Source organism: Cydia splendana, chromosome Z, assembly GCF_910591565.1.
Source record: "Cydia splendana chromosome Z, ilCydSple1.2, whole genome shotgun sequence".
Lineage (NCBI taxonomy): Eukaryota > Metazoa > Arthropoda > Insecta > Lepidoptera > Tortricidae > Cydia > Cydia splendana.
This window is the reverse complement of record NC_085987.1, coordinates 23,096,898-23,232,447: the sequence shown is the minus strand read 5'-3', so window position 1 is coordinate 23,232,447 and position 135,550 is coordinate 23,096,898. Positions and strand designations below refer to the sequence as shown.

General features: G+C 38.3%; 2 long non-coding RNA genes across 2 annotated transcripts; one reads left to right on the top strand and one right to left on the bottom strand.

Moving 5' to 3' along the window:
* Positions 1-10,900: 10,900 nt before the first annotated feature.
* LOC134805160 (uncharacterized) lies at positions 10,901-11,322 on the top strand. The gene is made up of 2 exons (XR_010146249.1): positions 10,901-11,180; positions 11,213-11,322. It is a non-coding gene; the product is annotated as an uncharacterized LOC134805160 (long non-coding RNA).
* A 23,149-nt stretch (positions 11,323-34,471) lies between these two features.
* On the bottom strand, positions 34,472-126,695 carry LOC134804925 (uncharacterized). Its single transcript, XR_010146184.1, has 2 exons — positions 126,288-126,695; positions 34,472-34,580 (listed from the first exon to the last, which is right to left on the bottom strand). It is a non-coding gene; the product is annotated as an uncharacterized LOC134804925 (long non-coding RNA).
* Positions 126,696-135,550: the final 8,855 nt, after the last annotated feature.

Here is a 135,550-nt window from a genome sequence, read left to right as displayed (position 1 = left end):
CATACTTACAGACTAACATACATATAATAACACTAACTTTAAAAGCTAAAAAATATTTTGGCGACACCTGTCCCGGTGTAGGATGCAGATTTCCACGGAACCGCCGAAATAATATTTTTCAACAAGTGACTGTAGTGGAGAATGTTCTTAATAAAACACTCACGGTCAAATAATACGATGAGAATTACGATAAAATTGTCGGTACCTTGCAAATTAATCATGGTACATCCTAGGGTGGTTCACGTTATGAAATCTAAGTCTACATCTTTGATTTAGTTGAAAATACCAAGTAGACTTAGAAACTAAACTTAAACAATTCATAACCTTCACATAACCTCAGACGTCGCCGACGCTGCCCCGTCCTACCTGCATCAAAAAAGAGGTACATCTTAGGAACACAAATTTGTTCAGATAACGCCGCGCCGTATTTGACCTTTTTAGGGTTCCGTACCCAAAGGGTAAAACGGGACCCTATTACTAAGACTCCGCTGTCCGTCCGTCCGTCCGTCCGTCTGTCTGTCACCAGGCTGTATCTCACGAACCGTGATAGCTAACCAGTTGAAATTTTCACAGATGATATATTTCTGTTGCCGCTATAACAATAAATACTAAAAACAGAATAAAATAAAGATTTAAGTGGGGCTCCCATACAACAAACGTGATTTTCGACCGAAGTTAAGCAACGTCGGGCGGGGTCAGTACTTGGATGGGTGACCGTTTTTATAGATAATGGTACGGAACCCTTCGTTTGCGAGTCCGACTCGCACTTGGCCGGTTTTTTTATGTTGTGTGCAAGCATAACTAAAAGTTCTAATACAAATATACGAGATTCAATAGGTAAATAATCTAACCTCTACGTTAGCCACCCACAAAATTCACACAGGACATAAAATATTAACGCAATCCACGTGAGCTGATTCTGAATAACCTACTATAGAAGCGTACTAAACGAATACTATTACAGTAAAACATTGTGATTTGGGTGATGTTTATAAGTAGTTATTTGTGTAGGAATAAAAATCTTGATCGCTGATTTTACACGAAATTGGTATCATAGTTAGTTGACCGAGCGTTAACTAAGGCCTAGTTCCTCAAAATAAATGCTTTTATATATCCGGATTCTAGGAAAATTTTCGATAGTCAATACAATGTTTCTGTCGTAAATTTTTTGGAAAATGTTCTAAATGGCGGAAATTGGCATAAAAGTATTAGTGCCAGTAGGTTCTATGGCGCTTAAGACCATTGTCACTTCCCTGTGAAATAATGACTCAACCAAGTTAATCTTCTTCCTCGCGTTATCCCGGCATTTTGCCACGGTTCATGGGAGCCTGGGGTCCGCTTGACAACTAAACCCAAGAATTGACGTAGGCACCAGTTTTTACGAAAGCGACTGCCATCTGGCCTTCCAACCCAGAGGGGAAACTAGGCCTTATTGGGATTAATCCGGTTTCCTCACGATGTTTTCCTTCACCGAAAAGCGACTGGTAAATATCAAATGAAATTTCGTACATAAGTTCCGAAAAACTCATTAGTACGAGCCGGGGTTTGAACCTTCAACCTCCGGATTGAAAGTCACACGCTCCTACCGCTAGGCCACCAGCGCTTAAAACTAGCAAAAAGCAGAGCTTTGTAAGGGCTCGCGGAGTTTTTCTACCTAAACGTACCGGACCGCGACTTTGATCCAATCCGAAGCTTGTTTCATGTTCGATCGAGTGGGTGGGTACGTAATAAGTCCGTTAAGGCCGTAACACACTATCGCACCGCACCGCGACCTTGGTGCGTTGCACCCATAAGTGAGAACGGGAAAGAGATATCTGTTTCTCGCTCTCACTTATGGGTGCGACGCACCAAGATCGCGGTGCAGTGCGATAGTGTGTTACGGCCTTTACGACCGCAACTATAAGTGAGAGCAAGAAAGAAATATACTAACCGGACCCCGGTTGCTGTCCGGTACGCCTGTTTGTTACAGCTTTTACTTTGTCCATTAAAAACGTGTCCAGACGACAAAATCAAATTGCCAACATCATCCACACATAATATACAATTTCATAAGCGCTTATTACATCCTACACGGTCGCACAGTACTTTTTGTAAGGATGTCATGAACTGGCTTTCCTACATAATGTTGGGTCAGCGAGCCATTGTCCTTGAATTTATTTTTGCGTCCTCACCACACAATTCAGCGAAAAACTATCCCGTCTGGACACCTACTACTGTACTGGCGGTAATCACGCTGCTCCGCACATAAACACACACACACACAGTTCCACTAGGTACAGCCAGGGTTCAGCATTAGCTCTATCTTGGGTCCGGCTCTTCTAAGTGCTCGTTAAGACGTGTCAGATGACCAAAACAGCATGTGCCTATGTTGCACCAAACCTGAGTTCCACTAGGTACAGCCAGGGTTCAGCATCAGCTCTATCTTGGGTACTGCTCTCCCTAGTGCTCATCAAGACGAGTCGGATGACCAAAACAGCGTGTGTCTATGTTGCACCAAACCCGAGCTCCACTAGGTACTGCCAGGGTTCAGCATCACCTCTATCTTGGTTAATACTCTCCTAAGTGCTCATCAAGATGACTCGGATGACCAAAACATAATGTGCCTTTGTTGCACCAAACCTGAGTTCCACTAGGAACTGCCAGGGTTCTGGGTCATTTTGTTGAACTGCACGCCAACGTTGCAATTGGCGTGCAGGCGGCGTGTAGTTCCCATACAAGTTGCAGTCGTGTGTTGGCCCTAAGTAAGATAAAGAGATAAGATAAAGATATTTTATTGAGTTAATAAAGGTGCTTAAACTACTTACATAACTTACATTGTATTATGGTACAAAACCAAGTGGCAAGTAAGTGTCATCTGACCCCCGTACTAGTGTGAACTGTATCACGGTGGGTCAGGATTCACCGTCCTTACATTTTATTTTCAACACAGGTACCAATCCATTTATTTTATGCTTAGCAATTATAATATTACATATTTGTATTACAAGATAATAGAAACGTAATATTTAACATGACGACAAGGTAAACAAAAGATGAATAGCAAAACAATTTCTTAACATCTGGACTGCGGCCGTTGCCGGGCCGTATTAGACGTAAACAAGTAGTATATGCAAAAACTTAAGATAATTTGTTTTTTAGAACTTTATATTTAAGTTACATTGATAATGTTTAAAGCACGCGTACCTATAATGTGTGTGTGTGTATGTATGTGTATGTGTGTGTGTGTAAGTGTGTATGTGTGTGTGTGTGTGTGTGTGTGTATGTGTGTGTGCGTGTTACACTAAGTTTTTTAGTAATTTTTCGGTATTATCGTAATTAAGATTTTGTAAATAGCCTTGTAATGACTTTTTGAGTGTATGTAAATTTAGTGTTCGCAGTTTGATAACTTTGCTTATTTTATTGTATGACATGGGACCTATAATGTTAAAGAATTTTTTACAAAATTTAGTTTTGTGTGGTGGAATAGAGTAGACGAAGTCATCTCTCCTTCTAGAGGCAGAGAAGTCTGGAATATATTTATGCTGTTTTATAATTAGTTGTTTAATAAATAGTTGTCTTACCGTTAGTACTAAGGTGTCCTTATACAGGGTGGTGGTTGGATAACAAAATTTATTAAATGTTATAACCTTAAGCACTGCACGTTGAGCCCTTTCGAGTGTAAGTATAGAAGTTTTTGATGCTCCACCCCAAGCAGTAATGCAATAAGTTGTCACAGATTGACAAAGAGCATAATAGATAGATATTAAAAGTTTCTTATCGCACACATGTCTGAGATTTTTGAATATAAATATTAATTTTCTAATTTTATTCGCAAGACTAGAGATGTGTTCACGCCAACAGAGATTTTTATCAACTAAAACTCCTAGGTACCTAATAGATGACGTTTCGGAGATAGATTGGCATGAGCAATTAGCTTCCCCTCGACAACAATGTATTTTAATTGATACGTTCGTGCATAGCGACTGCTTATTGTTCTTAATACTAAATGTTAGATATTTCGTTTTAGTGTAGTTAAGTGTAAGTAGATTATGCGAGAGCCACTCATGTACCAGATTAAAACCATTTTGGGCTAACTTATTAACCTCCTCCCAAGAGTCACCACAGAATAAGATAGCAGTATCATCTGCAAATGATATTATTTCGGCATTACCAATATTAAGGCGACATAGTTCATCAATATAGATAAGAAACAAGGTTGGGCCTAGGACACTGCCTTGCGGCACCCCATATTCGATATTGTCCTCTTTGCTATATAAGTCTCCAACTCTTACTGACTGCTTCCTATTTTGTAGATAGTTACTGAAGAGATGCAGTGGCGTACCCCGTATGCCTATATTTTCCATTTTCTTAATAAGCAATGAGGCAGAAACTGTATCGAAAGCTTTTTTTATATCTAAAAATATTCCAATAGTTTTTTTATTATGATCAAGTTTATCAACAATATAATTAGTTAGTTGTAGTAAGTCACTGAAGTTTGTATTAATATGCTTATCTTTATAATTTTAGCAGTTCCAAGCAATAGTAACACAAAAGGCGCCATTCGTTAATTACGTAAGACAATTTTTGCCAGTTTTTGACCCCCTCCCTCCCTATGTAAGAAATAATAAGAATAGGCTGACCCCCTCCTTCTCCCACCCCATATATTACCATATATTACGTAAGAATCTAAAGAAAAAAATTGAGTACCTACACGTTTGGTTTGTATTAATGCTTATTTTTTTTTACGAATGTGATATTTGTACCTGTACAAAGGTAGCTCGTTTAAGCTAACTCTGCACCGTGTTTGATAGCATAGGCATAGAGTGTGGAAGTATTATTATTATGTATTTTAAACGTCATAATTTCATAGAAATAAAAAAAAAACTATGCAAACCCCCTCCATCCCCCTTGTAAGAAAAAATAAGATATGTTTGACCCCCCTCCACCCCAAAATCGTCTTACGTAATAAATTAATGGCGCCAAAACTGTTTCTCGAACTGAAAATACCCGATTTAAGTTTGCTAACACAACATGACTGATCAGTTTATCAGCGTCACAGAAGACAGAACACGAGCAAATTGACCTCCACAGCAAGATCGTTCTAGTAGGTATTCACAGAAACTTACTTGCTAAATTGGGAATCAAACCAAGCGAAGCGAGGTGCGTCTGAATCAAAAATTTTAACCCACTTTTGTATTCATCGCTGTTAATGGCGTAAGCGCCATAGACATTATTGTCTTCTTGAGCTTACTGTGGGGCTTAGTCAATTTGTATAATGTCCAATATTTATTTATTTATTTACTACTAACGCCATCTGTTAGAGAAATTAATAATTAACATTAGCATGAATGTTGAACGCCAACAGATGACGCTAGTAGTAATACAAAGTGTTATTACTTTATTTTATTTTTTTAGGTTAATAAAATGATATTCTTATGTTTAATAACACATCTAGACATGAATTTAAATTACTATGTTAAATTTCAAACCTAACAGTGCCGTAGTTTTTCCGTAAAGTGTACCACAAGAATGCATAGTTCGTCGAATAGTGATAGGGCTCGCTTCGCTCGCCCTAATAATAGTTATTTGTTTTACAAGGGGGCAAAGTTGTTGTTTAACCGCTCGTGCTTATATTGATACCCGAGCAAGTGATGGATTCCAAAATTGAACCACGAGCGTAGCGAGTGGTTCGAAAAATGGAATCTTGAGCGTTGTGAGGGTTTCAAAGCACGAGGGTTAAACAAAATTTGCCCCTGAGTGAAACACAAAAATTTTCACCACACCAACCCGTAGCAAATATTAAATGTAAAATATCAAACAAAATCAAACCCAACCAAATCCAAATGAATGTTATTAAATATTTATCATCCAAAATCATCATTTAAAAGTAAATTCTACCAGCAAACGTAACAAAACAACTCAGAATTTGCATTTGATTACTTTGCCTCACTTGTGAATAAAATGCAACTTTGCTATCAGTTTTTGAAGTGCAAAGTAAGCCTTTCCAAGCTGGTGTGGTGAAAATAAATATTAAATGCTTATAGAATTTAAGTGCCAGTGCGCTTAGACTATTGTGAATTCGCTGTGATAATGACTCAGAAGAAGAGAAGTGAAGTACGATTCCCACCGATTGGGCCGAGTCCGAGTGCACCCAAGCGCATTTTACTAGTTGCCAAATGAATTTAAACCCTATCCTGTGCGTAGTAGTCAGATCCCTTATTTGATTGTTATGGGCATCACTTCCTGCGCTCGGCTCCTCGCGTATGCGGACGGCGGCGCTCGGCGGTCGTCGCGTATGCAGCCGAATAAGCCCGGCCTGGTCAAGTACCTAAAGTTAGTTTTTATTTAATGTACAGTGAGCTGCGAACGAAATTGCATGGAGAAATTATGAATGAATTCATTGATAAATTCGCCATGCACTTTTACGGCTGAGGGTACCATATTTGATATTTGTAGATTAGGTTTAACCATCGAACTGTAGATAAACATGCTGCATCACATGTGAACAGAGATCCTGAAAATACTACCTAAGAAGTATTGTTTAACTTGTTAGTTTCGTAAACCCCTAGTACAAGGTGTGATTTGGTTTATTGACACTGGGGAATCGAAGGTGCTACGTTATTAACGACATCGTTTCATCACAGCCAAATGAGGATCTGGTTAGATCGCTCTGTGATGCTCCTTTATTTATACACATGGGAGTGGTGAAAACTTATTACTCGCTGAGGAATAGAGCTTGTTTATTTTCTATCTTTAAATGATTTCGGAAATTGAATACCTACTTAAATACTTAAGTTGGCAATTTATGTAATATTTAGCATAAAGAGAGAAATAAGGGCGCCGAATCGACCAATTCTCCACACACGTAGTTCTCATTACTCGTATCTTGTCTGAATATTATCGGATAAAAGTTCCAAGTCGTTTTAAGATTATAGAATATGAATCGCTCTCCGGAGCGGCCGAGGCTGGAAGCCCAGGCTGCGGCGTGGAGCATGCAAGGGCGGAGGCCAGAGGGGCTGCGAAATAGCGCCGGACCCGTTGATCCTATTTTGCTGATCAAAACAAGATACGCTTTATTTTACTGCTGACACATCTATCATTTGTACATATCTTGTACTGTGCCTAACACGAATTACGCTTTCGTTCGCAACATTGACATTGACATTGGAAACAACATTGACGCGTACTTGTCCTTTGTCAAGCCGAGTGTTTCCAGTGGTTATAGGTGTGGTTATAGGTTATCGAAAAAAACAAAAATCTTTGGGCTCTCCTCTCTGTTACATCAATACAAACAAACCCCTTAAATACGTTTCTATAACTACGTCGTCTCAAACAAATCTAGCCCTTAAAGCTTCAACTGCCGTAGTTTTCTGCACAAGATGGGTAACTTCCAACAAGCTGTCGTGCTCTGCTGTTTGGGGTCATGGATTGCAGAAGATACTGGAACTTATCTGTTGCGTCCATCTTCATGAATCTTCTTAAACTGACCCTAAAGACTACATACAGTATTTGTTCAATTATCATTATTGTTTTAGATAGAGAGCTAGCAACTAAAACTGTCTAGTTAGTTAGTTTTTACTATGATACTTAAGAACTAGACAATTGCCTATGTATTTGATTCGAATATAACATTGCTAGGAGTTTCTGTTGAGGAATTCAAGTGCCAGGTGATGTAAAACGTTATTCATAGTATCCGCCCGCAGTTTTTGTTTTCGCAATAAATAATAATTCGCTATGTTATTTATTCTAATGACTATACAGTATACCTTTCCTCTTTTAATGGGACAACTTCGGCACTCTTCACTTACTATGGCATTCTTTTTTCCTTTGCTGGCCTGTCTTTCTGACCTCCACATAACGACGACTCAACTTTCATTAGCTAGACTGTAGTCACAATATCTAGAGTAGTACTGCTAGTAGAAATAGTAAATCATAGTAGCTCGTAAAGAGGTCGTAAGTCGTAAAGTGGATTTATATCTTGAAACCATTTCCCATTAAAAACTTACCCATTATTTCTTTAGGGGTGAGACTGGTTGAACTATGTTTCGTCCTTTATCGCCTGTCTACAGCTTTCGACGCTGCAAAGTTTAATTAAGATTATGATTTCGGGGATTAATCTCGGATTCAAGAAGAAATTGAGAAAGGATTTCCACGAGAAATTGGGTACACACTAAGACTTATAAACTTTCCGGTTTATAGTTGATGGCAGGATACTTATATAGAGTTAGACCAAGATAAGTCGGCAACGATTTTGATAGCACACGCATTGCAAGTGTTATTTTAAACGTCAAACCTCTATGAAATTATGACGTATAGATAATACTTGCACTGTGTGTGCTATCAAACTTACTAGACTTTTTTTGGTCTAACTATAATAATGATGTAGAGTCTGTTCGGAAAGAGATGAGTCGTGGAATGTATTGGGCTCCATACATTCCACGACTCTTCTCTTTCCGCACAGACTCTATAGGGAGTATAGGGGTTATTCCCACTAGTTACCACCAAGCTCTTACCAGTGGTAACTACTGGGATATTTTCCCACCTTTTACCACGGAAGAAAATTCCCAGTAGTTACCACTGGTAAAAGGTGGGATTTTTTTTTCCAGTAGTTACCACCAAAATATTGTTACAGTTCAATACTAATAAAAACAGTATAAATATGTACAGGGTGTTTTTTTATAGTCACCTGCAATAATTTACGAGGTGAATATGTAGGTCAAACTAAACAAGTTTTATTATGGAACCAATACCGACATCGCGAAAAAAATTGACTCTCCCATACAAATATCAACATCAGACCAGTCAAATTGTATGACACAGCCATTTTTTAAATACATTTTGCATTCATAAATTATTATAAATTGAGTTGTTTCTTTTCAGTAAACTGCCTTGTTAATTATCAAGAATACTAAAACATAAACTTTTTAATTAATAAAATTACTTGAAAAATTATCTAAAAAATAGATTCCAAACAGACGATTTAATTTATCCTTACACATATTTTAATTTTTGCACTTGTACCGGTTAAACTGTTTTAATATTTTTGTTCACTCTTAAGGCAGTTTCCTGAAACACTAAACTTATAATTATTTATGAAAGCGCTCTATATTTAAACAGTCTTTATTAGTATTGAACTGTAACAATATTTTGGTGGTAACTACTGGGAAAAAAAATTCCCACCTTTTACCAGTGGTAACTACTGGGAATAAAAAATCCCAGTAGTTACCACCAACTCGGTTTGGTGGTAACTACTGGGTTCTTTTTTCCCAGTAGTTACCAGTGGTAAAAGGTGGGAAAAAAATTCCCAGTAGTTACCACTGGTAAGAACTTGGTGGTAACTAGTGGGAATAAACCCTCTATAGAGGAATGATGTAAAGTTAAATTATTAGGGCATTAACCCTTTACCAGGCGAAGGGATACATTCCTCCCACATCTTATATCGGTTACCGTAGTCAGGTTTTAACTCCAAACCTCCTACAAAATATTTTGTCAATCCCTGAAAATAGTATTTTATGATCTTCATTCACAACACGCTTCTAAATCGCGTAATATATCGACGCTGGAAAGGAGAAATTGGATAAGCGACACGCAGCTAACTTTACGGGGGAGCCAAAAAACTGCAAGGCTTTCTAAAAAAAAATCATTAAAATTCCTAATTATGACGTATTTCCTAAATTAGATATTTTATAAGATTATAGTGATGTATTCTACATTATCCTATTATTATTTTACCTTCAAATGAGCTATTTAAGAATTTAGTGTCGCTTAAGCAAAGTGGTCGTAAAAATAAATTTAGGTAAATTTATCTTACCGACATATTTCACAAGAAATTATTCAGGTAAAAAACTCCAAGGTAAATTTGTTGTCAGAATTGATCGAGTAAAAACTATCTTATTGCAAAGTATGCTTATTTTATAGTCAAGCAAAAAAGTATATACGTAAAATTTTCCAAAAAACAAATCAAGATAAATTATCTAACACTTTTTAAGGAGCAATTTCAAACTCGATAAGCTGCTTATGCGACACATTCAACCTATGATACATCTACATTCTATGAGTTTTATAGTTATCAACCACAAGGAAGATTGTCATACCTACGCATATAAAAAACACCCTTTAAGGAATTTGTATAGCTTTATTTCAAATAAGAAGTTATTTAACGAGTCTTAAGATAACAAGTGTACCATTTCTATTTGAGATCAAAATTGCTTAAAAGGGTCAACTTAATTATGAGGTACCAGTAAGAATGGGAAATTTATATTTGAAACCAAAATAGGAAAAAATATTATCTCGTGTTTTCATACCTGAGATTAATATATTTTTTCCGTTACTTGGCATTTTTTGATATTATGAAAAATAACAACAAAAAGAAAGTACTTAAGTTAAAATATTACTAGGTAGCTTCCAACAAATTTCAGGTAAAATGGAATAAACGACAAAAATTTTATATCTGAAATTAGGTAAATAATGATAAACGCCAATAATTCACATTTGACAGTTAAGTAAATTTATCCATATGATATAGAAAGCTATTATTCGGTCAGGTAAAAATAGTTAACCGACAGTGAAAGGTTAGTTGGCATAAGGCAAAATTATCCAAGCTAAGGTTAAGCTGAACTGGCAAATATGTAAAAAACTCTAAGGTTCATTACATCGAATAACTTTTCATCTAATCTCCACTTTTCAAAAAAATGTTGAAAACTAAGTCGTTTAGTAACATAAATGTACCAGTGATTCTCCAAATCACCGACTGGATAAGCGACACTAAAGTCGTCAGATGGGTACGAAACCTAGTCCATTCGATGCAGAAAAATCTGGCGATTCCAACGATGTATATAACTCAATATCTCTGAAAATGTCGCTTATCCAATTTCTCCTTTCCAGCGTCGATATCTTTGGCAGCCGTTTAAATTCACTTGAACTCTAATTTCAGTAAACTACGGAGAAATTCGAACACTCCTTAATTTCTATGAAACAGAAGTACCTGCACAGGTCCAATAAATTTTTGATATTTTGTAGATTTTGAGTGTTGAAAGGTAATGTAATCGTAAACATTGCTAATATTCATGCATTATTGTGTATGACCAGAATTAGGATGTGAGTTGACATTATCCCATGGTCTTATTAGAGTTTAACTGGGCGAGAGCTATTCTTCCCATGGCCCGGTAAATTGTCTTGTCATGTCATAAAAACTCACGTAAGTAATAAAACTGTTTTTGTGTTCAACCTAGAGCGATTCAGTGATTGATATAATGTTTCGTAGTAGATTTGGAGTTAAACCTTGACTATGATAACCGATATAAGATGTGGGAGGAATATATCCCTTCGCCTGATCAAGAATAAGTTTATTACTTAGACAGGCGATGGGATAACCGTAACCCACATTTTTATTTCTGGTTTAAAGGAACATCTCCGACTTCCGTAAATACATTTTTTACAAGGCATTCAATACGGTTGTAACAGTATATACAGTACGTATGGAGACACGCTAGTCCTTAGGGGCCTGGTAAAGGGTTAAATATTTGAGTATATAATCGAGGTATACCTACCTACACTTGGTTTTGTGTTTTTCAACCTATGAGCCCTAATTGCATCAATAATAGTACTAGCGGTTGACCAAAATCAGCTGCAAATGGTGTTAAAGGTATGAAAATCGGTACGATTAATCCTTAGGCCATTTGAATCAATTTGACCCGTTGCACCAAAAAAAAACAAACGGAAAGGAGTTATGACAACATCTTTTTTTTGTATAAAAAAAAAACATTTTTTGTTCATAAACCTATCGTGTGTGGTATTAAATGAAAGGGCATTTTGAGCCGGTTCTAAAAATATATCACATTATTATATATCCGTCACTTGTATTCAATTAAAATAAAAATAATTTTCAAAACATACCAAGTTTGGGCTCCTCCAGATACGATACCGTTGAATTATTTTTTGTAAAATATACCTCAAATAATACCGAATATACCCATATCTAACCCAAAGAAATCAATTTCGAAAATATTTAGATTTAGTATTTTATTTTTATTTTTCATTATTACAAAGTGTGATGTCGAATTTAATATTTAAACTGATACTAATTAATAATAAATAATAAAAATAATATTAAAGGACACGTTTTCACAGATCGGCCTAGTTCGATAAGGCTTGTGTTGTGGGTACTAGACGACGATATATATAATATACACATATATACAAGCCCTGGCAAGGGCATTTATTTGTGTGATGATGATGATGAACACACAAATAAATGCCCTTACCAGGATTCGAACCTGGGACCTCCTGCTTCATAGGCAGGGTCACTATCGACTAGGCTAGGAGGCCGTTTCATTGATAGATTGATGATAGATCACAATTTGTAATAATAAAAAAATTAAAAAATATACTAAAACTAAATATTTTCGAAATTAATTTCTTGGGGTTAGATATGAGGATATTGGGTATTACTTGAGGTATATTTTACAAAAAATAATTCAACGGTTTCGTATCTGGAGGAGCCCAAACTTGGTATGTTTTGAAAATTATTTTAATTGAATGCAAGTGACGGAAATATATTAATGTGATATTTTTTTAGAACCGGCTCAAAATGCCCTTTCATTTAATACCACACACGATAGGTGTCTGAACAAGTTCTTTTTTCCCTACAAAAAAAAGATGACGTCGTAACTCCTTTCCGTTTGTTTTTTTTTTTGGTGCTACACGTCAAATTGATTCAAATGGCCTAAAGATTAATCGTGCCGATTTTCATACCTTTAACACCATTTGCAGCTGATTCCCGAATTTCAGGCTGTACCGCTATCACTAATAGTGGGCTGTCATATCAGCAAATGGCATGACTAGTGATTAATTCATTAATAATAATTAAGGAAATTACGTACTTACCTATGAATCGATTGAGTGCCAACGACGAGACGGAAATCATCTGTATAATAAAAAAAATACAATTTTTATTGCTTTTATTAGGTTGAATAAATATAGGTACCTATAATATAGAATTACCTACATGTATAGTTTTATTTCTGTCAATGTTTCAGGCTGTACCGCTATCACTATAAAATTTCCTACTGGATCCTGATTAGATTTCCGCAGCAGAACTGAATTTAAAGGTACCATTCGGATTAAGACTGCATGTAAAACATTGAGTGTAAAAGGCGTGTACTAATTTTAATTAGGATATTAATTCGATCTGGATTAGATTTGGATCGGATTTGTCAGTGTCAAAACTGACGTTTTAGGTAGAAGAGATCTTTGACACTGACAGATCCGATCCATATCTAATCCAGCGGGCTCAGCACGGTTCCATTTTTATCGACTATCACTATGCGCGTCCCTTTCGCACTTACATACTTGTTAGAACGTGACAGGCATGGTGACAAGGGATAAAAACGCGACCGTGCTAAGCCGCCTGATCGAATTCATATCCTATAGTTAAAAATAGAATACGCCGTTAAGTGTAACTAGAATATTACTAATCCTCAGCATGTCGTTTAGTATATTAGTCTCTCGTTTACAATATTACTTTTACTCCTGCGGTGCACAATGTCTACCTGAATTATGTTCACGTACCTTCAAATATGCAGTAAACAAAGATTTGCGGCATTTTTGACGCTATCTTGGTCCTAAGGGCAGCAATTACGCAGCTCCCGAGCTGTGGTTTTACTGCGTCTCAGCCGCGATGAACGAAGCCGATCAAGTCAGGGACGGGGCTACCTTCAAATGCTATTCCTAAAAAATATTGTTACTAATTTTTAGTTGATAATGATACATTTTATATGAGTCAAATGATAAAATTAAATTGTCAGAAGCAATTAGATGCACAAAAAACACAGAAGTCATATATGTAGAAGGTATGTAGTAGGTTGGCGAATAAGGTTTCAGGTTACTTTCCGTCCAATATGTTGAAACGTTGTACGATACACGTGCGAATAGGTAATTCGCAACTCGTGTCGATTTAAAACACTCCTTTCGGTCGTGTCTTATGTCTAAAAGTGTCATTTTTTGAAAAATACTTGCCCTCAATTGTATAATATGTTTTAATAAATTAAATCCCCCAGGGTCCACATTCGCCCACTGAATGGCAATGTAGGTACTATATTCTACAAGCGCCTTTCACTTGCACCAAGACGACAGCGATTGTTATCTTTTCACTAAATTAGACACAGCCGTGGAGAAGGGTTGAGTTTATCTCTCTCTTTATGTGAGTGAATGCGGGCTATATAATATATATAGGTATATTGTTTACCCTAAAACATTTATTCAACTACTGATCTTAAACCATAAACAGTGTTATACTTACTTTTAAAAATGATGAAATTTAAAATCTTGTTTAGCTATATTAAGGCGAGGTATGCCCGAGGAAAATTTTCAGATTCTGTCAAATTACCCCATTTCACACACAAGCACACTTCACGCACACTACCTCACTTTACTGGGACAGGTCAGTGACCCATCCTGTTTTTTTTAAGATGCAAATGAGAGTATTTTGAGTTTCGTGTTAACCACTAACCTCCTTTGAGGAAGAGAAACTCTAAAAAAGTTCCATTGAAAGAAGGAAGAGAAACAATATATTTTATCTTACTCTCCTTGTCTGTTCATGTCACATGTGACGTATTTAAATGTAAATTAACTAAAATCGAATTCATTAGATACGCGTACTAAATAAACCGAATAAATACAGAAGTCGTCAGATGAAAAACGTTATTTAGGTACTACTCTATTCAATAGGGCTTTCGATAAGGCGCAAAATCAATTCAATGACAATTTCATTGAAATCATATGTGTATTCCGATGATGTTATTATTGTATAACTTACTTACCTTAGCTTAGCTTCAATCTGTATATATTTAATTGTAGTACCTAGCTAATAAGAAAATTTTGCATGCTTTTTCAAGTGAAATGTAGGGGAGAGCGGGGACAAACGTAACGGCGGGTGGAAAGGAAAGTAACTATTGCTCTGTAGGTGTATCTAATAGTCAAAACACCACTCCGCTGCTATTAGGTGATAGACAGTGGCGCCCCCTTCACTTGCATTCAGTCGAAACGGGCGCCACGTGCTATTAGGTTGTGTGAGAGGACCCAACGTGATTTTTCGAATCAAAAGTACGTTTTTCGACTTTTAGTTATTTGATGTTTACGTTGTATTAAAATACATACATTTTCTGAATATTTGCATATCCCCTAGAGTGGCATTGTCCGGCTCCCGGTCTCTACGGTAAGTGGCGGGGAGCCGGGAGACGGACAGACATAACAAGCCGTTGAATGGCGGCGCCTCAGATTTAACGGTGGGTTGAGGTTGAGTGGCGCGGCCATTTTGGAAAAATATACGTCAAGTGGCGGGGCCTCCAGGATGTTCATCGCGAATTTGGCGCGTGTTAGAAATATGACCGTTTCTCAAAAAATATGTATGAAGGATATATATTAACTATGTATTATTGAATTCAGCATAAAGTGGTTTATTTGATTGTATACCAATGAATTACATTCTATTTTATGTGAATTATGCTGGACTTGATCAAATCTCATATTATTACCATTTTTTTTCTACTTTCATGTATAAAAATACGTATAATTAGGAAATAAAACAATTGACTGTAGAAAAAGCAGTTTTTGTGACAAAACAATACATTTAATATAATTCACACAGTTCTAACAAACTTTATTTTACGCGGGAATTCGACCGTTAAGGAATACCATTCTTGTTTATTGACGAATGCATCTTGCAAGAGTGAACAAGCAAGGCATAGTTTTAACGGTTTTATTTTAGGCGCGAAATACGATGTCGCACAGAGGCCGGGAGACGGTCTCTGCCACTCACGGGCTTGTTATGACGGAACCGTCTCCCGGTTCGCCGCCAATTAGGGAAGTGTCCGGCTCCCGCCCTCTGCCACGCAGGGGCATATTTTAAAAAATGGCCGCGCCATTTCTCCTACCCTTCAACCGGAGGCCCTGCCACCCGAAGGGATATTGATTAGATTGATTGCAATTTATTTTCTCGACCACGTTCCGTTTCAAAGATATCTTTCATGTTTTCAGAAAAATGCGGTCGGGTACAAAAGTAACAAAGCCGTATAGGTACAAAAGTAACATTTACATCCCATACAATATATACCTATTGAATCTAATATGGTGTCACATGCTTAATGCGTCAATGATGATTTAAACCAGGGCTCGCCAAACCCCGGCCCGCGGGCCAAATCCGGCCCGCGAAGCGTTCCAATCCGGCCCGCCGACAGCGGTCCAATCCGGCCCGCGGAAGGCAGGCTCCAGGTGTTCAGCCCTATCAGTATCAGTTCAGCAGCAACCAGATACACCCTCCCCCCCCCCCTCGGCGCCGACGGAAAAGTTTGGAGACCCCTGATTTAAACGATGTATGCCATATTTGTGAGTGAAAAAACTCTGACCCTGAATTATCTGAGTAGAAAACATGTTTATAACAGAATAATTGACCTCATCACTTGAAATAAAAACAATTTCTAACGAGGACTTAATATTGATTTGTTTTCTTAAAATGCTAATGTTTATGTAGTTAAAATGCAAATATTAAAGTGTGTGATCAATAATAATTTACATATTTAATTAGTACTTTTTTGATTTGATATACCTATCATATTATGTTAATTACAGCCCACTGTGTCTTGTTACTTTTGACCCACACGTGTTACTTTCTGCACGCCAACGGGTCATGAGTAACAAAAGATGATTTTTTAGTCACTCTGGTACTTACATACAAAATACACAATTATAAGGTTAATCAAGATGTTAATGTACAGAACATGCAATGAAGTTATATATGACTACATTAATTTCATCAAAATAATAACGGTTAGCCAGAAACTAAGTTCAAAGTACAAAGTGTTGCGTTTCTCCCCGCTCTCCCCTACGCATCCAAAATTACTGTCCACCTATGTTCATCACTACATTTTTGCAAACATATCGTTATCTTTATCAATAAATAAAGTCCTGGCAGGGTGGAAATTTAATTTTGGCGGATTGTTTTTCTCTGCATCTGACTGTACAGCTACGCCAAATTTTTGGTAAACTTACGGTTATATGCTCAGAATCTGAATCTGTGTAGTTATTTAGTACGGAAATACTTAAGATATATGGACATTCCTCTGGTCCTTGAACTACGTCCAAAAGAGAGGTATGGGCACTGTGAATTACATCTCGCTTTGTGTGGTAGGACACAGCACAGCGGATGTCATTCCAGATCTAGAGCAGAGCTCAACCTTACAGAAATCTGCAGCCAAATAACACTAGATCCTACTCATAGTATTGTTCCTGCCGGTGAGTATGGTTGCCAGTTATCAACGAGGGTGCGGAGGGTTAGGCACGGCAACGCGCATGTACCTAACACCTCTGGAGTTGCAGGCGTCCATAGGCTACGGAGACTGCTTACCATCAGACGGGCCGTATGCTTGTTTGTCATCGACGAGGTATAAAAAATAAAATTAAATATGCACAGAATATAATTGAACTAGAAACTTTGTTTTATTTTATAGTAAATTTGGATAACAATCGATACATAGACAATCACAGTAAACCAGTCCGCAACGGTATTGGCCTGTCAGCCTCGTAGGCAAGTATATCCCGGCCTCACGAGCCGCAAAAACTCACTAGGACTGAGGCTAGACCATAGTCGTTTATTTATTCTTGATTTCATGAAGGTTTGCAGAACAGCACGTAACCGCATTATATATCTGGGCGGACCTCACAGCAACAAGATAGGTGTACCGCTTCAAGATTTTCAAGTAGTACACGAAATATTTACATATCGTTCCGTATTAATAGGTAATATTTGAAGATCAAAAGTTCTCTAACATAAATACAAGATCACAAAATTGTCATCACAATCAGTTCATTGACGTTGACGTACAGAAGTCACATGGGTACGTTTTTAAAATTACGCAATATTAGGTAATACCAGCATAATGAAAATTAACTCCAATCAGTAAGTATGAGTCTTCAAACTTTTTTCTTTTTAAGCGGGGTTTGAAGGAGCAAATTACTTAAATGATTTTAGAACCGTATTGTTTTGAGATAGTTTACTGCGTTTTTCAATAATTATCCCCCGTAAACAACAACAAATCAAATTTAAGATGAGACCCGAGCTCTATGTGATGATAATTAATTTACCCTATTTTTTTAAATACAATTTGTCTACTGGTATACTTTTTCGTATACGTATATGATTTAAATGTCAAAATAATTGCAAAACCCAACTGTCAGTTTAGTGCGCCCCGCGATAGGACCGCCTTCGTTCAAGCCCAGCGGGCATCTGATCAAAGAAGTTGCGTGCACGGGACCGCTGATATCATGTTTTTGAACTTATTTATTTAATGTTAAATTAAAAAAAAAAAGTAATCGCGGAATTCGCTCAAGCATAAAATTGCGCGTTATTAGAAGCAATTTTCATATTTTTATCTTTTGTGCACAAATTGTTACGAATGTTTAAAGTCCGTTTTAGACCTATGTTCGTGATCGTTTTCTATCGAGCAAAAGTCAAAAACTTAGGATTCGAATCGCGGAAGTCACTAGAAAAAGCCCTCAAGATTGTTAATTGAATGTATGGCAGCCGTATTGTGATCCAAAAAAGAGCTACGGCTTTTTAAAAACTTCGTTTTCTGAACCCACTGCACCTTAAGCTGACAAGCGTCTAGGTACTAGGTACTAACGAGGGATGGATGTTACTATTGTCACGCTTGCTGGACGAGGCTGAAGCACCGCCAACTTTGTTTTTTACTGAAACATCGTTACGTTTTTAACAGACTTCAAAAAAAAGGCGGTTATCGTGTAATTTTTATTACCTATGCTGGCACTTCACATGGCATTGCGTATTCGCGTATTTGCTTTATTTGGCCATAAAACCATGTGAGGAGGATTTATTCGTCTATATTTGCAATATCTGCTCAAATAAGCCAAATAAAACACACAAATAGGCAAACACGCGTATCCGCCCACTTGTCGGTTTTTGGTCACATTCAAAGGACGCAAATGAGCCAAATATTTGCGTCCACCGTCTACAAATGGCTCGCTCATAGTACCTAAGTAAGTAGTAAGTTCAAACATATTCGCGTTTTTCTGTTGGCACCCCAAGTATGAATGTCGTGTTTGTTGATGTTCAGACTTTATACGAATATTTAGACAAACACGGCGAATAAGCTACGCGAACACGCAAAGCCATGTGAAGTTCCAGCATTATATTTACAGACAAATGACAAAAATAAACAATTAGTTAAACAACACTTTCAAAGATAGAAACAATCTGATTCAATCCCTTATTATCACCTATTGTTACGCCGCGGCATTATCTACTTTAATACGTTAAAGTCTGAAGTGTGTTATGTAAAATGTATAATTATTGCTGGTTTCCATGTTTTCTAAATCCCTGAATAATTTTATTAGGTATAACCTCATAAATAGGATGACTACTTAATATTGGAAACTGACTTCTCTTAGGAACTCCTATTTTTTCTCTCCATAGGTAAGTAAATGTTTCAACAGCATCATAAATTCAAATAAAGAATGAAACGGTTCTTACTAAATATACGGATCTCGCCCTTCCTGGGCGTAACAAACAAAAATGACGTTAAATAATTCAAAAACATTTATCCAACTTCTCTGTTGTTCTTTTAACTGAATTAAAGCCCGAGGGCTATAAATAAAACTTTCATTTTCTTCGTTGTTCTAAGAATATTTTCTTAGTAAGTATTTGTTCATTTTACAGAGTCTAGTTAGTTTCTTGAAACACTTTTAATAGTAAGTAAATATAACTATTTTGAATTTCGCAACGCAAGGATTTTGAAAGGGGTAAATCTACAGTAACCAGTAGGTACTTATTTATAAGTATAAAATTGTAAATAATTATCTCGTACAAAACCCAATTTTTAATAATGTATTTTTTATATGTGAAACGCGAGTGAATTGCCTTTAAATAATCCGTAGGGGCGGATCAAAAACTAAGTAATTAGTCCGACTCACGCTTGACTGCATATTTCTAATAGGTTTTCCTGTCATCTATAGGTAAAGAACTATTTTGTATATATATTTTTTTTAATTTTAGACCCAGTACTTTCGGAGATAAAGGGGGGGAATGGTCAGTTATTGACTATTTTCTTAAATAACTTCTAAACTATTTATTTAAAATTACAATAAAAATATATTTGAGATTCTCAAAATAAGCTCTTTCATTTGATATGTAACACGATATAGTTTAAAAAACATTATTTATTAATTTCTCATTTATCGCCCAAAAGTGGCCTCCATGTTTAAAATTCATTTGTTGACGTAAGATGTCCGTCTTTGGGTCACGAATTTACATATTTGTACCAAATTTCAACTTAATTTGTCCAGTACTTTTGGAGAAAATGGGCTATGACAGACGGACAGACAGACAGACAGACGGACAGACAGACAGACAGACGGACAGACAGACAGACGCACGAGTGATCCTATAAGGGTTCCGTTTTTTTCCTTTTGAGGTACGGAACCCTAAAAATTTGAATATTAATCCTAAATAAAGAAAAAAAAACTAATTGACCGAAGCGTAGCGGAGGTCTACGTTTTGACTCGGGCGTTTTGCTTTTGTATGTCCGGATGTTCTCCTCTACAGGTCACAATTCTCAACCGATTCTCGTGAAATTTTGTGACCAGATTCTATGATTATATAATTTTTTTTTGTTAATCCAGTTTTTGGAAATTTTTAAAAATGGCGGAGTCGTGATACCTCGCGGATAAACAAATACTCGTATCGATATCATAAGAGTTTTTTCTTTTTGAGACATGTTTACAAAGTAAATAGCAAAAAATGCAGAAAAAAATTATCGCTGGTTTAGGCGGTATTTAGAAATTTAGTTTTTTTCGAGAATAAGTACTTAGCCGAATTTCGTCAGCTGAGCTAAGAGCTATCATGGCGCATTTTGCGAACGTTCGCTTTTTTTGTTTGCACACGGAAGGTCAGGGTTCGATCCCCAGTAATTATATGCTAGGATATAACTTTTTGTAATTTGTTACACTTAAATTTCATGTTTTTTTTATTTTATTATTTAATAAATAAAAAATATTTATATTATGTCGGAGAATGGCTGAAATGTGCCATCTGTCGCCTTCAAGAGGCGTTTTATCATGCAAACCTTGACAAATAGAGCAAACTAGGGTGTAACGTACACCTGAGTGGAGTTCGACGCAGTTCTGCCAAGACGTCATAGAGTGCGCTGTTAAAACAATTGAAGTCCAGAACAATTGAATTTATGCTGTCAATGAATCTTCAGAAGAAGCACGATGAGATCGAACGGGAGAAGATGACGTCTGTGGCGGTTTCTGGGTCTAATCCGCTGGTTTGCTTAAGATAAGAAACGTAACGTGTGCTATGCGTGTGCTGTGATTTGTAATGAGTCTTGTCCAGTAAAGACTGAGTTGGATATCGTATTTCATTGAAGGCCCTCGTCATCCACTATTGAAGGTTCTGATGTGCTGCCGATAGTATGATACGCCCAGAATTTCCGACATTGTGTGGTACACTCAACACAGTTACTGGCATATTAACTGGTTGCCAGACTGTCACTGGAAGTTGGAAATCGCGTGAGTTGCGTGCATTGTTTTATGATTTGTAACTGATATATATTTTATTGAATAAATTAAAAATTTCGTATTGTTGATTGATCACGCGCGGGCTAAGCGTTTCATTTGTACAAGTTACAAACTTGCCCTAAAAAAAATTGTTTTTTTTTGTCATTTTAATTTTCTAAATTTTTCTTAACGGCCGAGTCGGAACTACCCGACTACGGCAACGCAAAAGGAGGGTTATGATTTTGACCGGTACGTATGTATGTATGTATGTAATTATGTTCATTTGTTCCCTCATAACTTCTAAAGTACCTACCCTTTATAATATGACAAACGATGTTTCATTCGAATCGTCTTAGGGCCAGTTGCACCAACCACAATTAACAGACTGATCAACGTCAAGCAGCAGAGAACTAAGAAACTTTCCATACAATAAAATTTAGCGAACGCTAAATCGATGCCAGACTGTTTGGTCCAACCGATCCTTAGTCGTCCGCTAGTTATAGGCTATATGACGTCACAAAAAAAATGAACCGGGCGCCCTCTAGAGGTCATAAAAATACGAAACTAAAAATAAAAATAAGTAATGATGATGTGTTGCATATCATTTGAAAGGGCTTAATTAGTACATTTCAAATATATACCTATTGTTAGCCTTTGCACTCGGCTTTGCTTGCATGCACCCGATAACACATTAATTTATCGGGTAGATAATTCGAACTACGAATCTACAAGCGCTCTGGATTGTATTCGTGTGTTACCCGACTACGGTGACACAAGAAGGTTTTTGCAAAAGAAATTTGTGTGGCCGCTATACGGGTGTTTTTTAATGGCCTGCAATATTTTACAACGTGAATAGTTATAGAAGCCGGGCGCTATTAGCGCACTCATACCAAAACCATCGGGCATAGCCCGACGTACTTGGCGCGCTGCACGCGGTCCAAAGCTAGGCGCCTCAAGCGCCCTTATACTAAAACCGTCGGGCGTAGCCCGACGTACGCGTTCCAAAGCCGGGCGCCCCACGGTGGGCTGAAAATCGGCCTCCATAGAAATAGAAACCGAAGTCTTAAATTTGAACTTTTTTTTATTGGAATAGCTTTTGTTAGGTTTTATTATGTCCCAAAATTAATCTTAGCTAATTTGGTTGGAAAAATAATTAATTATAATTTTTTTTCAAAATCTTTGTATGGCGCGTATCAGAAAAAACGAGTTTTCTCCGAAAATAAAAAGTTAACCGTAATATCCTGACAGAGGATTTTAAAACCAATTATTCTTGATTTTTTCACATAATTAGAATTTTCCTACGGGGTGCACTTTTTAAAAAAAAAATCGATATATATTATTTTTTTTTTTTTTTTTTTTTAATACGGTTATACTCGTTATTTTGACTACAAAAAATGAATTTGAGTTTGATCGAACCAATAACTTACGCGTAGTGAATTTTTGTTCTAAGCAAATGTATGGAGCGTACGAGTAAAACGGATTTTTTTCCAAAAATTAAAGGTATACCGTAATATCCTTGCAGATGATTTAAGTACCAATTATTAATGATATTTTGACATAACGCGAACTTTTCTACCGTATGCACTTATTTAACAAAAAATAAAAAACTTATTTTTTCACGCTGAAATAGCTTTTTCACCTCAGCAGCTCGAACAAGGGTACTTTGCTTCTTAAAAACTGACTCAGTGAGCAAAATCGCATTTTGCTCACTGAGTCATTTTGTCTCACTCAGTGAGCAAAATCGCATTTTGCTCACTGATTGTCTCACTCAGTGAGCAAAATGCGATTTTGCTCACTGAGTGAGACAAAATGACATTCAAGTGACCTTTATAGTCATTTCAACATGCGGGGTCTAATACAAGTTCGATATACTTGGGTTCTATTATCTCTGTCCCTCTAGGTATGTTCTCACTGCTTAGGGTGAAAATTTTTGTGTACTACACGAGATCAAAGTTATTTACATCTCGTGCGCTTTTGTATCCCTTACTACGCTCAAGATTCTCAATTAGATTCACTCGCTACGCTCGTGAATCTATTATAGAATCTTTCGCTTGCACGGGACTCAAAATAAGCACTCGAAGAAATATCAAACTTTGATCTCTTGTTGTACAAATAACTATTTCTCATTGTTTTAATCAAATAAATAATAAACATACAAGAGTTACAAGTAGAAAATTTAAAATAAAACCATTACATCCTTTACATTATTACCCTTGTATCCTCTTTATTACATTATCTTTGTACTTAATGAAACAATATTTAACAAATTTGACATATTGACAACTGATGAGTCTAAAATTATTGATCGTTAATAATGTCCGGTTACAATCATTAGTAGATACTACGAATTTACTTAATTAAATAAATATCAGTAACATTATCAATAATTGGTTTACATAAAAACAGAAATAAGTATATGTAATGCTATCCTAATTAAAAGTATTCTAATGCATATCTAATATATATTGGAATCCTGAAAGGTTAGTTTTCCTGGTCGCTTACTTCCGAATCCGTGTCCATTTCAGAATCAGGGTACACATTTGAGGTATCTGTCACTTCTTCTTCTTGAGGTTCCAGACAAATGAATAATTCTAAAGTTTCAGGGAAGAAAGCCTGTTTCTTTTTTCCACTTATTGTTGGCCTCATTGAAGAAAGGACAGGATCGGAAGACAAAAGTAACATAGTAAAAACATCCCTGTTCGAATCTTGTCTCGTTTTTTTTTGTGAGTGATGCTCTCTGAACATTCTGAAGTCTTTGTTGCGTGCCTCGGATGTTTCTTCAGAGAGATGACCAATCGGTACAATATCATTTTGTGCAATGATATCTGTGCCATGGATCAGCAATTTATGCACTGTTGGGGGCATCTTATACCAACTGTAAAATTTAATATAGTCGTCCGCTGTATCTTTACAATAGGCTTTAAACTTTTCAGTGTCAATTACTTCACCTGATGTGACAGCTTGCAGAATTACAGCAAATCTCCGAATCAGTTGTTTGTCCAGTCCAGTGATATTAGCTGTTTTTTCGGGATCTTCGAAAAATTTTCGTGCTGTGTTTCCATCATTCGTTGTTCCAGAACCTTGTTTTACTACATCGACTAAAAGATTTAGTTCGTCTTTGAAGCGATCTTGAATAATCTTCTTCCGTAGTTCCATCTTCTGTTTAAGGCCCCTCTTTTCAGTTGCATAAAATTCTTTAAAGTCCAATCGATATGCTATATGAAGAAGGCATTCCATGGTATTGATCCGGGCATGTAAAGATGATAGTCCAAATTCATATAAGGTAGTATCAGGCACTGTTTTTTTCGAAACTTTGTCTATATTGTTCATTTCATTAGGCTTAGCTAAACATAAAACGCATGTTGCACTTGACTTAGCCTGTGAAAGATATGTGCAGATTTTGCCATCTACCATCGTCATCTTCAGCTTATGTGTCACTTTGTTGTTCCTATGTTCTGTGGGCACTAGGTCTTTGATTTCATCGTCCATTTTTTTCTTTTGAGCTAGAACAAAGTTTTTGTTCTCTTTAGTAAATGTAAATTGCTTTGGACGACAATATGAAGCAGAACATGGTTTTGGATTTGTCCAAATTGTTTTGTCGCCAGAGATAAGCTTTAGTGGCACTAAAGTCGTCATAAAAATGCTTGAGTCATCTTGTTCACTGCCACCAATTTTCTGCTTGTACCGGCTTTGACTGGAAGCACCGTCAAATCCCCATTTAGAAATTAAACTTAACTGCATGTCTTCTACTTGTTCCTGTAAACTATTCAAAATTCGTGTAACTGTTAAATCCAGCAAAGCTTGCAATGTTATCTCACACGAAAAATCCGTTACAGTAACAGATTGCGTTGGTGGATAACAATCTAATTTAGCCTTCTGCACTTTATAATACGATGGGTATAAGTTTGAAGCACCCTCTCTGATGGCTGTCTCTCGTTGTTGGCGACTGGCTGGCATGCGACCTATTTTATACTTTTAATTTGTATACTTTTTGAATGATTGCTTGTCAATCAGTCTGCCTGTCACCGCCTAACTATTAAGATCTTGTGCTCTGTTTTAAATAAATTATTTATAATATTTGTTTAATATCTGCGTGTTTGCATTATATCTTCGATTCATCATACAGTCCACCCCATTAGCTATCATTTTGGTCCATTCTCGCCGTAATTTTACCATTCCATCGAAATTCAGTTGTCAATTTTTTTTCACGTAAGTCATTGTAAATTTTCATTTCATTGTAAAACATTGTTTACATTATTTACGTACATTTTTCATCATGGTGGAAACACGTAGTAAGACAAAGGCAGACCCGACGGCTACGGAATCCGAACGGGTGCAGCGCGAACGGCGTGATCGTTCACCGCGCGGCGCCCAGCCGGGTTTAGCCACGAATAACGAAGGTGCTTCGGCATTGCCTGGTAGTTCGCACATACTAACGACGGGCGACATTCCAACCAGCGCGGCACAACCTAAGCCCGCTGCCGAACGCCCAAATGCTCGAACTAGCTCGCTTACGCTCGCACAAGGCGATGTCAAGGCACCAACTGAAAGCGCTTCTAGTGTTCACAGTAAGCAATCGCATACCGTGCGCACACACTCAACGCGTTCTTCGGCGTCCGTTCGCGCACAAAAGCTAGCTCTTGAAGCGGACCTAATGCGGCGTCAGGTGGAGCGCGAGCGCGAACTCGCTCAACAACAAGCGGACCGCGATCGGGAGCAGGCGGAGCGCGAGTTTGAACTCGCGCGTCAGCAAGCCGTGCTCGCCCGTCAACAGGCCGAGGCGGAGCGCGAACTCGCTCGTCAACAAGAGGATCGCGAGCGCAAGCTCGCAAATCTCGAGTTCGAGGCGGAACAGACGGAGCTGCAAGCAAGAATCGCCGCTCTGGAAGCTTCAGATAAGTCTGCCAAATCTCGTAGTTCGTATTTTTCTGATCGCAACGCCGAAAGGCGCACTGCGACTTGGGTATCCGAACAGAATGCTAACATGACTACAGCAACTCATGGAAATATGCCTGGTGGGGCACCGATTGTCACCTCGAGTAACGCTCGACGACCTAGTTTACAACCGGGAGCCACCGCCAACTCGGTATCTTTCAACGTGCCTATTGTCAACCAAGCAACCCTCTCGAAACCCACTCAAGCGCCCTTAACATATAACTACGACACAGTGGCACCACGACTACCAGTATCATCTGAACGTTCCTCCTCAGACCCTATTACAAAACTTACCCAAGCTATAAATTCACTTTCGAACAGGCCAAAGAAGCCCGAGCTAATTACGTTCTCGGGTGAGACTTCACAATGGATGGCTTTTAAAAGTAGTTATGAACGAACAAAATGCAATTTTTCAGCTGCAGAAAACTTAGACCGTTTGAACCACGCAGTCCGCGGACAAGCGTACCAGTCCGTCGCGTCGCTCATGTGGACCTGCGGGTCGCCCGACGACATCGTGAAGGCCCTGGAGCAGACGTACGCCCGTCCGGAACTTCTGGTCGCCCGCGAGGTTGCCGAGCTCCGCAACAGTCCAAAGCTAAGTTCTCCTCAAGACTTAAATGGTTTAGCAAATAAATTGCGAAATTTTATTACAACGCTCACTTTCCTCAAACAAAATGAGTACTTATCATACCCAGAGCTCCTTCGGTGCATTTTGGTAAAATTGAGTGAGCACACTAGATCTCGCTTTACAGACTACGCATCGGCTCATGCGCCAGAGCAACTAAATGTAACAAAACTTGAATTGTTGTCACAATTTCTCTTAACCGAGGCTGACAAACAGTTAAAATATAATTTTATTGCTGACAGTACGATTAAGGCGCCAACGACACCAATGCATTCAAATGTACCACGCACTAATGCTCCGAAATTCCCGTTAAAAAAGGAAACAATACACGCTACGGTATCTAGCGGGAATACATCTGAGCATTGCGCATATTGTGAACAAGGATCTCATAAGATAAAAACATGTAAGAGTTTTTTAAAGCTAACATTTGACGACAGATGGCGCTGGGTCCGAGAAACTAAAGTATGTTACCGTTGTCTCAAGTCTAACCCGCACAAGTGGAACAATTGCCGCGCGAAACGTTGCGGTGTCGATGGATGCCCCAGACGTCATAACGCGCTACTCCATGGCACAGGGACAGCCGACGGCAATCCCGACGCAGCAACAAGCGTCTTCAGACTTCCACTGTCAACCCTACATGTCCTGTCAATATAAATACTACTCAACAACATAACGAAATCGAACCTTCCGACAAAATCGCGAATACTACTGATTGTTCAATTAATGCAACAGGATCCTGCCCATCGACTTCACGCCCACATCCCCGAGGCCTGCTGAAAGTGGTTCCGGTCATAGTCGAGGGTCCTGACGGCGCGTTCGAGACAACAGCGATGCTAGACGACGGCAGCGTGTCATCTCTCATTGACGCCGAAGTGGCAAAACTAATCGGCGCGAAGCCAACCCGCTCGGAGCGTCTTCGCATTGAAGGTGTTTGTAATATGACAGCGGAACTTGACGTAAGTTATGTTGATTTTTACGTACGTGGTCGCGACCGACCCGATCGTTACCTGATAGAGCACGCGCGAGCCGTGGAACCCTTAGGGCTTCGCGCACGATATCCAGACACGATTAATATCACGGATTACGATCATCTGTCAGGTCTAGCAAACGAACTTTCACATGACATTGCTTACCCCACCGTCCTAATCGGCGCGCCTGACTGGTATATATCCATAAGTCGCGAAGTGCGGTGCGGAAAAAAGAACGACCCTGTTGCCTCCAAAACCTTGTTAGGCTGGGTACTCCATGGCGCACACTCTTTGTCGTCGAAGCCATTTGAATTTGTCAATCACGTCACGGAAGATCTGGATACACTTATAAAATGCCAATACGACATCGACGCCTTGGGTATCACAAAAAAGGTCCCACGTCAAAACAGCGAGGATCAACGGGCTGTAGACATCATAGAATCATCCGCTAACCAACTTGACAACGGCCATTTTGAAGTCGGCCTGCCTTGGAAGGAGGAGCTACCGAAAATTATACCAGACAGCTACCCACAGGCACTCTCACGCTTCAAGGCCTTCGAGCGACAGATGTCAAAGGACCCAGCGTTTGCCGCATCCTTTCAAGATTTCATAGACGACATAATCAGCAAGAACTATGCCGAAGAGTGTGATTCGAAGACTTACCACCATCGACCCGCACCAAATGCCTCTTGCGTCAACCCAGATGGCTCCATTCGCTGGTACCTGCCCATCTTTGGCGTCTATCATCCTCAGAAGAAGAAGCTGAGAGCAGTCCACGACGCGGCTGCCACAACAAAAGGCGTAAGCCTCAACAGTCTGCTTCTGCAAGGTCCTGACCTATTGTCGCCCCTACTTGACATCCTGTTCCGTTTCAGAGAAGGTGTGGTAGCCTTGAATGGCGATATCAAGGAGATGTTTCCCCAGATTAAGATTGCCGCAAGGGACAGGGATGCTCAACGTTTTCTCTGGCGTGACAAGAACGGCGACCTCAAGGAATACCGCATGTCGTCAATGATCTTCGGCGCAGTTTCGAGTCCTTTCATCGCCCTCTATATAAAAAACAAAAACGCGAAGATGCATGAAGTTGACTATGCCGCTGCCTGCAAAGCAATAATTGACGACCACTATATGGACGACTACCTTGGGAGCCACACAAATGTTGCCGACGCAGCTCAACTTGCCGCCGACGTTGTCACAGTGCACAAGAATTGTGGTTTCGAGATGCGAGCGTGGACGTCTAACCATCCAGAGGCACTCTCTCTTGTCCCGAAGGAACTTCGTAGCGACGCAACTTCTGACGTTTACCTGCCTCCCAGTAGTGACGTCGGCGTCTTGGGTGTTAAATGGAACCCACGTCAAGACTTCTTAGGGTTTCGTGCCGTACCCCAGATACCGACCGGCACTATGACAAAACGCATTCTTTTATCGAACGTCATGAAAGTTTATGACCCTCTTGGTTTTTTGATGCCGGTCGTCATCTGGGGTCGTATTTTGATTCAAAGATTATGGCGGGCAGGCGTTGGCTGGGACACAGACTTACCTGAAATGTACGTAAGCGAATCTAAAGACTGGTTTGCACAGCTGCAGATTGCAGCCAATATAAAAATCCCTCGCTGGTACATGGTCAGGTCAGACGTGTCCGACGTCCAGCTGCACGTAATCGCCGACGGTGGCGAACAAGCCTACGCCTGCGTCGCCTATTGGCGTTTCACTTACAGTGATGACTCTGTATCGACAGCCCTCATCGGTAGTAAGGCCCGAGTCTGTCCCCTGAAACCGGTTTCCATCCCAAGATTAGAATTACAAGCCGCGCTTATCGCGTCGCGTTTTGCGCAAACAATTCTGCAAGCTCACCGTTTTGAGCCCTCCGCAACTATTTTCTGGACTGACTCAACCACAGTCCTAAAGTGGATCCGGAGTGACGCTCGTGCGTGCGTGCCTTTCGTGGCACACAGGTTGGGAGAGATATTGGAAACCACCAATCCATCCGATTGGAGGTGGATCCCTACCTCTCTCAACGTCGCTGACGATGCGACAAAACCAAAACGAACCGACTTTACCGCAACTCATCGGTGGTTCACCGGTCCACAGTTCCTTGTTGAACAGTCTTGCACTTGGCCGACCGAGCGCGTCACCGACGAGGGAGAGACCTCATCAGACCCCGAGTTAAAATCGAATCTGATGGTTCTGCTCCTCGACACCCCACTCTCGAATTCGTTACCCGATCCAACGCGTTTCAGCTCCTGGCTACGTTTACTACGTGCCACCGCCCGTTTTCTCCAGGGCGCACGTCTATTCCGGCTTAAGCTGTCTCGGCCAATAGATCCAAATTCCAAACTCTACATTCATAACACCACGTCTCCCCACCAGCTTCACGCGTCAGACATGATAGAAGCGGAGAAGATGTTGGTCTATCAAGCACAAACAGAGAGTTTCCCTGAGGAATTATCGAACTTACGATCTTCGAAGCCAGTGCCCAAGAATAGTCGGATTAAGAAATTGGCGCCTACACTTGATGGAGAAGGCCTAATGCGACAAAACACGCGCATAAGTTCCGCACCGGGAGTGAACGACGAGATGAAATCACCCATGATTCTCGACGGCCGCCACTACATCTCACGACTCTTGATCCTACACCAACATATCAAAGCTGCGCATCAGTTTAACGAGCTCGTCCTAAATGAACTTCGGCAAAGATATTCGATCTTGAGAGCCAGAGGAACCATCCGTAGCGTAGCAAGCGCCTGCTTGAAGTGTAAGAGATGGAATACGAAACCTATCCAACCTCAGACCGGCAACTTACCACCAGAACGTCTTGATCACCACAAAAGACCATTCACCCACGTAGGCCTTGATTACTTTGGCCCGATCCTAGTAACGCTATATCGACGGAGCGAGAAACGATACATCGCCTTATATATGTGCCTCACAACCAGAGCGCTTCACCTCGAAATCGTGAACTCACTCACTGCAGATAGTGCTATAATGAGCCTCAGACGCTTCATTGCTCGCCGAGGACCGCCCACCACCATATTTTCCGATAACGGGACTAACTTTGTTGGCTCTTCCCGCGAACTGCGCTCCCTACATGACAACTCGGTCGTAGAGTACGCCACTAATCACAAAATCAACTGGCGCTTCATCCCACCAGCATCCCCGTTCATGGGCGGCGCCTGGGAGCGGCTTGTGCGGACAGTGAAAGCAGCCCTCAGATCTTGCCTAGCAAATCAACCACTGAAGGAAGAAGTCTTGTCAACACTCCTACTCGAGGCTGAATCGATAGTGAATTTCAGGCCACTCACATACGTCCCGTCTTCCCCAGATGCACCAGAGGCGCTAACACCATTCCATTTTATCCTCGGCTCCTCATCAGTCGTTCCATGGACCACGTCGCTGACAGACGCAGACCTATCCCGACGATGTGACTGGCGGAGAACCCTCCGCCTAGCAGATCAGTTCTGGGCACGACGGCTACGCGAGTACTTACCGACGCTTCGAACGAGGGGACCCAACAACAACGCGTTAAATCTTAGCGAGGGTGATGTGGTGTTGATCGCCGATCCTACCCTTCCTCGTGGTTTGTGGCCACTAGGAAGGATAGCAAAGGTTTACCTAGGACCCGACGGAGCGGTCCGCGTGGCAGACGTCCACACCAGAGGAGGCGTGCTGCGCAGACCGGCCCGGAAACTTATTCTGATGGAGGCCGCACCTCAGCCAGTAGCCACCAGTGGTTAGTGTTCCACTGGGGGTCCGGTATGTTGGCGACTGGCTGGCATGCGACCTATTTTATACTTTTAATTTGTATACTTTTTGAATGATTGCTTGTCAATCAGTCTGCCTGTCACCGCCTAACTATTAAGATCTTGTGCTCTGTTTTAAATAAATTATTTATAATATTTGTTTAATATCTGCGTGTTTGCATTATATCTTCGATTCATCATACAGTCCACCCCATTAGCTATCACTCGTAAAGTTATGTATTGCCATTTACTTAACTTCAAAGAAATCAGTAGACCTAATGCCTTCTCTGCTGTAAGTGACGCGGTAGAACCAGGCTTCTTGATGATTGCAGTGAATTTCTGGACTGCTTCTGGGTTCTTTAACATATATTCTATCAATGATGCAATTTCACCCCGACCATCTTCTTTTAAAAGCTTTACAGCTGAAAACACCACTTCGTCTGTGTTTTCAACGCTTAGATCGCTGCATCTGTTTTTTTTCTGCTTCGTTCCGAGGTCTTCGAATGGTTTACGTTTCAATCGCGTCATGGTTCCAGTTGATGATGTGCTTAGTGCATGAGGAATGAGATCACTGCTGGTTGATGCGTGGGCTAACTGAAGATCCAACTGAAGATAAAAGCAACTTGGCCAGTCAATATTTGCTTCTAACCAAGATCCATACATTGTTCTAAATTTTTCTGTGTTCCGTTGGCTTTTCTTCCATCTGTCAGTAGCAGCTCTTGTAAATCTTCGGCAAAATTCTTTCAAGGTGTCACGATCTTCTTCTGATAGGTTAAGGTTTGATTTAGTTAGCACTATTTCAAACAAAGCTTTGTGATTTAAACTAGATCCTTGAGATTTTAGGATAACAAACAAGTTCAAGTTCGTAATAAGACTGTCCATGGTTTATGGTCGTGTAAGTTAGCGGTTAAGAAGCTCAAGATGAACTAAAATATAAAATGTACCCCTTACCTATTTATTGCTAGTACTAATGAACACCACCATTCTACGAGTATATCATTGCTATTGTAATTAGTTTTACGTCTAATTATAAGCACAATGATTAAAACCTTAATGATTAAACTGCATTCATAATATCTACTAACGATTGTAACCGGACCTCATTAATGATCATTAATTTTAGACTCATCAGTTTTCAATGTGTCATTTGTTAAATACTGTTTCATTAAGTACAAAGATAAGGTAATAAAGAGGATACAAGGGTAATAATGTAAAGGATGTAATGGTTTTATTTTCAATTTTCTACTTGTAACTCTTGTATGTTTATTATTTATTTGATTAAAAACAATGAAAAAAAGCTATTTCAGCATAAAAAATAAGTTTTTTATTTTTTATTAAATAAGTGCATACGGTAGAAAAGTTCGCGTTATGTCAAAATATCATTAATAATTGGTACTTAAAACATCTGCAAGGATATTACGGTATACCTTTAATTTTTGAAAAAAAAAAACTGTTTTACTCGTACGCTCCATACATTTGCTTAGAACAAAACTTCACAACGCGTAAGTTATGGGTTCGATCAAACTCAAATTCATTTTTTGTAGTCAAAATAACGAGTATAACCGTATTATAATAAAAAAATGAAATAAAAAAAATAAAAAATATATATCGACTTTTTAAAAAAAAAGTGCACCCCGTAGGAAAATTCTAATTATGTGGAAAAATCAAGAATAATTGGATTAAAATCATCTGTCAAATTTAAGACTTCGGTTTCTATTTCTATGGAGGCCGATTTTCAGCCCACCGTGCGCCCCCATACTAATAGAGTCAGGCGTAGCCCGACGTACGTGGCGCGCTGCGCGCGTTCCAAAGCCGGGCTCCTTAGGCGCCCTGATACTAAAAGAGTTGGGCGTAGCCCGACGTACGTGGCGCGCTGCACGCGGTCTAAGGCCGGGCGCCTTTGGCGCCCACATATTAAAACCGTCGGGCGTAGCCCGACGTACGCGTTCCAAAGCTTTCGACGCCTTCATACTAAAAGAGTCGACGTACGTTGCACACAGTCCAAAGCCGGGCGCCTTCGGCACCCTCATACTAAAATAGTCGGGCGTAGCCCGCCATACGAGGCGCGCTGTACGCGTTCCAAAGCCGGGCGCCTTGGTGCCCTCATACTTCAAAAGTCGGGCGTCCTTAGAGCACCGCATAAATATTTCGGGCTACGCGCACGCGTTCGTTCGTTGCACGCGGTCCAAAGTAGGGCTCGCGGTCGAGTCCGTTTTTCGTTTACACGTTTCGAATACCCGTTTCCGAATAACACGTACACGGTTTTCTGGCCCGTTCCGCACGTGTAATTAAGAAACGTGTAATTAAGATCCGTCTCCGCGGATAAACGGGTATTCGAAGAAACGGACCTTATTTACCCGTGGCTCCGGACACGTCCTTGACGAGTAGCGAAGGAACGAACCGGCGTACTTAAGAGCTACAAATAAATAGACAAAAGATTCATGACGAGTTTCCGTCATATTGAACCTTATTCCGTGGTTCATAGAGTCAAAATTCAATAAACGGTGCGATAAACAAATTGTTTGTTGATTTTCAGGTTTTCAAGCAACTTCAAAATCATGTTTGGCGGGTGCCCACATTTGTGCAACGCAATCAGAGCGTCACGATTCTCTTTTAGGCCCCAATTCATTATAAATACGACGAGATAAATGTTGTGTGGTATAAAATTATAGCTCACAAATCCACCACATTATGTCATTTTTTTATTTTTTCGGTAGCATTTGTTTTAACGGAAAGAAAGAGGTTGCAAATCGAGTAACAGAACTTAGTAACCAACTTATGAAATCTTTATGTAGAAGATAAGAATGGGTAGGTATAGTAAGTTATCCTTAAAAGATAGACATCATACACCATCGTGGACGTTTTTTGTAGACCAATGAAAGCCCGATAGTTATGCTCGCGAGGTCTACAGCTCACAGAGCCACTAGTATTAGATCTTACACCGAAAGCGGTTCCGGAATAGCCCCTATGACGGAATTAGCCACATATTGACCTTATGGGTAGAAATTCGGGTGGGAAAAATGCGAATGGAAAGTTTGCTCTGCGGAATTAACGAGCTGGGGGCCGATTTTTGAAATTCGACCTCTCGATTTCGTGTATTTTGATCAATATTATATCCACTACTAGGCATTTAAATTCTACTAATAGAATTCAAAACGAGTGGTCAATACCACTAGACTCCCAATTTTTATCGCTCGTATTTCAAAAATTAGCATTTCGCCGTTTTCCACCGATTTTCGAGTGACGAAATCGAACGATTGAAATTCAAAAATCGGCCCCCAAGTCGCCCCAGGCCCCCTGGCCCCCAGATCTTTTAGATTTACCTACTATATATATGTATGTACCCAAACACGTAAATATGGTAATATCAATCGCACTAGTAAGATTATTACGCTTTATGTAAAATTAAACAAAAACTGCCTAACAGACATATTTAACTACCCGTAGAAACAATGCACTTGTTTTGAAACTAACCTGAAAACAGAGCGAAGGGTAATTGGTTTTTATCGAATCGAAAGTAAAATTTGCATATTACTAATGCGGGCCAAATTGTATATAACGAGAGATAGTGCATTATTGTTTACAGTTGACTGAAGGCGTGTAGCACGAAACTAAATACTTACACAATTTGTAAGAATTATCCAGTTATGGTTCCTAAAATTTTTATTTGGCTTATACTTAGTGTTGTCAAGCTTGACTATGGGAGCGGATACGAAGCAAGTAAGTTTTTTTGTATCGATTTGTTTGATTGCACCAAAATATCAATAATGGGCTTTGCGGCTTGGTCGATTAAATTCGTTGCACCTGTCGGCAATCATCGAAAATCTTATGCGATTTGTTACACGATTTGTGGAGCTCGTAATGCGAAATACGAGTATAGTGCGAGTGAGTTTACGGGATCGCTACTGTACCTAAACGTCCGCGGTAAACGTATGGCAAGGTTTACCCTGATACTCACGCCACTCACGGTAGCATACATTCGACTTACTGAAATTAGATTCAACAATAAATAAAACTATATTATTTATATATTCGACAGCAAGGAGTACACACGAAGAATTGCCCTGCTTAACCATTGGTGGTCTTTGTGTCTCATCTACGGATTGTCCAGTCGCAAATCGCGTCCCTAATAGAGGCCTGTGTCCCCTACAACAGAAAAATGGAGTTGAATGTTGTTATGCTTGTAAGTTATATTATATACAATTGTTATTATTAATTAAAATATATACAGTGGTACTACTAAACGAAATGAATAACTAGCTTAAATCTAAAATAGGCCCTTGAGGCATTGTACCAAGGATGCTGGCGGCATTTCCTCGCTGTATCGCAATGCTGATACGTTGTGCGAGGTAGCCGCCAGCTCTTCGGTCACCAGTTACGTCAACCAGACGCTTCGCGATTTCTGCGAACAACTTATTAATTACTTATTTTTGTAAGCTATTTAAGCGAACTAACGTAGGTACTTATGAATTTTCTAGTGCCATTCTCGGAAACTCGATGTCAAAAACGTGGAGGTGAATGCATAGAAAAACAGCAAAAGTGCCCTCCAAACCTCATATTTTCACGAGCCACAGATTGCGGCGAGCGGCAAAATTGTTGTATTTTGGTTAATTAAAATTATGCATATAAATACTTGATAGTGTTATTCGACTTTTATTCCCCTCGACATTTATTATTTAAGAAAATGTTGTAAGCTGTATACTTTACACATACTTATTAAATATTATGCTTATGACTAGACTAGGTCCTAGGCCGCAATTAGACTATCACAGAAATACGATCATAGATATAGGAGTCATTTAAATTTAGAGAACATTTGACGAAGTCTACATATTTAATAACAACATATGATTCATAACCTGCTCATGTGTTGTTATTACTAAGTCATATTAGGTCCTTCAATTTATATGACTTCCATAGGTATGTACTACGAGTATAACCATATTTCTATGAAAGTCTATTTGCGGCCCTCTTAAATGCCTTCAGAACAAATGGTGTAGGTAGGCTGCATCCACAGTTAAGACCCAGTAAGCTCGTGTTCTACTCTCGCTGAGCGTAGGTAAGCGTGAGCGAGATGGAAATGCCTGCTCGGGAGCGCATATAAAGTTTGTCCCAGAAAATAATGACGCATGTTAATTTTAACAAAATCTTACACAATAGTTAAAAATCAACTGTTTTAATGGTACATTCTTGTTATAAATGTAATAAACAACATGTATCATGTATCATGTACGTACGCATGTTTGCAGTTTTTGACTTTATACCTACATCCAGAAATTTCGTAATTTCGTTGTAATGCCTACCATCATACTTAACGGAAGCTGTTACTATAGACGATTTTAAGATTTTATTTAATAAAATTATTTTGTGTTATAAAATAAGTCTTAATGTAAATATTTCTTGCGCCATTCCTCTAAAAATAATCTGGTTTTGGTCCCCGATGCCATTACTTATACTTAGCCACTAAATAAAATAAATACGGATTACAGAGCTTGTTGTGGTAGAAACGTAGTACAACAATAAATACTTTTTGCTGCTGTATTTTCTTTCTACGCGTAGGTACTTTTGTATTAGAAAAAAAAGTTATAGTAACATTAAAAAAAAATCATATCTATTATTAGAAACTGATCACTCCCTCATATTGACAGCATATTTCAGACGCTTTAAAGGTAATGAATACTGAGCTTGATTTTAAAGAAGCCTACTCATGAGCACCATTCGATCCAGTTTCACAGATCCTGCCTGTCATAAACACTAAATTTGGCATTTATAAATATCTGTATTTATAAGTAACCTAACCTTTTGTTGTATGTATGGGACCAGGTTCGTTCCAGCGGCTGATGATCATGAATTAAGTCATGTACCTACTGCCTACATTGTTGTTTTCATTCACAACATTTATATACGTGTGGTAAAAATGGTTTTCTCTCCTGTGGACAATAGTTAACAGCTTGTGGGCACGTAGGTAATAAATATATCATACTTATCCAAATAAAAGGAGTACCTTTTCATGTGAATAAAGGTTAAATAAGAAAATTGACCTTTATAGCCCTTAACTAACTCACATGACTATTGTATAAAACCAGAAGCTGTGCTTTCAATATTTAAAAATTCAGGTTTAAGACTCGAACCTCAAAAATGCTAAATTTTCCATAAAAAGTTTGAGATTTTTGGATATAAAATTCATAAAGATATTCTTCATTATAAGAAAGATACATAAAATCATATACCGATTTTATAACAAGTCTGAAAAATTAGTAAAACCTTTGTCAGAAAGTGTGTTTCTTACTTATTTCAGCGATTTATCGAAAATTTAAACCTCAGCTGTGGAGTACGAGTATAATATTCGATACTTAAAATCTGTTTAAGTACCAAACATGATGTGAATCGAAAGAACTAAAGTAAGCTGATATCGTTTCTGAAGAGGCAGTCGGATTGATTTAACCCTTAAACAGGCCTGACGAATTTTTTACTTTTGATTACTGATTCTGGCAGGTAGGTAATAGCTTAAAAAGAAAAGTAATTTCTTGATTTTTTTTACTACCCCTAATTCAATAAAAAAAACCCGGTGGTTTTTATATGCCCACTGCTCGTGACCAATGGTGCTACGTGGTCCTTATATGGCCACTGCCTTGTTAGCCATACAGAGTCGTTTTAAGGGCAAGTCATGTGCACATCACATTTACACTTGCGTCACAAAATGCACTAACTGCCAGCACTTTCTTGGCTCGCATGGATGTCGTGGCTCGTAAGATTGACCGTTGAATAAATACTTAATTTAAAAACCAAAGGAAAATATATACTTTTGTACTATGAGGGTTCATTCATAGTAATAAATTTTACCCTTAAATGTCATGTAAACTCCCTGCAGGGCAGAGGCCACTTATAAACCACTCGAACGTGCCCCAGACGGGCAGAGGGTTCATACGAACCACAAACTTTTAGATCAAATATTTTATCAGATAACAATAACTAATGTAAGTTATGACTTACTACACATACCTACATTATCTAATAATCTACCATAAAAATACAAAACAAAATACTTACAGTACTTTTTTTCGGCGTAGCGAACTTATACAGCGGGAAAAACGTACAAAAACTGCCATTTGTTGTCGATTTGAACTTGACAATTAAATTTTCAAAGAAATTTGTTTTGACACCTGTCATTTTTTAACGTTCCGATATCACCCACTTAATAGACTTTACGGCAATGACATTTTGCGGTCGTTGTATTTACTCAGCTCGCCAGAAAAAAACCATTCGCTATGGTGGTACTTATAGATACACAACCTGTTTAAGGGTTAAAGTGTACCTACTCAAAATGAATTTATCTCATTAATGTTGCAAGCGATTGGTTATGAATATGAATAATAGGAAAAATTAAACAATCTAAGTACTATGTCATAATGCTGGATTGCACAAGAGACGTAAGTCGGGTTGCCGAAATGTACATTATAAATACCAGTACCGGTACTAAAGGAGAACTTGTTATTTTATTTTATGAGTATCAGAAACAACTAGAGGGTTTTAACCGGGGCAACAGGTACTCGATTAATTAGAAAAATGTCACTTAAATATCTAAAATTGTAGAGGCCAAGGCTACGTTAATTGCGCTAATATGGTCGGCATCAATAAGGGAGTAAAATCAAAATGTTTCACTATCAATGCACGAGCATTCTTCCCTCTTTGCAGTTGTCACAGTTGAAATCGTTTATTAGTAGTCGCCGCTAACACATCATGCATTGACGGCATTCGTTTTGTTAGCTTTATCTATGAAATATATGTCCTATTTTCAAAATCTAACAAGAGATGGGAATTAGAAAACAATATATTGGAAATAAACTTGAAATCGTTGTCTGATACAAGATAAGAAAGCCGAATCGCCACAGCGAATGTTATATATTATTCCAATACGATGTTATTATCGATCGCATAAATAATAGTCTTAAAAATAATTACGAAGATGCGGATATTATCTGTGATTGCGAAGCAATTTTTTGCTAAAATGCTCACTCATTGGCCGTATTACTATTATAAGTAATGTAATATGGCAAAAAGATAAAATAAATTAACGGTTCACGATTTGCGAAAATTGTGTACCTGGATCCAATAATTTTGGTTAGTAAGGTTAAAAACTAAAATTCTACAACTTCTCGCCAGAATCCTTGATCTAGCCGCTTAATTTAAAATGTTTTCGATATAAGTAGGTACTAACCATACGTACCTATCCATCGTGCTTCGTACCTTAATCATGTATTTTGATGTTCGGCATTTAGATCGCGTTGCCGTATGGTGTTAAATGTTCGTGTAATTCGATCTTTTTACATTTCTACATTATCCATATCGACCTAGGTAGCCATCGCTTCGGACCGAAAAATCTGATCCATCGATCTCTTAATATTTCGGATAACTTTTGACGGACTGCCACAACGGAATGAGCCCTGCTCCGTCGAGTTGGAACTATGTTACGTTTCTTATGTTTTCGGGCAGATTGTTGTTGTACCTACTCTAACAAAGTGCCATTTATCAATTCTGCTACTAGCTGATTGCTTCATTAAACGGAGATTCTTTGTACTAACTCTTGGTATTTAGCAGAGTCTTTTGAAGTACCTGGACGAGGCAAAATGCCACGTAGGTTTATGGTTTCTGTTTTTTAATAGATAGGTACATTTATTATTTATTATTTTGCACTAATTCCTCTATATAGCCCTTCGGCCACTGTGCTCGGCTTCCATCTTCCGTACCTGATATGAATTTGGCCCCAATCAGTTAAAAAAGATGCAGATGTACTAAACCAACGCCTTGGATAAAGATCAAAACTTGGCAAGTTCAAAAATTCTGCTATTTTTTGGTAAGATTTTGATTTTGTATTGGGAAATTTTACCAGTATTATTTCATTTCATTTCATTTATTCATTGTAAAATCACGTAGGTACTTACATAAAATCAAAAAGGTGTTAATAATTTAATAAAGTCAGTCCATGACGCCCTGCTAGGGACACACAACATATTTAAAACGAATATACTTAAAACTAATTAAATTAGGTCAAAACAATATCGATTTAATTAAAACAAATAATTTAAATTAAAACAAAATAAATTGGATTAAATTACAAATAATGCTAATCAAAAATAATAAAATCAATTAAATTAAATTCGAGTCAATTAAGTTAAAACAAATATAATTTCATACAATCAAAATAAATTAATTCTAATAATTTTCAAAGGCCAATTATACTCTTAAATACAATTTTATAATAAATTATCATTAATTAACCGCCGCATCTTGGTTTTCTACTGTGATGTTAAAGTTCAAAGCCCGCTTATGTTCTACAAGCGCCGTTTATAATGGAAATTTAGTTACATTTACAATACAAATATTAAATAATGTTGATTGAAGAAAGTCATTGGTACAATTTATTTTAAAGATTGGTTGACAATATACCTTATTTAGCTTCATATAACCTGGCGTTAAGTGATCATAGGGAGTCTCTTGTACCACTTTCATCGAATAGATCGATTGCAACTGAAACAATATACCTACTTTATCTTATTTAACAGAGAAATTTATATATTAAGTAGATATAACATATAGTACCGCTTACCCATTCATTAGAATCCTCAGATGAGCTGATAATATATATGGGAATCTGTAAGCCAAAGATTAAAGGTATAGACAAATATTAAAGTCATATAAAAAAAAACAGTAAACAAAATATGGGAGGAACTTACGGCAGTAACGGCAATCTGGAGTGGTACTTGGACTATGTATCGGGCTATAGACAGAGGGACTTCAGGAGGAGACGGGGCTGAGAGAAGGGGAAGTACCGGGGCATGGGTAATATAAATCTGAAGGGTTGGGAACATAGGACCAGTCTTGAATCCCAACATCAGTTGATAATTGAGGTCGACTTTGCGTCCCCACTTCATTTACGGGCTGAGGGAGAAGGGAGAGAGAAAGAGAAAAGGAGAAGGTCAAGAGTAATGTAATAACGAAACAGGGCTCGGGATCAGTTTGGGTCCCTGCGTCAATTGTTTCTTTGGTTTGCGTTCCCGCGTCCTTGTATCGCAAAGTCGACTGGAACAAGGAGGAAATACAGAATAAAGTCATGAGAAAAGAAAGGATAATGATTGGCCAAAAACGCCTGCTTATCTAGATAGTCTTATCCCGATCGCCGTTAAACCTCAAACGTGGTTAAGTTAGTTAGACTTAGTGGCTGGTTACAACGTTCAGCCATTTATTTCAGAGTGTAATAAAAAAATCATTAAAAATATAAACTTAAATGTTTTACAGAGCTGATCTAAAAAAGAATTCGCAGGTATCCTGCCGACTGTATGCTGCTTTCGTATATGGTGTTATTCGTACCAGGAAATCTTCAAAACTTGGTGTACTCATTCTGAACTACTAAACTACTACTGGCACTATAAGTACTATCTCTCGAAGTGATTTCCGTCTTTCATTGTAGAAAGAAATGGATGGGCCCAATATTTTGTGTTTCTCACTCTTCTCTCTGCGTCTTCTGAAAATCAGCAGTGCAAGAACACGTCTTTTGCGGTCCATATCTCTTGATTAAAAGCGGTAATATTTTTTTTACATTTATACGTTACGGCATCCAACAAGACGTCGTGCCGCAAATCGACACGACGTCGTATCGTGTAATTGTGTTTTAATATTTTTGAAATGTATTCCTGCATGTGAAGCTCTACTGCAATGTTACACCGATTTCATTGATTTGTCTTTATATGTATCGAACACAACATCAATTCGACTACTGTGGTAGGCTGTGCTTAAGATCCGATTGAGGATTGCATCAGATAACTGATCAAATGTTGTATTCTCTCCATGCAATTTTTGAATTAATGCCATCCCATAAATTATTGTTGCTGATCAAGATACGTTTCCATTTGTAGGTGATACTACGCTTGCCAGGGGTTTTTCCAGTATGGCTTTTATCAAAGTTCCATCAGGATTAGAAATACTCCAAGAAATATTCAAATGTCGGTTTCCTTCTATTAGTATCATATTGGCAAACAGCTTTCTGTTTGGCTTGATGATCACATCTTTATTTTGTCAGGTTCTTTCAAAGTAGTCGTGGATGTAAGTCTTTGTGATATTTTTTTTTATGTGATCATGATCAAAAATTTTCTCCCTTTTTCAGACGAACTTTTCATAAGCTTCCTCGCTTTTTTTGTAAAAAATATGCTATAAAAATACTGTTTTGTATTTACCTTATGGTTAATCCCAGCATCTCTAACGGTCCTATAGGCATGCTGCCAACAAGATTCTACTTTCCAATGTGTGATGTGAGCCGTGCCAGCAATTCTTCAAAAGTTGGTACAGTCATTCTGAAGAAAAGTCAGAACATTTGTTACAATCACTTTTAAGCGCACAAGTTCTGTTGAAGTGATTATCGTCGTTCATAGTTGACAGAAATGGATGGACCCAGTATTTTCTATGCTTCCCGCTTTTCTTTTTACGTCTTCTCAAAAGCAGCAGAGCAAGAACACGTCTGTTCCGGTCCATATCTCTTGATAAACTGCGATATTTTGAGATTTAACGGTGATCGGGATTAGACGATCTAAGCAGGCCTGCACTCACGCGTTTTTAGGCAATCATTGTCAGCGAAAGGTCAGCATTTTTTTGTCCTGTGGTACGTGGGCAAAAAAGCTGGGAGGCTGACAACTAACTTCGAGTAATTTTTAGGTAAATATTGTTTTAATTCTCCGCCTGACTTTTTTACAATCAAGTATATACGTGGATATTTTGATAGAACAATCATCAACTAAAATCCATGAGTATTATCTCCCCAAGCTCTTATTTATGTCCACTCACCACGAAACATTAAATCTGACAGCACCCTAAATCTCTATATATAACACAAAACGACAGAAACATTTCACGCAACAAATTCGGGAACAACGAAACATACGAGCAACAATTATGGAGCGACCGCGTCATCATTCATAGGGTAAACGTAACAATAACCTCTCGGCGCGAGTGAGAAGCGAAAATTTAATACCTAGACCTAATTACAAAACAACATTAAATTATGGGAAAGTAAAATGTAGGCGCTGCCTCGCATGACATAATAAGTTATAATTATAATCAGTATCAGTCATTAGGTACTCTCACCGATTTTCGTCTATAACACATAAAAGTTCTATGCTCGACTGATCTCGACTCAAAAAAGTCTTAGTACCTACCAACCTAATATGTTTTATAGGGCGTAGCAATACATTTCATTACCTATCCAAAATTAGTAAACACGGGCAATACAAGGGTGAGAGAGAGTTCACTCGTTACAATGAGTAGGTAATCTTCGAACAAAAAATTGAGTGGATGTCGAGAAAAAACAAGTGATAATGTTCCTGAATTAGACGTAATTAGCCATGATTACTAAGATTACCACCTCATCTTCCGTAGGTACCTATGTAAGTTTGTTACTATTAAGTCTTTTTTGTGTTTATGGATAATTGAATCTGGCAGGTGGCGCTGCATTAGGTACGTCCGATATCGATTCCTTAAATCGCAGCAGTAAATCTAAAATCTATTAATCGGAACGATATCTGTAATTTTACAGTATTTGAAACACTTCGTTTTAGAATTGTATATTTTTCTTAGCAAATGTGATGAATACATTGTGTGTATCATTCGTTACTTACATCAATTTCATCTTACCCAATACACCGTTTTTTTTTTCAGTATTCCTAAAGCTCCGAGACTGGTTTTCGTTTCATCATAAACCTATATGTTTATTTATATTGGCTACTTACATAAGTTCCAAAAATCTACTCTCTTCCAGTGGAAATACTAATCATTTTTTTTAAACCAAGAACCTAATCTTAGTTTAGTAAGATACTATGCCATTACGGCAGTTCTGCATTGCCATTTTGCCGCTTTCTTCCATGACTTAGGCTGTGCATTACATCCCAGCACCTGAGGCGGGGTAAACAATACTTTAATTACAATTTGTATAGGTACGTTTATGTGGCTTGGTTAAGGTAGGCTTTGTACTCGGTCGACGTAAACGCAAAAGCGTAATTTGCTTTTAAGCAGTTTTTCTCCTCAGGACATTATAGACCACGAGCCAGGAACAGATTTTTGTGACCAATAGAACAGATTTTATAAAAACCCGTAAAGTGTTTAAGTAGTTTGCAAATGCTCCAACTCGGTCGGTGGCTTCAAATTTCAATAGCGATTATGATTACTGATCTAAAACTCTTGTCGAGTCCATTAGTTTGCGTCTTGCTGACATTATAAAATAAACCGCACGCAGCGTCCAAGCGCGGGGGATACGCTCCCCGCGTTTCCGACCGCCTCCTGTGACCTCGAAGTCACGCCAGCGGCGGTAGCACGGTCGCATTTTTATCGCCTGTCACCATGCCTGTCACAAGTATGTAAGTGCAAAAGTAACAGGCATAGTGACAGACGATAAAAATGCAACCATGCTGCCACCGTTGGTGTGTGAAGCACGGGCTCACCTTCAGGTGAAGTCCTCCCGCACCGATGTGAATAAGGAGGAATTCACACTGGTGGAAAGGAAGGACACGGCACGCAGGGCGCGGGCGCCTCGTAAGACTTTGTTACTTTGTTCTATTTAATTTAGAGATGCGCAAAATGCTTCACTGAGTTGAAAAGATTGATCTTTCGCTCGCGGTGATATGTATCACTCATTTAGTTCATTTCGCTCAGTGGATCTGTAAGCTAGTTATATTGTTCAAGAGTGAGTAGAGAGAGATGTCAATCAATCAGATGACATAAGTGCCATCAAGATGGCGAATCACGCGATACGATCCCGCCATGTTTTCTCGTCACGCTCGGCCGGCTCATTCGAATCATGAGTGGGAAAGAGCGAGCAAGGAACACTGAGATAGATCAGTTACAGAGCGAAATGAGCGAGTTGAATCTGCACGAAGAGTGAGTGAGTTCAGTCAAATGATACAGTTAATTTAAATCACTCACTCGTGAACGACACATGCCTAAATTAATTAAAGTCGGTGCAAAGTTACCTTATCCGGACTCTACATTCCTTAGGTCTAACAACATTTTTGGTTAGAAGATACAGTCTTTTTCCTCTTACTTTTTTGATGGAATTCTAATTTGAAAATCATTTAGTAATAATATAAGTTGTCTTTATAATATATGTTGCTTCATTATCGTAACAAAGTCGTCAATTCGAAAATTTTACTCACTCCTTTCAAGCAACTAATTATGCTTCAGATGAATGTAAGTACCCACTTAGTTTTGTTTTAAAATTACGAATTGCGTTAAAGTGGAAAACACTTTTAAACCTAGCACAAAAAGCCTGGATAGTTTTTTATCTCCTTGGCAACAACCATTAATCAGGCTGCATTGCGCTCGACTCCTGTAGAAACTCGTACAAAATAAGAAAACTTTTCTTTCAATTGAATTAAAATCTTCAACTAGTTGACTTTTTCCTGTCAGATTCCTGATTAACAGAACCTTGCCGTGAAATAGCAAACCAAAAATAATACTTATAGAAATGTTTACTTTATATTTTGAGTAGTACCTTGTTAGTTCGTAGTCTAGGCTAGTTAGTGCATTTGTAAAATTATTCTTTTCTATCTAACTCGGAGAAAATCAAACAAAACTGCTCGGTTCGTTAAAGGACACTCAGACACACTTTTTATACATCTTTATTGTACCGCATTCAAGAAATAAATAAATGATTATTGTATGTCTTTCCCATCACGGAACAATGGTGTTCCGGACCTTTGGGAGGCGTGCGCGGAGCCGAAGCCAACACGTAGAGGCCCTTTTGACACTTTAATGAAATGTAAGGGGTACACCGAGCGGATGCTGCCCTTACCCGTGTCATGGGACGCACGCAGAGGCAGCACCCGCCAGGGTGTAAAGGCTATTGAGAGTTGATGGTATCTAAAATGAACTAGGTTATTAGGTGAAAGCGATGGACTAAGTACTGAGCTATGGGGTAAAAAACCGGACGCCTGCCTAATAAAACGGTATGCAATTTTATTTCCGGCAGACGTTGACTCGCCCTCACAAGATGGGCCCCCACAAAAAGCGATATCTAGGATGGCTCAAGGGCAACACCGGTGTGAGCGGCTCAGGGGTGTCGAGATGATGATGATTATTATTATTAAGAATAATTGTAATCGAACACTTTAAACTCTCGCGTTTTGTACACATATTTAATTACACAAACGGGTCTACCGTGATATAATTTCATTGCTTTTACCTTTAATTCCGACGTTTCAGCTGAGTTGCACCATCATTTTTAACCCTTAAAAGCATGTTTTTTTATTTTCTTTCCAAAATAAAAATGTAAATATCTAATGGCGTAATAAACACGAGAAAAAAATAAAAAAAAATCTATGGACACATTTTGGGTGAAATTTGTACTATACTAAACAAAATGTCGAGACAGCTTACATTATGCATTCCCTGCTTTGTTTCACAGTGCCCACGCAGTAAATCTTTTGTTTTTGTAAATAAGCAGCCAATGGCATCGATGTATAGTAGTTGTCAATGTATAAAATATGATTAACATTTCGCGGCACTTGTCTTATCAACCTAACAACAACATTTCCAACTATCCCTAAATCAGGCTCATTAGACTCTCGTGAAATATTGTTTTCACCTGCAAAAACTTCAAATTTATGTGCATAGCCGTTAATGCTACACATTAAATAGTAGATTGTTAACCAAGCGTGGAATGTGAACCATTCCACCCGAGATATTTTGGCGCTCGAACGAAGAGAGAGCGCCAATAGTGCGAGGGTGAGATGGTTACTTTTACCCGAGTTAAACACTCTACTTTTCATTTCGACTATGAGGAAAGTCAAACACGAGAAATATAGGTTTATTATTGGTAAGTATTTATGAAGTTTTTCAAGTTCACTTGATGCTTTGTATTCATCACTGATTAAAGCAAAGAGTAATTGCTCCAAAGTGTGGAAGGTTGTAATGATTTAGACATTTTCACTGAAATAAGCCAAAAAAACGTTTTCCGACAGCGACTTCACTTTTTTAACGCTTCTCCAATTCATAAAGTGCTCGTATACCTTTAAGTATCTTTGTTTTGAAGATGCAGGTAAAAGACTATCAACCACAGTTTTTGCTTCTTCATTAACAGATTCAGGATTCAATTCTATGTTTAAGTCACTCGAATCACTTGGAAAATCCATTTTGAACCAGAACAAGTAATGTCTCAACAGTTTATTTAGTGAATACCTATGCCCGCCTCTTCCTAATTAGTTATTTTTTCTATTTTATGAAAATAAAAATGTTGCTACTGTCAAAATATTTATTATTGTGTATAAAAATTATACTACTTGTATTTAATATTTAAATGTATAAAATAAACATAAGTAATTGTTAATAAATTAATATAAATGACAATGAAATTTTATTAAAATATTATCATTACATTACATTCATTAATTCAGTTTACACTAACTTTTTTTAAAGCGCGTATACATTAAGGCCGTTTCAGACACATCCCAATTTTAAGATCGGATTGTCTATGGTTTTAGATTTTTTTCTGATGAAAATGTAAACGGCGCCAATTTCAGTCATGCGGAAGCTAATATGAGAGCTTTTAACTGAATAATATGGCACTCATATGGCTGTTAGCCGTTGCTCGAAGTAAATATTAAAAAAAAAATTACTTTCCGCCCTAGGGTGGGAAATGTAATTTTCCACCCGGTTATCAGCCTATGAAAGGTGAACTTTCCGAACAGGAGAGATGAAAAATAATTTGAAGCTCCACTTATGCGGTTTATTGGGTAAGTATTGTTTCAGATAATGTCCGATTTTTGTCGAACACATTTGTTCGTCAATAGCCAAACGTTGCTCAAACGGTATAATTGCAAAACGATCATTTAGATAATTTATTAGGGTCGTACTTTATGCAACTTGTCGTGACACGGGTGGTTAGAGAGCAAAAGGGTATCATTGTTATTGAAATGTATTAAGGATTTTATCTTTTCGAACCTATTTACTGTCATGGTTTTTTAAACAGGTTCAAAACCGTACTTCGGTGACCAATAGAGTCTTACATTAGGATATCTTACCACAGACATAAAATACAATATTCTTAAGTGCGAAATTTCGCATTTCAGTAACAGAAGTTGTGAAACTCGTGTTTGGATCTGTTTGGGTAGCGTAAAGATTTGTTTCATTAACTATAATTTGCAGCAATTCATCAGTTAAGAGGAATGAAAAAAAATCGTACTTGCTAGATATAGACTTTACATCAGAACTGTACTCAGTTTGCCCTTGAAAATGTGTGTCAGTGCTATCTATGTTCTTTTTTTTCCAAATGAAATTTCTAAGCAATTTTCGTTTTTCTTGAACTGTTATTTCCCAATGACCATCGTTTATGACCTTCGTCTTCATCTACAATGTTAGTGTGAGTTGTTGGTTGAATATATCGACGCCTGAAAGCAAACACGTAGTAACCCACAAAAACCAAATTATTCACCAGAGACGAAAAACTTTTCGAGTTTTGGAAAAAAAACATAACTATCTTGTTATGAACATAACTTACTCAAAATTGGATGCAATATTCAAAATTTTCTGGACTTTAATTTCATTTAAATAAATTTAACCGCAAGTTGTTACAAGTCCAGATTTTGTGGGTTACTACGTTTTGATATTTTTTACTCAGTGTGCAAACTCGTAGTAAATGCCAGTACCAAATGTATGGGATAGCATTTCCTGAAATTTTGTATGGACAGCAAAAACGCAGTAACCCACCTGAATGTGACAAAAGATATCCGTAATAAAGTCTTGAACGTTGTGGTTTAGAAATTTTGGGTGAACAAAATGCTGTAACAGTAATTTGTTATCTTTTTGTAAGCAATTTATGATGCATTAAATGTATTGCCAAAAATTTTACCACACCCTTAAAAATGGCTTTAATGGCATCTTAAAGTAAACTGCACGACATTTCAAATGTATACTTATAAAATGTAAAGATGTTTCCAGGATTCATAAATGAAAATAAAACATTAGTTATGATGATTTGAACTATTAAAATCAATATGAGCATTCTTAAGCCCAAACAAAACACATAACCTTTGTTTAATATTCAAGAACATAATTAAATATTATAATGTTATTGTAAAACCAACTAAAAAATAAGAAGTGCACTTTGGAAAAGACAACGTAATGGGAGATCAAAATCTAACCGAAGTATAACAACGTCGTTTGATTAAAAAAAGTGATTTCTACATGCTCTTATAAAATAAAAGTCGACTTTAGACAAAACAAACTTTCACCAGATACCATAAGACCAAATTTTGTTTAAGTACCATAAAACCATAAAATCGATACACACACCGTTAATATAGCAATTTTACATGCTTACAATTGAAAATAAAACTTACTTTTCTGAACTAAAAACAATCACTTTATCCAAAAACCCCGTAATATTTTACTTCATTACAAACACGTCGACTCACTTTCACCCCCCGAACCGCACTGAGCTACGGCGCAAACGTTCAAGTAATGGCCGCGATAGCCGCGTTAAAACGAAATAAGGCACAGGAGTTTAAACCTTACGCTCTACAACAGTGAAGTAATTATTAAGTGGTAGTTTTACTTGATCCTTGTAAACGTAGTTAAAGACATGTCTCTCAAATTTTAATAGTATGTGAATTTGTGTTAAACCACTACTCGACTAAACATTTTTTCCCGCAAAATAGCGTAACTGCAAGACATTCACATTCATGAGCGGCAAACACGTAGTAACCTACATTTGCGTCAGAACAACGGAGGTTGTAAATGACAAAACTAGAAAATGTATGGAATTCAAAGTTCTGTAAATACAACCATAAATTATTGAGTTTTTTTTTTGCTATTTACTGCGTGTTTGCTGAATAAATTCCAAGAAAAACGAGAAAATTTGTGTTCCTATTTTCCCCATTTTTCATCGTATTGGCACGTGGATTAGACCTATCGACGCAGAAAAATTTGGAGATTCCAAAAACGCAATAAAAAAAATTTTGACCTTGTGTTGGTTACTACGTGTTTGCTTTCCGGCGTCGATATGTGGGAAATGGAGCATCTTGAATCAGTGGAGGATCTGGAATTTCTTCTTCGTCCTCATTTTCCAAATCCTTCAATAAGTCGTTCTTACTTTTATAGTAGATCAAGTCTTCCTCACCATTTTCACTGCCATCAAATTCATCATCAAATATAGCGGTGTCGTTACTGTTTATGTAGGTATATATTTCTTTGTCAATAGGATTAGGATTATACATTTTATTTTCGTATTAATTGGGGTATTTTCCTGTAAGTAAAATATTGCAATTTTAAAACGAGAAGAAGCAAAACGTAAGTAATATTTTGAATAAAATATAGTACCTAATAGGTATGTGTCTATATGTAAAATGTTAAAGAATGGCGAAATAAGTACATGATTAACTCTGTTGTAGATTCTTAGGGGGAAAAAACTAGAAAAAATATGCCTAACTCATACAACGTTACACATAATAACTAATATCTGGGCGTGACCGAGCATGCTCGGTTTTTTTATATTTAAATTTCTTTTTATTATTTCGTAGGTACCTGGCTAGATCAATTTCTAGTCCCTGTAAGCCCCAAAATTGATGATTTCATCCAAATCCGTAACGCCGTTCCTACCCCACCCACCCATTTATATACAAGAATAGCTCGTTTAAATAAGAAGATTACTAAGTAAGTTTACAGTCCGGACAGTAGTAGATTTTAAGTATTTAAGTACTGCGGAATGGAGTATCGAGACAAACCATTCTGGTTTAACGATGCTTTTGGATCAAAATATTATGTAATTGTGATTTATCTCTAATAAATAAATAAAAATAAAGATGTCTACCAAATTTGGAAGAAACGGGGCTTTTTCGACGTAAAAGAATCTGCCTATTTAATTCTCTACTTTACAGTATAAGCATAGAGTACAGCGTTGGCAATATAAGTCATGAAGAGAAGAATCACCACTGTGATCGCTTGGGTGCCAGTATTGAACTCTACAATCCTCGCAAAAGCCGGTTGGTCTCATCCCTTCATCTTCAAGTGAGATATTATACTTTGGTAGCCATTCAAAAAACAAATTTGTCATTACTGTTTGAGGAATAGGTAATAACTGCAACTCGTACTGAACGTCATCAATCTGAAATAGATTTAAATGAACTTATAAAGTGGCATTCAGCAGTAAAAATCATTAAACTAGATGTAATATACTTAAATACGTTTTCTAGGCAAGAGTTCTTACAATTATCCATTATAACTACATACGAATTTTGAATCTAATAAATTTAAAACTTTGTTTTTTGTTAAGTTATACCGGGTGTGGCCTGTAATACGAGCAAAAAATGTAACTGTAGGCTGTACTCCTCATACTGACCAACGTTTGTTCAGCATCTTTTAAAAATAACTTGTGGTTTGATTTTTAATACACTTTAGAGCGGCGGTCGGCAACCTGCGGCCCGCGGGCCGCATGCGGATCGTGAAACTGTCACTTGCGGCCTGCGAGCCTCTCTGGCTATGTAATATTGAGAAACGACAATGTCTGATAAAGTCATAAATATTGACAAAGTGCGGCCCTCGTCAACTTACTCATCGTTAACTACGCTACTAAAACTACGCAAAAAAAAGGTTGCCGACCGCTGCTGAGTTTATTCTAAGACGCAATGTATTGCGAATTTTGTTATGTTTAAGGCATGACAAGCAACGTCAATTACTAATGATATGGCATGGCGATGGCGTCCATTGAAGATAATATTTATTTTGTATGAAAAATAGGAAGACTAAATACTTCATAATTTTTAAAAAGATGTGTCACTGTTTGAGAAATACAATCTATGTTTTAATTATTTGCTCGTGCTACAGGCACAGATTAATAAATAGTTACTACGTAACAGATACCTCATTCCCAAACAAAAGCAAAAATACCTACGCTATAATAGCCTACAGAACCTTAATAATAATACCTGCTGCTCAGGACAAGAAGAAATGTACCATAATTACGCGCACAAAGAGTCGAGACTGTGTTGCCCGCCGTTCGAGTCACGTGCCAACGCGTCATCGTAAGAATGCGCTAGGGTTGTAGCTACCTTACCTATGATGATTATTGTAATAAAACGAATGTTGCGAATCAAATATGTTTTAGTTTTAATATAATGATTTATAATTTTTTCACTTCTCGGAATTCTCTGTTATTAAAATTTTATAAGTACATAGTTGAAAATATCCTAAATCGCGTAAATAATTTTAATAAATATTCAGGACCAAAGCAACGGACAATCAACGGTTTTTAAAAGTTGTAATACGGTGCTACCAGGCCGATTAATTATTACGTCGTCAAAATTATTTAAAAATACTTTTTCTAACCCTTCAATATAATTATTAAACTTTTAGGTGGGACCTTTAGCCCGCCATAAAAAGATGAATTTTTATTATAGGCTTTTTCCTTTGTTTTTTTGACTTTTTCACCCATCTACTGCACAATAATTACGTGGTTTCGGCATTTCGAAGCATAAGCGCGGGAAACGGTGCAATGCGGTGCGAGCGCTGAGGCGGGCGTTCGGCGGCCCTCTGTCGGTTGTATCGTCGACGATACGCCGAGCGGTAGGCATATAGCGCGTGGCCTTGAGCGTGTGACGGAGGCCTGCTACAGGCCACACCCGGCATAATTTTCTTGGATTTCGTTTAAATACATTCATTTTTATACTTGGTCAAGCGGATCTTGTTAGTAGAAAAAGGCGGCAAATTAGAAAAATGTAGGCGCGAAAGGATATCGTCTCATAGAAAATTTGAATTTCGCGTCTTTTTCTACTGACAAGATTTGCTTGACCATCTATAGGTACTTACTTTAAGTTTTGCCTTTTTCCCGCCGTTTTGTCCGTTCACTTAGCTAGCTAATGTTATTTTTTAACTTTTAATTTTAACAGTGAATAATGCCATCATGGTCAGCCACAAAAAAAGTAAAAAAAATTTAAACTTTACGGAATCTCAAATAATAATAAATCGAAGATAAATTCCTCACAATACCTTCCTTTAATTGTAAATCTAATTAAAAAAAAGATATGAAATATAATAACTAATAACATTAAAATCATGTACGAGCTAAATTAATCAGCAAGAGTAATTTCAATACTGCTAATAGTATTGTAAACGTGCTGGGAATACATAATGTAAGCTAGATCGTACATGAACAAAGACGCTAATATTGTTTACTTTTAGACTGAGAACTTTATTAAATTTAGTAAACGTAAAATCGGTATGATATGAGTTACAAAATTAAAAAATAAAGTAATTACATACGAGCTATTGGTCCATGAAGGAGCAAATGAAGGGAGATTTCCCAATATCTTTAAAAAGAAGGCTCATGGATTCTTCCCATCCTGACCTACGGAGCTCAGACTTGGTCTTTGACAAAAGCTCAGAAATCCAACCTTAAGGTTTGTCAGCGCGCCATGGAGCGTAGTATTCTCGGCGTGAAGTTGACCGATCGCATCAAAAACACTGTACTACGCTCTAGGGATGTTGCGGATGCAGATTTTTTGACATCCGCGGATGCGGATGCGGATGCGGAGATTTAAAGTCTCACATCCGCGGATGCGGATGCGGATGTCAAGATTTGGTACTTAAAAAACGTCAAATATTACATTTTTAGCAATTTTTATTTAAAAAAAACGAAACGTTTAGTATTTGAGCAAGAATATAGGTGCGTTTTATTTAATAAACAGTAACTTGGCCGACTTTTCGGGATCTAGACGATTTCGTTATATATAATGACGAAATTACTTAACACTTACGCCGCCGGCGCCGCCGCTAATACGTTCCTGTTACCGACTTGGTCGACATCCGCATTATGCGGATGCTCCGTATCGATTTCATGCGGATGCGGATGTTGAAAATCATGCGGATGTTCCGCGGATGCGGATGCGGATGCGAATATCCGCAACATCCCTACTACGCTCTAAAACTCAAATAGCCGAACGTAGCTGAAACAGCCGCCAAGCTGAAGTGGGACTGGGCGGGACACGTTTGCCGTATGCCGGATGACTTGTGGGCTAAAACAACAACCAATTGGGTCCCACATCAAACCCGGGGTCGCGGCAAACCTCGACGGCGTTGGCGAGATGACCTTGACGCCTTTGATAAGAACTGATCGGAGACGGGTAAAAACCGGGATACGTGGATAGGGAGGAGGGAGGCCTTTGCCCAGCAGTGGGACACTCTAGGCTCATATAAAAAATACTTACTTAGATAAAAACCGCCAAACACACTCAACGAAAACCTTCATAATCTAACTTTTTCTAAATTGCCGCCATCTATTCTTGCTTATAAACACTTATAACTTTTTTTTAATACAGTTCTGTTTTGTAATACAGGCAACAAATCAGTAATAAATCATTAAATTCATTAGTTTTTCTTATGATATCACTCTTAATATCATTATAAATAGTCCCAATTTTTAATAAATCTTTAATTCTTTGTAATGCATCAAACACCATGCATTTAAGGGTTAAATAAATCACTCAAACATTTTGCTCACAATATAGACAAGGCGTTAAGCCGTAAAGGGTCAGCTAGAAAACTAACAACTAAACTTATATCGTGACTACCGACTTGCGTCTAAAAATCTACCTTTTAATAACACCAAGACAATTAGGTACTTATCTAACTAAGTTGTAGTAGAAATAACTCAAGTAAGTATAACACGAGCCATGCAGTTAATGTGGTTTACGGAATAATTAACAAAGTGTTATCGGTGATTCGCAGGCAAATGGAGTTCGGTTATATCAGTTGAGCAGCCGTCACACCTTGTCATTATCGTAGCTTACGTGAATAATTATTATACTCGGTATTAGACTTAATATGTATGTCCCCCTCCTCACTTTAGCGCTTTCTCGAATGCCCTCTAAACGGAATCCAGGTCCGCTTTTGACAACATAATCCCAAGAATTAACACCCATGACTCGAGAACAAATATTTGTGTTCATCACACTAATAAATGCCCTTACCGGGATTCGAACCCAGAACTATCGGCTTCACAGGCAGGGTCACTACCCACTAGGCCAGACCGTTAAATTAACTTTAATTTGTATTCGGCGTTGTAGGTCTACTCAACACTGGGAGGGTAATTTCAGAAGTGATGCTGCAACACCTAACATTACCCAGCCAGAGTTGGGTAGACCTAGATGTGTACGGGTAAACGCCGAATACAGATTAATGTTGTATAACATTTTCGGACTTTACCCAAGAGGCTCGGACATTCACAAGCATGGACGATATATCTTTTACCAGCTGAAATATTTTGAGTGACACTTACTCGTATGACCGACGGTTCATGCCAAGATTTTTTAGCTTTGTAGTTGAGAAGCACCGTAAGTCTCATCTAAGTAAATGATGGGTTTCCGTTATTGTCTCTTGGTATAAATCGACCTCAAGTACTTTTCTCGCCATTGCGATATTTTTATCCTCTCTATACTTTCTTTCAGATTGATTTTTTTTAAATACAAATACAACCCGACGCAATGTCTCGCGGGAACCCGTGAGTTCGATGGCTTCTCTCAATTCGGGTAACAAAGTACTTACGTAACGTTTTTACCTGTTTTTTAACGGTCTATCTACCTAATATATATGTTACTGTAAAAGCCCGAAGTACGGCAAAACCTAGGTTTTACCGGTAAATCCTAGTTTTTACCGATGCCGATCGGTAAAAGCCCGAAATATTAAATCTTACTAGTTTACTTCGGGCTTTTACCAACACCAATATGGTAAATCCTAGGTCTTACCACGGCGACCGGTAAAGTTTGAATCATGCACTGATTCTTGAGATTATTAGATGATAATTTTTAAGGAAAAAAAACCGACTTCTATGCATGGGGCCCGATGAAAGATTATGGTAGATGGTGCACTATGTAGAAAAGGAGGTAAACCACCCACTTTTCTATTAGCATTTCGTTTCTGTAAGGCTCGCAGTTCTAACCTAACCTAACCCACTTTTGTTCGGTTCTGTGAGGATCGCAGTTCAAACCTAACCTAACCCACTTAACGGTGCATGCGGTGCGGTATACGGGGGTTTGAGCGGGAGGGGTTGAGAATCAGTGCATGATTCAAACTTTACCGGTCGCCGTGGTAAGACCTAGGATTTACCATATCGGTGTTGGTAAAAGCCCGAAGTAAACTAGTAAGATTTAACATTTCGGGCTTTTACCGATCGGCATCGGTAAAACCTAGGTTTTACCGGTAAATCCTAGGTTTTGCCGAACTTCGGGCTTTTACAGTGACATATATATAATACCTTTAAACGAGCAATGCTTGTTTATTTATTTAATTTATATATTATATTTTGGGGATCTCGGAAACGGCTCTCACGATTTCGATGAAATTTGCTATATGGGGGTTTTCAGGGGCGATAAATCGATCTAGCGAGGTCTTATCTCTGAGAAAACGCGCATTTTTGAGATTTTATGTTTTCCGAGCAAAGCTCGGTCTCCCAGATATTGCAGTATAATATCAAAACTGTCTAGATTCAAAATATTGTCTGTACTGTGTTGTGCAGTTACCTCTGCAGAATGCGTGTATTTTTCGATTGTACCCGAATACGTATCAATATTATTTGCTTTAAGGTAGGTAAGGCAGTACCTATAGCATTTGCATTGCATTTTATTATGATACATTAAAATCAAGTAATATACCTATATCTATCTACCGGAGCAATGATTTTGTCAAACGTTCTTTTTTCACCGCATAGTCCCCCTCCAAATCTTTTTTGATTCCGTCAAACTATAAGTACCTAGTAATAATGTTTTATCTACATTGAAGTAAGACAAAGCGGTTTAAGTTATTCTATCTACTCTGTGTGTTCTCCTTTTAAAAAAAGTAAATAAATAAATACATAATAGCCATAAGCGAAGCGCCCGATGTCCGCGCTACACCACATTGTTATGGCTGCAACATCGAAACTCACTCAAGCTAACGAGTTCGAAGTCCCACAAGTCCTCCCACACTCTATTTGTACCTCTTTACGTTCATAAGAAAGTTATAATACCCGCGTTATGGGAGGGTAAATGTACAGTGAGTGTTAGGGTTGCCAACTATTTTTTGGTGGAATATAGTATTTTCCAGAATAAGGCATCAAAAATATAGTCCATTTCAAAAAAATATAGTACTTTTAGATAAAATGCTAAAGATAAGTGTAATATACGTTTAATCATACTTACTAGCACTCTGTTAACTATTCCTGTTGTGTAGACCTCTATCTGTTGTCAAAATTATTCTATTCCTAGACCCCAGCTATCATGTCATTAGTCATATATGATATGATTCGATGTAAAATTGTGAATGTAAAACTGCTTACTCGTCATCTCATAAGCCCAGTAATAATAAAGGGTAAAAAAAAAACAATCTTTTTCATAACATTATTTATTTAAGGCATAGAAAATGTTTATTAGACAAACAGTTAAAAATATACTTCATAATCTAAACATAAAACTAATTAAAAACTAAACTTAAATATAAATATAAGCAAAATAAGAAAGACAAAAAAAATTAAACTAATTAACTAAAACTACCTAAAAAGTAAAAAACCTACAAATAAAAAATTGGCCCCAGGTCTGTACCCACCGGTAGGGTGTCCAGAAGGCTGGCGGCGTTACCGCGTTGTACCTACGGCAACGCCAATGCGTTGGGCGAGGTAAGCTCCAGCCTTCCGGTCACCTGTTGTGTCTATTAGGCGCTTAGCTAACTCTTTATACACACTGTGAGCGCCTTGACCCCACGGCCCTAGCGTCTCCACCCCGAACGGCTCAAACATGCAGCCGGTGTCTAGGGCTGCATATTTGCGCCGCTTGAGATTCTCGGCCGCATCGGCAGCGGCGCCAGCCCTGGAAGAGGTCACTGGAAGATGGGACGTCGCGAGCGTGTCCACGCACGTGGCGTCCCAGATAAGGGGTCGACCCAGCTTCCAGGGCACCAGTGTCATGCCATCTGGCCTCTTCCCATCGTCACGCGCTAGACCCGTCGGTTCTAGGACCGACGGCGCTCCGGCGGTGACGAGGGCCCGGCGCAGTATGTCATTAAGACTGGCGTGGCGTGCCATGCGGCCGGCGCTCTTGGTGCAAGGCCGTGTGTTCCAAACTTCGACACGTCAGTGCCGCAGTGGCAACTGTGTGGGGCCACGCATGCCGCCCCCAAGCGCAGGGATACCGCGAGTCTAAAAGTACTGCTGGTTAGCAGAGTGCCGAGGTTACTGGTAGGTAGTGCCTGTAGCCACGCGCCGGATTCCCATTTCGTTCCAGCAAGAAGACGAGCTCGCTCTGCAGGGCTGGTGGCCGTTTCATATAGATTATCACGTACCAGCACGCAGAGCGGCTCGTCCCATTGATGTTGCGAATGGCGCATCTCGGGCAGGTCCTTGTTGGGGCAGGCAGCCTTCCAGCTATCCACGGCTTCTGACAAAAAAGGTAAGTCTGAACTGTTAACTGTGTTGATTTTTAGAATTTTGAAAAATAAATTTTGAATGCTATGAACCGAAGAAAGGAAGGCAGGTAAGGCGATACTAGAAATTTGACGGATCCCAATACCACCATGTCTGATGGGCAAGGTGGCTTGGGTCCATTGACGGTTGTCTAAATGGATATTCATGAAATTGAAAAAACGGTATTTTTTATAAGTTCGTCTAGTTTGGCCAAAAGTTGGGGATATTTCCAAAAGTGACTGCATCGAAGGGCATACGTAAATTTAGGGACAAACAAGCAGAATTTGATGATCGTGTAAGCCATGTGGGGGTTAATTTGGAGTAAGCGTTCCGAAAAATAACTAAAATTTTGGTGTTTGTCGTTGATATACCCTGGGAAGGCTTCGTCTAAGATGAGCCTAATAGAAAAAGTGAGCTAGAATCTAAAATTTTGATGTCTGGGGCGAAATTTTAGAATTTAGGAATTGCTGTGTCTTTTTGGGAATTATCTAAAAAATATAGCTCACATTTTGAGAATTTTAAACTCAAACCTATTTTTTAGTATTCTGTGGTGAGAGTTTCTAGGTCTTTAACAACTTTGTCGACTTTGCCACCCAGGGTACCATCGTCAAGATACCAAACATTAAATTTTGAATTTAGGCACTCAATAATTGGTTGGATAGCCAGACTAAAAAGAGCAGGACCCAGGGGGTCGCCTTGCTGACATCCGACGGAAGAGAATAAGAGGTTATTTTTGAAAAGTAATTTGGAGGGGTTGCTGTAGCATTGCCAGATAAAATTATAAAGTTCAGGGATTTTCTCCTTTGACTTGTGTCAGCAAGGCGCCTCGGTCGACCGAGTTAAATGCATTACGTACATCTACCTTTAAATATTAATTTTATATTTTTTTGTGCTCTGTGCACACTTTAGTAGATAATGTCTGATTTTTAATAAAATGAGACAACGATTCAGTACATTCATACTGAATATTTATGACAATTAATAGGTCACTTTTTATTTAATTTATGTCAGCCCTGTTGCGTTCCTCACGCCATTTTGTCTTCATAATTGAAAAAATTATCTCTGTGAAGGCGCAAGAAGCAGGTACTGACAACAGAACTGGTAAAATTTTAAATATATTTGCCAATCCAACATCGGATTTCTTAAAAATATATTGCCACTTTTTGTCCGTTGACTTGTCATTAAAATCTTGGCTCTCAGAAGAGTCTTTGATTCTTCTTAAAACTTCGTTTAAAATTGTAACCTCAGATTATAACTAATCCGTATCAATATTTAATTTGTGCTGAATATTCAGGGTTTCCAAAATCAGTTCAAAGTCATCAAAGGCCAAGTTGTTTTTTAAATCCAGCTTTTGTATAATACAGAGCCAATTACTTTGTTCGAAGTTGAACCATTTGTTTAAATAATTTAATGATTTTTCAATGAAAAACAAAACAAAATTATTTATCCTGTCACATTCAGTTTTTGATTTCTTTTCAAGATTTGCTACCAATGTCTTTGTTTCATACCCAAAAAAATATCTTTTTGGCGTTGCTCAAGTGCATTTTTTAAAGTGGTCATAATGTCATAAACATCTAAAACGGTGATGTTGTTGGCTCCTAATTGTTTGACCGCTTTGTAAAAAATGTGAAGTACATGACTTGTAAAATTCAAAAATGCTTTTATTTTTGTATCCCCATCAGCTTCATTTAATAATAGCAAATTTTGCATAGGTAAGCATTGGGCAGTCATCATCCAAACTTTTAAAATAATTGAACAGTGCAGTCCAATTTATTAAAATTCTATCTACACAAGGTAGCAAAGACAGCTACCTTGTGCCCACGTGCCTTATTAGTTCGTGCCATTCGCCTTCAACTTCATTTTAGCTCTTCTCTCCTGCAAGCTGATGACGAAAAATGACTATATATTTAAAATTAAATTTTCAACGTCCCAGTTTAAAACACCCATTGCATGTTTAACTGTGTTGTTAAGATTGTCGTAGACTTTTTGAATTTAGAGGATACGGGAAATTCCGGGAGCTGGAGCCGATACTGCGGTGCGGTGCTAAAAGGAAATTTATACTCGCAGATGACTACGTTAGTCCGTAGTCCTCGTCCACTATATCTAAAGCGGTTTCTTCTTATTATGCGGCGGAGCGATATATATTAAACTTTGTAGGATTCTTCTTAAAATATGGAAGGAAATCAATACTTGATGCGGCAATTAATTTTTATGAGAGTGAAGTCGGTTGTCAGTCTGTCAATATGTCAGCGTCATGTCTCGGTGGCCAGTAGTCACCGTAGAGTTTTTATTCTAAAAAAGGTTATGCCGAAAAGGAATTTTGGCGCAGTAGCGCCACCATGTGTTGTGTACTGTATGTGCGTGACAGTTGCCTTTTACCAAGTGAGGTGCCATATTTTCAATGATTTAAAAAAGGGAATGGTGTATACCATAATTTGCATTTACATTGTCCGCACTCAAACACTCTGTCAAATGAAAGCTTGTACCGAGTTAGTGAGTTGTTAATTGCCTGAAACATACCATCATCTGACTCATCAGGATTCTCATAGAAATCCAGCAGCTTGTTTTGAATTCCATTTTGTAACTCTCGCTAACCCTAAACCTTATAAATTTAATATATAATTACATAATTCCCTAATTACCCTAATAATTGGCCACGTGATCGTTACTATATTTTGGACTCTAATTTCATTTAATTTTACCTAGATTATAAGGAGATGATTATGGTACTGATGATATGATTTATTATGTTATTAAATATTAATTTGAAGAGTATTTTAATTAAGTCACAGACACAGTATATTCAACAAATCTCAAGGCGAGGTATAAATGTTATTGATAAAATATTCGAATATAATATGAATTTAAAAAGGTTTTTGGTAAAATCCTGCTACACCTATTAAGCTCCAGGGGTAAAATAGAGGCAGCATTCCTGAGGTAAGCCCATTTAATCCCTAGCATCTTAAGAATAATTATATTTAACTATCATCTTCTACACGATGTGTGATTTATTCACACATGCCACCTCTACAACCGATGCAGGTCTGGGAGCTCTTAGTCCGATAACAATATCAATCGGATCAGCTACCCTACCTCTTTAGCCAGACGGGCTATGACCAACACTTCGGAACCTATGCGTACCTAGATGACGACGAAGAGAGGCGCCAAGTATTCATCAGTCATCGAAATTACTTATCTTTTTTATGTTCAAAAGCTAGGGACACTAATCCCATTTCCATTCCCCAGAACTAAAATATAGACTAAATTTCCAGTCATTAGATGCGTGAACGAAGTACTAAGTCTATTTACTAACTATACATGTTTTATGAGACTGAAATATCAAGATGAGCATTATTTCACTCGAAATTCCCATTGGACTACTCTTGTCTGCCAAAGGGGTCCCTAAAACAGAACCAATCTTCGATCTTTCCATCTCAGACTAGCCTGTGCTCCTAAACCCAGCTTGATATTTATGAATTACCATGGAAACCTGATTGAACCACTCAGTACCTCGTCTTTACATCAATCAACTAGAAATCTAGCAATTAAAATTAGTGATGTTACATTTACCACCCAGATAAATCAAATAATTAGAAGGTTTAGGTATTTGAATCCATTACCTATTTAACACGCATATATTAGAATAGACCAGTCGGTAGACCAAGGAGGGAGAAGATATTTGGCTTTCTGTGTTGATAATAAGAAGCCCCAAGACAACCCTCACCTTGGTAAAAAGAAAGACCTCCTTCCATCTGTCGTTTGTCACCGTTAGGATAACAGATGAAAGGCTAGACAAACTATCTGTCTGGACACTGATCTGGCTTTAAATCATATAAAAAATTGTCCAGGAGTTTTCAGATACAGTTTTCAAACAAATAACTTCAATTACTCAATAATAATGTCATATAATAGACATTATATTTAAAGCAAATAATCATAACGCAAATATTTAACTAAAATGAATTAAATTGAATTGAATGATAATGAAATACTCAGTACAGATGCATTAAGTTCCAACGTTACGAAGTATTGACCCCGCACTGTCCGAACAATAACACATCTTCTAAATCTAGCTTTCCGAAAACGTTCGTCCTCGAAAGCCAAACGATAGATAACATGACCAGAGTATTCACTAGACCCTAAACCTTCGTTACAAAACTCCTATTAAAAATTAATAGCAAAAGTGAAAACACTCCGTTTGATAATAATAGAAACAAATCATTGTCTCCACAACTCGCGACCTCTCCTTTCAGCCCTTTTATATGATTTTTTACTAACTCAGACACGTTAGTTCAGACAGAACACCTGTGTCGCACCTGTCTAATTCAGACATTTCTTCCAAGGACTTTTTGTCGGAGTTACGAGCACACCTACCTCCACCCTTAATTCAGATATATTCACCTTGCAAATTATACCTACTTTCGATGGATTATCCACAGTTCTAAGGAAAAATTAACCTTACATCTATTACTTAAGACTTATTTTGGCCTGACGAAGTAGTTCAGACACGCTCCGTAACTCAGACGTTTGATACTTCAGAACCAAAAGTCGTAACGACACATTATCTGTGTAGTCCTTGCGCGTCATACTTAAGATTTATTTTTGAATGATGCCACATCTTACTCAGAGCCATCTATTAAATTTCTTACGCAACTACTTGAACGTTAGGTGACTTGTTGATAATGCTTCGACGGTCAATATGTAACTTGTTATGTACTTAATTCCCTTCGCGGCCTACAGCTTGCGTTGTTTTCTAACTTTTTTTTTAACTTTGATATTTATACTTGGTCAAGCAGATCTTGTCAGTAGAAAAAGGCGGCAAATTTGAAAAATGTAGGCGCGAAGGGATATCGTCTCATAGAAAATTTGAATTTCGGGCCTTTTTCTACTGACAAGATTTGCTTGACCATCTATATATTGGAGTATGAATAAAATCTAATTCAATTTCATAATCAAGGCTTTTTACTACTTAAATGTTTTATATTTATAGATACGGCTTACGGCTAGTTACATCCACCCCCAATAGATTTCAGTTTTTGTAATGGATCACAAACGTGAGCTATGGAAAACTTTAATCTATGTCTAGACTTGTCGGTGCTTTCCCTCCCTAATTAAACGTGTAGTGTGTATTCCATTACTAAGTGACTGTTAGCGACTCAGCTCTAAAACAAGTTTATTAGAATTCCGTCAATGAACTATGACAACCTTTTCCCCAGTCACTCCGCTCCACCAGTGATACCAGATTGTGGGTCTGGTAGGTTACTAGTTAACCCGTTGTTGCTAGCTCAACCCGGCTGCGTAGAGTATTCCTCTTAGCTCTACAAAGATTTGAGAGGTAGGCGGAGTCACGCACGTGTGACTGTGGATTTTAAGACATGAAATGGTAGGTGGAGGACGAGAAGCCGCTGTTTTATGAAATACGATGAATTTTGATTTGTCAGCGTTAAGGGTTAAAAGATTTTGGTTTAGCCAAGTGGATAGTCGTTGTAACCCTGCTATAGTTACATCATATGCGTCCTGCCAAGAGTCACCATGGAACACTATGGCTGTGTCATCGGCGTAACATAAAACTTCACTGTTTTTGAGTTCAAGGGACATGATATCGTTGATGATATAGCTAGCTATTAGCTGACTCTTATAGTAAAATGTGTACGACCTTTATGTCACTCTTATATACAATCTCTTTCTAACATATACACTTAGTCCACCATTTTTACTTCCTCAATCGCTCTTTTCTCTCATAAATACAGAAAGTCAACGCTCCATTATATAGACCGAAAAATAAATGTTCTGTTTGAGAAGTCTAAAATGAATCATGCATTTGATATGACATTCCATTCTGACAGATTAATTCCATAGAAGTGTTTACAAAGAAAGCATTTAAAAAAATCTCCTTTTTATTTATTTTTTATTTTTCCCACGAGAAATTTTTTTTTTAATAACATTAATACAACAATATGTATCTATTTTTAAAACCAATGATCCCACGGACATTCTTTTCTTTCCTTGTTTCATGGTTTTAGTTCCGTACTAATTTCATTAATACCATAATATGTATCTCCCTTGATTATTTGCAAAATTAACAAAGTTTTATAACTCCCGGTAACTTGTCTACACTTTTCCTTTTAATTTTCCGCCCTTCTTTATCTATCCACAATATTAGATGCGCTAGGGCATGTTTTCCTTAATTCTTTGTTTTTCCTGGCTACACCATCACCTATTCAAGACCGTTTCTTTTCAGACTTGATTCAAACTTTCATGCAAGTAAAAATAGGTCGAGCCAAAAAGCTTTTATATTCTGATTTCCCTATTCTATGGGATCCTACCCATCCCTTCTCCACTAAGAGAAAGCTGCGCCAAAGGGCAAAGACAGAATTTATAGAAAGATGTTTTGCAGAATTTTGCGAAATTTGTACGACTAAAGACATAGAACGCTGGATCGCCTCAATCAGAAAGAAAAATAAGCGGAATAAAGTAAATGTAATCTTTCATAAGGCATCTACACTCCCTGAGCTTCAAACTGTTGTCTTAATCATTTAAATTGAAATAATTCATATATCAGCTGATTTTGTACGGGTCTTTTTTCTTTCTTTCTCTAGAAGCGACAATCCGGACTGGCTGCCGGTGAGCTAAACGTATGTATATTAATTAATACTTGTTTACATAATTAAGCTTTGAACTTCCTTTCCTCCCTTATGCATTACTGATTTCGAGCATATATATTTTTGGGGAATCGAACCCCTCCCGAAAAAAACAATTCAAAAATGCGCGCGCTTTTCCCAGAGACAAGACCCAGCCAGACCGATTCCTCGCCCCCGCAAACCCCAAAATACATACAAGAACCGTCCGTCCAAAGGCACTATATATATTATATATATATATAGTATATACAGGGTGATTCAGGAGACGTGAGCAGGACTTACACTGGGGATTTCGTAAATTATAAGCAACTGTTTCGTATCAGTATTAGTGAGGTTAACGTTAATTTTCTTGTCGTGTTGAAAAAAAAAGTTATTAATTTATTTACGACATGCATGGTCACCCTACAATTAGAATACTAAACTATCGATATTCTGTGTCAAATTGAATGTCATCACGGTCTGGTTACTTTTGAAAACTCGTATCTCACTCAAGTTTGCCAGTTTATTTTCTTCGTAATCAAAATGCTGTCATTACGGTGAAAGAGGTTTTATGTTTATTAATTAGGTCTTGTAGGGTGACCATGATTGTAGAGAATTAAATTTGCCCTCACCAAAAAGTTAAAAAATAGGAAAAAGTGTGGTTGTTTCACCTAAATACGACGGTGATCGATCAATTATCAGTTACTGAGTGTGCAGGATTAGTCCTGCTCACGTCTCATGAATCACCCTGTATATATATATATATGTATATATAAATATTAGGGGACATCTTACACAGATCAAACCTAGCCCCAAACTAAGCAAAGCTTGTACTATGGGTACTAGGCGACGATATACATACTTGTATAGATAAATACATACTTATATACATAGAAAACAACCATGACTCAGGAACAAATATTAGTGTTCATCACACAAATAAATGCCCTTACTGGGATTCGAACCCAGGACCATCGGCTTAGCAGACAGGGTCACTATCCACTAGACCAGACCGGTCGTCGTATATATATATATATATATATATATATATATATATATATATATATATATATTATCTTATTTTTATATTCTTAAATTTATTTTTTTTCAGCCTGTTCCACTTCCCCTACCATTGGAAGTGGATTTAGCCCTCTCTAGGACCTCAAAATGAATGAAATTTATAAAGAGGTAAGTCCAGAGTTCAACTTATTTTTTTTTCTAGCAACAGATTTGCCTTGGCCTGTTGGCAAAGTGGCTACCCATTTAAAAGACCTGGGCCTAGTGCGGCCTAGACTGCAACTTTGTTAACTATTTCTTTTAATTCTTTTGATTGTCCTCTCCTATTTGTATTACAATTTTCCTTTTCTTATTCCAGCTGGGTTTGAATGAAGCAGTTTTACTTCCCAATCAGGTATCACTCCTTAATTATTATTTCGATTCTTCGACTTCTATTAAGATCCCCTTCTTTGTTACTAACTCTTTATGTTGTTTTCAGCAAGAGGTCCTAGAACCTCAATTAACAGTGGGAGAACATGTGCAGGTACCAGCAATTTCTGTTCCTACACATTTCCTGTGTTCATACTCATTATTATTAATTTTATTAACATACCTCATTCTACAGGATCCTAAACCACCCCCGGGCTTAATAGACTTATTGGTAATTATTCACCTTAATTACCTCATAATCTATGCATGTAATTTGTGAAATATTCTTTATTTTATTTGTTTGTTTCTGTTTGTAGTGTGACCATCCAGATGCCAAGCTGCTTATTGGGGTGGTAAGCTAGATTTAGAGCCGGTTGCATTAAACCGCCTTTCATTGTTAAAGCGTTCCCTAAATTTATTTGTATGAGAAATTTCATACAATACTGCTGTTTGTCGTTAATCAGCCTGTTAACTGTGGTTGGTGCAACCGGGCCTTATTCCACGAACTTTACCTTTGGTTTGTCTCCTTACCTAATTAACCATTTGTGTAACCTTACTAATATACTAACTACCTCTCTCCTTAACATAGATCTCTGGACCATTGGCCGGCCCTTAAGACAAAAATTCCCACCTACTAACAGGGTCCCCCCTAATAATCATATTGTAAGTTTTCTTTTCTCTTTTCCACGTACCTACATACTTTATAGTTTATTATTTTATCGATTCACTTCTAATAAATAAAATAATTAATAAATAAAACAGAGAATGATAAAACCTTCTAATTACTGATAACTTTCTGTTTCAGGAGCCCATGGAATCGAAGACAATGACCAGTGAATGACACTTATTTGTTTCTACGTATTATTTTGTTAGTATTGTAAAATATTTCTATCATTTTCATAATCCTAATCTAACTTGCAATTCCAAAATTCTTTAGATTTGTCAGGTGTCAGTTTTCTGTTTTAGGCGATTTACATTCTTGTGCGAACCACGATACAAGCCGCGAATGTAAATTGCCTATATCCCCTTAGTCATCAACTGTCAACAGTGTCAAGCGCGAATATTAAAATTTAAATTTATTTATTGTATATTAGCGCTAAGTGTGACTAGATCTATTCCCCCATTAGTGTAGGTATTCTTACTGAACCAAAAATTGTATAAATAGAGAATGATTCACTCGGCGATCCTGGAGGGTCAACAGGGCCTTCAGTTCAGACCCCGCCGTCTCCTGCTGCGTTTGTAACTGTCAGGAACGACAACTGCCGCGACATCTCCGCCCGCACTCGTAGGCAAGATACAGACCTTAAAAGTAGATCCCGCATCCCCATTAGCGAACACAAGATAATAGTAACGTCTAGATCTCGTTCAAACTCGCGATCACACCCCTCGCAGTCTAAAACAGGTGGCAAGATTGCTGGAGCCAACAAGGAAACGGGAATCACCCTTAAAAATTCATTTTCTAGGTTGCCACAGACTGACACTCAGGATTCTGAGTTAGCCCTTGGCCAAACACTGGCCAAATGGGAAGACGCTTTGTCTAGTAATATTTTGTCAGATCAATTCCCAAAGACAAAGTCTAATTTGTCTTATAACCTCAAAGTTAAAAAGATGGTACAGGGACAGGAGATAGGACTACCGACCGATTCTGATGATGATTCCTACTATTTCAAAAGCGAAGATGATGAAAATTTGATGGAGATGGGCAGACAAAGTACCAAAAGACATAGAGAAGAGGAAAATGGAAGTGAGGATCGAGAGTGGAATACGGTGGAAAGGAAACGGAAAAAGGAGAAAAACAACTCAATAGCCTCAGATGACAGCGACAAAGCGTACCTTCAAGTATATATCTCGAATAAGGAGCAACTTCCAAAACAATTTGCCATGGCTCGTTTTTTAAAAGAAAATAACATTAAAGGTATTTCTGCAATAAAATATTTAAACCCTTTTAAAGTTCGGCTGGAGTTTAGTGACAAGGAAAATATGGCCCAAATTTTTCAATGTGAAAACATTATTAAACAAGGTTGGGTTTTACATAAGGCAATGGAGCTTGGACTAAGCTATGGCATTATCAGAAATGTAGATCCTGATCTTTCCGAGGAAGACATATTAAAATTAATAACTTGCACTGACAAAGTCATTGCAGCCAAAAGGTTAAACCGCCGAGATAAAGTCGATGGCCATTGGTGCCCGAGTGAGGTGGCACGGCTATCCTTCAAGTGCTCGAAGCTGCCAGCTTTCATCTACGTAGATGACTTAAGAATTAAGGTAGAGCCCTACGTTCACCCTGTGACCCAGTGTTTCAAATGCTGGAAATTGGCCATAGCCTTAGAAATTGTTCATCCAAATTATTTATGTGCCCTAAATGCGGAGGCGATCATCCCAACTGTGGAACTACAACTTTTGAGTGCGTCAACTGCCGTGGTAATCACATATCGATGGCGAAAATCTGCCCAGTATACCAGAAAGAAAGGAAACTACGGGAGTTGATGTCCGAATTCAACTGTACATATAGAAAAGCATTGACCATTTACACAGCCACATTACTAAAACCACTGGATGATGAAAAACCACGCACAACTATTAGTCACGCATTCCCTCCATTAATGCATAAGCCTCAACCAGTCGCAGATAAACCGCCAGACTTTGTATCCTACAGTAATGTTCTAAAGGAAGGAAGAGATAAACCTGTTCTGAAATGTAAAGTCCAGGAACCAGTAGCTGGTCCTTCTAAACTTGGGTCATCTGAACAAAAAATGAAAATACAAAACAAAAACGAGAGAAAGAAGAAAACCGTGGTTGAATACCCAAGATGGAGTGTGACAGAGAAACTAGCGATCATAGTAACAATAGAGCCCATGAGAACGAATATGGGAACGATCGGAAAACGACATTCAACGAGCTTTTAAGACGAGTAAAGGAGGTGATTTTCGTAAATGGTTTAAGTATCCAAGATAAAATTCAAGGCGTAATTAAACTGTGTGTGGAATGGCTTGTGATTTTGGCGGCAGGTTTCTTTTCAGACTCAAGTATAGTTAAAGGATTTCTTCAGTTTGTTAATTATGGCTAGTTTATGTAAATTAGTTAAGTTGAATCTGTTACAGTGGAATGCTCAAAGTCTCCGTCCAAAACTCATGTTTCTAGAAAATATTTTAATAATGGAAAAAATCCACATCGTAGCCGTGAGTGAGACATGGTTAGAACCCAGCAGCTCCTTAAAGGTAAACAATTATAATATTTTCCGAAACGACAGAGACGACTCATACGGTGGTGTGGCCCTTTTAGTTCATAAATCCATAATATGGAAAGCTATACGTATAGAAAACAATAATCTCGGTATACAGATAGTCTGCTTGAAATTGTTTAACTGCGATCGAGTAGAAAATATTTTATCCGTGTACTGTCCGTCATCGGTCAAAACTAGTCATAGCGATTGGGAGGTTCTATTCTCAAGATTTAACAGAAACACATTATTTATGGGCGATGGTCACCACACTAACTGGTCGTATAAAATTGACCAGAGGGGATCCCAGTTATTAGATATTTCAATTGATAATGAATTTGTGTCCCTTAATAATGGAGAGCGGACCCGTGTGCGGATAGTTAACAATTACTTACAACAGTCGTCGCCAGATGTGACTTTCGCAACATCGGATATCGCATTGTATTTTGATTGGAAAGTTTTAAACGAAAATTTAGGAAGTGATCATTTTATGATTAAAATTTCTACCAGTTGGGATAACTCCAAAAGAAACACAACTTTTAGACGTAGTTATTTTAAGGCAGCTTGGGATTCATATAAAAACTTGCTGACTAACCTGTTTGACAATTTTAAAGTAACGGATAATTTGCAGTTTTCATATGACAGTTTTATAGAGTATATTTTTATGGCAGCAGATTTACACATTCCGTCTATTAAAATTTGTAACAACCCTAGCAGTAAGTTTTCACCAAAACCGTATTGGAATCCGTCTCTTTCGAAATCGGTAGCAATGCGGCGTTTAGCACTTTCACAATTTAGAAGAAACCCAACTCCTAACAATTTAGAGCATCTTCAACGCAGAGTGCAGGAATCCCAGAGACTAATTAGGAAAGCGAAAGATACATCGTGGCAAAAGTTTTGTTCGTCACTAAATGAAAATATAACACATGCTGATATGTGGCGAAAGATGAGGTGGTTCAAAGGTGGTAAGAATAGTCTACCCCTCGTGGACCATGAACGGGCACAAGAACTTTTATACAATCTAACGCCGGATTACGTCAGCAGGGAAGATCTTGTTTTCAGTTCTAGTAATTCACAGTTAGAACGCCCTATTACAAAACAGGAATTAGAGCGAAATATCCGCCATAAAGACACCTCACCGGGCTTTGATAATATTTCATATTCAATGATAAAAAACTTACCCGATATCGCAAAGTCCATTCTTTTAAATTTGTTTAATGCCATTTTAAATACTGGTTTTGTACCAATACAGTGGCGAGACATCAATGTCATCCCTATACCTAAACCCAATTCGGAATCTTTACGACCCATATCGATGATGTCCTGCTTATGTAAGTTGTTCCATATTATCATTACGAATCGAATAGAATGGTACGTGGAAAGAAAAAACATATTATCGCAATACACTACTGGCTTTAGAAAATGTAGATCTACCTTAGATAATCTAACCTATTTAGTTTCAAAAATTCAAACCGGTTTTGCGGACAATCAACACACAGTAGCATGTTTTGCAGATGTGAATAGCGCTTATAACAATGTAGATGTGCATTTCCTGTTAAGCATAATGGATAAAATTGGAGTTGGGTCAAAAATATGTCGCTATAGTTGGAATTTTTTAAAACACAGAAATTTAAAAATATTTATAGAGGATAGGTCGGTTATTTGTAGAAGTACCAGTCAAGGCCTAGCACAAGGGGACCCTATGTCACCTTTTCTTTTTAATTTGGCAACCTTAAATATTTGTAAGACCGTCAAAAATTACGGGGATATACACATCTCGCAGTATGCTGATGATTTCGTTATATTTGTTACAGGCAATAAACTAGGTGAGAGTATACAAAAATTGCAAGCCGCGCTTGATATCTTTCATGATTTATTAACATGTATATGGTTGGACATTTCGGCATCAAAGAGTAAAGTTTGTGTGTTTAAAAGAGGTTTCTTAAAGGATCCAATTCGTCTTAAAATAAATGGTACACTTTTAGAGCTTGTAGACGATATAAAATATTTGGGCCTTTGGCTAGACCGGAATTTAAATTGGAACAAACACATAAAGGTTATTGTAGAAAAAGCTTTCCGTTATTTAAATGTTTTTAAAGTTTTAGCTGGTCCTGGATGGGGTATGCATCAGACTTATTTAAGGAGACTATATATCGCATCTATTCGTAGCCGAATGGACTATGCCAGTTTTTTATATGATACTAGTGCCAAAAAAAGTTTGAGCAAGTTAGATAAATTGCAGAATCAGTGCATGCGTACAATAGGGGGATTTATTAAGAGTACAGCAATACATGTTATGGAAAGTGAACGTCTCCTCCCACCGCTTTATATCCGTAGATTCTATTTGGCGAGTAAATACTGGCTCAAAACGAAATCATTCGATCCCACTGAAAATATTGGTACAGTAGACCACCTTGCCGCGAGCACTCAAAATCGGTTCTGGAGGCGGAAAAGGAAGCCATTATTAGTCGGAATTCATGAGTATCTCAAATCGGAACTAATGTATTCAACTAGTCAATTGGAGATATTTTCCTTAAACACGTGGATCAGCGATGTGGATTTAACCGGGGTTTTAAAGTATAACATTAGTAACATGAATATTTCTATATCTGAGTTTGATCCTCAGATAAATAGTAGTATTAAGTTACAGTTGAAGGTAACGACGTCGTCTATGAATATTGAATTGCTGGCAATCGCTGAAGCCCTGTCTTACATTGAATCGTTCAATACTGGTAGGTTTGTGGTGTTTACAGACTCAAGAAGCGGTTTACAACACCTGGCTCGTTGCACCTCGAACTATCGAGACGCACCGATAGCCTATAGCATATTAAGGTCAATTCGTAACTTGCAAGCAAATAAAATTGCCATAGTTTTGCAGTGGGTACCGTCACATATTGGGATACTGGGTAATGAGGAGGCAGACCGACTCGCTAAAGAGGCGGTAACGGACGGACTTGTTACTAAGTGGTTGCCATGCCATAGTGATTTTTTGTATGCAGTGAAACAGAGATGTTTTGATGTGGAAAGAATATTTTAATGAAAGATCACTGAGCAAAGGTATCTGGTATCGGACTATACAGCCTAACCTGCTACGTATCCCATGGTTTGTGGGATTGAACATGGCCAGATCAAATATTGTTACTGCTCTCAGGCTGCGAACCGGACACATTCCACTAAATAGTTTCGGATCCCTTATGGGTAAGGTCCTGTCCCCCAACTGTTCCGAATGTGGAGTACGGGAAGATGTGTTCTATATCTTGGTGGAATGTGTCCGTAACGAGCCTGAGAGGGTACAATTCATGCAGAAATACAATTGTAATTTTTATGACTTAGGTGAAGTCAACTCAATCTTTGCTTTCCCACATTCAAAAAAGGCAATGAAAATTTTCGAAATGGTCAATATAGGTATTGGACGTAGGTAAACATTTTATGTATGTTACTCTATGGTAAATAATAAGAGTTGATTTGTTTTGCTTTGTCACAATAAGGGTGACATTTTCACATGTGAAAAAACCCTTCTTTTTTCAATAAAGATTAAAAAAAAAAATCTAACTTGCAATTCCAAAATTCTTTAGATTTGTCAACTGTCAGTTTTCTGTTTTAGGCGATTTACATTCTTGTGCGAACCACGAATACCACGATACAAGCCGCGAATGTAAATTGCCTATATCCCCTTAGTCATTTTCCTCGACCAACACAGGCCTAAAACAAACCCTTTTTTTCTATGGCAATAATGCTTCTATTTATAACCGGTCAACCAAATCTGTCAGTAGAAAAGGTCGCGAACTACAAACCCTCCATGGAACAACAACTCCTCGCGCCAGCACTATTTAAATTCATCGCTCCCCTCCTCCGATGGAAATGGCTTGACAAATAAGTTTTAATGGCATGTTTGTGAACGCACCTTTAAACATTTATGATGACATTCCATTGACATTTATGTCAATGTCAAATGCTTTTTATAGGTTAGATTAGGATTATTTCTACTTTAATATGACTAGCCGTCTTAGATTTTTTTGTTTATTATTTAAATTACACAACTTAATTCTTTTCAGATCATTTTGTTAACTCTTCAAAGGAAAAAGTATATAATTAAACAAGACTCCTACTATCTCTATTTTCCAAATGATCGTGTAAGTGCCTCATATTTGTTAAAACGCCGAGTTAATAGGAAAATAATATTAAGTGAACAATTTTCTACCAGCTACCTTGACTGTGCTTTGTCGTCAAGTTAACTATCAACAGCTGTAGTTTTTCATAAGTGAGATTTCTCCCTTTAAGCCTGAAAGGATTATCTTCATAATCATATAACTTATATTTGATTAAATGTCACTATTGAGGATGGTAGTTCGATGCATGGGCACTGAACAGTCACCTTTGCTTGCAAATTTATATTTATTGCTAGGAATGGGTTATCGAGTTTTATTAGGTAGAAGAGAGAAGCTTAATGTGACAGAAAATTTATTTAGTTATGACCTGACATAATAATATTTTTTTTTACAATCATACATTAGTTACATATTAAGAAATCTAAATATTCTTTGCCGTTTACTCAAAACAAAAAAAATACCTCTTATAAAACAACTCAGTTCTTATCATAATGATTACAATTATTATGAAACCAAAGACATCATAATAACTAATTTTTAATCTTACAAATCTCATTCTCACATCAATGTTCAATATCTCTAATTTTATCATTACAAATTTTCTAATATCATTCCTTACTTATTTCTAGCTTTATTTGTAATCTTAACTTACTTACTTATACAATTTAATTAGCAGCTAGACATTATTCACCCCCGGTTCAGTTATAATGTCTTTACCCCTGTAATATCTTGACAGATGGATTGTATTGAACTTTCCTCTGTACTTGCTAGTAAATGAGTCTACTAAAATATGTAATTATGGAAGGGGATTGCGGCGATGACATATTTAAGGACCCTCATAGATTGCCTCAAAAATTTTTGTGATTTTTTGTTGGGCGTTTGATTTGTTAACTTTCCTTACCTTAAGCCTTTATAAGGCAGAGGGAATATATTTCCCACCTGATTTTGAACTTTATTTCAAAGTGCTAGGGTTCAATTTTGCATAATTCCTGACACCCTTATGCCTTATAAAGGGTTAACCCAGCCTCCTACTTGGCATTGAATTAGTCTAAAAGTACGATTAAATTTAGCCTGTCTAGATTCTGCTGTCCTCTTTGAATTTATTCTGACCTTGTCTCTAATTTTGTCTAAATTCAATTGAATAGTTTTCCTAATGTCCTTATCAAAAGTTAACTGAGTACGTTGCCCGTACATCACCTCACATGGTGTGTGCCCAATGCTATCATGAAAAGTGTTGTTATATAGGACTTCTAGCTTCGGTAGAATTTTAGACAAGACAAGACAAGAATGCGCCACACCCAGCCGGGGACATGCCCGCTCCGGTCTAACCGGCATACCAGGGGACGAAATTTGTGAGGAGTGACACGCTCTGGGATGGGAGAGGGATAGAATCAGCCGGCTATGCAGCCTCAAGCCAATATTGGAATGTAGGAGGGGTAGGTTGTGTCGTCGAAGGAGAGCGTTGGTGACATGCTGCTCGTCATTTCCGCTTCGGTCTTCGAGATATCTTGTATCAAGTAGGGTCGATGTCGTATTGAGGTGCCGTTTGCTCGTCTATTCGAGGTGTTGGTTCTTCTTCGTCTGATCCGCTGTCGGTTTCGTCCAGTTGATATATTTCTCTTGCTGCTTTGATGAATTCGCCTTTGTCGTCTGCCATGTTGATCCACTCACATGTGCGTCCACCGTCATACAAGTTTGTTCCTAGGCCACTGGCAGTGAATGCATTAATAGCACTCGACACAATAAACTTAATATAAAATAATAATAAAGAGTATACACACGCACTCAACACTTTCAACTTTTTAGCAATTAACACATTAAATTGTTTACATTATTTTAGACAATTACAGCATCAGATGTCGACAGTAGTTTAATCATGCTAAGGCACGCTAGGACATACAAAATTGGATTTTAGCACTGCACAACACAGACACTTCTAGCACAAGAAAACCGCAAAAACACATAGAGTTTGCACACCGACATACAAATGTACTTCGAGCATAAGAAACTTGCACTATCACTTTAATTTAAAAAACACGAATTCAATAAAAAATAGAGAAAAATATTTTAATAGAGTTTCACTTGGATTGACTGTTAAAGAATGTGATTTGGTAGTTAGGGCTAAAGACCCATGACACCCTCTTCCCGTTCCGGTACCTATCTTATCAATTTACGGTCATACTTGGTATCTCTTTGTTTGCAACTCGTATCGATATTATAAAACAATTGTTTGGTATTATTTGAAGTCTCTACCAGCATCTCTATTATATTCCTTGCGCCCCGGCGTGGTGAAAGTAGCCGCGCCGCGTACCCTTTTTTTTGCATTTATTGCAACTGCACATGTTGTGATGGGCTAAGTTAAGACCCTTTAAGCGGTGACGGTGACCGCTTTGACTTTTGCGGAGCTTTGTATTTTGATTTGTTTGTTTGAGCCGACTCTCTTCCGTATTTTGCTCGCCTTTTACAATCCTTTACAATCGCCCAATATGCCTCACACTCGTTGTACATTGAGATCAGTGGATTCCGTAAGAGGTCCCTTCTTTCTCTTGTTGCAGCCTCCTTCAGGCATAAGCATATTTCTTACTCAATGACCTCTATCCTAACCCAGTCAAGTACGAGTAGGTAGGAATAAAATAAGGTTGCCGCTATATACACGCACATGAGACCGCCACGACAGTATCTAAAGTAACAACTTCCAACAACCAAACTTGTGCGAAGGAAAATAATTTGAGTACTGAAACCACCGAGCTTGTCCCAGATATGCAGCGTCCCTCGTGCCTCGTGAGAGCCCTATAAATCGTTAATTTAGAATAAAATTGGGATGGTATTGTAACGACGAAATTAACATAGAGTTCGTTTATTAACCTGCGTCTTTCGGTAGACTAATAGTTGCCTGTTTTTGGGCAAGGGTAAAGATAGTTATCTACATTTGCTCGTTGAAAGTCAGCATACTATAGGTACTCAACATAGTTCTTTCAAACACTGCTGCTACTACCTGCTTAAAACAAACATACAATTATGCAGACGCGAACCACATGAGCATGTTATTTAGAGGTAAAATGGAAAGCTCTCACCAGGTAACTTGTGCTCTTGTCTTGACTTCGCTGAGGTTTAACTTCGGCTTATGCGCAGGGATTTTACACATTTTAAAATCAATATACGTCAAACCGGCATTTCTCGGGATAAGATATTTTAATAGAATCGAAACCGAAACAAACGAAACCCGCGCGGTCAGTTAAATAATAAAAAAGAAACACGGTCCGGCCGCACATCTGGCGACAAAATGGTATTGCACTGTACACCATTGAAAAACCTTCCCGGGACGCGTCCGACCTCGGTGACGGTCAAAACAAAAAAAAAAACCCTTCTAGCTTCGGTAGAATTTTAATATATATATATATATATTATAAGCTAATTCAAACGCCATTTGGGTAATAAAGTAAGTATCAAGAATACCAATAAAATATTTTATTTTATTTACAGGAGTGAAATAAATATTTAGGAAAATGTGTAGGTAGGTATACCTAAAGTATTATGAGACCTGAAAATGAGGTCACAGGCATGTTACCTATATTACTATTTGTTACTTTTATTTAACTTTTGTTGAGATATTTGGAAATAGGTAAGGACCAATTATTTCCTTATAATTAGGTAAAAAGAAGTTATTTAACTGATGTTTAAGTACAAAAATATATGTACTCTACTATCTCCAACAGTTTCTAAAAAGTTGGTTAGGTTAGGTTAACCCCCAAACAACCTGTATATAAATGATCGGGCCACTAACGGTAAATAAAAACAACGAAAACTTGTACTGTACAGTTTAGAATACACCGATATATACAATTACACGAAAAAAGCACAGGATATATACAAAGAATAGTATTTTATGCAACAGTTGCATAAGAGGGGTCAAAAAATGCGAGTGGCGTGGGCAACAATGTGAGCCGAAGGCAAACATTGTTAATAAATACGCCATGAGCATTTTTTGACTACTTATACAACGTTGCATACAATGCTTTTTCTATGAGTAGGCATTATTGAATAAAATACAAGAATTAATAAACAAAAGAACCCCGCACAAAATGATCGGTAATAGCCGTTCGGTCGATTTGGCTGACATTTTGTGAAAATATAGCCTCTAATACTCTGATCAACTGTGTGAAGTTGTAACTTTAATTAATGACTAGTTTTTAAAATATGACTATTTTTATGTTCAATATTTTTACTTACATATAATTCTTATTAGTTAACGTACATTATAGCAACCTGGCTTATTATTATTTACGTGGCAATATCGAGATAAAAACATCATTCGAAGGTTCAAACTATCCTCACACCGAATTTCGTCCGGCTTCGTCCTAGTGTGAGTGTGGAGAACTAACAAACTCGTAAGTATGTAGCTACATTACGGTGCTAATCTGTACTAGTTACAATTAATTGATATCTGATTGGTTTTACAAGGCTACCTTTGTGCATTCAATGCATTAAGTATGGTATGAAGCGATCTTAATGATGGATACTTCACATTTTCTTCGTATCGGGCAAAACCTAAAAACCATAAGATTGCTGTAACGTGACCGCATGTACCAAGGGTTCTTGCTCCACTTTTATACGTGCAATAATAGCCTAAGATTGGATCTTCACCTCTCCCGTTATTATGTTCTTCATCAAATGCAATCCACACATAATAAAAGGTTGCGTTTCGGAATCTTGATGTAGCCCTTATTTTAATAAATCCTGGCTCATTGACGTTTTGATCTATGTCGAAATATCGCTCGACTTCGTCTTCCGCTGCTAAGTCGTTATGACGCAATGTACTGTCTTGAATATATCCTGGAGAGAGTTTCACTTGATATGTTCCAAATGTGACCGAGTGCAAATACGCCAGGTCTAACCGTGGAAACAATGGTATTTGTGCAGCAGTTAGTGGGGTCCATCGTGCTCTTCTTCGGCCAAGGTTTTCAGCCTTACAACATTAATGTCGTCGACAAGTTGTAGCATTTCATTAGCTAACTGGACATTACCATCTGGAATTGTAATAGGTCCATAGTATTTATTTATAGTAGCACTATTAAAAGAAATGTGTTTAAATTCGGAATATGGGATGTCGAAATCATACGGAAAAGAAGACGAGCGATATTTCGACATAGATCAAAACGTCAATGAGCCAGGATTTATTAAAATAAGGGCTACATCAAGATTCCGAAACGCAACCTTTTATTATGTGTGGATTGCATTTGATGAAGAACATAATAACGGGAGAGGTGAAGATCCAATCTTAGGCTATTATTGCACGTGTAAAAGTGGAGCAAGAACCCTTGGTACATGCGGTCACGTTACAGCAATCTTATGGTTTTTAGGTTTTGCCCGATACGAAGAAAATGCGAAGTATCCATCATTAAGATCGCTTCATACCATACTTAATGCATTGAATGCACAAAGGTAGCCTTGTAAAACCAATCAGATATCAATTAATTGTAACTAGTACAGATTAGCACCGTAATGTAGCTACGAGTTTGTTAGTTCTCCACGCTCACACTAGGACGGAACCGGACGAAATTCGGTGTGAAGATACTTTCACCCTTCGAATGATGTTTTTTATCTTGATATTGCCACGTAAATAATAATAATCCAGGTTGCTACATTGTACGTTAACTAATAAGAATTATAATCTAAGTAAAAAATATTGAACGTAAAAATAGTCATATTTTAAAAACTAGTCATTAATTAAAGTTGCAACTTCACACAGTTGATCAGAGTATTAGAGGCTATATTTTCACAAAATTTCAGCCAAATCGACCGAACGATTTACCGATCATTTTGTGCGGGGTTCTTTTATTTATGAAAAAGTAAATGTAAATTATGGATAGTATTATGAGATATTGTTATTGTTGGAATGCTGGTCGATGCTGCGGTGTTGATGCGTATATCAGAGTTTTTCTGGATAATTTGTGACAGAGTCTGTTCTGCTTCAGGTGTAGTTGGAGGGTTCTGAGGTTCATTTTCGGACACATATGTAGGTAAATTATTAATCTGTGGCTCAGTTTCTGGTATAAAAGTAGATGTAGCATTCTTCTGTGGCACTTTTTCTTCTATGGATGTCATTAGAAGGTTGGAGACCTTTATTCTGCTATTTATTGAGTTATCTATATAACCTTCGGCTACCGTAGTAGACTTCCACCCACCATGTCGTTTCAAAGATGTAATATCTCCCCCTGCATCCACTAATACTCTAATAGTGTTGCCGAGGTTCTTCGGAAGCAATGTCCCGTGTATAACTCTGGGTTTGGAAGTTTCAAATAGGTTGCTACGGTCTTACCCATCATGCCGAATGTGTTAATACCTATATTTTGTGCTAAGCATTTCCCATTTAAATATCTTAAAAATAGGTTGGGACTATTGCATACATCAGGGCGAAGGTTTAAGTATTTTTTGCATATTTCATAATATTTTCCAGTCACAGTAAATGTCCGGTCTATCCTGTTTTTGGTGTTCATTATATGCACTATGAGTGTCTCATGAGCATCAACTACATCTTATATTTTTAATTATGCAGCTCTTGTCTGCGACAAGCACCCATAATACCAAATATTACTGCAACCTGTAACATGAAAAAGGGAGATTTGTAAAATATTCAGTTTCAATGTACCTACATAAATATCGCTCGTTGTACTGTCTACACTATAAACACAACATATACCAACCTTGCTTAAAAGATAGATCTGATCCGGTGCTTCATCAATAAACGTTTTTAAGTCGTCAGGCGAAAAAGTTTGGGCTTTCTTTGCTTTAAAACCTTCAGACTTTCGTTTCTATAATGCTAATAACTTTGAATATTTAGATATATCGGTCTGGTGAATTATATTAAGGGTCGACTTTAATTTGGAGTATTCCACCCACAGTGTTGACGGCTTGAATTTTCCAATTAGGCTTTGAAAATACGCCAATAAGACGTTTTCAGAGAATGACGAAGTTTTGTGCTCCGATCTCCACGCCATGAACTTCTCACAAGATTTGTCGTAAAGGTGCCGCGATTTAGTAGGCAACACATTTTCGGTCGCTGCTTGTGCTGCAGCGTATATTTCTTCAGGTGTAGAAACAATGTTGTCCTCTTCGTCCATTTTCAACACTTTTTATGATCGCAAAACAAAATTATACTTACGCATACTACTCAAAGAACAAGAAATTGCCGGAAAAGGCGGGATACGTAAACACAAGCGAGTAATGTCTATGGTTATGTTTTTTTTAAAGCCGTTACACACTACCGCGCCGCACCTAGGTCACGGTGCGCCGCACACATAAGTGAGAGCGGGAAAGAGATATTTGTTTCTCGCTCTCACTTATTATGGGTGCGGCGCACCAAGGTCGCGGTGCTGTGCGGTAGTGTGTTACGGGTCTTAGACGTCCACCTTCCATTAGTGATGACACCAAAAAAAGTATTTTTTATTATGTTGGTAGCAATGAACTTAGTACAAATTTGTTTTTTTTTTAAATAAAAACGTATACATTCAATCGTTTGTCAAGTTGGTAGCAATGTATCGGTATGTGGCACCTACTGCTCCGCACTAGCTTACCATGTCGTAATGTCTCCAAAACGCCACAAGTGCTTTTTTGGGCAATAGACTATAGACTTTTATAAAGATACAATAATTTATGTCCTTATATGTACATTCGTGACTATATAAATGACAGATAAAAGTACCCGAGTAGAAAAACGCTATTTATACATGATAATTTACAAAAGTTGTGCAAACGATACATTTGTTACTTATGATATCTAGGAACTGAGAAAAATCTATACATTAAAAACGAAAGGCGTGCGTGCAGGATACAGGTCGGTAGTAGTAGTAGTAGTAGTAGTAAACACTTTATTGCACAAAACAAGTACACAACACAGAGAGAATATAGTAAATGTGTACAAAGGCGAACTTACAACGTAACGTAACGTAGTTGGAGTAGAACGCGCAGATCGCTGCGGGCGCCGAGCTTACGGCTAGCCAGCGATGCCGTAGACACGTCGTCGTTGATAATAAGTGTATGCGTAGTCATAGGTTCCACCGTCGGCGTTAGTTTCAGTGGCGTCGCTCCGTCGGGCTCGGTATTCGTTTAGTTGCAAACAAAGCCGGATACTGAACAATTCGTAGCAGGCGCTGGTATTGCATTTGACGGCTGGTCATCAATTTGTTGACATCAACATCAATCAATCGTCGGTCGGTAGAGAGGGAAGTTAACCTGGCAAGTGCTAAATATTAGACTTTTTGAAAACATAGCTTTACTACCATCTGGAGTGTCAAAAGCAACCGCCAACTGGTGCAGTCTGGCCGAATAATCACAGTCGTGGCCAGACTGATTCTCGTAGTTTGCTGCAGAGATGGCGGTCGAAACGAAAAGTAATATCTAATATTGGTACCTGTTCAGTTGTTAGAGGCATTTGCAGGTTGTATCAGTATCTTTCGGTGTACCTTTATGTTTTCAACGTTGCACATTGCGTATTTACCGTGGCAGGCGTGTTCATTTTTGATCCGGCTCGAAGGACCAATTGTAGGTGATCGGGCCTCCAAAGGTAAATAAAAACAATGAAAACTTGTACTGTACAGTTTATAATACACCGATATAGGGTAAACCCTCCAGTGAATGAACACCCCCCATGAACAAAATCACGTTTTTTGTCTAAAATAAGAAATATAGCCATTTCTACCACTTGTCGTATTTTTTTTCTTATTACTAACTCTGTTTCCTATGCAATTGCAATACGTGATCAATTTATTTTCGACCAGTTGCAATATGACTGGCGTTTGAAGTTTAGGGGAAGTACGGACAAAATGACAGGGTGTTTTGATTTTGAATCATATATCTTTATTTATTGTAACTATAATCAATCTCATACATTGACAATCATCTTAGGTTCATTGACTACTAGTAATACAGTCTTTTAATTGAATAGGAACTATATCAAATTAAATATTAAGAAATAAATGGACGAATCAAAAAAACCATTTTGTCCATATAGTATGGACAAAATGACACACTAAATATGGGTATAATGACATGCCAGAATTTTAAGAACAAAGCTTTGCAAATAAATCTTTTAGTCTTCTTTGAAACATCAGCACAAGAAGCGTGAGCCCAACGAAAACAACTCACGCATCTTAACCAGCTTTCTCCCGGCTTAGACCGCGAATAAAGATCATTGCAATAAATGCAGGGGCAGTCTTCTTCATCCTCGTTTTCGGCGGCAAATTCTTCATTATTGGAGCTGGAATCGATAGTCTGAGCAAATTGACGCTCCCGCGGCATCTCTCCTAGAGAGTAACAATCAAAAGTAAATAATCGAAATACTACGGACAAAACGACACACGTCACGGACAAAATGACAAACACTTTGTCGTTTTGTCCAGCGTATAGGTATATCATTTTGCCCAAATGTACACAACAAACATTAAAAATCATATTTAATTAAATCGATTGAAAATTGTATTAATACTAACTCAAATCACAAGTTTATATCATAAGTCTTCAATTTTAGTAAATATAATATACAAATATAACACAAAACTCACCATAAAACCGGAGAAATCCATTAATAAATATTTTTTTTTGGACACGAAACACGTCCTCACTCGTAACTTCAAAGAGACTGACTGACCCAATGGCGCTGGGTTTCTCGCGGGATTGTAAAAATGGCCGCCGTCACGTGTTGTTATGTTCGTAACCTCGCTATAGCCCGCCAAATTCGAAATAAACCCGCTATGTCGTTTTGTCCGTATATGCTCCCCTACGTTATTTATTCCCCTACGTGTTTCTGGTTATGAGGTTTTGTATGGAAAAATTAGATCCCAAGTAAGAACAGTGTAAGTTTGGAGGAACATATGAAGTGCTTATTTAACGTTTACCTTTAGAAAGTTTTATTATTTGGGTAGATTAAGAGTTAAACCTTCTATAAATGTACATTTTGTTGGCTTATTATGCGATTAAGTCTTTATTTTTTATAGTTCCATTACTGGCTTATCAAATGTTCTGAAACCAGTAAATGAACGGTGTGTTCATTTACTAGAGTCGTCAAGATTTAACTTTTTTTCTAAATTTAAATGTAAACGTATGTTTTTTGTGATTCTGCATAGAAAGCTATTCTGATTCTTTCAGCCAGTATCGGAACAAACCAATTTTCTATAGTCCATTTACTAGATTTTTCATGCCTATGTATGAACAATACAGTAAACTATAAAAATTTGGCTTGTTCATTTATTATATTTCTACTAATTCTATGTATGAACAATGTAACGAAGAACAATTTTTATTATTTTAAGCATTATTTGCTGAGACAGACCATTATTTTTCAAAATTTGCACGTTGTTTCTTGTTTCAAAGATTGATTTTCTTTATCTTATTCATTATTTTGACATATTCCTGTCTTATTGGTGAATAACATTCATTTGATTACATTCTAATCTATTTGAAATCAATATGGACGGGTAAAAAAGATATGAACGCTTTCGCTTTATCGGCTAAAAATTGCTGGAAACGCTTTTTTGTATAAAAATGTATTTTTAGTGCTGATTAAATACTTACATAAAAATAATGTTCATTCACTGGGTTTTGCGGTGTTCATTCATTAGTTTTTATGTTCATTCATTAGGTTTTTAGGTATGTTTTAATAAATTCTTCTATAACTCAAAAACTACGACAATAATAAAAAATCGCAGAAATTACATTCTTGCTTATTAAATGAGTATTAATTAAATAGCAAATAATTATTCCAATGATTAATAATTGCTGAGAAATGATTTTTCAAAATTGGAAAATTGCTTAAGTGTTCATTCACTGGAGGTCTTACCCTATACATATACACGAATAAAGCACAGGATATATACAAAGAAACGCTATTTACACATGATAATTTACAAAAGTTGTGCAAACGATACATTTGTTACTTATTCACATCTAGGAACTGAGAAAAATCTATACAATAATAAAAACAAAAGATGCGTGCTGGCAGCGGCATCCGTACCGGCCAGGCTGCCAGCACGCGTGCAGCATAGAGGTCGGTAGTTCCGTCGCCTACACAACCCAAACAAATTGCAATTAGTACTACGGGTTAGGTATCTACTTTGTATTTGTTGTAAGCTGTTACACTAAGTTAGTTTTATCGAAACTCATTTCATTATTTCAGTTTAATTTTAAATCTCATGCATAAAGCACGATTTGAATTCCAATTATTAGGTTGTTGCATAATTTTTTTCCCACTTCAAAATTTTCTTGATATTTTCAGTAGCCTCGGGAATATTCTAGAATAAATCTAGTGTACTTATATTAGAATGTTCTCGAATCTTTCACGTAGGGTATATAAGCGCGGGCTTGTTACAGGGAATTAGTTAAAATTGAAAAAATGGACCAACAACATATTCGAGTGATTTACTTATACGAACACCAATTGGGAACCAGTTCGAGGGAAACAGCAAATAAGATTAAATAAATAAATAAATAAATATTAGGGGACATCTTACACAGATCAAACCTAGCCCCAAACTAAGCAAAGCTTGTACTATGGGTACTAGGCGACGATATACATACTTGTATAGATAAATACATACTTATATACATAGAAAACAACCATGACTCAGGAACAAATATTAGTGTTCATCACACAAATAAATGCCCTTACTGGGATTCGAACCCAGGACCATCGGCTTAGCAGACAGGGTCACTATCCACTAGGCCAGACCGGTCGTCACATTAACACTACTTTTGGCCCAAACACTACTACCGATTGCAAGTTCGAAATTGGTTCCAGTGTTTTAATGAAGGAGACACAAGTCTGAAAGACATTCCTCATACTGGTCGCCCCGTCAGGTTTGACGAAGAAGCATTGCGGCGCGAGCTTGAGTAGCATCCGGATTCCACCACCAGGCATTTCGAGAAAACTCTTAAATATCACTACAGTACCATAGATCGTCATCTGCAGTCGATGGGTTACCGTAAAGTTTTGTCAAGATGGACGCCTCATATTTTGACCGATGGTCAACGTGCATTACGAGTCAACATTTGTGAAAGTCTGCTGTTGCGCCCCCAAAGAAAGAGTTCCCTGGAGTCGATCATCACTGGAGACGAGTCCTGGGTCTTGTACGAGAACGTTACACGAAAAGCCTTTTGGATGCCTTCCGATAAACGGCCACCAATACAGCTGAAAAGCAGTCCGCATGGCCAGATACTTCTCCTGTCATTTTTCTGGGACTCGCAAGGAATGTTGTTGTGGGAGTTACTGGACGACCATCAGACTATCAATGCCGAAGCCTACGTGAATCAACTACAGAAGTTGGCGAACGCTGTTCAAGAAAAAAGGCCTAAACGACTCGAAGTATCATATTACTTCATGATAATGCAAGACCACATACGGCGAAAACGACCTGTAAATTTCTAGAGGAGCTCGGTTGGACAACAATACCACATCCACCTTATAGCCCCGATCTAAGCACCTTTCGACTATCATCTTTTTCGGGCTTTGAAACAGCATCTTCGTAAAAAGAAATTCGAAAATTCCGGCGACCTAAAAAATTACCTTGCCAACTTCTTTGTCTCTCAGCCACTTTCATTCTGGGCTAAGGGTATTGAAACTTTGCCAAGCAGATGGTTACATGTCCTAGATAATGATGGTGGTTTTATTGTCGATTAATTGTTTCAATAAATAATTATTACAAAAAAAAATAGTTTTATTCCATAGTGGGAAAAGAATTACGCAACAACGTAATATTTACGTATGTTCTGTGATCTAATGATACTAGTAATTCGCACCGAACTGAGAACTCGCGTTTTGCCAAAAACTATATAGAGTAGAATTTTCATCATGATTAGAGCAAAAATGAAGAAATTTAAGATGACGGCCGTTTTTTTTTACAATTATGACTTCGGAGTCCTAATAAGAAAGGAACCAGAATGGGTTTTAGGATAGTCTTAAGTTATTTGGCAAATTGTTTTATACCTTTGTGATTATTTACTATAAATAAAATTAAGGAAACCAAGATGGCGGTCGTTTTTTACAATGTTGACATCGAATTCATATAAAAGGACCTTTCGAATGCTCAGATATCAATTTTCGCCATGATTAGAGCAAAAATAAACAAATTGAAGATGGTGGCCAATTTTTTCAATTTTGAATACGAATTCCCGAATCCTACGAATTAAGGGAGCTTTCGAATCGTTACCCTTAATACTTTTTTTCCCATGCGTTAATCTGGTTTCCTTATCCTTATTCAGACATTCCCACACCCTGGCTGTAGGGCTGGTACTTTATTCCTAACTAACCATCCAAGCTGTAAACTATGTGGTCAGTTAGTACCGTAAACCGGGGTGAAAAGGCAGGATTTTCAACTTCAAGGACGATTTTGGCGAATAAATCAAATGCTTGTTGGTAGTTTTTTGCAAAAAAATGCTTCATTATAGACAAAATAGGTGATATTATTTATTATTTAGGTTATTTAGGCTATAGATACTATATTACCAGGTTAGCTAATTTTTACTTTGTTAATGTCGCTACATTTACCGCTAGAACAAAGTTCAGATAGGCTTCATTTCTTATGTCGGCGAAGCCTTACTTTAGACTCTTTAGAGTTAAAAAAATCTAACTTTTAGGCAGTTTGATTAAGTTATTTTTGTATCAGGGCATTTCTATTTAAAGTTGTACCAATAATGTTTGTGTTAGAATAGGGAATATTACTGCATTCTTTTGCCGCCAGAGTGCATCATCAATCCATATAGTAAACAGTTTTTTGACAAGTCTTTCAAATCAGGATTAAAATGGCAAAATATATTAATCGCCGCTTTGGAGCCCCAAATAGTGCGGAACGACGGTAAGCCCTGACTGGATGTCATTCATTCCCTGGAAGTTGGGTTGTGCGTTGGTATGGGACGCCACTTGCGCTGACACGCTAGCTGCGTCCTACGTCCCATCGACCAGCAGGCGTGCTGGCGCGGCGGCGGACACTCGGGAGCGTCAAAAGGTAGCGAAATACAGCTGTCTCGGCGCTCAATACGAATTCGTCGCACTTGGCGTCGAGACGCTTGGTTCGTGGGGCAGAAGCGGATGCTCCACAAGGCGCTCGGCAAACTGAGGGAGGCAACGGGCGACCCCCGCGCGGGCAGCTTTCTCGCGCAGAGAATTTCAATCGCAATCCAGCGCGGGAACGCTGCCTGCGTGTTGGGCACCCTCCCGAAGGCACCACATTTTGATAGGTATTTTTAATTTTTAGTTTTAGTTATTTTAATTGTAGTTAGTTTTAGTTAAAACTAAATATTCCTGTTTGTCTTTTAGTACTTTGTAGGGCGAAGCGGGGCAGCTTGGTACACCTTTTTTTGAAATTGATTTTAGTCCGCAAAATGAACTCAAAATACATTATTTTTGTACTTAGTAGATGACAAATTTACTAAGGTACACAAAGTATATCTCTTTTTTGTTAAATTTATGGCCAGTAAAAGAGATATATGGATTTTAACAAAAAATGGGATTTGTTCAATTGTGCTCCACTTGCAGGGCACTTTGATATATTACATGGGACACTTTGATACATCATTTTGGGGTACTTTGGCACGTGAATCAAAGTGCTCCGTAAGTGTTTAAAACTGCCCCGCAGACCACACGTTACAGATCAACACAGTTAGCTGACCACTAGAAAATTTTTTAATCATTATAAAACGTCTATTAAGTGCGGTGCTATTAGAACATAGTACAGTTATTAAGCAGGTGCACTAAAACAAAAAAAAAAGCTTTTAATGAAATCAGTGTCAGGTTTTGACAAAAAGCTACTTGAGTTGTTTTAACTTTTCTTTGTCAATTTTCTTTCTCCTTGTACGTTCACACTATTTACTAAAAAAATAATTAAAATTTTTTTTCTTAACATAAAAACTGGCAGGGGCACTTAGATACACTAGAGGGGCACTTTGATATGTTCAAAGCTGCCCCAAACTTTATTGTACCAAAGTACCCCAATGGTCAAATAAATTAAAAAATTTTTTTTTTTAATATACTATTAAGTATTACTTTAAAATAATAAGCTAACTTTATTACTGAATAAACGTACTTAGCGCTCATTATAATGTTCATCCGATAAGGTCTAAAATTTCGCGCCACAACTCGATAAAAAGATCATAATTTATTTACTATGCAACCGCGGAAACACGTTTTCACGCACCAAGCCACAGGCTGGCAGGAGAGATGTGCCGAAGCTGGTACCTCACTCACACATACAAAGCCACGTTTTAGCATTGTAGAAGGTCAACATAAGTTTTTAGTTAAGGAATTAGTGTGGGTGTTCAAAACTGCCCCTTGTGCCTATCTACCCCGCTTCCCCCTATTAATAAATAATTATTTTAGAATATTAATATAATTTTAGTTTAAAATAAGGTACAAGATATATGTTAATTAAATAATGTATCAGTACTGCGTATTTGGCTATAGAAATCAAGGGAATCATTTATTTCCGAAAGACCAAAGTGTACGAAAGCTGTAGGAAGCGGCGGCACGTCGTAAAACAAAAAAAAATCATCAGCGAATCCGAAGATTTAATTGCGGTTGGAAAGTTTTCAGGCAAGAATTTCAAAATTATAGAATAACCGTCACTTTTATTACCCAATTTTATTCTGAGCATAACGTAAACTCTTGTTATTATTTATAGGATGAAATAATAAGTACCAGGCGCGTTCTGAAGAAGGGAACAGTGCATTCCATCTTTGATATAAATAAAGATTTTGAGCGGTTGTTGCCTTCAGTGTAACCAGTTTTTGTGCTACGAAAGTTATCGTTATCGTCGCATAGAGTAAGCCTGGAACAAGACAAATTAGTAAAAAATACATTTTGTAAAATTGAATTAAATAGGTTTAAATTTGATTAGTTAAGTACTTAAGTAATTTATCTTTTTTATTGTACTTTTCCACCAAATCCTTCTTTTTTCCTTTCAAACTTGCACCACGTTCGCGGAGCAGCTTTTTCAGATCTTTCAACTTTAAATGGCCGTAGGGCGCCATATTCATACAGTAAGTAATTTAATATGCTTATTACAATTTACATACCTAATATGTTTTCACAAATTATTTGTTTATGACATGACAACATGACATGATGTGTCACAATCACGAGCTTTTACCATTTTTACTCAGAAAAAAAGGTGTCCCCATAATTTTTGGTCCGTTTGGTTACGATTTTCAATATAACCTTCTATGGCCGTAACAAAACGTACAAAAAAAATTGTATGAAATTTTGGGGACACTTTTATTCTCATAGCAGTATCGAAAGAGCTCACGATTTTGAGTGGAAATACTTAATATAAAAATTCCAAAATCTAAAATGCAAGTTGAGGGTACAACTTTAAATAGAAATTCCCATCAATGAAGTAAATAAATAGTCTACTATATACGTATTCCAAAAAATCTGAGTTTAGAGTTGTACGTTCTTAAATATAATAACTTGAAAGAAAAAGTTCAAAATTTCTCTATTCAACCCGCGATTTCTGGTGACCCCGTTTTACGGTACCTACATTTTTCCCAACAGGCCAACCAGACACACCAGCTGCTTGGTCTGTTAATATATTTTTCCTTACATATACCAACCAAGCTCACATAAGTATGTAATAAATAAAAAACCAATAATAATTATTCAGTAGGTATTTATAAATCCTATGATTAAAAAAACATTAAAATAACAAACTCTATAATAAAAAAAACATTAAAATAAAAGTTCTTCACTCGGTTCTCTTCAGTTCTAAAATGTCATAGACATCCATTTGTATGTTCTTTGGTAAATACAGGTACCTACTACTTAAATTTATAGTAAACTTATTTAATTTTGAGTTGAACGTGTAGTTACTTATGTTTTTCAGCCAATCCTAATAAAATATGTACTTATCTTATTTTTGTTATGTTGCGACGACGAAAATAGATGTAAATATGTTCTCATATCAGTCATGTATTGTCTTTATGCGTCTTTAAACCTAAACCTAATTTTATGCAAATAATGTCCGATAGAGATGTCTCCATTCAAAAGCTGCTTCTGGCATTTAAATATATACATATCATTTTTAATTTGTGATACGGTCCTTTTAATGGGTGGTTTGTTGTTTAATATTATATTTGCTTACTGCAAACAGCATAGTATGCGGAGTCCTTAAGCAAGACATTCAGTAATTGAATCTTGAGTCTTTATCTTGACACATTACTGTTTAATTTGAAGTTCCACCCTTCTTAAAAGTTTCGAGTTCGGTGACGTTCACCAAAGACAGACAAATTTATATTTTTGGTGCGAGACACTTTTGCGCAACTCCTGTTCCTCATCAGTTTCAAATCTTGATCTATGCTTAACGAGATCCGTGAGTAATACAAGCACATTCAGACTAGGCACCGTAAGGTATTTCAAAATACTGCCTGCAAGAGGTCCTTTGCGGGATGCGAAACATGATTCTAATCGTTTTTTTTTAACGATTAGAGCTCTATTGATGTTGTACTGGAAGCTGTTTCCCCATAGCATAATACTGTACCTCAACTTGGACTCAATTAGAGCATGATAAACTATTTTAAGATGTTCTATATTTGTCGTCCTGAGGTCGACCGTTACTTTCGTTCAGAAACGTGCTTTTGTACATTTTTGTAGTACTGTGAAATTGTATGCATTACCTACCTATTTTCTAATCAACCCGAGTTGGAAATAGAACGAAATAAATAGTTATATACATCTTAGTTATATGTTTTCTCTGGTTTGCTTTTAGTTTCTCTGGAAATAAAACTTTGATTTATTGGATTTTTTTAATTTATTTCATTGCATACCTCGGCGTGAAAAGAGCTTATATTGTGTATTATTTCATGTTTTTCTACTATTTCTTAAACAAAAATGTGTCACATATATTTAAACTCGGCCATACAGAATGAAAATAATGCGTTTAAAGGTCCTCAAACTCCTACACAAATTTAATTTATTTACTATAGTTAAGCGATACTTCATAAAATTTTCACGTTACTCTAGCCTACCTCACAAACTGTCTCCAAGGACTTAGTATTAGTCTGGCTTTAACTAAACTTTCAAGTTGGTATAATCTCTTCCGAACTACACAAGTACAGAACTGCAAGCTTATTCAAGATTTAAAGCTATAACGTTTCGTGACTTTTGTAAATGTTATTTAGAATTCACCTACTTGCTTAAACATTTAGGAACGATATTTAGATATTTACATACAAAATATTCAACGTTTAGGTACAAATTACCTCCTGATTTGATGACTAATACAAAAATAAAGCAGTGCGGTCGGGCCACGCATGATGAAGGTTTCCATACCTTTATACGATATGAACAAGCATACAAGCTAAAGGTTGTACCGTCGCGGTTTTAATTTACGCCCTTTTAATAAAAATACACATTTTTTTGGGCTTTCGAAGTGATTAACTATTTTCAAAAGTATACACTTAAACAAAAACCATTTTAAAAAACCTTAATGTTGTTTTTAAAGACTACGTAGGTCACTCGATAAGTTTTGAGATACAGAAAAACTACTCTACTACTAGATATTAGCATTATTTATTTTACATTTTTTCAAAAGACTCTATCATTCTAATATACAATAAGTATGCAAAGTTCCATTCGTGTAAACCAAGTCGAAACCAACTTTGAAAACATTTTTGCCACTCTTGATCCGATAGGGCAGAAATCGCAACTTCATCAGTTTGTTAGAGCAAACGCGGGATCTTTAACGACAACAGAGCTTCATCACTCCAAGAAGTTGATGTAGGATGATATTAACGCTCCCCGAACTAACCCCTTGGATCTTTTCAATGTCCGTACTTATATGTAATTCGTGGGTCTTCTCGGACCAACATTTCAGTAGTAGACACATTTTCTGCAGTTACTGCTGTTTGCGGGCGACCGCTCCTTTGGTCATCATACATACGTCATACAACTTTACTTAGCCGTTTTTTCTGGTATTATATATTTATTAAAAAATTACACATATAGTTTAATTAGTGCTTTAATAATAAGTAACATTTCGTCCTGGGAGATCACGTAAAGCATATGGTTTGGACAATATTTACCTAATCCTCCCGAGTAACTACAACGATTTTGGACAAATACTACAAGAAAATTTGCGGTTTGCGAACAAGACGAGATATTACACAAAAAAAATCGTACTATGTAAACAGCAATTACATATGATTCGTAAAGCGAAACATCTGGGCATAGTCTAATCATTTCTTTTAGATGGAAAAAAAGGTTTTGGATCTGTGCATGGTGGCCTTTTAGAGAATATGGCATGTTACTTACGATAACCCCGACTTTGGTATACAATATAACCATCATGGAGCGTTTCTATCGACCTGTTCTAGCCCGTTAGGCTTTGGATTTCGGTAGATTATTTTTAGCTGTTTCCCTCATTTCGCATGCGTCAGAATATGACGGGAATACAAAATGTTGCATAAAAAGTCGTTTTCATGTAAAGATAAAAATTCACCACATTTATTCTGTGGATGTTCAATTGAGCAATCATGAAAAGGACACTTAGATGGCATATTTTGGCAGCATATTAACCTTTTGTTTCTTTAAATCGTACCAAGGAATCGGTGAAATAGTCTCAAATTAAGCTCGATAGGCTTGTCCAAATTATATTTGCTAGACGGTATTAAAATCATCATAAAGTCCCTAAAAAATGGGCTTAAAAATACCCCCAGATTATACCTTAAGAACATAGTAATACAAAATAATACACACGTCAACAGTTAGACCAGGTTTTATCTGTACCCATAATAAACGGTACAGTCCTTACTAACCCCACATAATACGAGTACTTGACGTGGTACCTGTCTGAAGTGCTCGAGAATCCTTTCTTCAACTTGCACTGGCTGTCCTGGAATCGAGGACATTTACAACCAATTCGATAGCTAATATGGGAGCGAACGAAAAAGCCGGCATTCACATTAAGCATATAATATAATTGTAATATAATAAATGACAAAAAGACAAAAGGTATAAAAAATATAAATAATATACCTATAAAACCTTATTAGTCCTAGACATCATCTCCCCCGTGTAGCAAGGCTACACAACTTTTTCGTGCAGTCGAGCTAACTTTTTGGCGGGCCTCCTTAATAGGCCCCCTTTGGTGGCCACGTCAGCCACTCTGACAATTCCATCTCTACCCGGGAACACTGCCACTATACGGCCTATAAGCCAGACACCTCTAGGCAGGTCAGGATCATCTACGAGGACAACGTCGTCTATTTTTAAATTGTGATACTGCCTTCTGTCGTTTCTTCTCGGCTTTAGACTGGGCAGGTACTCTTTAAGCCACCTAGTCCAAAAGTGCTCGGACAGTCGTAGAACCTTTTGCCACTCTTTCCTTGACGAAAATTAAATACACCATCGTCTAAAACGGCCGGTAGCTGCTGCGGTGAGAGGTACTTATCAAGAAATAGGACGGAGTCAGGCTTTCATACGCTCTGTTCTCAGTAACGTAGGTTAATGGCCGCGAGTTTACTAGTGCCTCCGCCTCTAGGAGAAGAGTATAGAGTAGTTCCTCTCTGGGAGTCCTTTCTTTTAGAGTCGCAAGGAGCGCTGTCTTAACAAGTCTCTCCCAACAACCGCCCATGAATGGTGACGCCGGAGGAATGAAGCACCATTCTATGCGTTTTGTCTTGCACGGCGTCGCTGTAAAATTCGCACAGCTGTCTGTTCGCTCCAACAAAGGATGTTGCATTATCGGAAACTATCTTATTCGGGAGTCTTCGACGTGCAGCAAAACGACGTATGCTAATGATTGCGGAATCTGCTGTTAGACTAGCAACAATTTCCAAGTGCACTGCTCGTGTCGTCATGCAGGTAAAGAGGGCTATCCATCGTTTTTCTCATCGACGGCCGATTGACACTTCGACTGGGCCGAAATAGCCCAGCCCGGTGTTTGTGAACGGGCGTTTGTGGTGCTCTAGGCGCACATCTGATATGTCGCCGGTTGGTGGGATATGGGGCGTTGCCTTGCGCTTTATACAGTAGGCCGCATAGGCCGGTAGGTACAAGTAGTGCCGTATGAGTAGACGAACAGCTGGGTGACGGGCCTGACGGCCGTCAAGAATAACAGGTGATGTAGTGGCGTAGTCAACGTTCTTCATGTGCTTTATACGACTGTACAGTCTGAGAAGGCCATCTTCATCAATGATCGGGCAGAGAGGATTCAATTTGCTTGACTTGGGCAAGGGCTTAGCTTCTCGAAGCAAGGCAAATTCTTCGCCGAATAAATCGGTCTGCGTCTGTCGAAGAATTGCGATTTCGGCCTTCTGCTTCTCCACGGCGGACAGTGGTGGAAGCTTAGAAGAAGGGTTAGTTTTGGTTTTGGAATTTGGATTGTCATGTGCCAGAAATGACAGAGGCAGGGAATGTCCCACAAAAAACACCCGGTATGGATCCCCAAATATAATACATGCCTTTAAACAAAAGATTTAGCACACCGCGTGAAAATTGCGACGGAAAATAAGGCTCTCGCCTCACCTTTTGCCTTAATAACTCTGAAATAATACTTCTGTTTAAAATTTTGCTCATTAGGTACATCCCGCCAATTGTACTCCAATGATAAGAAGGGTAACGACAGACAACTCAATATTAGGTCCTTACATATGAAATTGGCGTTTCATATGGCAGAAATGAAAACGATTTTTTTTTATGAAACTATTTTTTTATTTAGTCAAAGTATGTACCATGGCTATCTATGCACTTTTGCCATCTCGAAGGTAGTTCATTGATTCCTTTACTAAAAAAAGTGTGTGAGCGAGAATCAATAAAATCTTTGAAGGCCGTTTGGACAGCCTCGTGAGAATTGAATTTTTTTCCTTGCATGAAGTTGTCCAAATTCCGAAAAAAATGGTAATCAGTTGGAGCAAGGTCCGGGGAGTATGGTGGGTGTCGAAGACATTCCAGTCGCAGCTCCCTTAGTTTTGCGGCCGTCAAACGTGCCGTATGTGGTCGAGCATTGTCCTGAAGCAGCAGTGGGCTAGATCGATTGACCAGTCTGGGTTGTTTAATGGCTAGCTTTTCCATCATCGTTTGCAATTGTTGACAATACACATCAGCCGTGATTGTTTGCCCAGATCTTAAGAAACTGTAATGGATGACACCGGCACTAGTCCACCAGACACTTACCAGTACCTTTTTCTGAGTCAACTTTCGTTTCGGGCAGAATTTGGCTGGTTCACCTGGGTTCAGCCATTGTGAAGAACGTTTCCGGTTATCGTACAGGATCCATTTTTCATCACAAGTAACGATACGATTCAAAATGCCTTCATTATTGTGCCGGTTGAGAAGTGAAACGCAACACTCGACGCGTGTTTCTTTGTTTGCGTCGCTCAATTCATGCGGTACCCATTTTTCAAGTTTTTTCACTTTTCCAATTTGTTTCAAGTGAATCAAAATGGTTTTATCACTCACACCGAAGCCTGCCGCTAACTCTGACGTGGTTTGCGATGGATCTGCTTCCACAATTGCTTTTAATTCTTCGTTATCAACTTCTGTCTCCGGCCGTCCACGGGGCTTGTTCTGTAGGTCAAAATTTCCAGAACGGAAACGTTGGAACTGATAGCCCACCCTGTGAGCCTCTTTCTGGGGATTCGTATGCTGCTTTAAAATATAAAGACGATGTTCTTCTTGACAGGTTTTTAATTAATATTAGTTTTACAAAGCAGGTTTGTTATTTTGCGGTAATCCTTCACAAGTTGACAGGCAAAGCTAAAAGTCACAGATAACATATATCAGCCCTACGCTCTTTAAAAGTATAGTTTTGGCGGGCTTTCAATAACTGTCATTATAACTAATATTACAATCATCTTGTGTTGGTACACTGTATTAGCCATATTGTTTTATTAAACCGTTACGTTGTTAATACTATATAATATAAAACTAGTACAGAATATAAAATGCTAATAGAACCAATAACGTACCGTATTTTCTTTTGCAGTAGCTTCCCCATACGCATTGTTAATCCTACGAGCCGTTTCTGCAGCACTAGTGCCGAGGTGAAACTCATATTCGTAAATATAGCGATATTTTAAGTTCTCCATATTGTGAACAGAACGATGTGAAAGAAAAACAAATGACGCGATAACAAATAAATTTCGTAATTCGAACACAGAAATACATGGTCTTAAATTTGAAATAAATTTGAATTTGGAATTCCTTGCCGAACGCCACATATTTTGAACCAAAGTTGCCAGTTCGCCAAACGCCAATTTCATATGTAAGGACCTAATATAAATGAAAATTTGACGTTTACGAGTTTTTATTCTATCGAGCCAACATTAGTGTAGTCCAGGTGTGAAGTTTTCATTATATAAACTATTATAGAAACTATGTAGACTGTAAGATTTTAGCGTTAGCCAATAGCCATTTTCCTTGCATTGGTTTGGTGAAAAGTGTCGTGTTTGTGAAGCAAAATTTGTTTCACCCTCGTGCCTTGAAACCCTCGCAACACTCAAGATTTTACTTTTAGAACCAATTTTAAGATACCCCAGTCTTTTGCTTGCTCGTGTATCAACATTCGCACGAGGGCTTAGCCATCAACTTTTCCTCCTTGTAAAACAATAGTTATTTACGATACAAGTGCAGAAAAGAGGAAATTCGAAACGAGTGGCGATAAATTAATACACGACCGAAGGGAGTGTTTTAAATCGACACGAGTTGCGAATTACCTATTCGCACGTGTATCTTACAATGTTTTACATACAGTACATATGGCCCTTTAAACTTTTGACATAAGTACGCACGAAAAGTACTATTTTACGCACTAGTGCGGAAAGGACCATATGTACTGTAAATAAATATGAATGGCTATTAAGGGATCAACTATTAAAATCTCTGTAAGATTTCTAACAATTAATAGTAGGTATTACGCTATTGTTATACAAGCATTGCGCCGATAAGATGGTTAATCTTCGAAGATCCCCGCGTGAGATGTATGAAAATAAGTGGATTATGCCATTATCCCGCGAACTTGACAGTGTACACATTTACATGCAGCATGGCTTGGATTAAACACGTCAATATAGTTCGATAATAAATGTTTACTTAATATTATCCTCGATCCATAAAATTATTTATAGCCAGCTCTATAGCATATATATGTATAACTGAATATTATAGTAAGTATAGATTGCTTGAATTGTAATTGTTTAATACGAGGGTGGATCAAAAAGTAGGTACCCGTGTTATAAATGAAGACGCGTTTTTTTTAAACATTATATATTTTATTTTTTAACGTAATCTCCTTCTAGGTCCTTACACGTTTCCCAACGTTCCGGCCACTTATTTAACTCCTCCAAAAAAATAATTTGTTAAACTGTCTAAAATACGCTTCTCTTTCGGCGATAGCTTGTTCGTTTGCCCAGAATTTCTTTCCCCGGAGCCATGTTTTTCATATTGGGGAACAGAAAAGAGTCGCAGGGAGTCAGATCCGGTGAGCAAGGTGGGTGTAGCAGCAATTCGTATCGTAGTTGGTTTAATTTGACGCGACAAATCTAGAAGAATGTTCTGGTGAGTTGTTGTGGTGAAACAACACTTTCTTCTTTACAAATGGGGCCATGTCTCCTTTATTTTTTGGCGAAATGGTCCAATAACTCACATTAGTACTGCACGGTAATATTTTAGCTTAAAAGTAAAAGTCCATACGGATTATTCCCTTGGAATTCCACAAAATCGTCACCTTAACTTTTTCAGCTGTTTGCTGACTTTTGCAGCTGTTCTCCTTCTTCGGGTCAGAATTGTCAGAAAAAATCCATTGTTTTGACTGCTACTTGGTCTCAGGTCTATAATCATGGATCCAAATTTGATCAACTGTAACGACACGACGCAAAAAACTCCTGCCAATATCGCTCAAACAAGCCCAAATACTCCTTCAACATTAGCAGCAATATCGCCAGCATCCACTTGTTTTCATCCGTGAGCAATCGCGGCACCCATCGGGGGGACACTTTTTTATGTGTGACTAGTCGTGTATTATATTAATTGCTGTTCTGTACGACATCCCTATAGCCTCTGCTAATTCGCGCACTTTAGTACAACGATCGATGAGCATCATGTTTTTGACCACTTCAACGACTTCTTTGGTAACCATGTTTGCAGGTAGTCCTGGGCGGTCCTCATAAAAACACATGTGTGACCTCGCAGGTAGTCACAGATGGCGAAAGACCTCCATAAACAGCATCTAACTTAGCTTTTAATTGTTCGCATGTATTTTCATCCAAAAATGAGAAGCGAATTACGGAACGATACTGCTCTTTTTCCATTTAGTATGAAAAACAAGACAAGTCTCACAAAATTAGCCGCCTAAAAAAAACTAAACCACAGATACCTGTCAGTTTTTAATTTTTTTATTCGATAATAGTAAAACTACACGTACGGTAATAACTACCAATTTTCCTAAGCAATGCCATTTGTCATCAAACGGGTACTTTTTGATCCACCCTCGTATTTACAGTTTATATAACTATGTATATACTTACCTAGGGTGTTTTTATTGAATTCCGTTAATTTTGTGGTATGGCTAAGTTAAGGAAGAAGAAAAAATTGTATTTTTTTTTTCATAAAAAGTAATTAAATGCTGCATAAGTATAGCTTGTTGTAACACGGGCATTATATTTATCTCAACCAAACATTTGAAAAGTATGTATGTATATCCATATAGTACTTGCGTTTAGTACCAAATTTATAAACTCTTACTAAACAAAACACTAAGGGCCACTTGCACCATCCCACTAACCCGAGGTTAACCCTTCTTTGCATGTTTTTTTCTTTTTGTCCGAAATGAATATAATTATGTGTCACGTAATTGTTTGCTGTATCTGGGAAAAATAGTAAAAAAAAATATAACATCGATTTTTACTGGGAAATCAGTGTTAGACTTTGCATAGGCTAAATCATATTTATGTATGTAAATATATAATTGACAGAATGGTGCACTATTTGTGATATACATATGATCAAGTTTATAAATATAAAACATTTACAAACTCCGAAAAAAAAACGCCAAAAATCACATACTAAAAATCATCAACACCTGGGTTTTTCCAAATTTTCCGATATTAAGTCTTAAAACAAATGTGATTTTTATAAATTAAAATACTGCGTAAAATTAAGTAAAAAATCGGAAAATGAATTAGTGTTGAAAGTCGACAGTCTCAAAAATAAATATCAATCCCATCAAAAACATTAAGTACATGTAAAAAGATGCAAGTCTCACAACGCAATTCTTCTACTACAAAAAAGTTTTGAGATGTAATGTGAAACCAAGTCGGTTATTTTAGTCAGTGCTGTGGTGTTAAAACCGTATCAATAAGATATCTTTAATTTTTAATCCGTATAGGTAATGACTTGGCCATCGCACATAATGCTTTACTCGTACCATAACTCGTCTTTGTTTTGCTCGACTGCCGTGCCCCCAGATCACCTCCAAAAGTGCCTTTAATTCGTAAGACAATGTTATGGTGGAAATTTCCATCACCATGCAAAGAAGGGTTAAGCGGTTAAACCGTTAATCCAGTGTCAAATTGTACTGGTAACCATGGTAACTCAAGGTTAACCGGTTAACCCCGGGTTAGGGAGATGGTGCAAGTGGCGTTAAGTAATGTATAAACAGCCCCTAAGGCAAGTGTATGCATATGCTTGTAGGGGCCTTATCAGATTAATATATAACCGTCTTTGAGAAAGTAACTTCATTTAAGCTCAAGAATGTACCTTTAAAATTAACGGATTCCAAAAAAACATAGTGTATATGTCGCAGTCGGATCGTATAATCCGCCGTATTACATTACGGCTAGTCGTTTTCAAAAACAGGGGCGTTTTGAAATGCGGCGGTTTAACGATTAGCCGGATTGAATGCGGCTGAATGAGAATCCGCCGGAATGTATTCGGCGCCAAACGTTCTTCAACACGGCTAGCCGTAATGTAATACAGCGAGTTATTAGCCGCCGCTTTGACAGTTTTTAGTTCCCATTTTTAACACCTGTGGCGCTGCCTGACAAACGCTGGGGTGTCCATCAAATCTGGAGTTCGTCGGACTGTTTCTTTTCAAAAAAACATTTCCTTCGCAACTTAACTAGACGGAGCCCCGCTTCGCGGGGCTCCTATTTCTGAGCGGTTTGCCCTTCGGGCATCTGAAGCTACCTAACGAACCTAACCTACCTACCTATTGATTTAGTGAGACGTCCGTGAAAACATTACACTTTGGGGAAAAAAGCGTAGGTAGGTAAGTAGGTTAGGTTCGTTAGGTAGCTTCAGATGCCCGAAGGGCAAACCGCCCAGAAATAGGAGCCCCGCGAAGCGTTGCGTATTTAAGTTGTGAAGGAAATGTTTGGGAAAAGAAACACATGTAGTGCGGTGGGACCATGGTAAAAATAAATTAAATTGCAAACATTGTCAAACTCCGGTTACGTAGGCGACCGAAAGAACTGGTCACTCTACAATCTAAAATAGTAGCACGATGCGGCTAAACGTAGGCCGCCTTATTGAAGAACGTATCGCAATGACAATCCGGCTAATCGTCGAACCGCCGCATTTCAAAACGCCCCTGTTTTTGAAAACGGCTAGCCGTAATGTAATACGGCGGTTTATACGATCTGACTACGACATATATAATATACGAGTTTTTTTATTTTATTTAGTATTAGTTTTTTAGATTTAATTTAGTTTTATTTTATAGATAAGTTAGTTTATTTTTCTATTTAATGTTTGTATCTACCTTATAAATAAATATAAATTAATATACGAGTAGGTATAGTTATATAAAATATTCACATGAAAAATAGAATACATCCTAGGACTTACATAACTATAAAACCTGACCTTCGAATTGTGTTACATAGAATGTTCAGTTATATTTTGGCCCTTGCTCGTACCTAGTCAAGTATAACACAAACCATTGTCGTCTTCCTTTCTTTTCGGGGACATAAATAAGAATTTTAGCGTGCTTGTAATGCGGGGGATACGTTACACTATCACACAAGGCGGGATTTATCGCGCCTGCTTGATCATGGCTTAGGGTGGTACAAGTCTAACGCAATTTATCTAAAAGTACCTATTTATTTAACATGACATTATAACAAGTTTTTCAAATGATCACAGGATATCAATTAGAAAACTGTTATGAAAGTTAAATATTTCAAAATATTTATAAATCGGGTTCAGTGACATAATTTTGGTTGAATTTACGATGACCCCCACCTGGAGCTTTAATTCATCCGACCATCGTAACGTGTTCGCCCGTGAGTGAACCGTTTCATTTATTCAAATATCTATTACATATAATAAAGCTGAAGAGGGTCGAAAGTCTGTACTTACATGGAAGATATTCGAAAAAAAGTTGGCTGGGGATACTTAGAATCGATAACAGAACACGTTCCAACAGTTTTAAGATTTTTTGTCTGTTTGTCTGTTTATCTGTTTATCTGTTTGTCTGTTTATTTGAACGCGCATCACGTGAAAACGGCTGAACGGATTTTGATGCAAACTTTACTAATCTGTCGAGAACATCCCCGGCCAGGTTATAGGCTATAAAAATTCAACCCCTAAAAGGGGGGGTAGCCACAACATTCGATTGACTTAAGTTTGCCCCTGAATCTTATGGCGCTACTTAGGAAGGAGGGGCAAACTTTTTTCAAATATGTGCTACCACTATACAGGATGATTTCGGGGTCGTGGAGCAAGCGAGCCAGACATCATACAGAATTCAAAGATGAGCCTAATGATGTTGTTAATTATTGCTTATCACCAATAATGATGATTATTTTCCAGATGACAAGTAGGAAAAAACTTTTTTGCATACAATTTGGTCACCCTACTCAATGTGACGTCTTGTCGCTTTCCATACAGCGTATGTCAAAAGTCATAGGGTGACCATAATTACTTTGTATAACATTAATTTTACTTGAAGAATAAGAAAAATTTAACTAATTCTATTTTAATCAAATTACCATATGATAATGTGGATCATTTACTGAGTCAGTAAAAGTGGTTCTGGCTCACGACCCCGAAATCACCCTGTAGAGTACCCTGGTAAACTAACAGATGGCGCTGAATTTAATACGTGTTGACATGAATAAGCCACCGAGGAAGGATTTTGCCAAATTAACTCTAACTTTAGAAGAGAGGCTACGGGTATCAACAAATTTAATTGAATAATTATGTTGATTTAATAATACAAGAAAATTAAACGACAGTAAATTAATTGCCCCTCATTGCACAGTGCCATCTTTTGGCGAACTGAGTAAACATTAAGTAATCAAGAAAACTAAAAGTGAGTTTACATAGTTACGTAGTGGTAAAATAAACACACATATCAACACGCGTATAATTGCATAATTATTTAAAATTATTAATTTTCTCCGTCATGAATTATACCTAATCGTAATTATATCGCATCCATATCAAATCCATATTCATACGTATACAGCACTTAATAATGGCCACGAAGGTGGGTACTTTGAAAAAAAAAACATTGACCTCTGTCATTTGCAGTGCCGGATTAAGCCTTTTAAGCATAATAAGCACTTGCTTAGGGCACCACGTCTAGGGGGCACCAAAACCGTAGGCAAAAAAACGCGCAGGCTGCATCAGCATTGCAGTCGTCGTGGAGTAGGTACCTATATGACACTTTTATACGTGTACAAGTACCCATCTAATAACGAAGGGTCGTAGGGATCAAGTAAGAGAGTGAGGGTACATAAGAACATCTCCAACGTAGGCTTTCGATTTGACCTTACGCGGAGGCCCTTAAAGTCATGGAAAAATATCTTGCTTTCGGGCTTGCGGCCAGCCGATTTTTTCGACATAGGTTACCGATTTTATAGCGAATTTTGCTCTCTTGCGCGCCAGATTTGTCGGCCAAGCCGAGTTGCTCCTTAGCCGCGATCCTGAGACCTAACTGTCAAAGTGTTATAAGGGGCCCCGTGAAAGCCGAAAACTAAAAGCATCCTATCAAGTAGCGCTTTCGAGTGAAGCCAAAGAGCGAGCAGTAGAAGAGTTGTGATTACATGCATAGATTCGATTTCAAGCCACTCTTTTGCAGTTCGGCGTTAGGTCTTATGCGAGGCCTTCTGCCTTACGGCAAAGTTGATCTTCTGCCTTAATTACACTTGGGCGTGGATCCAAATCCAAGCTTTCCTCTTTCGCAGCTGGGCCTTCTGCCTTGCTCACACTTCGCCAATTCAATTCACTTGGTCAATTCCAAGCTCTGCTTTCTTGCATCTTTTCACCTCTCTTGCATCAAACAACCTCGCTGAGACCCTTAAATAACGAGCCCTATGCGAAGCTAGGCTGATAAAAACGCGCCTGGTTGGGACTAAAAGTAAAAATGTACAACTTTCTAAGATATGATAAAGCAGGTGACATTCGGGTGGCGACTGCAGCAGCATTACTCTGTTGCAACGTTACTGCTGCAGCACTGTCAATTTTCGTGATAAAATGATGTAAGTGATTTCCATACTAAAAGTAAAAATGTACAACTGTCTATCAAATTGCGTTTTTATATCGAAAAATTTTCGCGCTCGCGTTTACAAAAACTTTCTAAGATGTGATAAAGGTGACATTCGGGTGGCGACAGCAGCAGCATCACTCTGTTGCAACGTTACTGCTGCAGCACTGTCAATTTTCTTGATAAAATGATGTAACTGATTTCCATCTAAAAGTAAAAATGTACAACTGTCTATCAAATTGCGTTTTTATATCCAAAAAATTTCGCGCTCGCTTCGCTCGCGTTTTCAATAACATTCTAAGATATGGCGACTGCAGCAGCATTAGGTACCTACTCTGTTTCAACGTTACTGCTGCGGCACTGTCAATTTTCGTGAGTAAATGATGTGACTGATTTCCATTCTCAGCTGTAATGCGGCAATGAACGTCACTCAAATTACCAAAAAAATTCAATGTAATCTTGATGACCCTAGGGAGAGGGGGGGGAGGGGGGGGGGGGTTATTCTCTTGACAAAATTAGCAAAAACTTTATGTTCTTACATTGTACCGTACTAGACATGAGAATAAACAAATATGACATGCCATTTCAACTAGCGTGAAAGAAAGGACATAATATTTTTTCTACATTCTGCATTCTTGGTCACGCGGCCTGACCTAAAAGGAATGAAGCATGAAGTTTGGGTCGGGTTTTGTCATCTGGTTGTTGGATTACAGATTTGGGCCTCAACAGCAGTGTGCCCTCTATCTAAGGTGGCTTGTATGCCACATAATATCTCTTATTCAAAGCGTTGTCTGAACCATCCATGACTAAACGTATACTAGTTCGTTATGGAAAATTTCCTGGTTTTAGGAATATGACTCAACGCGTATAAAGTACCCACTTATTAATTGCCACGTAACGCCTTAAGTATGTTATGTAATAACTAGCTGTGCCCGCGGCTCCGCCCGCGTGGAATTCGGTTTGTGTCAGTAAGCGGCTAATTTCTAATCCTAATTTCTCTCCCTCTCCCCTGGAGGCGGAACTTGAAGTAAAGTTGACAGATGGATATGCTAGAGGACTGTAGTCCAGATAAAATATCTATCAAATTGCGTTTTTATATCCAAAAATTAATATTATATATAATGATAATTTCCTGAGTAATAACGCCATCAAATACCTGACGCGTGATTACAAACATTGTATCTGAATAGTAGATTGCACATATATGTGTATTATCAAATAAAAGCTGATTAAACACTCGTATTCTACGGATGGAGATACGATCCCGGCCATCCCTTATTTACGCCGAGGTATGCGTACTACTTTTCTCAAACAAATGCGCGGAAATATTACCCAAAATTACCTTACGAGTATAGTTAGCCTAAAAGTTAAAGATACCCGGGATCTCACGGCCTGGCGTAGTGTTTCGTGACGCCCTGCGAGTACCAACTGGAGCGCGGGCATCAGCAGCGTCAGCCGTGTCAAGGGCGAGTCAGTATGTGGGACAAGACGTGATGCGAGGGGCTACTTTGCCGGCCCGGACAGGCAAATATGTATCAAAATTATAGCACCCACAATCCGCATGATGTTTCGCAGCCTACTATCAAGACTATAGATCCGCGCATGTTTGAGAAAAAAATATTATTACACCAAGATACAGCATCTGGTACTTTCAGGACAATCCGTAGCATGTTGATATATTGGCCGCACTTGACATAACTCAGACAATGGTTTGCATTCTCCTCCTAATTTTCTGCACCTTGTCTCCTTAACAGAACCTGAAAAAAAGTTATTATTAGCTACTAAGTTTACTCTAGATTAATATTCCTGATCAGCAACTTAACTTGTATTACCAAACGCTTTCATAGCCATTACTTCGTTATATGTATATGCACCTACTTAGTCGGCCCATAAGTTCTGTCACTGGACAATAACTAAAAATTTCGGACACGTTTTCAGAGACATTTACGATGCCGGGTCAAATTTTTGAATTTTAAATCTTGACAGATTTATTCATGTTATACGTACACCTATCTTGTACACTTAAGACTAGTAGATTGCACATGTGTGTAGAAGAAAGAAAAAATAACATTAAAGCTAACGAAGTACGAATTGCGACAAACCCCGCTCAGAAACAGAAACTGTTGGCATTGCGGACGAGTTATCAATTCCGTAAAATAGTACTATGCCTTATGGGAAACTGTCGAAGAGATAGTTCAGATTCGGAAACCACTACCAACTTTTAGTATGTTGTTGGGCATGGCATTGGGTCTCCAAAACTGCCGGGAGACAGTGGCGCCGGCCATCTACTTCCGCGGAATGACGTCATCAAAATGACTCCCGCTTCGTTGCGAAAATTGCACATTGCACCCAAACTATGCATGGCACATACACGTGTGTGGTATTAAATGAAAGGCAATGAAATATACTATGTTTAATTTATACACCGTGTACCAAATTATACAAAAGTTCACGAGAAATTTACAAAGAAATAAAAATTATGTAAAAAAATATTCGATTATTTGGGTTTTACAACCAAACCAAAAGTCGGACGTTAAAGCAATGTACTACAATATTAAAGATCACGTCTCAAGCCTTACCCTGATACCAATAAAATCAAAATTTGACCAAAGTTGTGGAAATTATGCATAAAAATGTAGGTATTCGCCAGTACAAATGCATTAAAGTTAAAAAAATCCAAATTGGTCAAGGATAATCTGCATAAGCTTCTAGTATGTTATTAGCAATGTGACCTGGATTCTAAAATTGCCGAGAGAGCAGATCTATTGTCTATGAGTGAGAAATAATGACCTCATACAAATAATCACTGCCGAAATTCGCAAAATATATATTATAGCTATACCATAAGCCACACATACACGTGTGTTACATGTAATGAAAGGTTATCAAATGTGTTATAATTAACCTAAACATTATTTGCAAAAATATTGTATGGTTTAAGAGCTAGATACAAAGAAATACCACTTTTTATGAAAAACGTAGGTGTATATCGATTTTATAGCCAAACTAAAAATGTTGCGTATAATATTAAAGAAACTAGTTATTCAACTATACATCGTAACTTAAATTTTAAATTTCCGATAAAAACTGTGGAAGTTGTAGAAAAAAAACTAAAGCGCGCCAACAATTCTACCTTAATGCGCTCATATTATGCAAAGAATAGTTCTAATTATTGAATTTTAAATGAAACAGCAGTACATAAAATACATGAAAATGACATTTTAGACTGGAATCTTAATTTATAAATTGAATTTGCTTGATAAACAAGCAAAAAAACTGTTTCTGTAAGTACCTAATCTCCTCCTTTGAAAATCAGTTAAAATGTGGCTTTTGTCACCTGGGCTAAAAAGACGAATGAATTGACACCTTATTTATCAAAATCAGTTCAGTAGTTTCATGCAAAGAGTACATGCACGCATAGAGAGCAAATTCTGCCGTAGTCGGGCAAAAGATTAGAATAGAATAGAATAGAATAGAAAAACGTTTATTGCAAAAACCATCTATACATACAGCACCATAAACATTTTTAAAGAAAGAAGATCTTATACACTAAACATTTAAATCTACTTGTAGCTTATACTAACATGCAATAATTACAGTATTGATGCTGCTATAGAGGCTGCAAATGGACACCACTCAGCATATGCTATAACATATAATATGCTACAGCGCTGGTCTTCTTCCGTGGAGCCCAGTGTCACGTATGTCAGTTATAGCTCAGAACAGTAACAAAATGTGATTTAGCAACTAATATTTAACACAAATTAGAAACTTACGCATGGAATTTTTTAAAAGTTATTAGTTAAATATATAGTGGAGCATGTCATAAAAAGGCAATTCTAATAAATACTTAAATTAAATTTATAATATAAAATAACCAAAGTTAGTATGTAGTGAATAGGTTTTTAGAAAAGTCATCGATCGAGGGTTCTAACTAACAAAAATATCGGTTATGCACAATATCACGCCGGAAAAAAGTAAAATGCCTATGAAATGATCTAACTAAGATGCGCGGAACGCGAGGAACACGGCAGGTGCAAGCTGAAAAGATATTGTTTGAATTTAAGTTTAGAAGTGAATAACGTTTTAGAGTTACGTATTGGAGATTAAAATTAATTAGATCTATTTCTCTAACGTGAAACCCTCAGGTCGTAGCTGTTAGGAACCTAGCAGGCATCTTATGGAGCAAGATGCCTTATGGAGGCTTCGAATGACCAGAGGGCTGACCTGTACCTATTTCAGAGGATCAGAGGGAAAATGCTGCCAGCCTTCTCAGGAAACTCTTGCAACACTCAAGATTCCACTTTTCGAACTACTCGCTACGCTTGTAGTTAAATTTTGCTTTTATATACCTAAGGCTAATCGAGGCTTAAATATATAAGGTGCTAACAAATTAGTCACGGATATTTTTACAGCTGATAGTACTCGGTTCTCGGAGTACATTTAAGTATGAAACATCATTGGTTTTGTTATGTTTTTTTGGAGAAAACTAGGAAACAAATTTGCTACGTTAAAACACCCTGTTAATAAGATAATTAAATGAGACCTCTTTAGACATTCTAGAACCTTATTAAACTTGACGTGACGTGACATGACAGACAGTGTTAAACATCTTGACAAGTACATAATAGGGGTGATTATTTTAAAAATTAATCAATATATATAATAAAAGAAAGTCTACAACGTGCGTGCTGCTAAAACTCAGAAATGAGTCCCGATACGATCAAGGAAGCTATATGGGGTGGTAGCCCTCTATCTCCCGTCCATGAACAAGTTTTCCGTTTTTACCTTAAGGGTGTGCTTTTGAAGATATAAGGGCTGAAAGTTTCGCCCTCTGAAACCCAGAAGCAGTTGTTTTTGTTTTTGAATTTTGGACCTTAACTTAATAAAGGAAAGTTCAGAATAGATCGTGAAATATATACCTACAACAATTTGTACCTGGTGAGGTGTCTCGGGTCTCGGAGGCTTGATATTTCTAGAACAGTCCAGAACATTCGAGAGTATTCGAGAGCACTCCACAGCATATCAGAACATTCTGGAATGTTGGCTAATATTCGATAACATTCTAGATCGTTGTGAACATTCCAGAACACTTTCGAATGTTGTGGAATATTCTGGATTATTCGATGCCGTCTCGGAGACTAGACATTTCTGGAACAGTCCAGACCATTTGAGAGTGTTCGAGAACATTCCACAGCATATCAGAACATTCTGGAATGTTAGCGAATATTCGAGAACATTCTAGATCATTGTGAACATTCCAGAACACTTTCGAATGTTGTGGAATATTCTGGATTATTCGATGCCGTCTCGGAGGCTAGACATTTCTGGACAGTCCAGACCATTTGAGAATATTCGAGAGCATTCCACAGCATATCAGAACATTCTGGAATGTTGGCGAATATTCGAGAAGATTCTAGCTCAATGTGAACATTCCAGAACACTTTCGAATGTTGTGGAATATTCTGGAACATTCGAAGCAGTCTCGAGTATCGGAGGATAGACATTTCTCGAACAGTCCAGGCCATTCGAGAATATTCGAGAGCATTCCACAGCATTTTAGAACATTCTGGAATGTTGTCGAATATTCGAGAACATTCTAGATCATTGTGGAACATTCCAGAACACTTTCGAATGTTGTGGAATATTGTGGATCATTCGAAGCCGTCACGGGTATCGGAGGCTAGACATTTCTAGAACATTCCAGACCATTCGAGAGTATTTGAGAGCATTCCACAGCATTTCAGAACATTCTATCAGAATGTTGTCGATTATCGAGAACATTGCAGATCATAGTGGAATATTCTGGACCATTCGAAGGTTTTTTGTAGGATCATAGAGATGCATTTATTTTTTTATCTTTTGTTCTAATAAAAAAATATTATCGTTAGAGCATTTCTGAGAAGTAACCCTACGTGGGATTTCAGGGTTTGTCCAATGGCTAAGGTCACCCTGTATAGTGTATAGGTATTGTAGTTAGAAAAAAAATTTAAAGTTTATCCTTTTATTACAACCACCACACAATTCTCATGTCAGCTCCTTGAGCGAAGCCGGGTACCTCAGCTAGTTACAGTTAAAAGTTAATTGTTTTAATGTAATGTATTATCTCTTAAAATATCCGTGACTAATTTGTTAGCACCTTATATATGTTATGTTATAAGCCTCGATAAGGCAATTTATATTAGGCATGTACCTACTTACTGGCATGTAACTTTACATTTCTATAATACGAGTATTTGTAGCGTTAGGCCATGATGACAAGAGTCTATTTCATATTAATATTTTTACTCGACTACGGCAGGAACTGCTGTCTACGTATGTAGGTGTGTATTGTTTACATGAAACTACTGCAAACTGATATTGATAAAAGAGGTGACAATTCAGTAGTCTTTGTAGCCCAGGTAACAAAAGCCACATTTTAACCGACTTTCAAAGGAGGAGATTAGGTACTTACAGAAACAGTTTTATTGCTTGTTTATCAAGCAAATTCAATTTATAAATTAAGATTCCAGTCTAAAATGTCGTTTTCATGTATTTTATGTACTGCTGTTTCATTTAATATTCAATAATTAGAACTATTCTTTGCATAATATGAGCGCATTAAGGTAGAATTGTTGGCGCGCTTTAGTTTTTTTTCTACAACTTCCACAGTTTTTATCGGAAATTTAAAATTTAAGTTACGATGTATAGTTGAATAACTAGTTTCTTTAATATTATACGCAACATTTTTAGTTTGGCTATAAAATCGATATACACCTACGTTTTTCATAAAAAAGTGGTATTTCTTTGTTTCTAGCTCTTAAACCATACAATATTTTTGCAATCAACGTTTAGGCCAATTATAATACATTTAATAACCTTTCATTACATGTAACACACGTGTATGTGTGACTCATGGTATAGCTATAATTTACATTTTGTGAATTACGGCAGTGATTATTTGTATGACGTCATTATTTATCACTCATAGACAATAGAGATGGTCTCCCGGCAGTTTTAGAATCCAGGTCACATTGCTAATAATATACTTGAAGCTTATGCAGATTATCCTGAAAATGACCAATTTGGATTTTTTTAAATTTAATGCATTTGTACTGGCGAATACCTACATTTTGATGCATAGTTTCCACAATTTTGGTCAAATTTTGATTTTATTGGTATCACGGTAAGGCTTGAGACGTCATCTTTAATATTGTAGTACATTGTTTTAACGTCCGACTTTTGGTTTGGCTGTAAAACCCAAATAATCGAATATTTTTTTACATAATTTTTATTTCTTTGTAAATTTCTCGTGAACTTTTGTATAATTTGGTACACGGTGTATAAATTAAATATAGTATATTTCATTGGCTTTCATTTAATACCCGTGTATGTGCCATGCATAGTTTGGGTGCAATGTGCAATTTTCGCAACGAAGCGGGAGTCATTTTGATGACGTCATTCCGCTGAAGTAGATGGCCGGCGCCACTGTCTCTCGGCAGTTCTGGAGACCCAATGCCATGCCCAACAACATACTAAAAGTTGGCAGCGGTTTCCGAATATGAACTATATTCCCATAAGGCAGTGCACTAAAAAGAGTATTCATTTGAATCATTTGTACATTCACGCCTCATACATGAAAAAATGTGACCCAAAACTTGAAAAAAAATTTTTCCAGTGCCTCACGTTCATACAAATAAAAAAAATATTCATACAAAAATGTGACGATCTGGAAAGGAAATCTTGGCACACATTTTTTCATGTATGCGGCGTGAACGTACAAATGATTCTGAGTAAAATGAGCCCAAGAAGTCAATATTTTGAAGACATGAATGAAATGTACATTTTTTTTGGAAAACGCTCAGTTCCCAGTTTCCTCTCTGATATTAAATTACTAACCTACCCTAACCTTTTTTTTATACAGGGGAAATGCGTTACGCATACCACCCGGGCGCGGGGATGGACCCGGGATGGTTACGTGGGACTCCCACGTGAGTCCGGTCTACCCACTAAAACCACCTGTCTGTCGCCTCGGTGCCTTTGGGGCGGAGTCACGGGCACGCGGCGTCACTCATCCGCAACCCCACCAGCAGCTGCCCATTAGGACCCATCACCGGGTAAAAACGCCCGAAACCAGCATTAAGGGCGTATCCGAACACTTGACACACCCTCCAACCCGAGGACCTCTTTCCTATGGGTGACAGACGCCCCCGTGTCTGCCACCCGGAGGTCTATACTAAGGTAGCAAGCGTCTGTCGTGCGCAGCACGCCTGCGTCTCGTTCTACGACGGCGCATTGGGTCAGCCTCAGCCTGGATCGGGACGCTCGCGCTCCGCCGCCTCTTTTTCGGCCATGACGTGCTCTGAAAAATCCAGCATCGACTGCCACACCTCTTCAGTGGACAGCATAGCCTGCACTAGGCTGGCAACGACAGATCTTGCCCAACTCGGGCAATCATCTCTCTTTCAACGCCACAGACCGGGCACTCAGCCAATGTGTGCTGGACCGAGTCTTCACGTGCTCCGCACTCGTGACATTCCGGGGTGTGCTCCCTTTTCGCTTGTTCGTGCAGGTACTTGCCAAAATAACCATGCCCTGACAATACCTGTGTGAGCCGGAATGTGAGGACCCCAAAATCCCTTTCAATCCATTCATGAAGAACAGGTTGGATTGCCTCTATCTCTATCGTGCGGACGCCCGCACTCGGCCGAACCTATTTTTTTTTTGTTAAGGAGGGGAAAAATATAATTACGCATACCACTCGGGTGCGGGGATGGACCCGAGTGGTTATGTGGGACTCCTTGTTTTGGGCTAATGGGACCCCAAGTCTACCCACTAAACAACCTCCTGCCCCCCGTCTACCGCCATTGTGTTGTAGCGGTGGTTTGCGGACCATCGCCTCCGGAGGCCCTTAATGGCCTCGTTTTCTTTTGGACCGTATCCAGTACGGTCACCACGTGTGTGATGGATGGCAGGCGTCCCCGTGCCTGTCATCCTGAGGACAACCTACGCAGGCAGGCGGCGGTCGTGTGCGACCCGTCTGCGACGAGCACGCTTGCGGCGCCGTTGGTCGGCCATTGGATCGATTTCCCTGGTGCATTCCGCCATTTCCTTCTGCTGTAGGACGTCTTCGCAGAAGGTCTTTACAGCTTGCCACAATCTGTCATTTTCGACCATGGACTTGACCACGGCCGGCAGCGACAGGTCCGGCCCCACTATGGCTATCATGTCAGAGCGCTCTGGCCCCCACACTGGGCACTCCTCTAGGGTGTGCTGTGCGGTATCGACTGCCGCGCCGAATTCGTGGCACTCGTCAGTTGGCTCTCTGCCGGCAATTTTTGCAGATATCTCCCGAAGCAGCCGTGCTCCGAGAGAATCTGGACGAGCCGGAAGGTGAGAGCGCCGTGTGGTCATTCCAGCTACTGGGACATGACTGGTCGAATCGCCGCAATTGTCCGGACTACCTCGCTTGGTCGTTCGAGCCGGTTCACCCACTCATCAATCGCCTCCAAAAGAGCTCTTCGCGCTTGGCCTCGATCTCGCGCGGTGCTGGCCAGAAATCTCAGGCCCGCGCCTCCTCACGCCAGAAGAAATTGACGCAAGGGCTCTCGCGCCGAAGTCCCACGGCAGAGATACAGCCAGCACGCATGTAGCTTCGCTAGATATTGTCCCGTAGCCACTGACCTTATCGCCATCACCCGTTGCGCTTGACGCAGTTGGGTGACGTTCTTGCTACTAAGATCACCAGCCCATACTGGGGCTCCGTACAGGGCTAGGTAGGTATAGAGCGTACGACTTCTGAGTATAGACGCCGACAAGACGCTTTCGGTCCCCCAATATTCGGGCGCAGGAGCCCGAGCGCACCAGCCACATCCAGCAGCTTCGGAGTCAGCCGCTCGAAGTGGGCCTGAAAGGACCAACGGCTGTTTAGGGTAATTCATAGATACCGCATCGTTGATGGAATGGCAATCTGGACACCCCCCCAGGATTATGTGAGCCCCGGTGCCTGGGGCACCCTACTGGGCCCTTGGAAGCAGATAGCCTCCGACTTGTTCAAAGCGACCTATAAACCTAGCCGTCTTATTTTCCCTATTATATGGGCTACGGTCGCCGTGAGACTACGGCCGAACCTAACCTAACCTAACCTTTTTTTTTATTAGGGGGGAAAATGCATTCCGCATACCACGGGGGTGCGGGGGGTGACCCGAGTGGTTATGTGGGACTCCCGTCTAGGCTAATGAAGCCCACGGTATACCCACTAAAACCCCCATATGCCGCCTCGCCGCCCAATTGGTGGGGTTACAGGAACGCTTGCGTACTCATCTGCGACCCCACCGGCGGCAGCCGCCCACGAGCGGCTCCTTCGCGAATGCCTGAAGGCCCTTCACGCTAGGCGCGCCAGATAGTTCGACGCGCCTTCCTCCTCGGCCTCCGTTCTGCACTGTAGCGGAATCCCCCCCCGCTGACGCTGATGAGGACGATGACGGCGACTGAGAGGGGGATGACGACGATGACGGCGACTGAGAGGAGGATGATGACCGATGAGTGATACTGTCACTTACGGCCGGAGCTGCCTCACCAGACCGCATGGGTTCATCACCGCCCCTTTCTGAACTGCCTGCCGGAGTCTTATCACTGGCCTGCATAACCACGCCGACCATCTTTTATGTTAGGTCAGGTTATATACAATACAATATTCATTTAAGTAATTTAAGCAACTTACATTATTTAAAAAAATATATTACTAATCATGATAAGTTAATTAATTTTCTTAAGTTATTATTAATCATTAATTTTCTTATTTAATATTTGTTCTTAGACAAGTTAATCAATACTTCATTAACATATGATAAGTTAACAAATATATATTGATTTAGTTAGAATTATATTTATACTTAGAATTGGTAACTATAATATTCGGTTACTAAATGTACATTTACTTAGCTTTATACCCATATTCTCAGTTGTAGGGAGATTGGCGGCCTGTACCGTACAGGACCTCTCGCCCATAAAATATATAGTATATAAAAAAAAACCTAACCTAACTATAGAAAATATTTTTCGCAATTTGATGTAAAGCTTGTCCACGAAAAAAAGTGGTCGGTGTTATAACGACAAATTAGAAAAAAAACTAAGAAAAACAATTTCATGGGCTATTTAAATTAAAGTTTCATTAGTGTTCTTTAAAATTAATAAACCTCCTGTTTAACAAATTAACACTGGTAAAATGCCCTGACTTTGCTTCGGATTCCTTCCAATAATCTCTGTACACTTTCGGTCACCTTTTTACATGTCGTATCCCACATTCTTTTGAACTGTTGCTCATTTGCCCAATAGAGCATTATTGCCCAATACCGGCCGGAGTTCTGGGCAGTTTGGTGGATTTGCTAATGTCGGTACAAAGGAGATATTATTTTCAGTTTACCATTCTAAAACAGATTTGGCATAATGTGAGGACGCTAAATCAGGCTAGAATATGACAGGCTCGGTGTGGTTTCTTATAAACGGCAATAAACGTTTTTTCAAACACTCTTTCGTGTAAATGGATTGGTTAATCGTACCCGTAGTAACAAACGATTTGCTTTTTTGACCACATGTACAGATGGCTTGCCAGACAAGGAATTTTTTTGCAAATTGATCAAGTTTTTTTGTTGTAAATATTTTATCGGCATTCCCTCTTTGATTTGCTACATAGAACTGCAAACCTGGTAATTGCTTAAAATCTGCTTTCACGTATGTTTCGTCGTCCATCAAAATACAACCAAACTTCGTCAAATATTTTGTATACAACTTTCGAGCCCGGGTTTTACATAATTTATCCTTTGTAGCATCGCGATTAGGAACTGTAGTTGCCTTGTACGATCGTAAACCTGCACGCTGCTTGATTTTTTGGACATACGATTTCGATACCTTACATTTTCTGGCGACGTCACGGACAGAGAGAGTTGGATTCTTCTTAAAATGCTCGATTACTTTTTTTGCCTTAGTTTTATCAGCAGGACCGCGTTTTCTACCCGAACCACCTTTTCTTGAAACAGACAATCTGGACTAATAATTAGCCAATACCTTTTGCACGGTTGACTTCGGAACTTTTAATAATTTGGCTAACTTTCCTTGCGATATACCGACATTTTGGATGTAGGTGTACACGATCTTTTTTCGGATGTCCAGTTGGCTAGACGACATTTTATAAATGTTACGAATTTATAAACTCCAAATAGCCCTAATCGATAGTTTATTCTTCCCGCTATCTAACAATCAAAGTGACAGATGTCAGTTGTCTTTTATTTTTTTTATTTTTTTTTTATTACATGCTGACCACTTTTTATCGTGGACAGACCTTATATTGAAGTAAGTTATCGCTCCGTGCGACTTCATTTTAAAAATTCCATCAGTGCCCTTGTAGCTAATACGATATGTTTCATATGCCGTGAATCGATTGATGATAGGCTAGAATACGAGCTTGTGTAGCTGTAGACTATCGATGTAGGAAATTTTCAATATATACTTTCATTTAAATTTGCTGTTTAATAATCTGTAGTTTTAAAATAAGATGTATTAGAACTTATGACCCGACTAAAGTCTATTTTTTTATTCGGTAGACTAAAATGACATTTCATAGTATGAAATGACAGATGATGTTCATACTGTGAAATGTCATTTCAGTCTACCGAATAAAAAAATAGACTTTAGGAAACTCGTTACCTAATAAACGTAGCGGCTCCGCCTCAGTGAGCTTTTAAATATAAGGTGATATTTAATTAAGTAATGCGTTGTTGGCTGTAGTCGCTAGCGTTTGCGTCATCATTTGCAGTGCATGTTTTGGTGCGAACCAGATGCACCACCCATGATAATAAAGAAACCGCAGTTTGACTTCTAATCCTGGTAGTAGTGTTTCTAGGCTTCATATGTGCTGAATTCATTTGACCCATTCTGAAGTAAAAACCAAATATTAAAATATATTTTTTTAACTCCTCTTCGCGCTTATCCTCTCGATTTCGTTGAGATAAATTGTTAGAAGCTCGTGGTTACTTAACTTTGCTCTTCTCATACGCGATAGGTATGCAATTAAATTAATTAATTATTGTGGCCGAAGCTTTACGACAATATAAGTAGAGAAATATATCCACCACCACTGGGCGTAGGACGATTTTACGTGATTTTGATCGTGTCGCTGACAATCAGCCCACTGTACCACGAGTTGCTCAGAATGACTAACGTGGAGGAGGAGTTGTTCAACTTGCCGCTAGACTTGAAGAAAGAGTGCTGCGATATTTAGAACGCAATCCAAGAGCAAGTTCGAGATCAGCGGGTCGACATTTTGGAATAAGTCATACCCAAGTACTAAATTTATTAAAATTTTAAGTCAGGCAACAAGGCCCATATTACAAAATTAAATACCTTACAGACTAACATACATATATTTTATAAACTTAAAAACTAAACACTATTTATGCGACAAAACGGCGTGGCTCCGTTGAATCGGCTGTTCTTGTGTCTAAAGCTTTACTGCCTAGAGACTGCCCTATCGACGAAGCCTACAGTCGGCAGCTTTTACAAAAACCAATGGAAGATCGAAGCATGTTATTTGGAGCGATGAAAACTTATTTACTCGCAACGGTATGCGGAACAGACGAAACGAATATGGTGTATTTATGCCGAAGAGAATCTTTTCGCTTACCAATTTATATGTCACCAGTATCTGGGCGGTATTTTACAGGGAATATATTACAGGACATGTGTTTTTGCCTCCAACTTTAACAGAGATGGATACATTGTTCTTATAAACACCTAGCTTGACGCTTACCTCGACCGCTGGCTGAAAGGCAACGCACTTGTTTTTAACAAGATGTTGCACAAGCTCATTCTGCACAAAATGAAATTAAACAATGAGTTTGAGGATCAATGGATAGGCCGGTTTGGGCCGCCCCGCTGGCCACCCAGTTCTCTGGACCTAACTTTAGATTTCTTCCTGTGGGGCTGTGTAAAAGATACCTAGTGTGTACAAAAACTGAATGTGAAAGTGGAAACGAAATGAAACAAAGGTTAATTGCGGCCTTTGACAATCCGCCTTGGATAAATGATGAATGTATCGACATACTCGGGCAAATGCATTATAAAATACGGAAGAACATTTGAACCCCGTACTTATGTAAAGATAGTGTTGAATATGGCAATAAGAAATGAAGTAATTGATAGTAATATTTTCTCCTTTAATTTATATGATTTATTTGACATTTTTGCATAGGTACTTACACATCAGTGTTATTATATACAAAAAACATATATACATTTGAACCCCGTACTTATGTAAAGATAGTGTTGAATATGGCAATAAGAAATAAAGTAATTGTTGTTGTTGTTGTTGTTGTTGTTGTCTGTCCTAGGGCACCCCGGAGGTGCATAGGGCCTCCACAAGATCCTTCCACGCCTTCCTGTCTTGAGCAACCGTCTTGGCCTCGTTCCAGCTCAGTCCTACGGCTGTCAGCTGGTTCTCTACGCTGCGCCTCCAGGTGTGTACAGGGCGTTTGCGGGCTCGCTTCCCGCCCTGAGGCCGCCACTCGAACGCGATACTGGCGTTGTTCGTATCTCCTCTTCGCAGGGTATGACCGATCCATCTCCACTTCCGCAGCGCTACTTCTTGGACGATCGGAGGTTGTCGGCACATACTCCACAAATCCTCATTTCTTATAGTCTTCGGCCAGAATATGCGGAGGATCGACCGGAGGGACTTATTGACAAACACTTGTAGCTTGTGTGTCAGCCCTTTTGTCACTCTCCACGTCTCACAGCCGAAGAGCAGCACGGACTTGACGATGGATTCGAAGAGGGAAATTTTTACGCGGCGAGTGAGAACGTTTGAGTCCCAGACAGGCTTGAGTTGAGCAAATGCAGCTTTTGCCTTCTTGATTCTGCTCTCGACGTCTTCGTCTGCACCTCCCCGACATGTTAGTGTACTGCCGAGATATACAAACTTGGAGACTGATTCAAGGCGATCGTTTTTGAGCAATAAAGGATCCGTACAATCTGATTTTACTCGCATGTTGACAGTCTTCCGTCGGTTGATTCGCAGGCCCATGGCTTCAGCTTCCTCTTGAAGGCTCTCAAGTTTCGCTTTAAGATGGGCTAACGATGGCGAAATCAGCACGATGTCATCGGCGTAATCAAGATCATCCAGTTCCTTAGTACCCCAGTTAATGCCTCTTGGTGTTACGATCACTTTCCTCATCACGTCGTCGAGAAGAATTATGAATAACAGCGGTGACAGGAGGCATCCTTGCTTCACACCGGCAGTTACACTTATAGGCGCTCCCATTTCCTTTTCATGTATCACCCTGCATGAGCTCCCTTCGTACAAGGAGCGGATTATGCGGATGATACACTCGGGTATACCCCTGCGACGAAGGCTGGACCACAGCGCGCTCCACTTCACGGTGTCGAAGGCTTTCTCAAAGTCCACAAAGGCTAGGAACAGCTCCGACTGCCATTCGACACATTGTTCAATAAGGATGCGTAGGGTATTGGTGTGGTCTGTGCAGGAGCGACCAGGGCGGAAACCTGCTTGCTCGTCTCTCAGCGTCTCTGCCACTCTTGGAGCAATGCGATTTAGCAGAATCTTAGCTAGTACTTTTGCGGCAGTAGGTAGGAGCGTTATGCAGCGCCAGTTATCGCATTGCGATAGATCCCCCTTCTTTGGGACTTTCACCAGGAGACCTTGCTTCCACTCATCGGGTACTCGTCCAGCTTCCCAGATACGGGTCAATAGGGGAAACAGCAGAGTTGCAGACGTCGCAGTATCGACCTTTAACATGTCTACGTGGATGTTGTCAATGCCCGGCGCTCTCCCTGGTTTCAGGGACTTCACCGCTACCAACACTTCTTCGAAGGAGGGTGGTGCCGTCGGCACACGCAAAAGCTCGTCTGGGAGGTCGGTACTGGAATGCTGACTGTCTGGGGATTGGGCTTGCTCCAGCAGGCTCGAGAAGTGCTCGGTCCACCTTTTCAGCTGCTTGCTCGAAGTACACAGGAGACTGCCGTCTTTACCTTTCAGCGGTTTCTTCGCTGCACGTGTCCGACGGCCGCTAAGTCGGCGCGTGACGTCGTACAGCTCGCGCATGTCGCTGCGGCGTGCGGCGGTGTTGGCGCGCTCCGCCAGCTCGTCTGCGGCTCTGCGGCGGTCTCTGCGCGCGAGTTTCCTGATCCTCGAACGGAGAGTGCTGTATCGATCCTGGAGACTGGATGTTTCTGGTTCGGCAGAAGATTGTATCTGCATATTTATTCGGTGCCTATCTTCTATAAGTTGCCATAACTCTGCCGACATCCAGCTCTCCCTTGTCGGGAGTGAGTATCCGAGCACCCCCTCACCGGCTCTCGTATACACGGTGCGAATGCGGTCCCAGGTTTCGTCCAACTGCTCATCTTCAAGTTCCTCTAGAAGGTCGTACTGATTCCTGAGACAAAGGCGAAACTTCTCCCGCCATTCTGGGTTCCGGAGTTTTCGTACTTCGAAACTTTTAGAGATCTTCTCGGACTTGCGGTGTGGGATCGCCAGTTTGAGACGCACTTCAGCGACGACTAGGTGGTGGTCACTGTCCACGTCGGCTCCACGGCGGTTCCGCACGTCCAGCAATGAGGACCTCCAAGTACGGCTGATCGCAACATGGTCAATTTGGTTGCGCGTTACGCCGTCGGGGGAATTCCACGTAGTCTTGTGGCACTCCTTGTGCTTGAATAGTGTGCCACCCACTACGAGGCTCCTTGCCGAACACAGCTCGCCGAAAAGTTCTCCGTTCTCGTTTATGTTTCCGGTGGCTCCATGCGGGCCCATGTAGTGCTCTCTTCCCTCACCGTCGCTGCCCAACTTCGCGTTGAAGTCGCCCATCAAAATCACAATGTCTTGTTTGCGAACGCTTCTGAGTGTGGCCTCAAGTTGACCATAAAAGGCGGCTTTCGACTCGTCAGTGGCGTCGTTCGTCGGAGCGTAACACTGTACGACGCTGATCTTACGGGCCCGAGAGTCAAACCGCGCCAAAATGATGCGCTCCGAAATCGGCTTCCAGTTCAGCAGGCTTTTCTTAGCACAGCGGCTGAGGAGAAGACCAACTCCATATTCCCGGCGTGCGCTCTCGTCTTCCTTGCCGCTAAACAGTAGTGTGGTGCCAAAATCTGCCTCTACTTCGCCAAACCCGTTCCATCTCGTCTCGCTCAATCCTAAGATGTGGACGCTGTAGTCCCTCATTACTTTAGCTACCTGGGGCAGCCTTTCAGGTCGAGCCATGGTTCTGACATTCCAGCATCCAATCCGTGTCCGTTGTTTCATGCCAAGGGTCGTCGTTAAAAAGGGGGTCCGGTTTCTTTCTTCTTGTGTAGGTAGGTGTAATAAAGTAATTGATAGTAATATTTTCTCCTTTAATTCATATGATTTATTTGACATTTTTGCATAGGTACCAGTCGCGGCGTGTCCATAAAAGCCGATTCCCACCGGCTTGCCTGTTTTTGGACGTTTGAGCCTTAAACTAATAACGCATAGACGGATAGTCTCCATACGGCTAACCTGCCAAAAGTGAAGCCGAAACACGATCGATGTGTGCGTGGAACGCTCGTGTTTTACGCTCAGCAAACACACACATATATACAAAATATGTTGCCAGTATTCATTTACTTCTCTCAAAGTAGGGGAATTTTAACAACATCACACTTGGTTATTAATAATTTGGAAGTGTGTAGATTCGATTTTGTAGCAAAAGCTTTTTGTTTATTTTGGGATTTGTTGCATTTCTGTACTTTGTGAAATAAGGATTAAATAAATAGCTGATAAGTTTTTACTATTTTTATTTATTTAACAAATGTGCATAAAATAATAAGAATAAATTTAAATAGGACAGAGCATATTCGACTGTGTTTAGTCCGTTTCCAATGTTTCCATATTGCGTCATTCCGATTTAGTCTATTTTTTTCCTTCCATCTCGCAGACAGAAGTAGATCAGTCAGAAAACTGAAACGAACATGACACAAAATAAAAATAAGAAAAAAGTAAATACTTACCTAAATAATTAACTTAATTATAATTTTCTATAATTATACAATGAAATTTAATGGAGCGTATTTATTTTAGAATGTAGACGTCATGTCCCATTTGGAGGAAAAAATATTCACTACACTGGCAACATTTAGAAGAAATGGCGGCTGACGAAAATTTGGATTTTTGTATTTACGATTATGTAAAAATATCACATTAAACTCGATACTTACGCGTGAAATGTAATATTAAGCGGTTTGTATTTATTATATGATGTGTTGTGACACCCATTCACTGTACAAACAACCATCTTTCCTGTAGTTTTTGATTTTTAAACGGGAGGTGTACACACACCGATTTGACTTTGAGTACTGCGAGGGCCGTTCGAATACGATGATGCGAGTGTGACGTGACGTCGCACTTGAAATGGCTTCACTGGGGGTGTACGAACTAGGAATCTATGCCTTATAAATCTATGGTTTGAGCAGAGTTGTAAAGGAAATATGTAAGCCAAATTAGACCCGGCTTGCCTATGGATATGTCTGACGCGCCGCCACTGATAGGTACACATCAGTGCTATCACATATGTCAACACTCGGAAATAAGCGTTGTCACCACAGTTAAATAGTAGTGAATTACTGTATATCACTTAAGACGATAGGTAAGCCCAATGCCCTTGAGCGTCTGGGCGGAGCTAAGCGCTCTGTACCCGCACCACCCGCTTACCCCGCTCACTGCGATCGTACGTGAATTTAGTATCGCTGCACCGCCACGAGGTTCAAAGAATAAGATACAGCCCAGAGGCGCGCAGTTGGCGCTATACTCGTATATCTTTTGTTTTCAAACATGATGATGTATGAGTAGATCATGCATTTAGTGGAGGTCGTAAATTACATTTCACGGTTAATACGACAAATATAAATAAATCATTGTTATAAATAATTTATAACAATGATTGTCAAAGAGAACTAAGTTTACTGATTTTTAACCTGCGTTTTATTGGTTTACCTTTGTAACTTTCTTAATACATGTGATGTTGCATAAGCAACATGGACATAAGTCCATGGGCGACGATGACCGCTTCCCAACAGGCGGCTCATTTGCTGACTAGCACAAAAAAAAACATTTCTCGAAAGATGATATTTATAATATTTACACATAGCCGGGATATCCCTATTATAATTATGCCTGCCGAGTATGATATTAAACAGACAGCAAAGAAAGTATATTTTTTAATACAGTTGCTCAAAAAGTGCTACTTTACGTAGCTGTTTAGCGTTCGCAAAGTTGTTTTTTGCGAACTAGTGCTTTTTACTTTTCCAGCTTTTTTTAATTTAATTCTGACCGTATTCGATACGTCCACACCAAAGAGTTTGGATATTCAAAAACTTTATATATTTTTATTTTGCCATTGCACATTTATTACGTACAAAAAGTATTGTTACACGATATAAAGTAAATATTTATTTGTTATTATAGAAATAAAACGTTATAAAATACGATATTTCACTAAAAAACTTTTTTATTATTTGGCTGAATGGAACTATATATTATCATTGCCACGTTGGCGTTTGTCGTTAACAGAAAAAATGAAAAATTATAAAGTAAAACCGGCGCCCGCCATTTTCAGTTGAAATTTAGTTGTATCAAAATAATTATCTTAAATTGCAACTGTAAGAGTGTGTTTGTATTAAATGAGTTATTGTGATTAATTTAGGCAATGTAAATCAACGCTGAACGTAGTTTATAGTGCTGAATAATAGATAATATACAACATCATTCAAGTTCAAGGGAAAATTCGTAAATGTAAGTGTAATACTCATGTTACCAAAATTTGTTTTATTGTGATTTTTTTCGCAAATGTATTACAAAACTTCGTTCAATGTACGTGTGAAAGTGCTATTATTTACTTGTCCCGTGTCTTTTATTCGCCTACGGCATCGACATCTCGGGACTCGTAAATAATAACATACTTTCCACACTTGCATTGAAATGTACTATTATGAACATATAGTACATATTAAATAATATGTATGTAAGTACTTCTCTCAAAAAATGCGATGAAATACCTATAAAAGTTCAAATAAGGACTGGACGTAATGATCTAATGACAATATTTCCACGCATGTTTGAGAAAACATCATTTACTTAATAAACTAACATCATTTTAATAGGTAACAATCCTAAACATGTAAATAAGTATATGTCTCGACGACCCAGAACAGGTACGCCTGGCGAAGAATGAAGAAAGAAGAAAGAATGAGAAGAGCCGACCCCAAATGATATGGGGATGATATTCGAAGAAGAAGAATCCTAAAAATTTAATGGTTTCTGAATCAAACTATATAGTATATACCTACAACATAAATTGCCAATGTTGATTAATTAATTATTATGTTTTAGGAATCGAACTTTATTAAAAACGTAACATAAGTGGAAATATTGTCATTACGTTCGTAATAATAGGCTGCGAAATACCGTGTTGCGCGCGCTAAAGCGCGTCACAACCAAATCAACTTTCTGCAGTTATTTAATCTTTGGCCACAATAACTCCAATTTTATTGCACTTGGGCTCAGCACAAGCATGCAGAATACAAGGAAGGCACGGAGCGAGGAGCGACACAGCCTCCTCGTCTCAAAGCTAGCACACGACTGCCAGCCACGCCTTTTTCGAGCTGTATACGCACAAAATGTTGAAAAATATTCGATTTCTTAAAAAAAAATTGATTGATTAACATTATTCTACGTTGCATTTGTAGTGTCGATTAAAAAATGTATTTTAGTTTAAAAATAACTTTAATCGAATAAACCGTTTAGTAGAAATAGGCAAAGTTAGTCGCAAAACGGCCTATCGTAATGTTCCTTTATTGGAAAAATTATAAGTCACAGGAAAAAAGTCAAACGTTACAAATATTGTACATAGAACGTAGATTCATATATATTATTTTCATAATTTTTTGTTGAACCGTTAAGAAGATAAATATAGTCTAGAAAGTAGGAGTTTACGGCCCAAAACAGCGCGTAGCGCCTTAAACGATTTAATATTTCCGGGAAGGTATTCCTTTAACATACAAAATACCTCCATCAATGTTAGTAGGTATCTTGCGTGCGACTTTCAATCTGGAGGTCGCGGATTCGAACCCCGGTTCGTACCAATGAGTTTTTCGGAACTTATGTACGAAATATCATTTGATATTTACCAGTCGCTTTTCGGTGAAGGAAAACATCGTGAGGAAACCGGACTAATCCCAATAAGGCCTAGTTTACCCTCTGGGTTGGAAGGTCAGATGGCAGTCGCTTTCGTAAAAACTAGTGCCTACGCCAATTCTTGGGATTAGTTGTCAAGCGGACCCCAGGCTCCCATGAGCCGTGGCAAAATGCCGGGATAACGCGAGGAAGAAGAATGTTAGTAGGTATCTTACATTCTGCAAATTGATACCAATATCAGTCAGATAGTGCAATTACGCTAAGAGCTAGAACCACTTAAGTCCGATTAGTGAAAAAGGTGTTTTTTTGCGACGGTGAATACATATTATGAGAATTGTAAGGAGGAAATTGAACGGGCTGGTTGGGCTGGGGGTAACGGCATCAATTTTCAGCCTAACAACATCGGTTTTTTAAAGCCTAGTAACATCGCGACCTACAAGGATCAGAAGTTAAACTGCGATCTAATAATTATGCATACGACACTGTTCTACAGATCCTGTCCAGTCAAATTATTACTTAACGCAATTTGCACCCGTAAGCTGCCCATTACTTGAGTGTACCTAACAGTTAAGAAATACAAACTAACTTCCATAACAACATTCGACGCTATCGCTTTGCTGTGAAGGACAAAGACCACTTTCTTGAGTTAGATGGCCGACAGGACAATCTGACGCTATGACGCACATTCCCCCCTTCTTAGAACAAGGCTCCTCTTGATAAACGCTGTCGATCTTGTCCCCTGAAACACAAGGTACCGAAACCAAATAACCCTGTCATTTTATATGTAGTATCGCAAGTTATTTAATTACTTATAGCCAAATCCAGAGCAAGATTTTGAAAAGGAATAGAAGACATCCATTCAAGTTTTTTAAGGCGCAAAAATTATTTCACAGGGATTTGCCAATAAGACACTAATACTGCGATTGGTTTTTACAAAAATGTGAAGAGGAAAGTGACTGTAACAAAAATAATAATCGTATGAATTATTTTAAATGACTAGGTATATGCAAAAATCCTAGATTATTTCCACCCGTCAGTAGAAAGAAAGGTGTAAGTAACTTGTGACAAATAAGCGCTTAATATTTTTAATTCATAACGATAATTATTATTGTAACGCAGGGCAGCTCGTGGTGAGCTGTTGGAGAGTAGCGACCCCACGTACCCGAGTGCTCCTGGATAGTTCTGTCACCCGAAGGTGGGTGGGCAAAACAGGAGTTTTTTTGGACCCCTCTTGTGGGGCGAGTCACCGACTGCCGGAAATAAAATTGTGTACCTTTTTATTACGCAGGCGTCCGGTTTTATATCTGATAGTCCAGTAGATCTGTGCCAAATATTACAAAAAAATCGTCGTCCTAACCCAAGTAGCATTGCAAGCTGTATATAAGCTGTATTAAAGTTTATTTGTATACTATAAGCTGTACAGTTAGGCTGTACAAAGGCTGTATAAGCGCTTATACAGCCCTTATAAGTAAAAAAAGGGCCCAAATTATACAGCTTTTGGCGTTATTAGAGCTGTAGAGGAGCTGTATAAGCAATACATAAGCTGCATAATAGCTGCATTACAGCTATATTTCGGTGTAACAGGAAACCTTAACACTACAGATAATCTCTTATAAGTACGATATAAGAATATAAGTTTTAAATGAGTTATAAGAAAGAATTACAAGAGAATAATAATCATTTAAGAAACTAAAGTGTCTTAATCTTGTTCATTCGTAATATAGTAATGGCGACAATAAAGTGTTATAGTGGATGGTAAAAGTAAAAGTAAATATTATACAGGACTTGAATGGAATTTTATATTATTGGTAAGTGCGGATTATTATTTATTGTGAACCTGTGTATCTTTTCTGGCAAAATATTTACGCGCCTGCAAAATAACAAAGAGAAACCATAAGGAAAATATCAAAAATCGGTAAAGTTACGGTTTGTTTTTAAGGTTAGAGTATCAAAAATATTTATAAATATTAATTCTAAGGCTAAACAATTTATTTTAGCTGGTAATCATAACACGGCGTTAGTCTGCTAAATATTTGCAAGTATTTCTTTAATTATATTTACAAATACGTTTTTTTTTTATTGTAAAATGGCGACAATTTTTAAACAGCCTACAGGATAGTTGGAGAGCATTATAATCTTAGTAGCTGTGCTGTGTAATAAATGCAGTGTCTTTTACAGCTTTTGTAATTAAAACAGCTTTATAATAGAATATTTGTATTCGTTTGGCTGTATTTCGGTTCTCCGTACATAAGTTATAATTCTCTTTAGATCCGTATAACAAATAAAAAACCTGTACTGTAACTGTCGTTCATTAAAAACATTCGTAAAAACTAAAAAACTAAAACTAGTGCCTACGTCAAATCATGGGATTAGTTGTCAAGCGGACCCCAAGCTCTCATGAGCCGTGGCGAAATGCCGGGATAACGCGAGGAAGAAGAAGACTGTAACTGTCATATATTCCTTTAGTTTTATAATACACTTATTTTCAGAAATCATTACACTACTATACCTACTTATACGAGTGTAAAATTACGCCAAAAGATTGTTATAAGCGACTCTATCAGTAATACAGAAAAAAGCTGTACTATAGCTGCCATTTATTCATTTGGTTTTATAATACCCTTACAGACAGAAGTTTTACAACTACTATTCTTATAGGAGAGTAAGATTACGCCATAAGAAATAGCTTTAAAACGGGGTTGACAGATACATTTGTACAGCTACAAGTGCCAAGTGATACTACAATACAGCCTGTATACAGCTTTTACGATAAAATTAGCTTGTAGTGTTTCAGAACACTTAATGTTTTAAAACGGAGTTGACAGATACTTTTGTACAGCTAAAAGTGCCAAGTGTTAATACAATACAGCCTGTATACAGCTTTTACGATAGAATTAGCTTGTAGTCTCTCACAACACTTTTAGTTTTATAGTAGATTTTTTATATTCTGATAAAGCACCCCATGCTTCCGCAGAATCCTTTATAATGATTTTATACAGCTTGAGCTGTATAATGTCTGTAAAGTACCTTTTATACAGCTTAAATCTTTTCTGACACTCTTATACGTCCCTTAAATCACTCTAAGTTCTTAATTGGCTGCTATATTGATGTTGCCGACACTTCCATGCTACTTGGGAAGAAACACCGATTTTACCTAAAAATGGATATGGTACAATAGTATTTTCACCCGACGCTATGCATATGAGCGGCAGTCACGTAAATACATACAAATATGAACGCTTCAGTGTTGGATAGTCGAGATATGCATGACCACTGTATGACCGAGATATGAAGTCTCCGGGTGTACGAATCTTCCGCACTTCCCCTAAAGACGAGGTTTTTTTATTTCCTCTGTTGTATATGAATATTTGAATATCAGGGAGAAATCAATTAGTTGGCAAACACGTGCCTAAAATGTAATAAGATTTTGTGAAAGAAATGAATTTGAGTTTTTCGTAAGTTGTTTCACTGTGGAGATACGGTTAGGACCAGGCCGAGGATAAAGACTGTATCGTTAAACTTGGTCGGTCTAACTGTTGACATGTCTATTATTTTGTATTGCTATGTTCTTAGGGTATGATCTGAGGGTATTTTTAAGACATATCAGATATCAGAAGGTTTAACATTTTTTTTTATTTACCTACGTTTATTTTATTTTATTTTTTTATTTAACCCTTATCTTGGCATTGGCGTGATACATGGAACATTAAAAAATCTAGCAGGTTCACTTTATTACTTACCACAATAATTCTGCTATAAATATGTCGGGTGTGTAATGATCCGTATAACAATTTTTGATATATTTTCAAAATATATAACAACTTTTGATATAATTTCATGGTGTATAATCACTTAAGCGGTATAATGAACTTTTGATATAACAACAAAATAACTATTTTCATGGGGTATAATGCTTAATCGATATAAAAGCTATTCGATATAACGTTTACGGGATATAATGAATATTTGTTATAAGTATTTATGGTGTAATGTATTCTAATGTATAAAAAAAAGGAAAGTAATAAAAAAGTCGGTTCTGGCGCTTCGCCGGCCGCTACCGCGGCACGCTCGCTTCGCTCGCTCGGATCGCGTGCTGTAGGATCGCAGTTCTACCTAACACTCCTCCTCGCTTCGCTCGTCGTCGTACCTAACTGAGACCTGCCTTAAGTTCGAATACGTAGGTTGTTATAATAGTAGTAAATATTACAAATTATACCAGTACTACATTATGCCAACTGAGCGTTATATCGAACATAATTATATCACATATACGTTATACGCTGTTAATGTTAGATTAGAAGTTGTTATATTACAAGTTCATTATACTTGACGATAGTTAGACTCTATAAGAATATACCATGTATTGTTATAGCAAAAGTGCATTATGTCCCTCAATCGTTATATCGACTAAAAATATATCAAAAGTTGTTATATGGACCGTTACGCACCCAAATATGTCAATCTACCCTCCTTTATTATAGCAAAAAATAATGCACTCAAGTGTCATTGTAAATTAATTAGTAATAATCAACATGGTGCCGTGGAATCGATAGATCTCATTTCGTACTCTAAGTTTTGCACTTATTTCTTAGATTAGTATATATTTTTGCATAATTTGTATTTTAATGTACTTACTCTCTGTTAGTGTATTAGGATTAACATAGTGGTCGTATTGAAAAACATTTTAGACACAAAATATTTACATAAAACTGTTATGTATCATATTTGATACATTGCCAAGAACTCATAAAAGTACATGTGTATTACATTTAATACATTGCCAAGTCGTCGTCAAAATAGGTGTGGGTACATGATTCATTTTTTTTTAATACTTGTGCGGGTTGCAAAACATGTTTCAAATATGATGCCAAAAAGGCCCCGTAAGTATAAATAAAGTGTTTTTCTACTCTTTACTCTTTGTTTCCCATCTATGCAGCAATAGTAAATTTTAGTGATTGCTGCGATTTTGAGTCTTAAGGCACGGCACAAGGTGCAAAATAACTTAATCTCGTGTTTTCCGCAGTGAGAAAATATTGAGCGAAAGATATAATTCATATAATTATAATAAGAAAATAAATAAATTAGGTAGATCCGTAGGTACACAAATAACGCAGAAATGCGTATTTTTTTCATTGCAATTAATGTTCCCACCCTCTCACCGCTAAAGTAAATATGTAGGTATGTTTCTTGTTTATTTTTATTAATACACTAGATATATAATTTACGCGATTAAACCCCATTTTGTTAATGACAGTATTATTTTACAACAATAAAATATGATGATGTTTTATTAGTAAGACTTTTCACTACAAACTGGTATACGATGATTTCGCATAGTCTACATTCTACATGGTCAAGCACTTTTTTCATACTTACAGTCATTTTTGCAACACACTGCTACGTTTTCAACAATGATAAGCAAAGAGAACACTGTAAATGAAATATACATTGTCGTAGGTATAATTAACGAGTGTACGGCAGAAGTAACAAGAAGCAAGTGTGTGTTGAGCAAAGTCGACTCAGTATAAACATATGACGCATACATGCCAGTCGGGTTATTGCACAAGTGTCCTTTGTTAAACGGACGTCTACTGTAAAAAGAGACTATAAGTATACCTACTCGTAATATAGTTCATGTCAACAACTTTTAATTGATATGTCCAATTTGTGGTGACATTGAGATATGAAATTGTAACCATTAAGTAGCTCTTAGAACCCGCGGCCGCCTTCCATGCATCATCTGCCGTAATTGCGACTGACTATAATCCCTTACCGCTTGTGATGGATCCCACATCACGCCCCTGTCTCCTATCACCTGAACATTGTGATTAATGACAGAAGTATTGTCATAGTTATGTTGAGAAGGTTACAAAACTGTATTGTACGTGGTATCTATTTACATATGAAATCATGCAAGAGCTTCTAAATGTTTGACGGGAATGTGGTATTTATGAATTAAGCTAATGTAAACTTCCACTATAACCCGGTGAAATAAAACGTTTCACTTCGGAATGAGAGATAATAAGCTGGACACTCGTATACACATTCATTAAGAGCGCTCTTACAAGAAAAGTCGAAATAATGCAAAATTGATGATACTAGTCGACGAAATTCAGGACTTTGCGCTCATTATTAGAAACAATGAGTACTTGTTCCAGTAAAAGCGTCTTCTTATCTTTATAAATATCGTTGTAAATATTAGAAAAAGGACTTATTAAATTAGTAATGATTTTTTTTCTGATGGTCGTTTCCGAAAAACCCCGTGAAGCACTGAATGGCGAGCTCTTATTTGGAAATGTTGAGAATTTTACTCTGCTAAACCTGGCTATTTTGTATTACTAATACCCTGTACTTTAGGCATATCAAACTATATTTTTCCTACATACCTTTGAGAAAGAGAAAATCAAAGTAAAACGAACTCGATTTTCTCTCCGAAACAAGTGTCAATTCCTACGAAAATCTACTTAATATCGAAGTCATTTTCATACTCAAGCAATCTGCAACGTTTGCTTATACTGTTGGTATACATTAGTGTTTATGAAATTCTACTATAATTTTTTGGCAATTTTTTGAAAACTACTCTATATTACCGATGACGCGCGCTGCGCCAGCTCAGTGCCGCGGCAGAGCTTGTAGAGGCATGACGTGTGTCGGTCGGCTCCGCACATTTTCAACGGCGACGACGAGGTTTTTTATCATTGTGTGCGGCGGGCGCCGTGTAAAACGCTATACTGTGTGCGTGTAAACCGCAACGAGAGACTTTGATCCTAGCACTGTTTTTATAGCATTGTAATTTATAATGGTACAGTTTAATAAACTACCGGACAGGATTAAAAATATTTGAAACGACCTGACATTCTATATGTATTTATTTGACTCAAGATAGTACTCAGGGTCTGATGATGGAGCCGGAAGGTGGTCACCGGTACCAATCAACCATGCAACTAAACCACTTCGTGTTTAGGCTCGTTTTATTCATCTCAACAAGATCTTTGACACAAGATAGTACTCAGGGTCTGATGATGGAGCCGGAAGGTGGTCACCGGTACCAATCAACCATGCAACTAAACCACTTCGTGTTTGGGCTCGTTTGATTCGGCTCAACAAGATCTTTGACTTAAGATAGTACTCAGGGTCTGATGATGGAGCCGGAAGGTGGTCACCAGTACCAATCAACAATGCAACTAAACCACTTCGTGTTTAGGCTCGTTTTATTCGTCTCAACAAGATCTTTGACTTAAGATAGTACTCAGGGTCTGATGATGGAGCCGGAAGGTGGTCACCGGTACCAATCAACCATGCAACTAAACCACTTCGTGTTTGGGCTCGTTTGATTCGTCTCAACAAGATCTTTGGCACAAGATAATACTCAGGGTCTGATGATGGAGCCGGAAGGTGGTCACCGGTACCAATCAACCATGCAACTAAACCACTTCGTGTTTAGGCTCGTTTGATTCGTCTCAACAAGATCTTTGACACAAGATAGTACTCAGGGTCTGATGATGGAGCCGGCAGGTGGTCACCGGTACCAATCAACCATGCCACTAAACCACTTCGTGTTTAGGCTCGTTTTATTCGTTTCTATAAGATCTTTGACACAAGATAGTACTCAGGGTCTGATGTTGGAGCCGGAAGGTGGTCACCGGTACCAATCAACCATGCAACTAAACCACTTCGTGTTTAGGCTCGTTTGATTCGTCTCAACAAGACCTTGGACACAAGATAGTACTCAGGATCTGATGATGGAGCTGGAAGGTGGCCACGGGTACCAGTCTACCATGTAACTGAACCACTTCGTGTTTGGGCTCGTTTGATTTGTCGCAACAAGATCTTTGACACAAGGTAGTACTGAGGGTCTGATGATGGATCCGGAAGGTGGTGACCGGTACCAATCAACCATGCAACTAAACCACTTCGTGTTTGGCTTCGTTCGATTCGTCGCAACAAGATCTTTGACACAAGTTAGTACTCAGGGTCTGATGATGGAGCTGGACTGTGGCCACGGGTACCAGTCTACCATGTAACTGAACCACTTCGTGTTTGGGCTCGTTTGATTTGTCGCAACAAGATGTTTGACACAAGGTAGTACTGAGGGTCTGATGATGGATCCGGAAGGTGGTCACCGGTACCAATCAACCATGCAACTAAACCACTTCGTGTTTGGCTTCGTTCGATTCGTCGCAACAAGATCTTTGACACAAGTTAGTACTCAGGGTCTGATGATGGAGCTGGACTGTGGCCACGGGTACCAGTCTACCATGTAACTGAACTACTTCGTGTTTGGGCTCGTTTGATTCGTCGCAATAAGATGTTTGACACAAGATACTACTCAGGGTCTGATGATGGAGCTGATGATGATAGACAGGTACCCGTCGCCACCTTCGCGCTCCATCATCAGACCCTGAGTACTACCTTGTGTCAAAGATCTTGTTGAGATGAATAAAACGTGCCTAAACACGAAGTGGTTTAGTTGCATGGTTGATTGGTACCGGTGACCACCTTCCGGCTCCAACATCAGACCCTGAGTACTATCTTGTGTCAAAGATCTTGTTGAAACGAATAAAACGAGCCTAAACACGAAGTGGTTTAGTTGCATGGTTGATTGGTACCGGTGACCACCTTCCAGCTCCATCATCAGACTCTGAGTATCACCTAGTGTCAAAGATCTTGTTGAGACGAATCAAACGAGCCCAAACACGAAGTTGTTTAGTTACATGATAGACTGGTACCCGTGGCCACCTTCCAGCTCCATCATCAGACCCTGTGTATCTTCAGTGTCAAAGATCTTGTTGAGACGAATCAAACGAGCCTAATCATGTTACTACATGGTTGATTGGTATCCGTGACCACCTTAATCATCATCAGATCCTCAGTACCAGTTCGTTTTTAAACCCTCGTTGATACAAACTTTACAACCTATAGGTACCAAATGCAATGACGAAACATGTAAATAAGCGAGTAGGTACCTATAATTTCTTTCGAGTAATATACCTTCATAAGTACGAGTATGGGGCTATTCATAAATTACGTCGTTTCAAATGGGAGGAGTGGGGGGGGGGGGGGGTCTGGACATCGGATGATGGTAACATGACGTAGGAGGAAACAGATTCATCCGAAGCTTGATTTTTGGATGATTTGAGGGGTGGGGAAGGTCAAAAATCGTCAAAAATAGATGACGTAATTTATGAACAGCCCCTATGTACATTTGCACTGCATTTAGTATTTTC